Raw genomic sequence first — 144179 nt, forward strand, 5'->3', positions numbered from 1 at the left:
CTAGCCTCAGCAATCAGACAATAAAAAGCAACAAAAGGTATCCAAATCAGCAAGGAAGAAGTCAAACTTTCACTATTCACAGACAACATAATACTCTATTTAGAAAACCTGAAAGATCCCACCAAAAAATTGTTAGTACTCATACATGAATTCAGTGAAGTCATAGGATACAAAATCAACATACAGAAATCTGCTGTACTTCTACACACCAATAATGAAGCAACAGAAAAAGAGATCAAGGAATCGATCCTATTTACAATTGCACTGAAAATAAGATACCTCGGAATAAACCTAACCAGAGGTAAATGATCTGTAGTCTGAAAGCCATAGAACACTTATGAAAGAAACTGAAAAGGACACAAAGTAATGGAAAAACATTCCATGCTCATGGATTGGAAGAATAAACATTGTTAAAATGTCTATACTACCCAAAGCAATCTACACATTTAATCCAATCCCTATCAAAAACACCACCAGCAATTTTCAAAGAACTAGAATAAACAATCCTAAAATTTGTATGGAACCCCGAAAGACCCCACATAGCCAAAGCAACCCTGAAAAAGAAAATCAAAGCTGGAGACATCATGATTCCAGACTTCAAGCTGTATTACAAAGCTGTAGTCATCAAGATAGTATGGTACTGGCAGAGAAACAGGCACAGAGATCAACAGAATAGAAAATCCAGAAACAGACCCACAACTCTATGGTCAACTACGACAAAAACAAAAACGAACTATGAGGACTTCATCAAGATAAAAAGCTCCTGCACAGTGAGGGGGACAATCAACAAAATTAAAAGGCAACCAACGGAATGGGAGAAGATATCTGCAAATGACATATCTGATAAAGGGTTAGTTTTCAAAATTTATAAAGAATTTATAAAACTCAACACCCAAAAAATAAATAATCCAGTTAAGAAACAGACAGAAGACATGAACAGACGTTTTTCCAAAGAAGACATCCAGATGGCCAACAGACACATGAAAACATGCTCAACATCACTCATCATCAGGAAAATACAAATCAAAACCACAATGAGATACCACCTCACACCTGTCAGAATGGCTAAAATTAACAACACAGGAAACAAGGGGTGTTGGCAAGGATGCAGAGAAAGAGGAACACTCTTACACTGTTGGTGGGAATGCAAACTGGTGTAGCCACTCTGGAAAACAGTACAGAGGTTCCTCAAGAAGTCAAAAATAAAACTACCCTATGATCCAGCTATTGTACTACTAGATATTTACCCAAAGGATATACAAAAATACAGATCTGAAGGGGTACATGCACCCTGATATTATAGCAGCATTATCAACAACAGTCAAACCATGGAAAAAGCCCAAATGTCCATCAACTGATGAATGGATAAAGATGTGTGTGTGTGTGCATGTGTGTATAACAGAATATTATTCAGCTACCAAAAAGAATGAAATCTTGCCATTTGCAATGACATGGATGGAACTAGAGTGCGTTATGCTAAGCAAAATAAGCTGGTCAGAGAAAGACAAATACCATAGGATTGCACTCATATGTGAAATTCAAGAAACAAAACAGGTGAACATATAGGACAGGGGGGAAAAAAAGAGGGGGGGAAACAAACCATAAGAGACTCTTAATGATAGAGGGTTGATGAGGGAGGTGAGTGGGGGATGGACTAGGTAGGTGATGGGTACTGAGGGCACTTGTTATGATGAGCACTGGGTGATATATGTAAGTTATGAATCACTGAATTCTACTCCTGAAACCAATATTGTACTGTATGTTAACTAAGTAGAATTTAAAAAAAAATTTGGGAAAAAAATCAGTACAAAAATAAATAAGTAAATATGGGGTGCCTGGGTGGCTCAGTCTGTTAAGCGTCTGCCTTCAGCTCAGGTCATTATCTCAGGGTCCTGGGATCAAGCTCCACATCGGATTCCCTGCTCAGCAGGGAGTCTGGTTCTCCCTCTCCCTTTACCCCACCCCCCTGCTCATGCTCTCTCTCACTCACTATCTCAAATAAATAAAACTAAAAATAAGTAAGTAAGTAAATAAATAAATAAATAAATAAATAAGCTTTCTGCTAAACGTACCTAAAGGTACCTAAGTAAATAGCTTAGATTCAATTATGTAAGTATATTTATATAAGGCTATGATAAAAGTAATTTTAGCTTGTCAGGTTTATATGTACAGAAATTAAAACTTCAAAAAGTAACATATAACTGAGAAGTAATATATTATAGAATATACAACATTACAGTTACTCCTGTATAGTTTTTTGACAAACTATAGTTTAAAAGCATAGTTTTTAACAGTGATCTATACCTGCACTTCTGTAGCTCAGATCTCCAAGAATTTTATCCCCAACTTTTCTGAGTTTCCAGTGTTGCCGTAATCTCAAAAGCTCAGAGTTGAAGTCTCTTTGCAGCTTATTTTCTTGGTTTTCAGTGACTGATTTGGTCAGTCTTTCTGCCCCCTTCAACAGGATCTGTGCTGCTCCAGCGAGCGACTTCTTTTTAGATATCAACTGCAGTGTCTGCGGATTCTATCAAAAACAATAGTGTAGTTCTGTATTTTTAAATGATTTCAACGTTCTCTTAATAATAAAATACCTACTCAAGAGAAAATTGAGAAATTAAAGAAAAGCAGATAATGTTGTTTTTTGAAAAATAACCTTATTTCTCTGGTCAACTCAAATAAACTTATGTTAAACCACAAACACCACACTGGACTACAAATCAGAACTTACACCAACTCTGCCCAGCTTAGATGCGGTTCCCTTCTCACGTGGTGCGCACGCCCACCCCCCCACCATGTGCACACCCTTTTGTGGCACTCATTATTCTTCTGCCGGAAGTCTATAATCCCTGCTTGAAGGGCATCCACAAGATGGTAAAACCTACTATTCCATAGACCCTAGAACAATGCACGGCACATAATGCTTGATTTCTGGAACAAATAAATGATCCCAATGAGTACAGCTGTAGAATTATCTTATATTACGGCAAGCTACTGATGTGCCTTTGGAATACAGACTGAAGCCACACAGCATTAAAATTAATGCACTTCACCAAAGGCTGATTTTTGGAAAACTGCTGAGAATTCACAATTTATACATTATATATACATACATAAATATCCATAATCACCACCAATTTGTGTGCTCTAGTCACCAGATACACTTCTAAAAAGACAAATTTAATATAAGAAAGTCTTCTGATTGTGTGAGTCAAAATCACCAAGTTTCATCAAATGTCACAATAATCTTTTGACCATATTGGGGGACCTAATTCTAAGTTTTTGGAGAGCTCAGAAAATTACTGGAGACTCCTGGGTGGGAAGACCACAGGAAGGTGGCAAAGGCTGTGGGCCAGGAATAAGGTGCTAGAGTTCCTGGCTTTGCTGTCTAATCACTGGCTTTACTGCTTCTGAACACGTCACGCATCTCTCTGGGCCTTAGTTCTCTCTCCATAAAACGAAAGAACCAGACTGAATGGTCTCTAAGAAGTCTTCCAGCACAATGTTTCTAGACCCTGAAACTATTACCACATGAGTAATTATATCCAATTCACTTCACTTTACAAAAGGGTAAAAACAACCATTACTTCCTTTCCTTGCCACTAACCTGGTCATGGACCTGACGCTTGTTTTCCTCAAGAACCTCCTAAGGGGCCTCCCTGCTTTCAGGCTCTTCATGCACCAATTCATCCTTCTGTTGTCTTTCATCTTCTAATGTTCAAACACTGAACATACTCTTCATCAAACTTCAACAATTGTACCTAGCTTTCAGTAGCTTCCATAATTTGGCCTAATTTTTCTAACCAGGCCCCAAAAAGAGGTTGAAGGGGAAAGCTGAGACTTCGAGAAAATCACTTGTTGAAGGATCCAGAGCTAATGAGGGCAGAGGCAGGATTTGAATCCAGGTCAGTCCGCCTCCAAAGCCATTTTACCATCACATTTTTGTGTAATACACTACAGATCAATGATCCAGGCTATAAGAATTTGTTAAGAACTGGGAAACTTTAGGGGCACCTGGGTGGCTCAGTCAGTTGGGCAGCCGACTCTTAAGTTTCGGCTCAGGTCGTAATCTCAGGGTTTGGAGATCAAGCCCCACTACGGGCTCCACGCTCAGCACAGAGTCTGCTTGTCCCTCTCCCTCTGCTCCTCCCCAAGCTCCTGCTCTCAATCTCTCACTCTAAAATAAATAAATAAATCTTTAAAAAAAAAAAAAAAAAGATCTGGGATACTTTAAAGTATTACATTATTAATGAAACTTAACTCTTCTGAGGGTCACAGGGTCATTAATAAAATAATAAATAAAGATGTGTTTTATGCCTTTGTTTTGAACCACTTTGTCTTTAAATTTTCATCTGAACTTAATTTTGCATGAAAGGTAAAGGAGACAGCAGGCACATAGCCTGAGAAGTGGTCCCGGGACTTAATAAAATGGTACCATTATTCAACCGAAGTCCACACATACCTGTTTTGGAGGAAGTGCATCCTGAGAGACCGGATCAAGAGTCATAAATTTCTTATCCCTAACAATACTGAGGACATCATAGAGAACGCACATCTCTGTCAGGGCACTTCTCAAATTGTTCCTCACGGAGTCCCAAGGCCAAAGGGAAGGTTGAAATTTTACCAACCCTAAAAAGAGAAAGAAAAAAAGAAATTCACAGGTATGAGTTATACCGAGTAGAAGACAAATCTCATTTAGATGTTACAAGTACTAAAAGAAGAAACGATGACTTATTTCAAACCATTTCTTGTTTTATCCCATTCTGTCCACCCTTTCTTGAATCTCTGTAGATATTTAAGTTAGCATTCCTACAGTGGCAAAACAAACATGGTATCTAATTTCCACAGAGCTTAAATCTAACATTCCAACACTATAGGCAGGCATTTCAGTATTTTTTTAATGTATGCAAATAACCTTTTTCTTCCAGCTTTTAAAACTTGAATAATTGGAGAGCATTTCCAAAATACATTAAAGTGCAACAATAAAAATGACCTATAATGGCAGCATTCAGATATTAAACAACGTTAACATGCCTTCCAACCTCTTAAATAATTTCGTTAAATTTCACCAAAACAAGCTCACTGCATAGAGTTCAGATAGAGTTATAGAGTAAAAAAGTAATAAAAGTTTTCCTTTATTCCCCACCCCTAATTCTCTTCTCTCCTGAGAGGTAATCAAAATTAACAGTTGGGGCATATCCATTCAAATGCTTTTCAATGCATTTACATACATTTACTTCCATCTTTCTAATTCTTGCTTTTTTCTCCAATTATTATGTCCTAGAGATACTTCCATGTCAGCACGTATAGGTCTATTTCCTTCTTTTAACACTGTTTGACATTCTGGAGCGTGGATGTACAGTAAGTTTAACCATTCCTACTTAATGGACATGTGCGTTGGTTTCACTAACGCTAGTAGTGGTAAACACGTTGCACACCCATCTGCGTACATGCATAACTTTTTCCGTAGGCTGTATCCCTAGCTGTGATTTAGTGGGTCAAAGGAGATGCACATTTAACACTTCTGACACATACTGAACTGCTAAACTGTCTTCCAAAAACGTTTTACCAATTCACATTCCCAACACCGGATGTTAAGTTTTCTAAGCTGCTGCTAATGGTATGCGCGAGAATAGTGTTTTAATGATGTTTTAATTTGCCTCTCCCTACTAGTAAGATCTGATGTCTTTTTCTGACAGCTGTTTATTATACCTTCAGGCTATTTTTCCAGTGAGCTGTCTTTTCCCCCCGTTTGCAGGGAATCTTTGAACATCAGGGATAGCAACCACTGTCTGTCCTACATGCTGCCAATACTTTTCCCAGTCTCCCATTTATTTTTTTACTTTATTCGTGGCACCTTTTTCCATTATTACTTTAAAATTTTACGTACTCTCTCTCTTTGGCTTTATAATTTCGGTTTCCTATCTTGCTTAAGGTCTCTTCTGCTCCCAAAGTTCTATGTTTGTAACTTTCTTCCAATCTTTATTCTCTTCATTTGCATTTCAATCCTTGTGGAAGTAATCCCGAGTGTGAAGTGTGAGACAGTATTTATTTTTTACTCCCAAATGGACCCCCAACTGTCCTAACACCACTGGCTCGAAAATCCATCTTTGAATTCCTACTTACATAGGGCCTGTTGCAAATACCCAAACCAAGAATTGTATTTTTTATCCCCGACAATTATGAGAATCCAAAACCCACTCATACTGTTTCTACTATTCTCTCCTAAGGAGCCTCCCTCCTTTCAGTTTTGTGTTCCCTGCAACCCATTCGCTACATAGGATCCAGAGTATTCTTTTTAACGTACACTCACCTGTCTACTTAAATCATTCCAAAAGCTATCAGTTGTCCTTTCAATAAAACCCAAATGCTTATCTTGGTCTACTGGCTCGACGTGATTTGGCCCCCGCCGACCTCTTAGACCTTACCTCATAATCCAGTCAATACAGACCTCTCTTTTCAGTAGGTGTTATTAGCATCATCCCCACTGCACAGGGAAGGAAAGTAACTCGGACAGTAAGTGGCAGAGCAGCGATATGAACCGCAGGCCTCTTAACCAAGTGTGCCATATCACAGGCTTAAACACTTCATCAGTGACAGTGTCTCAAATGCTCCAACTCAACATTAAGAGGCAGGCAGCGCCCTAAATTATCCAGCTGTGAGTGAAAAGACCCCAGTGAGCACGATCACTATTCCGCGCGGGTGTTGTCAAAGTTCGTCCACGCACCGCATTCGCTCAGCGCGGGAGAGCCGGAGCGGCAATACCTGGGCGGGTACCGGGGCCCCCAGACCCGCCGGCGGACTCGAGCGGCACACACGGGCCTTACCTTCCTCATCGTCCTGGTCCGCGCTGGACCCGGCTCCTGCCCAGTCCTGCGCATCGCCCTCGGCCCCCGCCGCCTCCTCCTCCTCGGAGCCCGAACCCTGGCTGAAGTCGATCCGCTGCGCCAAGCGCGCCAGGTTCTGCGACATGGACAGCGGCTGCAGGTACGTCTCAGTGCCATCCAGGCCCACCTCCTGGACCTGCTTCTCACAGGCCGACAGAGCATGCAACTCTTGATCATGAGTTCAAGCCCCACATTGGGTGTAGGGATTACTTAAGTAAATAAATAGATTAATTTTTTTTTAAAGGAAGTTGGTAGAGCCTAATGTCACAATGGCTACATAATTCACTTCCCTCCATGTCATCATGTAGGCATTTTTGTCATCGCACATCATCACAAGAAGGGTGAGTACAGCACAGTAAGATATTTTAAGAGAGAACAAGAGAACACATTCACATAACTTATTACAGTATACTGTTATAATTTTTCCATTTTTTATCAGTTGCTTACTGTGCCTAATTTATAAATTAAACATTATCATAGGCGTGTACATATAGGAAAAATAGAGTATATATAGGGTTCGGTACTCTCTGCAGTTTTAGGCATCCACTGGGGATCTTGAAATGTATACCCCTTAAATAAGGGAGAAGTAGTGTATTGGAAGATTAACATTTACTCTCATACATTGCTAATGGTAAATGAGATTGATGCTCCCGTTTTGAAAAATAAACTGACACCTGTTAATACTAAAAAGACATCAATATTACACTTTCTTTGTCCCAGAAATGCAGCTCTTAGGATGGGTGTGTGTGTTGGGGGGGGGTGGTATTTCGTTGTGGTTTTATTTTTTCTACTTTTGTTGTGGAAAAATACACATAACAAAATTTATCATTTTTAAAAAGATTTTATTTATTTAATAGAGCGGAGAGAGAGAGAGAGAGTATGAGCAGGGTGGAGGGGCAGAGGGAGAGGGAGAAGCAGACTTCCCACTGAGCAGGGAGCCTGACCCGGGCTGGATACCAGGACCCTGAGATCATGACCTGAACAAAAGGCAGATCTGGGCGGCTGAGCCACCCAGGCATCCCTATAGTATTTATCATTGATGAGGGATAGAAGCAGAAAAATGTTTACCTTCAGGCCAAAAGGCAGACCTATAGCCTGCATAGCTTTGATAAGGATCAAACAGGTGCTGGCTCCTACATTCGTAAAGGATCTCACTGACTGCATTTACATCTCACCCATAATTAATATCGAGCTGATTGATAAGCACCAGAGAAATCTTGCAAAAGTAGTCTTACAAGGAGAAATTTGAAGAAGGCATTTATGATCTAATACTCCCGTATGTCCCCTCCCCCTTGAGCACTAAGTTTAGAACCACCAGCTTCACACAGCAGAAGCACACCTCTTTCTGCTCATAGGTCCTGTCCCTGTGCTATAAAAAAGCACCTTTTTGCACAGAAAATGTCTCAAAAGTTCTTTCTTTTCTTTCTTTCTTTCTTTCTCTTTCTTTCTTTCTTTCTTTCTTTCTCTCCTTCCTTCTTTCATTTTTTTAGAGAGAGAGAGGCAGAATGTGCGAGTTGGGGGGGGAGGGTCGGAGAGAGAGAGAGAGGGAGAGAATCTTAAGCAGACTCCATGCGTAGTAAGGAGCCCAAGGTAGGGCTCTCATGACCCTGAGTTCCTGATCTGAGCCGAATCAAGAGTCAGACGCTTAACTGACTGAGTCACCCAGGTGCCCCTCAAGACTTCTTTCCTGACCGTTTGTGGCCCCACATCAATCATGAGTCTTTTCAAGTTTTGTACTGACCAAGATAAAATTTAAGTTTTTGACTTACTTTCCTAAGGTATTTAGAAAAATAGGATTGCACTGGTATCAGCCTCTACAGAATCAATGTGCGGGGTATGTGTTAGGAATGTGAATTTTCAAGAGAGAGAGACTTATTTTTTGGAAGCTCAACAGTAATTCTTTTGCACAATCATGTTTGAGAACCACTATACTTTTATGCATACATTTGTAAAAGGTTTTAACACTTTAAAATTTCATTAGTGTTTATCGTTAACTCTACTTGAGCCCATCACCGTGCCAAGTGTTTTAATCATATTTCTTATTTCGTCTTTTTAAGGTTCTCATACTTCTGCATTTTGGCCCTGGCATCTGCTATCTCATCTGGGTTAGGGCACACACCCAAGAATCAGAATCGAGGCTGGGCTCAGCTGGTGGGTTCTACTTCAAGATCTAGGGCCACAGGTCGTTCAGATAACTCTGTACCAGGTGTCTCTCATTGTTCTTGGACTAGCAGGCTGTTCAGGGTATGTTCTTATGGTGATGGCAGAGGTATAAGAGGGAAGTTTTGCCTGCATTACATGTCTGACATCCACATGGCCCAGGCCAAGCCTAAAAGTCAAGGATGGGAGAGGGGAGACTCTCAGCCTTTTCAGTTGAAGGAACTTCAGAGTTACAGGGAAAGGGGTGTAGATAAAGGGAGGAATGAGGCCAACAGCCTGTCACATATGGAAAATAATCCAGTTACATTCCCCCATCTCACACCATAAATAAAAATTCCAATGAATTAAAGATCTAAGTATAAAAAACAGAGTGAAGTCTTCTGCAGACTCAGATATATATGAGACTAAGTCCTGTTTAAAGGGAAGTGTTCTATGAAAATTATTTGTCAGATTTTGAGGTTTCATGGAGCTCATATCTTCCTAGGGAAGAAATGAGCCACCCCCCCACCCCCACACACAATCTTTCAAGACTGAGGAGACAGAGATCTGCTAGGATCTCAATGAAAACGCCAAAGAACACACAGAATAACAGGCTGTAAGTAGAGGTGGCCTGAGTCTTATTTAAAATGCGGCTGTACCCCAACCCAGCTCAATCTCTGATTGAGGAATCGAGGAATCAGTCTCTCACTTTATCTACCTTACAAAAGAAAGGTGGAAACTCTTATCAGTGGAAGATACCTAGAACATACAATATCCAGCTTATAATAGTAGTAATTGTTGTAGATATGTAAAAAGGCAGGCAAGGGTGACTGATAATCAAAACCTAGAACAACAGGAACATATCCATGGATGATCAAAACATTGGAGATGGGGCAAGAACTTTAACTGATCGATGATGTTAGATGAAAATGGAGAAAATGGATGAAGGGTTCAAACCGAGACTGGAAATGATTTTCCAGTCTATTGGGTTGATTTAGTCCATCACTGTGCCAAAACCACACTCTTACTTTAATAAGTTTATAAATGTTGTAATCTATATATCAAATACCTCTGACCTTGTTGTCTTGATAAACCTTTGTTTATCTTGGCATCTTGCTATCCCATATTTTAGAATCAACTGATCCTATGAAAAGCCCTACTGGCATTAGACTGGCATGAAATTGAATTTATAGATTTGACAAGAAATGCTTCTGGTGCTTCTATGATATTGCATTTTCCTAAATATAAGTATTTATTTTGCATATTTTTAAGTTTTCAACAGTTTTATAATTTTCTCCATGATGATTATATATAATCTTTGTTAAAGAAAATATTGCTATGTACTTTTGATAACATTGTAATTGATATTTTTCAAATTTACATTTTTAACTATTTCTTACTTATTGGTATGAAGAAATGCAACTTATTAATATACATTGATTTTATATTTTGGAAACTTCTTGAACTCAGTCTAATAATTTCACTATAAACTCTCTTGGGTTTTCCAAGAATCAATCATGTTTTCTGCCAAAAAAAAATTGTGTTTTTCTTCCTTTTCAGTCATTATTCTTTCTTGCCTGCTTTTTCTGGCTAGAACCTCCAATAGTTGATGATATTAGGCATACTTGTCACATTTCTTTTTTTTTTTTTTTTAAGATTTTTTAAAGTAATCTGTACACCCAACATGGGGCTCAAACTTACAACCTCAAGATCAAGAGTCACATGCTCTACTGACTGAGCCAGCCAGGCGCCCCATCACATTTCTAATTTTAAAGTGAATATGGCATTAACATATAGCTTTGTAAATACATATATAGCATTACACAAAACTGCTTCTTAGAGCATGCACTAGGTGTTAGCTGCATAGTCAGGTGATCTTACTTTGTTCACAACAACCTCCTCATTGTTTCTTTTTTTTTTTTAAAGATTTTATTTATTTCAGAGAGAGAGAGAGTGAGAGAGAGCACATGCAGGGTGAAGGGCAGAGGGAGAAGCAGACTCACTGCTGAGCGGGGAGCCCAATGTGGGACTCAGTCCCAGGACTCCAGGATCATGACCTGAGCCAAAGGCAGACGCTTAACTGACTCAGCCACCTAGGCGCCCTACTGTTTCTTAAACATTCAAAGTTCCCTCCTGCCTCTGGACTTTTAAATCTGCCAGGAAAGATGTTTCTCCAAATAACTTCACGATTCACTTTCTCATTTCTTTCAGGTCTCTGCTAAAATGTCTCTTTTTCAGAGTCTTTTCCTGATTACCCCATATAAAATGTGTAGTAAAGAGTCTAATTCCATTTTTTATGTTTGCTGACAGCTTTTAAGCCTCACTCCTCCCTCTTCCCATTCTGCTCCATATTTGAGCAAGCTGATAAGCCTGGCTGCTTCTTCTTTGACACTTGTGGGAAATTTAAACTGCATATGGAATCATCACCCTGGCCCTAACCCTTCACCACCATATAAACCCCAAGCCAGTCTCCTTTCCCTGTTCTCTCAAGCCATTTTTGGACCTGTGTGGGAGCTGTCCTGCTTTCTCCAGAGAGCCTCATTATGCAAGCAGTAAATCCTTTCATACCCTGTTGGGCCGTGTGTGACTTTATCCTCCTCGACATCCAAACCAAATTTTGGGTGATGAATCCATCCTGTCATATATGAGATGGACACAACAGTCCATCCTGTGCTTTATTTTTCTTCATAGGACTTAATACCACCTGTCATATTATATATTTGCTTATTGTGAGTTTTCCCCCACTATATAAATGACTGAATGATAGAGCCCAGCACCTGGTGAAGCATCTGACATAACCTTCCACACACTCATTCATTCAACAAATATTTACTGAATGGCTGCTTTGGCCAGGCACTGTTAAAGGCATTAGTGCTGCACTGGTAAACAAAGCCCTTACCCTCATGGAGCTTACATTCCAGTGGGCAGAGTAGGGGTCCAATATGCTTTTGTTAAACTAATTAACAGTGATATTTTTTTTCTGTCTGGAGGTAAGATATTAAAAAGAAACATTATATTGTGATTATAAAATTTTTATTCATTTTTTTTGCTTCAAACTGGTGCTTATTTAAAAATAACATTTAGGAATTTGTACTCACAGGACATGTTATAGGTAACATCCAAAGAAGACAATCAAAAAATATTTTTTGAAGATTTATGATGTGTTTAGTATTAAAGAGAGCCTAAATTTGCACATGGTTAGCATTAGCAAGATTAAGATTAGAAAGTTGATTTCTGACTAACGATTATTATAGAAGAATACTGAGGAAAATTTCAATAATTACAATCAGTAAAATAGTATAATTTTTTATTTTACAAAGGACAGTGGTCATGTTTAGCAATAGGCTCACTTGTAAATTAAAGTATACTCACTTCAGTGTTGTATTTTGATGCTGTTTCTTTTCCCTTTCCTTCTGGCAAAAAACCAACAAGGTACAAACTACTTCCAATTGGCAAGCCAAACAAAGGAGGCATCATGGCTAGCTACCTAGTTGCCAATGTTTGTGAAAGGCAAACAGCGAACTGAGTATGGTTCAACCCCACCAAAAGGGGTAAAGTTACTTCCTCTGCTCACCTTTTTCCATGAAAAAGAGTATACTCTGATTTCTGAAATGGATTTTTTAAATTTAGTACTAAGATTCAACAACTATCAACATTTGCAACACTGATTTTTCTAATACCCAGAAACATCCACTTAGGAGTTGTGAGACTAATTTGAAAAATTTAATAATGTTATACAAACGTAAGTTATTACCAGTAGACAGTAGGAATAAATCACATGATTCCTGATCATGTTTATACTTAAGGTATAAACATAAGACTGATGTTTTTGTTGTTATTAAAGAATAAAAAAATGAAGAACATTTTCATTATGTATCTGTTTCCAAAAATCTCTAATGAAATAATAGAGTATAAATGTCAACATACCTTTCAGTTAAAGGCCAAAGAATGGGATTTAAGTAGCGAGATCATTTCTATTGGATTTTATAGTAGTATTCGGTTAATGAGTTAATTAGTTAACTTTAGTTAATTATTTCTTTTTCATTTGATTTAATCTCGCCCAAATGAATGGGTCTCTTTTGGTTGATCAATGCGATACAGAAACTCCGCAGGCAAGAAGTATCCAAGATATTCCACTGTGTCTGGGGTAGTATCATAATGGTAGTGTCCACCTTCTCCATGATGACTAAAAAAATGCGTGTGCTCCAATCGCAAATCAAACCCCTAGGACAACAGACAAGCTATTTGTCAGTATTCAAATTATTTTGGATAGGATTTAAGGGGGAGGGAGACCTTCTTATTAATGTTACAATATTTTTTTATTTTTTAAGTAAGTAACATATTCACTTAATTCAAAATTCAAAGAATGAAAAAGGATATATTCATTAAAATGTGTCTTTCCATTTCCTGATTTTACTACTTACTCCCTTTCCTTGCAGGCAAACAATATAAGCAGTTTCTTTTATATCCTTCCAGAAATATTTACTTTTGTAATTTTTACTCAAATGGTAGCACCCTACCATTTGTGCTGAATATTGCTCTTCTTCATTTAACAATATGCTTGAGATCTTAGTATATCAGATTATAAAAGAGCTTCCTCTTTCTTTTACACCTACATGGCATTCTATTGTACATACATACCACTTCCCAACTGACATTTAGATTATTTCCAATTCTATTACAGTAATGCTTTCATGACTAACCTTTTAACTAATAATTTCACATAGTTTTGCATATTTAAGGATAAATTCCTAGATATGTATGTAATCGGTAGATCAAAAAAATATGACTAGTCAGTATTCTGGTAGGTATTTTCTTTGAATTGGTCTATATTATATCTTTTTCTAGTGTATAATATTAGAATATAATGAATAGTATCATGAGCAACAAATAAGATAGGAGACCTAAATCCTGGTCTTGATTCTACTATTTAATAACATGACTTTGGTTGTTATTTAAAATACCTGGGCCTTCATTTGCCCAAAGGTGAAATCGGCCCTGCCTAACTCATAGGGTGGTTAGCCACCTGCTCCCTTATCTTTCATGATAATTCTGGAGACTAGCCTATTTCTTAAATAACAAAAGTGCCTAATTTTAAAAGAATATCCTAAAAATTAAGCATTATCATTGTATGACACCACAATATAGAAGACAGACATAAACTTACTGGGTCTCTGGAGACAAAAACTGGCAGACAAACCAAAGGAGCTTTCATCTCATAAAAGCGCAACCATTTATTCACCTCTTCATCAGAGTTCAATGGGCAGGAAGAAAATTCTGCGGGCTACAATAAAAGATCATTCTAAATATATACAATATTATTTAGAATTAAATTTTAAATTATATATAACATCATGAGGTTAAAATTTTAAGCCTTCTTATACATTTAATCATTTTAGAATCAAAACAAGTTACGTAACCTAGTTTTCAAAAGGACTACCAATCAAGTGTACAAGCTAAAATGTATGAAAGAATAATGAAGGAATGAGTCCATTACTATCTTTTCATTTTTTATAGCCTCTCAGTTTTCCTGGAAATATATCCTCATCCTAATTTTAAATCTCATTATTGCTACCCGTAGATGGGTGGGGGGAGGGGGGAGCAAGGCATTAGAAATTGGTAGAAGCATCAAAAAGAATAAAATACTAAGGAATAAACTTAAGGAGGCAAAAAACATGTACTACAAAGCATTGCTGAAAGAAATTTAAAAAGACTCCAACAGGGGCACCTGGGTGGCTCAGTCTTCTGGGTGACCAACTGGATTTCGGCTCAGGCCATGATCTCAGGGTCTGGAGATCAAGCCCTTAGTTGAGCCCCAAGTTCAGCCCCCCATCAGCCCCTTGAGACCCCCCACCCCCGTGAAGCCCCACTAGGAAGGCTGCAAGGAGCACCACAAGGAGCCCTGAGGACACAGAAGGGAGTCTGCCTCTCTCCCTCTCCTTTTGACCCCCCCACTTGTATATGCACACACATGTGTGCGCTCTCTAAAATAAATCTTAAAATAAGATAAAAAGATTCCAATAAATGGGAAAATGTCCTGTGTTTATGAATTGAACTTAATATTGTTAGGATGTTAATACTACCAAAAGTGATCTAAAGATTCAGTGCCATCCCTATCAAAATCCCAAAGAAGTTTTTGCAGAAATAGAGAAGAACCCATCGTAAAATTCATATGTAATCACAAGGGATCCTGAAGACCCAAACCCATCTTGAGGGAAAAAGAAAGCTGGAAGTCTAATACTTCCTGATATCAAACTTACTACCAGTAATCAAAACAGTGACAATGGCATAAAAACAGACATAAAGATCAGTGGAATGGAATAGAGATCTCAGAAATAAACCTCTGCACATACAGCAAATAATTTTCAATAAGGGTATTAAGACCATTCAATGGAAAAAGGATATCTTTAAAAAAATGGTGCTGGGAAAACTGGATATTGATGTACAAAAGAATGAAATTGGACCCTTAATTTATATGTATATAAAAATTAACTCAAAATGGATCAAAGACCTAACTGTAAGAGCTAAAATATAAAACTTAGAAGAAAACATAAGGGTTAAAGTTTCATGACATTGGATTTCACCATAATTTCTTAGATTTGACATCAAAAGTACAGGCAACAAAAGGAATAATAAACAGGTGGGACTACATCATATTAAAAACTTCTGTGCTGTAAAGAAAACAATCAACAAAATGAAAAGACCATTTACGGAACGGGAAAAAATATTTGCAAACCATATATCCACTAAGGGGTTAATATCCAAAATATACAAGGAACTCCTACAACTCAATAGCAAAAAAAAACCCAATTAAAAAATAGACAAAGGAACTGAATTAGGCATTTCTCCAAAGACATACAAATGGCCAAGAGGTATATTAAAAAGTGCTCAATATCACTCATCATCAGGGAATTGCAAATCACAACCATGAGATAGCACACCTGACTCCTGTGAGGATGGCTACTATAAACAAAAAACAAAAAACAAGAGATAACAAGTGTTGGCGAGGATGTGCAGAAGAGGGGACCCTTGCATGCTATTAGTAGGTATGTAAATTGGTACAATCATTATGGAAAATGTAATTACAGGCATACCTTGGAGATCTCAGGGGTTCTGTTCCAGACCACTGCAATAAAGTGAATACGCAATAGAGCAAGTCAAATGAATGTTTTGGTTTCCCAGTGTATGTAAATGTGATGTTTACACTATACTGTAGCCTTTTAAGTGTGCAGTAGCATTATGTCTAAAAAAATGTACATACTTTAATTTAAAAATACTTTATTGCTGAAGAATGCTAACAATCATCTGAGCTTTCAGCGAGTCATAAGCTTTTTGCTGGTGGAGGGTCTTGCCTCAGTGTTGATGGCTGCTGAGTGACCAGGGTGCTGATTGCTGAAGGCTGGAGTGGCTGTGGCAACGTCTTAAAATAAGAAAACAATGAAGTCTCCGCATCAATTGACTCTTCCTTTCATGAATGATTTCTCTGTAGCATGCGATGCTGTTCGGTAGCATTTTACCCATTGGAGAACTTCCAAAATTGGAGTCAATCCTCTCAAACCCTACAGCTGCTTTAGCAACTAAGTTCATGTAATATTCTAAACCCTTTGTCATTTCAACAATCTTCACAGTATCTTTACCAGGAGTAGATTCCATCTCAAGAAACCACTTTCTTTGCTCATCCGTAAAGCAACTCCTCAACTGTTCGAGTTTTATCATGAGATTGTAGCAATTCAGTCCCATCTTTAGGCTCCGCTTCTCATTCTAGTTCTCTCACTGTAACCTCCACATCTGCAGTGACTTCCTCCACTCAAGTCTCGAACCCCACAAAGTCATCCATGAGGGTTGGGATCAACTCCTCCCAAACTCCTATTTACATTGATATTTTTACCTCTACTCTTGAATCACAAATGTTCTCTCTCTTTTTTTAAGATTTTATTTATTTATTTGACAGAGAGAGTGCACACAAGCAGGGGGAGTGGCAGGCAGAGGGAAAGGGAGAAGCAGGCTCCCCACTGACTTGGGGCTCGGATCCTGAGATCATGACCTGAGCTGAAGGCAGACACTTAACCACCCGAGCCACCCGAGAAGCAGGCTCCCCACTGACTTGGGGCTCGGACCCTGAGATCATGACCTGAGCTGAAGGCAGACACTTAACCACCCGAGCCACCCAGGCGCCCCTCACAAATGTTCTTAATAGTATCTAGAATGGTGAATTCTTTCCAGAATGTTTTCAATTGACTTTGCCCTGAGCTGCCACATATCTATGGCAGCTATAACCTTACGAAATGTATTTCTTAAATAATGAGATTTGAAAGTTGAAATTACTCCTTGATCCATGGGCTGCAGAATGGATGTTGTGTGAGCGGGCATGAAAACACTAATCTCATTGTGTGTCTCGATTAGAGCTCTTGGATGACCAGGTACATTGTCAATGAGCATGAAAGGAGTATTTTTTTCTGAGCAGTGGGTATCAACAGTGTGCTAAAAACATTCAGTAAACCATGTTGTAAACAGATGTGCTACCATCAAGGCTTTGTTGTTCCACTGATGAGCGCAGGCAGAGTAGATTTAGCATAATTCTTAGCGGCCTAGGATTTTCAGAATGGTCAATGAGCACTGGCTTCAACTTCCAGTCACCAGCTGCGGTAGCCCCTAACAGGAGAGTCAGCCTGTCCACTGGAGCTTTGAAGCCAGGCACCGATTTCTCCTCTCGAGCTCTGGAAGTCCTAGATGGTATTTCTTCCAATATCAGGCTGTTCTGTCTACACTGAAAATCGGTTGTTCAGTGTAGCCACCTTCAGTAATGATCTTAGCTAGGCCTCTGGATCACTTGCTTCCGCATCAGCACGCTCTGCTTCCCCTCGCACTTGTATGTTACGGAGACAGCTTCTCTCCTTCAACCTCACGAACCAACCTCTGTTAGCTTCAGACTTCTGCAGCTTCCTACCTCTTTCAGCCTTCATAGGATTGCTCTGAATTAGGCTATGGCTTAAGGGAATGTTGTGGCTGGTTTGGCCTCCTATCCAGACCACTAAAACTTAACCCATATCAATAATAAGGCTGTTTTTGCTTTCTTATCATTTGTGTATTCACTGGACTAACACTTCTAATTTTCGTTGAAGAACTTTTCCTTTGCATTTATAATTCACTATTTGGACAAGAGGTTTAGCTTTTGGCCTTTCTTGGCTTTTGACATGTCTTCCTCACTAAGCTTAATCACTTCTCCCTTTTAATTTAAAGTGAGAGAAGTACGACTCTTCCTTTCACTTGGTCATTTAGAGGCCATTGTAGTGTTATTAATTGGCCTCATTTCAATATTGTTGTGTCCTAGGGAATAGGGAGGCCCAAGGAGAGGGACAGAGATGGGAGAATGGCCAGTGGGTGGAACTGCCAAAACATACCAACATTTACTGGTTAAGTTGTCCATCTTATATGGATGCAGTTTGTGGCACCCCAAAACAATTACAATAGTTACATCAAAGATCACTGATCTCAGACCACCATAACAAATATAATAATGAAAAGGTTTGAAATATTGCCAGAATTACCAAAATGTGACACAGAGACAGGAAGTGAGCAAATGCTGTTGGAAAATTGGTGCCAAAAGACTTGCTTGATGCAGTGTTGCCACAAACCTTCAATTTAGGAAAAATGCAGTATCTGTGGAATGCAATAATGTGAAACACAATAAAACAAGGTATGCCCATAGTCAGTAACGTATTGAGTACCTGCATATTTAAAAATCCTATAATTATTTGGTATTTACCAATAGATTAATCTGTAACTCTGTTTTTAATAATTTGGAAAATTAACTATTTTCACAATGTTGTGTTTTTCTTTGCAAAATCAGCTGGCTTGCCATTTAAAGTTATCAGGATGAGATGCCAGGGTGGCTCAGTCGGTTAAGCAACTGACTCATGATTTTGGCTCAGGTTATGATCTCGGGGTCCTGGGATTGAGCCGCACATTGGGTTCTGCACTCAGCACAAAGTCTGCTTGGGATTCTCTCTCTCCTTCTCCCTCTGCCCCTCCCCCTTCTCACGCACACGCTCTCTCTGTCCATCACACTATCTCTCTAAAATAAATAAATAAAATATTTTTAAAAATACAATAAAAAATAAAATTATCAGAATAAAAACCATTAAAACCAAACATTTTTTGATGCTTTTACTGATAAAATGAAAAGGAAATTAACTGTAATGACATTTATACTATTCATTCATTCATCTCCAAAAAATTATTTTAAAACCTGAATGCCCTAGGTCTTGCTTTATATAGTATTCCATCCTTAATGTCTTATAAACTTGTGTAATTAACCTATAAGATTATAGTTCTCATAAGGAGTCCTTTCCCCAAAACCACAACCATCTTTTTTTTTTTTTTTTTGAGAACGAGAGAGCGAGAGAGAGGGACAGAGAGGGGCAGAGACGGGGAGAGAGAATCTCAAGCAGGCTCTGTGCCCAGAGTGGAGCCTGATGCGGGGTTCAATCTCACAACCCTGAGATCATGACCTGGGCCAGTAACAAGAGTTGGATGCCCAAATGACTGAGCCACCAGGCGCCCCACCACAACCGTCTTAATAGCAAAGTCTATGTATGGAGTTCAGGATTCTGGCAATAAAAATGATAATCCATGTCTAAGGCTTATACTCATATCTCTCTAGATCTTAAAAACAAATGCAATGGAAAGAAAGTTCTAATTTATTAACATGAAAGAAATGACCCTAGTTAGACATTATCGCACAATGTGATTTATAGTATTGTTTGCCATTTAAGTTTTAAAGTAATACAATCCTAGTAAAAGTATTCAGGGTGTCTTTAAGGGTAGAATTCGCAATGTATGATAAAAAATGCTAAGATCTTAAGTATATGCACAGACATACCCACATACACATGCACGCATGTCCATGAAGGCCCTTACCATTATGTGAGTCTTCACTTTTCCCTTCTGAACTATGAAAGTACCTCCCATCCCTACAGGTTTATCTCCATAATGTTTTTCAAGAGTCTGTCTCATACAAGTCACAAAGTTAAGTTTTCCAGTTCTTCTTTTGGCTTTCACCTCAATGACCTAGAGAAGACATAAATATGCATACCATTGTTCCAAGCTGAAAAATTTTATGTGAATAACTATCAAAGTGAAACACATAATCTAATGCCATCAAGCAAATATTCATTTGTTTGCTTAGAGCACCCACACAGGAGTTGAGTGAGATGTCTCATCCTGTCTTGATCAATGATATATATTATATACACATGATAAGTTATCATTTACTCTAATAAGTCTTATTCATGCTTTCTTGAACAGAGAGAGTTACAGCGAAGTCTTCCACTGAGCTCTAAAGATTCTTATCTTAATTGTCAAGGTGGTAAAAGGTTTAGAATTCCTGGCTTAAAGGGGTTAACCTCTGGTAATTTAGAGGGGAGGAGAAAGTGATTACATTTTCTCCTTTCCCTTAAAATTCTGGACTTATATTACTTCCACTTAATTAAGTCTATTTTTTTTTTTTAAGGAGGCTCCACGCCCAGCATGGAACCCATCGCAAGGCTGGAACTCACAACGCTGAGATCAAGACCTGAGCTGAGATCAAGAATCAGATGCTTAACCAACTGAGTCACCCACACACCACTTAATCAGGTCTTTTTAATTCACTGCCTCGTTTTTCAAAGTAGCTAAAGTAACTACTCCTATTGAAAAATCTGGGAGTTCTCACAACTGCTAACACTGTAATCATCTTTTTAATTTTCCTTCCTTCCTCCTTGCTATAATATTTTGCTACCACCATTTCTGTCTAGGTCAACCAACATCTGATCCATCAGGAATGAACAAACTACTTACAGACGAACTACAGGTAGGCACTATCTATTTATTTCAACTGAATGGCTCATGTATTTGACTCACTCCCCACATGAATATTCTGTTACCTTTTATTCCTCAGAAAAAAAGGTACTGCTTACTACGTTTTGGATTTTTTTGTTTTGTTTTGCTTTTTTGCTTACTAAGTATTCTTAACCTCAGTTTTAAATAAGACTTTCGCCTTGCCTGTATTACCATAGTAATCTTTCATAATCGGGTTATTTAAAGAAATTTGACTTAGCTAGTTTGACTTTTCTTAAGAAAACAATATTTGTGGCAATAAAAGTTCAACTTTTAAGCTGAGAACTTTTGGAGAATATTGTGTTTTTGTGAACAAAAAAATCACCTTTCCAGGTTGACCCTCACTGGCAAAAAGATTAGCCAGTAATGCACACCCAAAATCATGATATTTCTCACTGTATTTCTCTAGTAGGCACCCTCCATCTGCAGGGTTAACACGGGCAAAGTAACTTCCATTCACTGGATGTTTGTGTTCACTTTCTGTTTGAATAACTGGCATAAACTGGAAAAAAAAGTAAATAAGAAAAGTAAATTAGTCAACCCTGACATCAATATGCAAAGAAAATATCTATCTAATCCTTGACTTAAGATATTTTATTTCAGGACCTAGTAAGAAAACATGAAGTATGAAATATTTAATTTGAGATTCAAAATGTTAAAGATTTACAAACATCAAAAAATTGAAAAAAATATTTTATAAAATGTGTACAGTATTTCTTACAGTGTTTCTATAACATTGTAAATTGTGCTTTAAAATGTCTGACTTTAGATTTTAAACTTTTTTCCTATACTGAACACTAGGTAAATTATACTAATCTTTCTACAAAAGAACTTGTAAGACTATTGACTAATGGTCACATCTGAAGAGGTGAAGGGATGGGCAGACTGAAGAGATCCTTCACTCTTCTATTAAGAGATGTGAAGAGGGGCGCCTGAGTGGCACAGCAGTTGGGCGTCTGCCTTCGGCTCAGGGCATGATCCCGGCATTATGGGATCGAGCCCCACATCAGGCTCTTCCGCTATGAGCCTGCTTCTTCCTCTCCCACTCCCCCTGCTTGTGTTCCCTCTCTCACTGGCTGTCTCTATCTCTGTCGAATAAATAAATAAAATTAAAAAAAAAAAAAAAGAGATGTGAAGAAACACTGATGTTTTTATGTTGTTAATATACTAACATACACAGTAATAGATAGTACTTTTTGTAAATAATCACCATACCATTGGGGTAGGTCCTTACTATTTAGTCTGAAAGAGGGAATTAATGAGATCATTAATTATTCCATTCATCTTCTGATCAAAAGCTGCTCTCATATCAAAAGGAAAGATTTGAAGCTAGGAATTTTCTGATGTGTAAGGATTAAAATCTTTAGCAATCCAGGGTCCTCAGCAGACCACATTAAGACTTCAGACTCATCTAACACTCAGTGTATACCCTAAGAAAATCTGAAATTAGAGGTCAGTGCTCCATTACAGTTAGAGTATATGCTACAGTCCAAATCTGTACCAAACAATATCAAATCTGTAAAGAAAGAGGACATTGACCATTTATAATTCATTCAGAAAGCAGATTTTCTGATAGGGTAATAAAAGAAAAAAGGTAAACCAAATGTCAAATCAATAAAATAAAATAAAATAAAATAAAATAAAATAAAATAATTATATGTATGCTGACCTCACAATTGAACCCAAGAGTCTGGAATGGGCCTGCTCCTGCTCCAAGAATAAAAGCTCCAGGAAGCTTGATCTCTTTTGCAATCTTATTTATATCATACACCTATACAAGAAGAAAAAATATTATTTAAATGATAATCATACAAATCTCTTGGTTTACTTTTTTTGACTGAGTCCATTAACACTTCCTTGCCACATTGGTCAATGGATCTTCTAACAATAAAAAGAGGTATCAACCCAACTTCTTATAATCTTCATGTGAATGTGAAGAGTAAAAGTACACTTACTTTTTCTTTTTTTACAAGAGGCAATAAGTAAGGCACACCTCCTACTTCTGCAATTCTAGTTTTCCCACAGATGCCTAAAAAAAAAAAGTCACCTTAAAAATAAGCAAACATCTAACTTAAGTGTAAAATGCCAGAAGGCACTAATTTAATTTATTAAGAGTATATAACTTTTCCATTCTCACAGTTTTACAAGTGGCAGGGTTGGAAGATGAAAGTAGCTATGATCCCCATCCTATTCTAACTATTTGTGTTTCCAATATTGTCATAACCAAGTTTGACTTAATACAGTTGGTAGCATAAAGGCAACAGAAAGTTGGTAATAGAGCAAGGCTAGAATTGAAGCCAAAGTTTGGATTGGATGAGATTTCCAGAATTAGTCTGTAATGACCTATTCCTTTAACAATCTGTGCTTCGGGCGGGGGGCGGGGGGGTTGGCTAAAATTGTATTTTAATATAGAATATTTTGCTTTGTTAGAGTTATTAGTTCTTTAAGAAATCTATACTGGAAAATCAAAGTTGTTTATTCCCAAGGTTGTTTATAGAAATGCAAGTAATTAGAGATAACTTCAGATGCTGGGAACTTTCTACTTATATTTTTAATTAACATCATAGGTACAGCTAGACGCGATCTGGGAAAGGTACCTTTTTTTTTTTTTAAATGTAGAGAAAAAGTAGTCTTGTCAGTTTCATGCTAACATTATTAAAAAGTAAAGTATATATAATTGCTTTATTTCTTCAGTTATGCAGAGGGTAGATGTACAAAATTTTTATAGATCCCATTTATAATTAGGGATTTTAGAAATATCTTCCATGGGATCAGCAGAAATTACTCATGGATAAGAATCGTTCTCATAAGTGATAGTAATGTTAAAGTTGTCTTTTTGGTTTTTGGCGTTTTTTTTGTTTTTGTTTTTAACTTTAAGTAGGTTCTACCCCCAGCGTGGGGCTTGAACTCATGACCCTGAGATCAAGAGTCACATGTTCTACCAACTGAGCTGGCCAGGCGCCCCCAGCAATGCTGAAGAAAGAAACCACTAGGGGACTATTTTAATAGTCTAGGGAAAAGACAAGTAATGAGCTAAAAATGGTTGGCTGTAGAGATGGAGAAGAGGAAATTAAAAAAAAGAACAAGGGAGAATAGGCAACTATGGTGAAGGAATGAGCTAAATTTTAGACCTGCTGACCTCAAGTTGTCCTTAGCATTTATAGGTGGAGATGTCCTGTGGACAGGTGGAATTACTGATCCATAGCTAAGAAAAAGAGAGACCGAGGTGAGATGTGCAGATTTCAAGTTTTTGTATCCAAGTAGTAATTTAAAACCATAGGAGTGGATGGAAAAATGCAGAGAGATCATATAGAATAAGAAGAGGCTGAGGAAAGAATTCTAGAAAATGTCAGGATTTAAGAGCCTGTCAGAAAGAGAAAGGACCTAGGAAAAATGAGGTAGAAAGAACTGGAAGTAGGAAAGATACCAAGGAAGAAGAGGCAAAAGAACCAAGGAGAGGGGAGAGAAGATGTCAGGCAACAACGGCCGGATACTATGTAATATGTGAGAGATCAGAAAATACTAGTAAACATACCAAAGTCACTGGTGACTTCAGTAAGACCAGTTCACGTAGAAAGTACCTAATGACATTTATGAAAGATCATTCATATATAAACATACATATCTAGCCATATCTAGCTTCCTTAGTGTTACAATTTAAAGGCTTACAAATTATTGACTAGAAAATTCTTTGGATGACAGAATTAAGATTAACCATTTTTTCTTTTCCTTGTATTCTTCTGTGTTTTCTGATTCTTTAATTTTATTTTAACTAATTAATTACTTATTTAGTGGGGAGAATAAATTACCTCTATAATTGGAAGAAGCATGGCTATAAAAAAGTAATATGCTAAATGCTTTCAAGGTACAAAGAGAAATTGCTATCCGGTACACAAAACTTCTAGATTTACAGGTATACTTAAAACCAAAGACTGTTTAAACTGGAAAGACCAAGAGGAACATGAAAGCCAAATCTCTCCATTTAAATATATGTGAGGCCCAAATACATTGCTTTGCTTACCCAGGGTAAAAAAATCTGTACATGGCAGAGAAAGAAGCAGAGTCCAGGACTTCTGTGTAAAACTACTTTTTTTTTTTTTTTAAAGATTTTATTTATTTATTCAACAGAGATAGAGACAGCCAGCGAGAGAGGGAACACAAGCAGGGGGAGTGGGAGAGGAAGAAGCAGGCTCATAGCGGAGGAGCCTGATGTGGGGCTCGATCCCAGAACGCCAGGATCACGCCCTGAGCCGAAGGCAGACGCTTAACCGCTGTGCCACCCAGGCGCCCCAGAACTACTTTTTAACAAAGATGTCAGTTACATATCAAAGAGGGAGTGAGTGTGTTTATCTCAAATTGCTCAGCACAGTAGGGTGTAATGGGAGATCAGACTTTTGAAACAGATAGACTTGGATTTGAATCCTGCTTATGATTACTATTGAGCTTGCTTAGCCTCTCTGAGTTTCGGTTTTCTCTTCTATAGACTGGGGCTAGTAATGACCTTGCAGTGTTACTGTCAAAATTAAGACATCAAATATAGGTTTCCATCATACAAATTATATTTACTCGACCAATATTAATTTCCCTTCTTACTTTAAACATTGGCTGGATGATCACTTGGCAAATAAGCATTTCATAGATGATTCAAATACAAGGCTTTTAAGATCCCTTCTGGCCTTGAATAAATAAAAACATAAAAATTTATGTTTCCATAACAGTCACCTCAACAGTTAAAAACAAACCCTCATGTGCTATCAAGGATTCTAGGCTACTGAATATCTATATAACCTATGAAAATAACAAAAGTGCATAAAACAATATTTTCCCACAAGGGTATAAAATGAAATTTGCTCAATATAAGAAAACAGCACAGAAATTCAGCACGATTTAGTCTACAATTTGGGACAATAATCTTTATTTGTAGATAATTTAAGATGATCCTTCATAATAATTCTCATTTCAGAAGAAGATTAGGACTGAAAAAAGTGAACTGCAAAAATTGTTTACCTTTTACAGGAAAGGTAAATGGCTCCTTAGTCAAATCAGGGCAATCAACCACAGAGACTTGGACATCTGCAAAGTTATCCTTTAGCCCCTTCTGCAGAACTGACAAAGACAAGGAAAAAAGGTTATTTAATATTACGTAAAAATTTGCCACCATATATCAAATCTTCCCTCAACATTTTGGGTATCATGCTTCCAATCTAACCGTGTATTAATATGAATTGGAGGGAGAAGAGCACCTGGCTGGCTCAGCCGGTAGAGCAAGCGACTCTTGATCTTGGTTCAAGCCCCAGGCTGGACATAGAGCTTACTTAATAATGGGGGGGGGGAATGGTCTTCCTAATGAATATAATTAGACATTAGACACACAATTAATCGAATGTGTACTATCAAATACCCCCATAAAAATCACTATAAATCTGTAGAGATTTAAACCATTGAAGATAAACACTGCACTAAGGTGAGGACTACCTTCCTTTTGGGGGGAGAATTCCAAAGACCTATTGAAATGTATATATTTAAACAGTTAGAAAGTAAGCATTACATGCAACAATTTCATTGACACTTGAAGACAAAATGTTGAGGAAAGGAGTAAGACACAAAAGAGTACATATAACTTCAGTTATATATATTTCAAAATCAGGCAATTAATCTAAGGTGACAGAAGTCAGAACAGTGTTACCTCTTGGAGTAGAGATATTGACTGGAAAAGTAAATAAAGGAGTCTTCTGGGATGCTGGAAATATTTTATATCTCAATCTGGATGGTAGTGACACGGGTATAAACATGTTAAAATTCATCAAGCTGTACACTTAAGACTAGCACACTGTAATGGAGATATAACTCAATAAAAAAGTAAAAAAACAAAACATATTTTAAAGTTATAAATCTAGGCACAACGTGTGGGGAGTGGGGGAGGAGGAGAGAGAGAATTTTAAGCAGGCTCCACGCCCAGTGCAGAGCCCAACACAGGACTCGATCTCATGACCCTGAGATCATGACCTGAGCTAAAATCAAGAGTTGGACACTTAACTGACTTGAGCCATCCACGTGCCCCTAGGAGCAATGTACTTCTAAGGGTGATAAGTTTCCATAAAAATTTCTGTGAGAGTAGTCAGCCATTAGTTCAGGTTTTATAGAATCAGATTCTCCAAAACATGAAGTCGTCTTAAATCTAGCCATGTAGACATTCCATACCAGATCTTTTATCTATATGCAAAAGGAAACCAAGTTGCCTGGAAAATTCCCCTCCCTAAACTAATGACTGCAGACTTATGAATAGATAAAGTAAGATTTCAGCATGTGGAAATATAGTAAAATCTATTTTTTGTCATTTACAAAGAGAACAAATTCTTGCTATACGGTTTTCTGTAAAACTGAAAATAAATTTTAAGCCAAAAAACTCAGATTCCATTTCTATTTTGTACTGAATATATCCTGTACATACAGAAGGAACATAAAACACAAACACACAAGAGAAGATAGATGTAGAAAGGCCCTCAAAGAAATGATTCCTAGCTGTCCCATCATATCAGGGAAGACAGAAAGACTGACAGAAAAAAAAATACAGGCAAAGAATACAAGTGATACAGATTGTTTACTAGCTGCCACCTAAATTTAGGAAAAAATAGGAACATTAGAAGAAGCAAGCCACAACCGAGCAAAACCCGAGAACACTTCTTGACTTCAGCCTCATCAGGAAGACAGACGAACTATCAGGATGCGTGCGCTTCGGAAAGGGTAGGTTTTATAGGCACTATCAGAACCTAAAGGTGTCAAATAAATGCTAGCTTTCTGACAGGCTATATAGTTTTGGGTTGGTACTATTCCTAGCTTGAATTCATATTCCTATTTTTATTTTCTTTTTCTTATCTATCAGCCCTCCTAATTAATCTTGTGAAGCTGCCTTAAATTCTTGTTCGAATAAGGGGAAATGCATAAAAATATACACAGAGAAATCCAAGCAAGTTCATCGGCAGTCTATCATATCAGGAGAAGGGGAAAGGGTAGTAATGTTAGGAACATGATTAATATACCACAGTACGTTATATATTTAAAGAATATTGCAACTGGTAAAAAGTTAAAATTGTGTGATTTTGTGGGCATCACACATACTAAATCTTGGATGACTATATTCATATTCACTCTGTAAAGTTGGTATCTTAACAAGAATCATCAAATGGTGAGTTTAGGTTTTTTAGGGGGGCATAATTTTGGACTCTCTCAATAAAAATAGTACGAAGAGGGACGCCTGCGTGGCTCTGACGGTTGGGCATCTGACTCTTGGTTTTGGCTCAGGTCAGGATCTCATGGGTCACGGGATGGAGCCTGAGGCTCAGCGCCGCTCTGGGCAGAGTCTGCTCGAGATTCTTTCCCTCTTCCTCTCCTTCTCCATCTGCCCCTCCACCTGCTCACGTTCTCTCTCTTTCTCTCTCTCTCTGAAATAAATAAATAAATCTTAAAAAAAAAAAGTACAAAGAGATATCGAAAAGGAAAATGAGGGAGAGGGAGAAGCAGACTCCCCGCTGAGCAGGGAGCCCAATGTGGGGCTCCATCCTGGGCTCATAACCTGAGTCAAAGGCAGACGCTTAACTAACTCAGGCAACCTAGGAATATGAGTTCTGCATTGGAAATACTATTGCATAAATCGTATCTTAGAATATTTTTATTTTTAAAATTTTTCCTTAGAATAACTAAAAAGAACTCAAAGTTATTATTGTATTTACCTCCAACAAGCTCCTCGAGACTTGGCACATGAAAAGAATACTCAGCACAAGCCATATCTTTCTTCTTTAGGTATAAGGATATACACGCAAAGCTATGGTAGGCTAATGATCACAAGCGTTCACCGTGCACCATGCATGAACAGCTGTTGCTCTGGAAAGGAACACAAGAGTTCAGTTACATAAAAAGGGCAAAAGGGCATTTATGTTTCTTTCCTCACAGAAAGGCAACCACAGTTTCCAGTATTTATTTATTCATTCATTCATTCATTCATTGAGGATTTTATTTATTTATTTGACAGAGAGAGAGGGAATGCAAGCAGGGGGAGTGGGAGAGGGAGAAGCAGGCTTCCCGCTGGGCAGGGAGCCCGATTCAGGGCTCAACCCCAGAACACTGGGATCATGACCTGAGCCAAAGGCAGATGCTTAACGACTGAGCCACCCAGGCACCCCCAGTTTCCAGTGTTTAATATTCCAAGTGAGAAATGCCCAAGTAACCTTTTTTTGATACTGATACTTGAAAGTCAACCTTTAAAATAGACAGACAAAAGGAAATGCCAAACCAAGAAGGCACATGATTCATTTTCTTTAGTCATATATGTGGATCGAACATGCAGTTTACTGATGGTTGGTCTAAGGAACATAGGTCCTGAAGCGAAAAGTAGTTTCTAAGGTTTATATGTAACTGTTTAAATGGTTGTAGATAACAGTATAGGATGCTCAAGTAATTCTCTCACAGATAATTTGTATTTTCTATATTTGACATTTAAGGTAAAATTTAAACAAGTTTCTTAGACTATCACTTTTACAAAAGAAAATTTAAATTACTAAGAGAAATGCAAACTTCCACAAATGAGTACCTACTGAAATTCAAATTATTACTTTTACTTACAAATAAATACTTTCTTAGTAAGCACCTTTAATGTTCAATTATTCTGATAACCTAACCAATTACAGTTTGATATTTTAAAAATATATGCTAAGCATATTTTACAATAACTAGACATATATACACAGAGATTAGTATCTTACCTTAAGTGTTCGGGTGATAAGGTGTGCACGCAGAGGGAAATAAATAAAATGAAAGGAAAAAGAAAAACTCAAGCAAATATAATGTGAGGTGGGCAGGGAATCCCACGCTCAGCCAACTGCAACAAAGAATGCAGGCAAAACTCTTTTAAGAGTGTTTCTAAGCACTATTCAGATTTTTGTTAAAATTGTTAATGGAACACCTCATTAATGATTAATCTCAATAGTCTCTGATACAAGCTTACTTAGTAAGTGAAAGGTGCTCTTTCAGTAGCACTTGGAAAATCCCCCCCCCTTTTTTTTTAATTTTCCAGAGTTTCACAGGTTTCTTAGAAACTGAGTTTCTGGTTTTGATGATAAATTTCAAATGACATGTCATCCACAAACACGCTATCTCATACATTTAAGACTTAACATTTACACAAATACTTCATCAAATACCAACTTTTATTATCCTTTAATTACATAATATGCATAATCTAGTCTTGCAAATAAAATATCAACTGTTGATAATGGGCCCCAAGACCTATATAATCATATTTCGATGACCTCAAGCATATCTTTCAGTTGACCAATCTATAATGGTTCAGGAATGAAACATTTTAACTTTTTTTTTGAAATTAATTTCAGATGGACAGAAAATACATATAAATATTCCTGTATACTCTTCACCTAGATTTTCCAAATGCCAACATCTTATATTTTATCAGAAAGTACTAATTAAGAGCATGTCAAAATCTGCTCAATACTCCCATTTAGTTATAATGAGGAAAATAAAGCACTCTAGATATTTCTGTTTATAGTAGGAATAATAAAGACAAGTTTAAATTCAAATACAATCCTAATTTTACACCCTTTGCTATCTTTAAAAGGTCAGATTTGTTTGTTTGTTCGTTTTCTTTCCCCCCCAAAGTAAAAACAAAGTCCAGCCCCGGGAGGCTACAGTTGAATAACTAGTTTGGAAATGTAGAACTTCAGGCAGGCCAACAGCCCAGAAGGCAGTGTGGTAATGTGTGCATAAATGTGTTTATGTGAGAGGGAGGAGGGGAGGTTGATGCTGGAGTGATGGGAGAAGGGGGTTAGAAAGGTTCTAATATAAAGTCAAGTGTGGCTCTAGGAGGACAGCTTTGGGCCATAAGGAGGCACAGGAAATTTTCCCTCCAGATTCCTCCAGAGTCAGTGGCCCAGAAGCAGGGTCTAGAAAAGGGAAGACTATAAACAGGGGCAGTTGGATAAGTGGACCTGCAGAGACAATGCCTAACAGGGTAGACCAACTGTAGCAACCAAGCTGGTAACTATTTATTGACAGCCTGCTATATAACGGCTACCGTGTTAGGCTCTTTACATTCTCTCAGAACCTCTCATACCGAATAGATAATATAATTCTCATTTTACAAAAGAGGAATAGGCCAGAGAAAATATATTATTTGTTCAAGATCACTCAGCTATTAAAGTGGCAGAAATAATTCAAAATCAAATGCAGCCCACTGTAAAGCCAGAACTCCCTCGCATTAGACCATGTGGGTTAACCCGTGATGAAATGATACATTTCAGCTCATATAGGAAGAATTCGTACAGAGCCATCTTATAGCACTCAGAGTTATCATCTGTTTGCTTTGTTCCTTCCACCTAGGCTGTGATCTCTGCGAAGGTAGGACTGTGGTTCTGTCTTCTAAGTGCCTTCCCTAGAGGACACCAGTTCAGCCTTAATTATTTATTGAATATTTACAATGCATCAGACTCATAAGGCTCTGGAATAGGGCTGGCCTCATGTGTGTGCAACTAGCATGACACAGGGCCAAGTGCTCAGAATGGCACTTATTTTAATGCTCTGTGGTCACCACCCTGAAATTCTTAACTTTATATTTGAACTTTTAAGACCAATAGGACAATGGAGCATGTGCAGGATCAGAGGCTGGGGGGCAAAGTGCATGTCCACCACTACTCCTTGCTACCTCACCCACATAAAGCATTTGTGAAACCCCATGAGCACAGAAATCTGGTGGATCCACCATCTGTGGGGAGCTCTGCGAGACTCAGCGTCCCTGGATTCCATACTGTTGGTAGAATGTGCATATATCAAGGAGTAAAAAAAAAAAAATACGGGTAAGTTGGTTTTGTGGTTTCCATTGTTCCAGTATGAACAAAATACATGTTTGTGTGAGCTACAAAATATGAATTGTGAAATTTCATTGATTCTGCATACGAGTTAACCGTTCTTACGTTTGTATTTAAAACCGGAGTTGCACGCTATACGAAGTAAAATTCATGCTAATATTTATATTTAAATTTTTTTCTTTACTTTGACATTAAGTAACAAATTTCTGTTAATAATAGCATAATAATAATAGCACGATTAACATGCTATTATAATTAACAGTAGAAAGTTAAAACACCATGACAAGTCAAAGGAGATACTACAGAAGAAAGCAGACAGCTTATATTTTAGTACCTTTAGTGGCGCTTCCCTCTGCTCTTGAACAAGAGGCCCTGCATTTTCATTTCGTCCTGAGCCTCACAAAGTACATCCCTAGGCCTGCTCCCATGTAGGGCAGAGAGTAAGACATGTCCTACCTGTCCTGGAGCTTCCAAGTATTTCCTAACTGTGGAGATGCCTAGAGGATTCGACTTTTATGCATGGAATTTTTTCAATATTTAGAGCGAAACTGAGTAAAGAGATTAGATTACCTTCAAGGTGTGTTCAGTCCTGGGATGACACTAACTATACAGGACTAGGCAGCTTTAGGGCTCTATCATACGATACAAGGGGTCTGAAAGTGGACACATCAAACCAGCTGATTCCTTTCTGTAGGGGAGAAAACCCATCAAACATTTAGTGGGGGCGGAACCCACCAAAACTAAACTAGTTTAACTGTTTCAACACTCAGTAGCCGTTCAGGGGACTAAGGAGTCAAAATCGCAGGAAAAAAATCCACCGCTGATGTCTTGCGATACGTTAACCAAGTCCTGGAGGCTGACCCTCAGTTTGGAGGGAAAGAGCGTGCTAACGAAACAAGTCCAAAGGTGGAGAGGGGAATGGGGTGTGCTATGGAGTAATACTGGCTTCCAGAACAAAGGTTACATATTTGCAGTCACGGTCAAAGCACGAGCCTGTCACAGTTTCACACACAAGAGATTTCTGAAGGCAAAAGTAGACAGGACAAAACACAGCCGGCACCACACTCACCGCCACGCACACACCCCCGAAGGCTTTAGAAAATCAGACGGCAGCTCAGCAAATGCGAGACACCGGAAACAGCTGAGTGGCTGACTCCTCGCAGTTCACAGCCACTCCGTTTGCTTGGCCCCACAGTCTGTTCTTGTCATTAGCGGAAACGTTCTCGGCTACTCCACGTACCTACTAGGTTAGCTAAGCCTGCACCTGAATTCCGATTTTGTGTGTCAACCAACCCCGCCTCCTCGGCGTTTGGGCATTCAGGCACCGCCCACCCCAATCGCCCCACCCCTCGCGGCGGTCAAAATGGCGCCCTGCGTCTCCCCTCCGCCCACCTTTCACTTTCCTCGTGGCGTTCAATTGTTCTCGCGAGATTTCGGGCCCACAATTGGCTGGTTCGCGGGCTAGGCTCTCCTTTCCTTCCGCGAGGTTGTGGAGGTGAGCTGTTGTTGGCGTGTTGGGATGCCGAGGTTTGGAGGTTGCCGAAAGCGTACCTCCGAGGCCTGGGTTGCGGGGCGCGAGTACGCAGCAGAGGCCCGTGGTGGGCCGGCGCTGTTGGTGCAGGCCGTTTGCCAGTTTGAGTGGGCAGGAAGGCAGGACTATCGGGCCTGGTGAGCGAGGGAGGAGCTAGGTTTTCCCGGGATCCCCGCGTGGCTCAGGAGGCCCGAGCCGCGGAAGGCAGGCCCCGAGGGTGGAGGGCTCGCGGTCGCTGGCTGAGGGCTTGCTTGGTGGCTGCACTGTGGCCCACATCTGCGTGTTCAGAGGCGTGCTGCGTTGTGTCGATGCAGAGTTTAAAATTGAGCATTACGGACAAGTCCACGTTTTGAGAATTTCTTAAGTGCGAGGTAACCATTTCTGACGCCGCCTTCCTTGCTTGCGGTGAAGTGCTTCCTGGAGACCCTCGCCCCAAGGTTAGACATACTAAGTGGTTGAAGGGATTGTTAGCTCTACAGAAGTGCGCTACCTCGCCGCGTGGCCTCTCGCCGAATCTTGGGATTGGAAGTACACTTCGTTAGGAATGTTTCTACACGGTTTCCGGAAAAGTGGTTTTTGAGTTAACCCCGCTGTGCTGTAATAATGTGCTGATATTTAAGACAGACCTAACCTCCGGTATACCATCAGTGCCGTTGGACCCAATTTTTGTTAAATTTCGTTTTTGAATAATTATTTCATGAATACTTAGGTTTTCGCATTTTAAAAAACTACCATCAAAACATACCGCGTCTGTCGGATATTTTGCAAATCTCTAAGATCTACCTGACCTTGGTGATTCCTTGTATTTAAGATATTTGTCATTTTATCCTAGGATTCCTTTCTTCACTACTCAGTTGGCATTCTCAGGTATACTAAAGACAACACAAAAACTGAAGTATGTTGGTATCCCCGTAGGGGAGATGAGGTAGTAAAATAAGACATCTTTAGTTTTTTTTCCCATTGTCAGATTTTCCAAGGAGATTATAAAAAGAGGAAGGGCACCATTGTGTGGTTTGTTGGCCTTTCTTTGAAAAGTTTCAGAATTCAGAACATTATTTATTACCCATAATGGCAGGGAGACAGTATGCCAAGGAAGAGGTTTCACAGTGACTTTGGTGAATCATAGTATGAATAAGGGGCTACAAATGGAAATCCAGGAGTGAGGTAGTAAATCATTATTTTTCCTGATATACGGAGGCAACACTGCCTTCTGGCTTTGTATGCGAAAGGTTTTTCAAGGAGTTCTCATCTGCTATTGAAGAATGGCTTTTTGGCCATTAATTGTATGTGAATACTTGTACATTACATGGTTAGTGAAATTACATTTTGTATCATGGGAAGATGTTTAATACTTTTTTGGAAATGGCAATACCTGGAATCTTATTCCACTGGGTAGATTGAGAAAACAACTGAAAAACAGAAACCGTGAATTCAGTTTCTAGTTTATAGAATTTGATTTGAAATGGATGATTCTTAACACAAAAATATTAAGGGCCTTGTATATGATTTTTGCCTTAATTTACATAAAACGTGACATAATCTGACTACATCGAATTTTGTACTACTGGGATACTAACTGTTGGCATTTGTTTAGAGAAACTACATCACGGTTACCGAATTGTCAGAACTCTGAAACAAATAACTAGTGGTGGATAAAACAGTTTGGAGAAGGACTTGGGAGAATATGTAACAGGAATGAATTTTCTCAACTCTAATGGCATCTAGTTCAGCTGTGGAAATGGAAAATGAAAGGTAAGTGCTTTTTTTTTTTTTTTTTTAAATCAACCACCACCAGATTTTTACTGCAAAACTGACTAGATTTGCTGGTAACGTTTACTGTATTTTTATTACTTGGTAAGCAATAAAGGTAATTTTCAAGAATTAGGAAAGAAGGAAAACCTGTTTTACACAGGTCTCAGTTTGTTTATGTAGTTAACGGTGGGACACATTCTTAACCCCAGGGAAACAGAATATTCTCTGGGCCGGGTTGGTATCTGTTCTGACCAAATCATCCTAACATTACAACAGGAGAATAGACATCAGTGGGACGATCTTGCTTAAAAATCAACTTGTTGAGATAACAAGCACATTTATAATAGTGCTGGCATGCATATATACATGATGGAAATATCTAGTTGACTGGGAAATCAAATCTGCATTTCTATTCAAATTAAATATCTATCTGCCAGGCTACTCTTGTTTTATTTAGAGTAAGCTCTAGCAGTAAACAAGATTGCCTTTGGAAATTAAAAATATATTATTTCTCTTGGAAGGTCATTTTTTGGTAAGTGCTATGGCATCGTGGCACATAGCATTACGGTCCATTTTAGGTAGTCAGAACTAAGTGGCTGGTTTAATCCTGAGCCCATCTTTAAAAATCCTGAGCATGTTTTCCTGCTTTTGGTCTGTGGAAGAAAAAGTACCTTAGGGTAATAAGCATTCAGTAATACAAAAGTGCAATTTATTTTTTTCCCTTTTTTCTAGTGATAACTCTTCTTCTGGTAGCAGCTTATTTAAAACTCAGTGTGTCCCTTACTCACCTAAACAGAGGCAGAGAAACCCCACTAGGAAGTTTGTTAATTCACCTCAAGGTGGTAAAGCAAGGGATTCATCCAGTGACTCATCTTTTGAACCAAGACCATTGACTTTAAAAGCTATTTTTGAAAGATTCAAAAAAAAGAAACGTAAAAAGAGGAAATATAAACCAACAGGAAAACCAAGAGGAAGACCAAGAGGGAGAAAAAACAGTAGACGTTCCCAGATAAATAAGAAACAAGTTCAAGACAAAGGATCTGGGTTCCCATTTTTAGAATCCGAGAATGCAACAAAACCATTACCCTGGAGAAAGATTTTAACCTTTGAGGTGAGTCAGTATTTTATTTGTGTGGATACACATAGCTAAAATGTCTGAAATGGCTTGTTGGCCACTTTTAGAATTTAGATGTGCCTGGAACATAGAATCTGCGACTTTGATAATATTCTTCTGTACTGACTTATCTGCCACTTCAAGACCAGCCCATCCTTTAGCACAGACTTCACCTGGGTTTCTGGGTGTCTTCTTCACTGGTATAGTCAGTGAATATACCTATATATGAGGTGCTTCAAGGCCGTTATCTCTTGATCTCATCAGGTCTTTAAATATCATCCCTAAAACTCAAGTGATTCCCAGTTCTACAGTAACCTAAGTCAAACCCACCCATATCTTCCATGGGTAGTGGCTTTAGTAGAGGCCATTTTCTTACAGATACTGAATATTTGATTTTGACAGAATTGCTTGACAAATAACTTAGGATTAGACTCTCAAATACTTGAGTTAAATGATTGCATAATTTATAATCTTTTGCTCTAGAATTGGTGATTTGAAAGAATACTAACGTTTTATGTTTTAAGCTGATTATATGAACAAAAGAGATTTGTTTCTCTTTGCACTTAAAAATGTCTTTAGAAATTCCCAAACAATGCAAGATTTGTGCTTAGTTTTTCTTGGTATACCAACTGAGGTAAATTTGATAATGTGCTAGGTAGATAGTGTATTCTTTTTACAACCAGCATCTGGTATACGTGATCCACATATGGCAGTGAGTAAATCAAGATTGCTTAAGAGTTTGTGGTAAAAGGATCCTTTCCATTTTGGAACATAAGGCATCTGCTTATGGTTGCTGAAGTCATGGAGGAAGATTTTGTATTTTGTAAGACCATTATATAAAGTGTTTTTGATATTTAGCAAGCAGTGGCAAGAGGATTTTTCAACTACCTTGAAAAACTAAAGTATGAGTACTACCTCAAGGAATCCTTGAAACAAATGAATGTTGGCGAAGATTTAGAAAAAGAAGATCTTGACAGTCGTAGATACAAATACTTGGATGATGATGGATCTCTCTCTCCTATTGAAGAGTCAGAGTAAGTTTATTCTGTGACATAATTTTGGTCCTAGGTTTTATTGAATTAAATCTGTTTATAAATTTTAATTGTTCCATATTATGTTATGGATTTGTTTATTCTTTAATAGTGATGGGAGCACATATACAATAAGCCATCTGAGTCGTAGTTGAGCTTGGCACGTGAGCCATCCATTTTGGGATATCATACATGACAACATAATTTTTCTCCTTACTAGTATTGCTGTTTCAGTTGTACGTCATGACAGTATATTACTAATTGGGTTCTAGAGGATTCTGTCATCTGAGGGTATATTTTAATGTTACAGAACAGAGGATGAGGCTGCAACAAATCTTGGACATAATGACGAATGTGATATCAAATTGGTGGTAAGTGACATTTTTTGTCCCATTTCATTTTAGGAAGATAGCAGTTGTACAGGAAGAATTTAATCCACTAGTTACTATCTTAGATTCTGAATTTAATTTTTGAAAGGCTCAGTGGATTTGGTACAGGAAATGTAAGCATAAAAATAGGGATTATTTGGATACTTGGTGAGAACATGGGCTTTTCAGTACTGTTAATACATTTAATATGTTAAGTTTTGCCATTAAGATGTCTAATTAGGATTTTCTAATGAAAAAAATTAGCCGAATTTAAGTTTTTAACATCAGGTCGTAGTTAACCAGGTTATTTTAAGTAATCTAGAATTCAGTTATATGTAATTACTAAAGCACCTTTAACACCTTACTAGAATTCAGTTACATGTGTAATTACTAAAGTGTTATTATACATGTAGTTATTTATTTAATATTGATTTTTTTATGCAGGACAATGATGATTTCATAATAAGTTGTGAAGTACCAAAGATGAAGAATATGTATTTAGAACAAGAGGAAAATACGGAAGAAGCTGCTTTGTCTAAAAAGAGAGCATCAAAGTCCAAAAACACTGGACAGAGGATAGGGTGGCCTGAAAAGAGATAGGAATATGAATGTTAAGGTAAATAGAACAGAGAAAACAGCTTTTCGTAAAAAGTAAAGATAATAAATGCAAATACATTGGTGTAGTGATAAAAGAACCTGCTAAGGGGAAAAGAAAAAATATCTGAACAAATTAGTGAAACTCTTAAAGAATTACTAGACAAAACATTTTAAAACAGTGAAATTATACACGTAGGGAAAATTGAGGCTTGCATAGCAGAAGTAATTACTTGAGAAATAATAAACAGAAGATCCGTTTTGCCTGTATTTGTTTATTTCACGGTAAGCACTTACAGGAGTCACTTGAACATTCAAATCAGAGAAGTACAGAGATTATTATAATAAAGTTTTTCAGGATTATAATCACTAATGATGGACAACCAACCATCCATTCCTCAGAGTCCCTGAAACCGTTTTGATTGCAGTTTTATTGAGACAAAAGTGACTTTTACCTTCAAATGTATGGTACTGTAATAACTTACTGGTTACCTAGACTATTTCAACTACCACTTTCTTCTCATCACTACTGTATATTGCTGATTAATGCCACTAAAGATATACTGTATTTTATGATCGCACTTGTGCTTGTTTTTGTTTAGTTTGTGAACAAAGACTTAGACAAAGTGCAAAAAATAAATCCTCTTTTGCAACCCAGAGCTCATGGCTCAGTATGAGTTTTGATACAGATAAGAAGGAACAAGTTCCCTAAAACATTAAAGTGGTGGTTGGGGGTACTGATAAGCCTGAAGGGCGGCTCCAGGACTGTAGAATTACTTACAGCATATGATACAAGGAAAATCTCAGGTATATTGAATTAGTATTCTCATTTTAATGTTGACATGAAACAAAGATGCCTTCTGTTTTTTAGGCTTTTCACTTGAACACAATGTCTGGACTTAAAGGTATGTCTTACGCTTTAGGTGAGTTTTTGGATCAGATTTGTTTAACTGTACTTTGTCAGTTTAAACCTCCACAGGTTTTGTTACTGAAAGACATTTTGCCAGTTTACAATCTGACATTTCAGAAAAATGAATTTTAGGGTTCACACATTTTATAGTGATAGAGTGCAAGCTTCACTTTACTTGCAGGAAAAGGGTCTCCACAAACTAAGTTAGTTTATATTGAAATAATCAGAATACCGGATATTCCCGTTTCACACATTTACATTATTTTAACTAATGCATAGTCTAAAATGAGGTGTAGGGTTTCATAATGTTAGAAATGACTAGAGGACATAAGATTTCTTAAATCGGAATGATGCAAAGGTTAATTAAAAAGCACCCAATTTGTTTATCTTCCAATGATTTCTTAAATGGGAAGAGCAGAAATATAGCCACATTAATATTTGCCTGTATTTTTTTTTAAAAGATTTTATTTATTTATTTGACAGCCAGCCAGCCAGAGAGGGAACACAAGCAGGGGGAGTGGGAGAGGAAGAAGCAGTCTCCCAGTGGAAGAGCCTGATGCGGGGCTCGATCCCAGAATGCCGGGATCACGCCCTGAGCCGAAGGCAGACATCTAACGACTGAGCCACCCAGGCGCCAGTTGCCTGTATTTTTTATAAGTGATAGCAAATAATGGTATCTCTTAAGATGAGGCAAAAAATTAAACACTTCGATGTAATATGGGAATGTCCTAGACAAAACATTGTGATACTGGAGTTGCAAAAATCAAGACTTAGATATGGAAATCTTTTTCCTTTGGTGGTTCTATAGTAGCTACTTCATACTTTAGTATTTGGTCTTTATTCTCAGTATAGGCTCACTCTTTCCTGTAAGCATGTTAAAAATCCTTACCATGTAATTAATTTATAGAATGATTTCTTTAAATTTATTGTAAATATTTGGCTTTTTGCATAATTTTGAACTCGGGAGACTTAGAGCAGATCACAGTTCTGATTGTTTTTCTTGTGGAATCTTGCAATTTAAATCTGTAAACAGTGGTTGAGGTCTATCCCGATGGGGCTTTTTCTGTAGACCTACATCGTTGGAAACGCCTCATAGAGTATATGTGTGGTTTCCTTTATTCACAGAACTATGTGTTAGATCTGTGGGAAAGAACTACAAGACATTTATCTGCTACAACTCTGTGAAAGACCTAATAGTCAGATTTTTTTAAATCTTAGATATTGGCGTATCCCAACAATCTGCACAGTTCTAGGGTGTGATAGTTCAGGTAAGTTTTCATTGGGGACAGTATAATCTTTGGAGTACTGTTACAGTTCAGATGATGAATTTAACTGTTCAACTGCTGAATGATACAGACGTGAACTAAAACTTAATTCTGACAGAGCTGATTATAGCTTAAAAAATACAGTTACCAATTTGGATACTAATCATATATTTAGGTTTTAAATTTTAATCATTAAATTGTCCTTAATCTTTTATTTGGTATTTTATCTGTAGGGGTGAATATGATTTGAACTCATTCACATTTAGAGGTAGGTGGAACATTTTATTTCTGTTGAAATTTATTAAGGATCCAAAAGTTCTGAAAAAATGTAAGTTGTGAGGTCAGCTTACTGTTGTATGCAGTAGTTTGGGTATGCAACAGAAGTATCAAGATCTTGGTAAAAATGTTTGCTGTAATACTTACAGAATTGGACAAACTGAAGAGACTGCATGTCTAGGGAATAACATGAAAGTACCCCCTTTTGTACATTATTAAACAAGTCTCTGATTTATCCTAGTAACCTTTGGCTGTTAAAAAAGGGATACTGAATTTTTTTAAGGAATTCTGCCTAATAACTGAGCAACTGATTTTGATTTCTAGTGCATCATTTCTTTAGTGATTTGACTTAATAGTTTGCATTTTATAGAGACAGGAAAGATAATGGAGCAGGTTTAACTTAAGATTCAGGTAATGTAGTTGCCTTATTGGAATGACAATTAGGAATAAAGGTCAAATTACATATTACAAGTACTTAAATTTCTAGATTTTCAGGTAGTAGCATTGCAGCCTTGAAGTAGAGGGCGTTGCATATCCATCAGGATCGCACTGCATGGTATCTGCCCTCAGCAGCTCATTCCTGCTGGGTGTTCAAAGGACAGTGCAATAGAAACTCAGTATCTGGCATCGTTGGTTTTCTTTGCTTCGTGCATGTTAAACCTGGTATTTTTATTGAAACAGTATTCCTATAGTTTTTCATAATGTTCAATTTGAGATCATCTTCAAGAGGAACTAATGCTTTTTTTTTTTAGGGTGTTTGAAATTGAGAACCAGGCAGATGCAGGCTCAAACCCTGAAGGGGTAAGGCTTTTTATTATACTTGTTTCTAGTGGCTGCTTTGTTTTAGTGACAGCATCTGGTTAGCCAAAACAGCGGGACTTCTGTAAAGATGCAGAAGTCTTTATATAGATCATAAGCTTGAGAGGAACTTTTATAAAGCCTCATTCTAGATGGAAATGGGCACTGTCGTTCTTGGTGTCCAGAAATTGTTAATGTGGCTACATTGAGACACAGGTTATGCTTCCATCACAACAAGTTTATTGCTGTGGTGACAATGAGGCCTGTAACATTTTCTGTTAGGCTCATGGAGTGTAGGTGGAAGTAACAAGACTTTTCAGCATTAGAAACAATTAAGGGATAATTTTCGATCTATTCGCCAAAATAGCAATCGGTGTACTTCTACAATTTGACTTCTAGGGCCCTGAAGTAAAGACATTGGATCCCAAAGATTACAGGTAAGATTTCCTCTCAAAAGCCTTATGTTATAGGAGATGGAATCCATTTATTTACCTAATTTTAACAGCAAGTAATCCTGGTAGTTAATTATCTCACCACTTAAAAAAAACCAAACAGAAAACCCTAGATGTTAAAAGGCCACAATGGGTGTTTATAGTGTTGGCCAGTGATTTGTGATGTTATGATGATGGGCAAAATGTTCAACTGCTCTGAATGCACTGAATGAAAAGTAGCCTTTCTGAACATCCATCCAAACATAACCTGTGCTGTACTTTCCAGCAAAAGCTCTAAAGTAAAAGTTAACTGAAACAAGAATAGTTACCTTTGGAGTTAATAATCCGTTAATCATTTCATGTCAATTAGGGTATTGAATGCAAGTAAATATAGCTTTAGTTTAAAATACATTTGTTGCCAGCATTTAAACGGACTGGATTGAAAATAATTATTCCAACTTTGTAGTTTTAAGTCTGTAATTTCCAGCACATACTAGTTCAGACTGGGTTTTAGGATACTTGGGAACCTAATTAACTGCATTTTGAAAATCCATAGGTGGGGAGTTTTTGAAGTGTGTCCATATTCAAGTGGTGATCCAAGAAGCCCAACCGAAAGAACTCTGGCAAGTTAATTCTCTATCTTCTACCATATAATGGCATAATGGTCATTACCAAGGCTTTGAGAATGCAGTTTCTCATTTGCTGTGGACATGACCACAAAAAAATTTTCCCACTAGGTTTTCTTTCTTTCTGCTACTTTGTTAGCATTCAGCCTATTGGGAACATTTTTTCAACCCTTTCCTATTTCCATTGCCTAGCTCAGCACTGTCCAGTATAAATATAACACAAGCCATATTTCAAATTCTCATCTGACTATACGTGGCTAGTATATCAAAAAGTGTGTGCCTAGATCTCTACTTGTGCTTAATCTTCTGCTTAATCTGTGTTGCTAATAACCATGCGACTTGTAATATAATAGATCTAACAGAGGGAGGCTGGCTTCAGTTTACATGATCATCTCTGGAAATGGAACCTTACTTTTATGTTCTGTTACATAGGACTGACAGTGACAACTGTGCATTGAACAAGTTCTTTTTAAAAGGTATGTACACATTTGAAAAAATAACTTCTAGGTCATTTCAAAGAGGGCTTGTGGGACTAAAACCAAGAGCTCTTAACGCTGTGACCAAATATTGGAGTTCTCCATAGGATGTAATAGTTACTCAATAGTGCTATGTTTTCCTGAGGAGATACAAGATTTAGCTGCTTCTATCCATGATTGGTCAAGTGGGAAAGAAGTCTCTCAAGTTCAACCAGTGTATATACTCTTGTTCCCAGGACTGTTTTGAAGATTATGATTCTGACTTTGGAGGAACTATGGCGACTGGCAGCGGAAGGAATCACATGTAAAATTTCTTAAATAAAAATTTATTAGTTTAAATAATTTTGCCTATGTTACACATAATTTAAAAAAAAAACTTTACACTTTTAGTAGAAAGTCAGCATGTATTTTTGGCTCGAAGTTTCTCTAGTGTTTTCTGTGGAGGGAATTAAAAAAAAAATTTTAGCAGTTAACGGTGCAGTATACCCTAGACATGGAAAAATTGTAGGGGGCCTAGCTCACCTTATGAAATTCTTTTGCCCTTGCTCTGTTTTGGGCATATGCATCTTGCTTTGCTTTCTCTTCCCTTTGCTTTTTGACTTCAGCTAATTGATTGTATGATCTGTAAGAAATTTATACACGGAATTAAAGACACATTTTAGGAATGTGAATTACTGTTCATTCACACACACATACACACCTATACCTTAGGGTCCTTTGATGCATGAGGGCTTGCGCAGTCTTTCTGTCTTCAGGAAGTGACACTCTAACCTTAACCTTATTCACACCCTTCAGGCGACTCACAGATGAGCCTGAGCAGAGAACAAGTGACTTGGCAAATATTACAGTGTTACTACATTTTCTTTGTCAGAACTGATGTAGATTGTGTGGAACATACCTGTAGGTTTCTCCTCAACTATCCTGATTTGAGAATTTTCAGGAATACGAATTTTATTCTTTATTTCTTTTTGTCTCTGGGAGGATCTCTCCATAAATGATTTTTTCCTCTTTATAAATGCTTCTTGTAAGCTCCCAGGTAGAGCTATAATCTTTGGAGAGGCTTCTGTTTAAAAAAAAAAAAAAAAATTGAAGCTTATTTGTATTGTGCCAGCAGTTGTACAAGATTGTGGGGCAGGGTGAACACTGGAACTGAATCAGGAACTCTGCTGGCCCCTTGGTTAACACTAACCATTTCAGATGTTCAAGGGCATACCTGCAGACATGATCACTGGCTCCTCCGTGCCGTGTTCGGATACATCTGGACAACCCAAGGTTTCGGTTTCTGATACAAGAGGCAGAAATTCACTCACCTAATTGCAAAAAAATTATAGATGAATTTACCACTTTTTCACCTCACTGAACAGAATCACACGCATAGGTTCTAAACCTTTATAGTTTCTAACCCCTGGCTCCCTTTGGTAGACAAATGTGGTCTTCAGGGGGAGGGAGGCAGTTGGAATGCCTACCCTCTAATCCTCAAATACAGTATGGGAATCTATGTCCAATAGACTTAGCTCCCGTTCTTTCACTGCTTTGTGCTGGTTCTCACATCTGAACTGTAGTTTTCTGGGAAGACAGAGTTTTTGATAAATGACTTTATTCTTACTAAAATGCTTTACCAGACCAGCCCACTCTAGCGAAAAGCTCCCCCTGCACCCTGATTCCTGTCAAGTTCTTCCATTCCACTTCTGCATCTGCTCTGCTGCTGTCCTGCCTCCCCAAATTACTCTTCTCAGTAATCATGGCAATAAGTATCAGGCCACAAAAGTCCTACTACTCTGTTAAGAGGGAAAATTAATACACTGAATCAGACAGCAGGTGGGGAGTTTCCAGCTGCAGTTTTGTAATCAATTCATCTAATCTAGAATCCTTACTAAGTTAGAATTAAGTTTGCGGCAGAATTCCCTCCAATGACTACCTTCTAAGAAGTGAAGTGAGCCAGCAGGAATGGTTTAGCTTGCCAAAGTGGAGAAAAGTATAAAGGAACCTGCCGCTAATAGAACTTAAAACCTATTTTAGTGTTAGGTTTATAACTTGAAATATGTCCTCATTTTTTCTTCAGGACTGACACACACAAAATAAAGTAATAGCACTCATTCTGTATCCCCCTCAGGTCTGGTTTTACCTGTCTTCTAGAGCTCTGCTGCCTCAAAACTTATTTGAATCAATTCATTCATGAGTCCAACCCTTACAGGTCCTAATGAAATCTATAGCATCATTAAGATGAATGTCTTGAGGACTATTAAATGGCACAAAACAATGCTACTGGGCAGTTCGAGAGCTGGTCCCTTTTCCTGTCAGCTGTCAATTGCTCTAAGCACAGTAACCCCTCCTGTTCACTGGGTAGTTGACTGCATTTGCACCTAGGAAGGGGAAGTAAATTACGTTTGCAGACAATTCTAATGTGGAAACAAAGTGGAAAAAACTTCCTGTTTCCCTATTCTCAGCTATGTGCTGCTGTATAAATGAGGTGTACTCATATTAAAGGGAGCTATGAAATTTACCTGAGAACTGCTTTTTGCCTCATTTCCTTTATTTTCTTCTAGGGTTAGATTTGCAAAATCCATTTCAGCAATACTGATATCACTAGTGCTTACTAATGTAAGCTCTGGTTCTTCCATTATACCATGGCCAGACTCTGTCTCCTGTGCAATAAAATTCAAAAGGAAACCATACCCTTAAAACATTAAAAATGTAAAAACAACCTACATTACAGAAGGACAGTGGTCTGCGAAGAGCATGGTGGTGCCTCCCCCACCCCAACCCACTTTTAGAAATACTTAGAGACTTTGTGGATGGACGAAAATAATGATACTGTCTGAAAATAGCAAGGCTTCTAGGTCCAAATGCTCATTATGGGGCTATCAGAAAGTACAAATGCAGGTTGACTGGGGGCTGTGCAGAACCTGAGGGGGTAACCTATTAAAAGCAGTAGCTGGTGGGGTGCAGCCAAATGGAGGCCACTGCTGCCAAACTACAATTTTAGAGGGAAGTATCTTTAATTACTGAACAAGAATTTGGAAAACAAAACCACCCCAAAAGCCACAGAATAAAAACACATCTGTGGACTAGATGTCACTCTTGCTCTCAATACAATTTCTAGTCTATATCTGTAGAAGGACAAACAGTACTAGAAGGTAAAAACTACATTCAGGTGACTGGACTGGAAACCAAGCAGATTAATCCAATGCAGGGCAAAGAGGCTGAAGCATAGGCCAAGCCATTAGAAAAGGGATGTGAACTGGGAGCAGATCTTTTGCTGGAGATTTCCAATGATGACAAGATTGACCATCTCAGGAACATAGCAAGTAATTGGGGAGCTTGAATTTTATTTCAAAAGACTTCCCTGGAAATGAATTTATTTACATACAACAGATTTCACTTACCCACATTGGAATAGAGCTCTGTAATGATCCAGAACTTAAAAACAGCTCTGATTGTGCTAGTTGAGAAAGGTTTCTTGAGATTTTTGGAGTTTCTGCCTTAGCTGAATACTCAAAATATTTTTCATTCTGAACAGAATATGGTGCCTGAACTGAAGTTCCCATCTCCACTGTTCTGGTGCAGGATTGAGAATCCATTTCCTCCATATGTGAATTTAAAACCCCATGGGTTTCATTTTTTTCTCCATCGAGTCCTCTTTCTGATAATTCTTCGAAACCCAGTCTTTCTTTTCTGCCTTCTGGTTGGGCTCTTATTGAGCACTCACTAGAGGTAGACCCACAGGGAGTGCTATACTGTAGACTTAAGGGATGAAATACGTTAGCCTCATCAGATGAACTGAAGACTGAACTCTGTAAACTTCCTACACAGAGGTGGAAATGAACACTTTTTTTCTTATTTTGTATTTCAGTCTGTTCGGAGTAGTTCTGATTTTCCATGCCTTGGTAAGAATCTCTTGCTTCGATGCTAAAAATACTTGGTAGATCAACATGCTGGCTCCCCTCCTGGGAAGAAAATTCTGGCAGAAGCTGTTGAAAAGATTGTTCAGATCCTGTAAGAATTAAGTTAACCATAATTACATGTTGTGAAACCTGGATACAGATACAATCTCTAATGGTCTGACTAAATTGCAAGTAATGAAGTCAGATTACTTCCTACAATTTGAGGAGTGAAAGTTGATGTATGTATACATGAATAGAAAACTAAAAGGATGGTCACAGTGATTTTCAAATAATTCTGCTCCTACCATGTATTTTCTCCTGGTTATTAGACATGATGAGGACTCTTCCCTCCTAAGAAAGAATATTGATTTTAAAAACTTAGATGGTTTGTGTATCTCATATAAAAATACATATGTATATGTGTGTATACATAAAATTTGTTCAAGAAGTTTTAGAAGGATACTTAAAACTTAACCGTAAGGGTTGAGGGTAAGGAAGTTGAGGAACAAGAGGCAGCACTTCTGCTTTTTATTTTATCAAAAGTTCAGAACTGTAAAAATGCAAACTGAGCATTATTACTTCTGTTACTGAAATGAGTACACAGAGAAACAGAAGCTGTAACACTGGGAATGGGTGAGGACGGGAGTGGAGACATACATACCAGGTGCTGCTACATACAATTTCCAAGAAAAATGGATGTAAACCAGGGAAAAGTATTTCTAACTTAATCATACCCTCAGTCTTTTCTGTAGCAAATATCTGAGTTGCAGCATGAGCCAAATGAGGGTCCGGTTGCTGGTTCAGGCTTGTGTTAGAAGATTTCAGGCCAGTTCTCAGTGCTGTAAAGGAAACAGTACTTCTGGATGCTCCAACAGCATGGTGGCTTTCACAGGAAGAATCTGAGTTCTGATGGAAAACAACAGGGAAAGGCTGAAATACTGATCACGTATTACCAACTGGATCAATAGTCATGTTCCTATGATACCACTCTTCCTTAATTACCACTTTACTTTCACACTAATAATTTGCTTATTTAAACCCAAGTCTTCCATTTCGGTCAATATGAAAGAGACTTTTTAAAAAAAGATTACTTAGAGTACAAACTGCAAATTAACCAGATAGTTAAGCCTGGGATGTCAGGGTATGGGAGCAAAAGACCTAGGTTTGAATCTCAGCTGCTTTATTATACAGGAAGAGGCTTTTAAGTTTTGTAAAATCAGTAAAAAAAAATTAACAATAAAAATATTCTTGAGACTTTTATAGATTATACTCATTAGCTGGAGAGAAGGCTGACAGGACAAAATTCTAGTACAGCTGGTTTTCAATCTTCCACATTAGAATCACTAGGGGAATTCAAAAAAAGTTTGTAATAATCTAAGCACTCCTAGAGATTATGATTTAATTGGTCTGGGTACAACCTGGGCATTGGGATTTTTAAAAGCTTTCCATGTGATTCTAATCGGCAGCCAAGGTTAAGAACCACTGTTCTAACAGAAGAAAAGATAAACTGTTTTTGGAAATTCACAGCAATGAAGTATCTCCATTTAAAATACCTGGTAAAAGTCTCTGCTGTCTTGAGAAATCCCAGAGTATGATGATGATATATCAAAATCTGGATGTGGTTCTAACGGTTTAAACAGCTGACGATGCAAATTTGGAAAAGTGTGTTCCAATTCTGGAAAGTCAAGGTCAACTGTTGCAATTTTGAGAAAAAAAGGTAAAATTTAATTTTAGGTAACTGCAATTTAGCAAAATTACTTCCATATTTTTCTTCATTGCCAGCAGATGCTTTCAAATTAAGTCCTATCATTACATCCCACACACAAAAAATGAGGATACTCTCAATGACCAAAACCTTTGACGAAGTTTCCATTTGTACGCTCCAAAATCTTATGACATTAATTAGAAGAAGCCACTATGATCACTGCTTTGCTATATAAGCTTTGTTATTCTCGCTTATTTCATTTTAGGCTCAATGATTTAAAAAAAAGAAAAAGAAGACAAGTTCCTGTACAGGGTGTTACTATGGGCCAGCCACTGTACTTCATGTGTATTATCTCATTTAATCTCCGACATCCCCCTTTTAACAGAAGATGAAGGAGTAGCAACATGCTCATTGTCTCACAGCTAATAAACGATCAAACCAGGGTCTCAAGGTCCGACCTTATTCTTAATATTGGTAATACTGCCTCGGCTGTTGCAGCTAACTTTGCAATGCTAAAGGAAGATCTGTTCATCTCTGCTACATGTTCTTCAGTCTAATTCATTCCAGATCCCCTCTCTTTCCAAATGCCCTGTTTTCCATGTATCGTGTCATAACTGCCACAGCAGGCCATAAAGACATGAAGCTCAAACAATCACTCCTTAAAACTAAAAGGATGAAAGGTTATACAAAAGTATTGTTCAAAATAATTTTACCCTCAAGTCTGTTTTTTCAGCCATCAAATTTGCTTCACTTATGTGCTTATCTATCATCTCCTGCACGTGTGTCTTACCAGGTGTAAACTTTTCCACTGCAGGCAACAGAGGCTGATGAATTTCCCGAGAGTCCTGCCTTTGACAAAGAACTTGTGATGAAGGAAGCATAGAACTTAAAATATCTCTTTCGTCTTCTTTACCGGTGGTAGATTCTTGTTCCCTGGGGTCCACAGGCTCTGAAAATGACCCTGAACATTGAGTTTAATGAAAATACTTAATGCTGGCACTTCCTTAGAGATAAGTTTTGGTAGAGAGGCATAGCAATACACACTGAGGAGGGATCAGAGCAATTAAGAGATCTGCTCAGATAGATTCCCGCTGAATGGGAAAATGTGACAACAGCAGATAAATCTGAAAATGTTGGAGAACCACAGAGCACCCCTGTGGGCCTGCAGGCCTGTGACTTCCAGTAATGTTTACAGTATCATACTGCCCATTATCCTCCCAGGCATGAACAGTTTACCTCTGAGACTGAAAGAAACAGCCACTCTCAGCACACTGACAAGCTCTCAGTGTCTGCTCTCACCACTGTACTGACCTCAACTGATGCTGGTCTTTCAGTTTACTAACAAACATTCTGATGTTATTACCTGGATCTGTAAGGCTCAGATCTGTGTTTTCATAACTTAAAAAGCTCCCAGTAGAAATAGTTACTGATGATAATGGCTCATGATAAATCTCTTCTGTTTCAGCCTAAAAATGAAGAGGAACGTTAGACCACAATGTAGGAAGTAACAGCTAGAAAAAAACCCAAATCACCAACATTAGCAGTTATCAATTCTGAGCTCAGATCAAGTGTAGAAACCTTCATAGTTGTAAAGGTCAGTAGTAAAACCTTTTCATCATTGCTCAGAACTCATTAGTCTCATATACACACACATCTCCCCCCACCCTTGACCTCATTTATCAAGTCCTCAGACACAGTCACACAGTCACCTTTACACACACACACACACACACACACACACACCCCTCCAGACATAAGCCCTTATTGTTCTAAGTTACTTTTGCTTCTCAGAACTAGAGAGATCATGCATCAGGTAGACTGGCAGGTCTTCTGATGCTCAGATTTGGCTATTTTCATCATTGATCCACTTCAGTAAGAGCAGATCTCAGAGAACACAGACTGCGCTAGAGACAACATGACACTGAACAGCTCTAACAATGGAGTGCACATGAAGACACTACTTACGTGATCTGGCTCCACAGCTGGACTCAGACATGTATGTTCTTCCTCCACAGCATGGCTTAATACGGCATGATTCTCAGCCACAGCCTCCTTGACCTTCACTGAAATTGGGGATGAGGGGTAGTTTAGATTTTTACAAGTCAAATTCTTAGCACCAGAGGATTTCGTTTCTATTTTCCTACAGTTCTCTTTCATATTTTGCTTTGTTGAACTGCCTTATCTTAGACCAAAAAGAAACAAACATTCATTTTATTATTCATTAGAAACATTTCCTAGTCAGCACAATATGCTTTTCCCTGGAAAACTGTACTTGTTATTACTCTACAAAAAGAAAATTAGCAATGTGATGGGAAATGCTTTTGTTTTACGTGAAGCAAGAATATTCTATCACTAACACGATATGATCTCAAAGTTGAGAAAAATGATATAAAAAAATATATCAAAATTATTTGGTCTAAATAATAATTCAGGCATTCTGAGTTAATTTTTCTCTTACTCCAAGAGCCAAAATTTATGAGAAAGAGGTCAAAATGTATAGTTATCTGTGGCTATGAAACAGAATAAAATTAAAACCACACCACCAAATATATAAACTAACGATGTATATCTCATTATCACCATGATTTTATTAAGAGACATCACACACATTACAAGTATGTTTCTTAAATGTTTTTGTAAGAAATGTTTTCTCAAAGACCTAGGACACACACATGTACCTGTATATTTATAAAATAATATCTGTATTATGGATAATAAGGCAGAAACAAAGCTAATACTGAATATTATATATTAAGTACAATTTGTTTTTAATCATTTTTTTACTGTCTTCTACTTCATTACAAATATACCTACTTAATACAACCAATAAAGTGTTACTTCTATGCACATTAAAATTTTCAGTAAAGAAACTAAGATACAGTGCAATTTTACAGTAAGTTATTTTTTCCTAGGCAACTCATTTCAAAAGCTGGTTGGGAGATAAGTGAATCTGGGGTTTGTCAATTCATAATCATAACTATACTGTTAACTGTAACACACCAAGAAGATTCCCCCAGGAGTAAGACTTGGGTAAAGTAAGAGGTGAAAAATAAAAGAAAGGAACAAGGTCTTTTCTTTTGGAGAAATGTTGCAGAATTCAGTGGAGAGGTTGCTGAAAGAGCTGGAAGAAAAACAAGCCACGCTGGTTTGGAAAGGACTCACTGATACAAGGGACCCATTATGTGATTACCGAAAAGGGGAAGTAGCATCATGAAAGCAATGCCTTGAATAATCTTCCCAGGATATGCAAGGTTGTCCACTTTCCTTCAGAAGCAAAGCACCATTTCCCGCCCTCCCACAAAAGAAAAGGGTACAGAGCTTGAAGTGAGTGATACCACCATAAAGCTACTAAGAAATCAAGCTGAGGTGATGAGAACCTGAATAAAGATGAAAGGAGGGAAAAGAGAAGAAGTAACAAAGCAGGCACCCTCTTTTCTAAGACAGAAACAACATGAATGTAGGGATGATTATGAGAAAGAGAAAAGCAGTCCCTGAGAGCCAGGAACTGACCTGGCACAATCAGCGAGGCCTTAACGTTCTCCCGTTAAACATGAACAATTCCACAGAATACCAGTAACAGGAAAGGCTACTCTGTGACTATGACGGATCAAGACAAAAATCAGGCCACCAGTACTATGTCTCAACCAGGAGTATTATCCAAAGCACAAAAATGACCAAGCATCTCCTTATCCTGGCCTGAATTAACTGAGACAAAAAGTGTCATTTTATATATTTTTAATATGTCAAATATAATTAAGAACAATTATTTTAAAGATTATTTATTTATTAGAGAGAGAGAGAGAGAGAGAGTGAATCCCAAGCAGACTCTGTGCTGAGCATGGAGCCCGACGCAGGGCTTGATCCCACAACCCTGAGATCATGACCTGAGCCAAAACCAAGAGTCAAACATTTAACCGACTGAGACATCCAGGCGCCCTGAGAATGACAATTCATAATAAAGGCAATACATGCTCATTATGATTTTAGAAAGCACCAAAAGTTATAAAGAAGGAAAATTCCTCCTTTTCCTACCAATCATGAGCCACCACTTATTGCACTTCAGTGAATTTGTTGTTGTTTTTTTTTTTTTTTTTTTTAATATGAGGAACTGCTTCTTCGTTACCAGTTACAGCTTTCATAAGCCTCACTCTGTTGTTCCTACCTCCTGGATAATTCCAATAAGGGAACTGCCCCTCCTTTCTGATAACATCCAGTACTCATAAGCAGAGCCCCATTTCCTTGAAGCCTTCCCCAGATCACCTAATGCGAGCCCGAATCTTAGAGTAAGTCCCTTCTAATACCTGCACAGAGACACCTCCCAGTTCCCCGTCGTGAGCATTCTACCTCACTGCAACAAGTGAGAACACGCAGTTCTATTCGACTACAGGTATGTTCCCGGTCCTCTTTGGCTAGAGGACACCAATAGGTAGAGTAAAAAGGCAATACAGGTATCCACTGGCTAAATCTAAAAGAATGGTTACAGTTTTATTTTAAATTGTTGGCTCTCTCTTGCTTCTCATTCTATTAAACTATAGTGACAGTTAAAATAAAAAGAAATCTGGCTAGAAAAGGTAACTGCTTAAAAGATCCTTTGGAACTAATGCAGCAGTATGAACCAGAACTATGCTTTGTAGGGAAAGCAATATTACACATATAAAACAGTTTGTTATATACTTGCGGAAATTCAAAAGTGAAAAAAATTAATACTAGTTGTGTTTGGGAGGCAGGATTAAGTAATTTAAAGTTTGTCCCTTGTAACTCTCTTTTCCAAATATTTTAAAGTAAGCATAAAGCATGTCATTTAGAATGCCACAGGATATTTTAAAGATAATATTTAATACTATTAAATTAAATATGGACTGTTACAAATTGGCTTAAATACAAAATTTGTAGAGGTTGCCAACGGTGAAAACTCCATACCCTCATATATTTCCTATTAGCATTTATTTAGTAAAATAATTTAAAAGCAAAATTACTATTCTCTAAATAAACTTCACTCCCTTATTCAGCTTTTTGTGGGAAGAAATAATACATGCTTTTTGTAAAAAAGAAAAAAAACCTATAATACATGAACATATAAAATGGAAAGTGAAACCCAGCCTCTGACAAAGGTAAAGCTGTACCAACACTTTGGTGATTATCATTCCAGACATTTTTCAATGCATAAGGACAAGTTTTACCCCCTTCATTTAACAAGTACACAGAAGTGCATGGTACAGACGCACCATAATGATTCTACTACCAATAGTCATTAAAGCTATTCACCATTTCTCAATACGAATTACACTACAGTAAGTATCTTTTGTCCACACAGCCTGTGCACAGCAATCCCACTGCATGGTTCTCTCTCACCTGCTTCCTTGGAGTCATCACCACAGATGTTCTCCTGGGCAACGGGGTAGAGAAATCCAAATGCATCACAGTTCAGGGGGCTCCCAACAAAACTTTGTTCTCGGCTTATTGAGACCCTTAGGGGGTCCCTGTCTGGATAAAAATCTGGTTTACCTGGGAGGAAGACAAGATGGACTCATTAGATTTTCACTTACAGTTCTAGAGTTAGTAGCTAAAACGAAAATGGCAATTTACAGGTAAAATCTATGTAGCAAGAAAATAGTTAACTGCTTATCTTTCACACAGACCTTTAAATTATTTCACTTCGATTTTACTTTTTAATGATAGTCCCATTTTCAACACCAGATAATACTTCAGTATTGACTAATCACAGGAAAAAATGCCTGGAGAATTTACTAACCATTATTAGTATTACAAGGTGTAGTCTGTGTTCATAAAATAAAGTCAAAAATAGTCACAGCTAATCTGTGGTATAAGAAATCAAGGCAGAGGTTTACCCTGGAGAGAACAGAGAGATTGTAATTGGGAGGACACAGGGGAGGGTTTGTGGAGTTCTCTAAGGTTCTAGTTTTTGTTTTTTTGTTTTTAAGATTTTATTTATTTATTTGACAGAGCGAGAGGCAGCGAGAGAGGGAACACAAGCAGGGGGAGTGAGAGAGGGAGAAGCAGGCTTCCCGCGGAGCAGGGAGCCCAGAATGCTGGCATCATGACCTGAGCCGAAGGCAGACGCTTAATGACTGAGCCACCCAGGTGCCCCTCTAAGGTTCTAGTTCTTGACCCGAGTGGTGGCTACACGGGGGTGGTTATTACAGCGGTCATCACTGAAATAAACACTTATGATTTGTGCACTTCTCTGAATGTTATACTTCTATACAAAAATAACAAACAAGTAAGGAAACAGAGGAGTGGGAGACACCCCAAAGTCGAAGCTAATCTGTGCACAAGCTTGGAAAAACTTGGCAATTCAAGGCACCAGCTATTGCATAAGGAAAGTGTGCACGAGAGAACTGAAGACGGGGAGAATGTTTAGAAATATGTACTTGGAACAGATCTATCCCATCTCCTAAGATCCCTGTCCCTCAACATCATGCCCACAGGAGACTAAGGGTTTATTCTCTGGAGAAACTGTATCCAATACACTCTGAAATTAGGGGGTTCGGCACCAAAAGGAAGCAACGGTGGAAGGAAGTGAGAATGCCATAAAGTAATCTGGGGTATTCAAGTCTGCGGCCTCAATGCAGACCCCCCAGGTCTGGCTCCATTAACAGCAGCAGCCAGATTTGTATCGCGCTTGGAGGCTCCTTTCTTAAAGAAACTAAACTGTGAACTGCCTCAAGGAAAAGAACTCCAGATGCTAAATTGAGGGTACCCAATGAGAAACCTCCTTTTCTAATGAAGTTCAGCAGGAAACAAGGCCCCCGTTACAGAATTTCTAATTGGCCTTTAGCATCCCACTCAAATATGCACGACATTAGAGAAAAGCCTCTAAAAAATGAGAAACAACAAAAAAGGAACAAAAGAATTCAGACAGAGAAAATACAGGAATCCAAACAAACAGAAAAACATATATATTCAAAGCAGGTAATACGCTGCATCTTTGAGCCAACAGCAGGATGCTATGAAAAAGGAAGAAAAACAAAACAAAACCAGGGAAAGGGCAAGCTTTTGAAAATGCAATTTGACAGTCAAAATGAAAATTCATTAAGTTAGGGAAAAAATTGAGGAAATTCTTCCAGGAAGAAAAACCAAAAGCAGAAGAAATGAGCTAGAGAAGAAAACTGGAGGATCAACACAGATCAGTGTCTCTCAACAGGACTTCTCACCGCCTGTCCAAGGAGTCCGTAGACATTATCTTTTGTTCTACATGTCTCCTACCTCCATGAAATTTTAATAACTACAGATACACTGTTTATCTTTTTATGTACACCTGTGCTTTGGTACATAAAGACAGACTTCACCTCCCCAAGAACCAATTCTCATCCTCTTTGGAAGCAATAACCCCCTTATTAAGAACGCATGACAGAGCTCCCCCAACTTTCAAGTGGAAGGTGTTTCACAGACAAACTGGTGTGATCTCACCTTCTATTGGAGGTACGTGATAGAAGTATTAGTGTGAGAAAACAGATATTTAACAGAAACTTTAAGCAAATAAAAAAAGGAGACAATTTACTATACAAGAAAGTTTTACAAAAAAGGAAACAGTTATAGTACACTAATTGTCTTAGCAGTGAAAAACATTTATACATTAGCGTGATGGTAATTTAGCTTAATTTTTCCTAAAATTCATTGCCAAGTGACTTGTATGGTAAATTTAAGAAGAAACACATAAAAGACCTGAAAAGTGGCTGCCTCTGGTAAAGTTAAGGGGTAAAGTGTGGATAGTGGCAGGAAAAAATGCTGTTTCATGTTATAACCTTTTAGCACTATTTGCCTTTTCAAACCATTTGCCTGTAATATTTTGACTAAAAGTCTTACCCAAAAAAGTGTAATAAAGGCCAGGATAAAAGCTCCAAAGGCCCAGGAGAGGGATACTTGATAGTTCAGGCCCGGTTTCCCAGAGAAGGGGCACTGGATCAGCCCCACCCTGAAAGGAAGAGCAAGACCACGAAGGGCCTGGCAGGTGGAGCTGGAGACTTAGACTCAATTTAGACTTATTCCTCGAATCGAACAGAAGCCCAATGAAGAGTTTCTAACAGGGACGCAGAGGGAGATGACTCGGAAGGTACCACGGGAAAATCAGAGTACAGCTAGACTGGAAACAGGAAGACACAGAAGCCGTAGCAGCCACTCAGGAGAGAACTGGTAGCCTGCACTCCTGAGTGCGAGTGGGAACGAGCGCACAGATGCCCGAGCTGAACAAGGAGAACTGAGAACTGGGCGTTTTTATTGGGTGTTGGAGAGATAAAGACAAGGGCAATGTTAAGATTTACATCTAAGTACTTGTCCATGAAAAAAGAAGGCTCAAGGATAAGGAGGTGGTGGTGAGGGGTGAGCTATATGATATATAGTTTTCTCTTTTGGACAAGATGACACTTTCTCAATCTCAAACATGACTCATTAAATCATAGAAATCGATGGTGAGAATTTCCCAATGCGCATCCTGAATTAGGGAAAGCACTAATTCCCAAATAGCTGTGGTTTGCCAAAGAGTGCAAAACAGGAGAAAAGCTTTCAGAAACGCCTAGGAATAAATAAAATCATTATGTTATAACTTTCGTAAGACACAATAAGGAAGCAGAAAGGGGACTGATTCTTAAGAGTTACTCTGAATCTCTACCTTCCTTAATTCTTTCACTCAGAAACAAAGGTACCATATTTTATGGCTTAAGACCAAGGTAGCTGTTACTATTACACTTCTATGTACTTGTCTAGTGACAAAGCCAATTTTTCCCCCTAATGTGTTTTGATAAATTTGATCAATTGAGTGTGAATTCTAAAAATAATTATGAAATTCAAATAGGGCTATTTACTAAAGATCGGAGGGAGGACTTTTCCTAGGTAACTGCATCTTGGAAAAAGTACAGAGAAGAAATACACCTGTAACTGTCCTTAAAGCCAGGATTTTAAGCATAATAATTATCCCATAAAAAATATAAGAAAACAGCAGGGAAGGTATTGAAGTAGAAAAGCAGCAAAGAGGAAAAGAAAGCACAGAGTGACTCGTCCTAAACAAAGGAGGTTTAGAAGGCAGATACGAGGGGCGCCTGGGTGGCACAGTGGTTAAGCGCCTGCCTTCAGCTCAGGGTGTGATCCTGGCGTTATAGGATCGAGCCCCACATCAGGCTCTTCCGCTATGAGCCTGCTTCTTCCTCTCCCACTCCCCCTGCTTGTGTTCCCTCTCTCACTGGCTGTCTCTATCTCTGTCGAATAAATAAATAAAATCTTAAAAAAAAAAAAAAAAAAAGAAGGCAGATACGAAAGGAAGCAGAGGGAAGCAAGAGTGTCGGAAGCAGACGATACTGAAGAATTTTTGTCTACAATAAACAGATTTTCGCCACTTACGAGAAAAAGCTAGTTACCTAATGCCACATTTAAGTCTAAATTTTAAATACTATTTATGTAAACCATTTTTTTCCTTTCATGAATACTCACAGCCTGTTTCTTCAGGACAAAAGATTTAGCAGGTGAAAAAAATGTAGGAAACTGGTAGACTATTAAAAAATCCTGTTTTATCAAACCATATACTTACCTAGTATAGAAGTTCTGCCACTTGCTGGTGACTCTACCTCTGGTATAGCACTGAGTTCATGTTGGTTCAAGTCCAATCCACATTTCACTTTTGCTACAGGTGGCTTTGAGGATCTCCTGCCCAGTTCTTTGTCCAGGTGCTCGCCTACCGAGTCAGTGACAAAGTTAGGCACAGTACAAATCTGTTAACATACTACAAACTTTTCTGCAGCCAGCAGATTGCTGGAGGTGAAAGCAAAGAATAATCAGGATAGTTACAAGAAAAAAATGCAGTTATCTTACCACTTTGCTTGGCGCCACTCTCTTCTGAAAGCCACTGATTATCACCAGAGTTGCCCCTACTTGCAGGACTAACGCCTTCCTGATCATCTCCTGCTAGGTCCTGGCGATGAGGAAGCCACTCTCTGAGCTTCTGAGTTTCTACACCACTTTCAGGCGTGGGCTTACTTATCTGAGAAAGTGGACAGTTGAGGGCGGGGATGACCAAGATAAGGGATCATGTGAAGAATTCACCAGGTGTGTATCACCCTTCTTAAATCAGAACCTCAACCAAATAGTTTCACCAATCACACTGTTACAACTTTAGAGATTAAAAAAAGTGAGAAATGCTTCTAATACAGAAAAGGTGATACTTCCATTGAAAAGTTCAACCTTTCACAGGGCTTGGACTTAAAAAACAGCCTCCACTGCATCTTTCAGTAAGACATTACACTTAAGTACTCCCCCCTCCTTTTCTTTCCCCATCACTTTTCCTTAAAATGACCAGGAAATCCCTACAACTCAAGTTTTCATGAACTCAACTCAAGCTTCTCTTGAATGTCAAAGGACTTATATAGAATTCTATTTAGGCTAAATCATAGATTCAGGAAGTGGCCTTTTAAAATAAAATGGACAGATTCACATTCAGGAGAACATACTCATCTCCCCTACAGAGGAACTATGAATACAACGTGATTGTGCCAGAGTCTTCTCACCAATTCAATAACAAACAGCAGGTCTAACTGCCCACCAGCCTAAAATCTCGCCAGTTTTAGAAAAGGCGGTGATACTGTCACTTGAAAAAGGTGGTACTAATTTTGATTCAAATACAAATGTCAACAAAGTGCTATACAGAAAGCACAAGACTTGCTATTTGCATAAAGAAATTCTGCTAATTATTTTGCAATTTAATTAAAAAAAAATATTTTACTTATTTTTGCGAGGGGGGGTTGAGAGAGCAAGCTCACGAGTTGGGGGGGAGGGGCAGAAGGAGAAGCAGACTCCCCCGCTGAGCAGGCAGCCCAACACAGGGATCCCAGGACCCTGGGATCATGATCTGAGCCGAAGGCAGATGCTTACCCAACTGAGCCACCCAGGTGCCCTTGCAATTTAATCTTCTGGTAAGCTCAAAACCCTTTATAATAAAACTTCAAATGACAATCTGCATTTTTAATGGTGGTTTCATTTGGTTCTGTCAAAATAAGGCTGAAATCAGTTGGTCTTCGAACAACTATTAACCTCATAAATACCATGCAAGGTAGAATCAATTTTTATGTTTTAATATCCACATTGTTTAAGGTAGAAAATTAAAGCAGTTAAGGTCAAACCATTTATTCTCAATAACTGAGAACTTATTTAGGCCTGAGATGAAAAAAAATATCTAGGTTGTCTGAGTTGGTTTACCTCCATTAATTTAATTTCCAACTATTCAAGTTTAACACATACCTGACTACAGTTAAAGAAATCCTTCAAAGTCTCTTGATGTTTCTGTATCTGCTGCTGCAATGTTGTCTGTCTCTGTACAAGCAATTCTTCTTGGGCTCTTTGGCTATAATGCAGAACTTTCTTCTGCAGATCCAACTGCTTCTGAAGTCCTAGGTTATCCTGCTGAGTTAAGACAGGTTGTGAAAACCACACAAGTCTATCTTGAAATCTGGGGATCACAGAATTGCTTGAAGGAGCTGCATGTTCACTCCTAGATGAATACAATTCACCATTGTTTTTAGATTTAACTTCAGCAAAAGGCAGTGGAATAAATGAATCCTCTCTTTCTATGGGTAAAAACAAAGAGGGAATAGCATGCTCAGAAGATTCACTTTCAGTCAATTTTGTTTGTTTGTTTAACAGCTGTTCTTCCTGGTCCTTCTCATTAGAATGCACCACTTCCCTCTGTAAGTCCAACTGTGCTGTCAAAATATTCTGCGGAGGCACAACAGGCTGTGATGAACTTGGAAGTCTGTCCTGGGATGTTGGGATCTCAGGATGACTTGAGGGAACAGTACTATCACTTCTGGTTGCAAGAGGCTTCTGGATTCTTTCAGAGTCAGCCACAGGCGGTGCTACAAGGGATAACAATGAAGAGCCAATCTGCTCCGATGATACCCTTTTCTCCAGTTTACTTAGTCTTTGAGAAAGTAATTCTTCTTGGGCTTCCTGTCTAGATCGAATGGCTATCCTTTGTATTTCTAACTGCTCTTGAAGTACTTTCAAATCACCATGGTGAGGCTGGACTAAATGCTCAGAGGATAACTCTTCCTCAAATTTATATTGTCCGGGCAAAACCAATTCTTTCTGGGTTTTCTCCCCACACGGAAGGGAATTTCTTTGTGCATACAAGTGTTCTTGCTGAAGTCCAATCAAGTGATCTTGTTGAGGTAAGACAGGCTGAGATAAACCTAAAAGCCTGTCAGGCAATCCTGGTATCCCAGAATGTCTGGAGGAAGCTGTATTATCACTCTTAGTTGAACAAGGTTCTTGGGTTCTTCCAGATTCACTAAGAGGTAATGAAGCAAATGAATGCTGTACAACTGGGGATAGGAAGGAAGAGGAGCCAACCTGCTCAGGAGATATTCTTTGCTTCCACTCACTCTGCTGGTGCAAAAGTAAATCTTCCTGAGCTTCCTGTCTAGATTGAAGGATAGCTTCTCTCTGTGTAGCTAACCTTTCTCCAAGCGCCTTCAGATTATCTTGTTGAGGCCGAATAAGCTGTGATATCCTCAAAAGCCTATCCTGCAATTGTGGGATCTGAAGATGGCTTGAAAGAGTTTTACCATCACTCTCTGTTGAAGGAGGCTCCTGGGTCGTACCAGATTCAGCAGAAGGTAACGAAGTAAATGAAGGCTGTCCTAACTGGGGTCCGAATGAGGAGTCGGTTTGTACCGAAGACACATTTCCTTGGGTTTTCTGGCTAAAATGAAGGGCCGCCTTCTCTGTGTCCAGCCATTCTTGGTGTTCCTCCAACCTACCTTGCAGAGGTCGTGTAGGTTGTGGAAATCCCAGAAGTCCTTCCTGAAATCTTGGGATCTTAGAATGGCTTAAGGGAACTGTACTGTCACTCTTGATTGACATAAACTCCTGGAATCTTTCAGACTCGGCTACCTGGGACAGGGATAAAGAGGGGCCAGTCTGTTCAGAAGAAATTGTTTTTTCTAATTCATGTGGTTTGTGTATGAATTCCTGAGCTTCTTGTTCAGCACCAAGCATTACCCTCTGTGTGTGCGACTGTTCTTGAAGTGCTGTCGAATTTTCTTGCCGTGGCAGGTTATACTGTGGAAAACTACGAAGCTCATCCTGAAATGCTGGGATTACCGGGTGACTGGAGGGAATAACACTCTCCTTTCCAGATAAATAAAAGTTCTGAATTCTTCCAGGCTCAGTTTTAGCAGGAGTTTGTGAAGCAACTAAACACGGAGCAACCGCTGTTGGGAGTGAAGAACTCATTTGCGCAGACTTACTGTCTCCCAAATCCCTTCGTCTACGCAAAAGCAACTCTGCCCGGGCTTCCTGCCTGGCCTGAGGTGCAGCCCTCTGTGTGGTCACCTGTTCTTGGAGCAACTTCAAACTATCATGCAAAGGTAGGAACTGCTGTAGGAAACTCAAGGACCCATCCTGAGGTTTTTGGTTTTCAGACTGGCTTGAGAGAAGTCCCTTCGTACTCTCCGATGAATACTGCTCCTGGATCTTTCCGGAATGAGTGCCAGCTGTAGGTAGTGAAGTAAATGTATGCTGAGCTACCTGAGAAGGGAGAGAAGGGGGTGCAGTCTGTTCAGACCATATTCTTCCACCCAATTCCCTCTGTTTATGTATATATGATACTTCCTGGGCTTCTCGCCTGGCTTGAAGGCTGTCCCTCTGAATATTTAACTGTTCTTGGAGAAACTTAAAATTATCTTGCTGTGATAAGACGGGCTGTGAAAAACTTAAAAGCCTATCTGGAAGTCGTGGGACCCCAAGATGGCATGAGGGAACTGCAGTGTCATCCCCGGTTGAAGAAGATTCCTGGACTCTTCCCGATTCAGCTCTGGCAGAAGGCAGTGTAGCAAATGACTCCAGAGATACTAATGGAAGGGAGACAGAGAGGCCAGTTTGTCCTTCCAATTCTTTCTGTTTGTACAAAAGCAGTCGTTCCTGAGCTTCCTGTCTTGACCGAAGAACTTCCTTCTGCAGGTCTAACTGTTCTTGGAGAGCCTTCAAATTACCCAGCTGGGCTGTGATATTCTCTGAGGTTGGCAAAGATTTATCCTGCATTTGGCTGATTACAGAATGACTAACAGAAACTGTACTTTTGTTCATCGTTGAAAAGGATTCCTGGATTTTTCCAGATTCAACTGCAACAGGAAGAGAACTAAAAGCATGCTCAGCTGCCAGTGGCTGGAATGAAGAACGTTCAGGTAGCTTGGAGGGTATACTTTCCTTGTTCTCTGAGAACCTTTGCTGGGGATCTAAAGTTTGAAAAGTTGTTGCCCTAGATACTTCGGCTACTTCTTTAGGATCCTGTATTATTAGCAGCTTACCCTGTGACAAAGGCTTTGAAAGTGCATGAGAGTCTTTATGAATCAATTTATCGTCTCTCTGTTGTACTTCACTCTGTGAGACTTGCTTAGGCTGTTCCTGTGATTCCAAACACTGCTTGGCCAAAACTTCTGAAGTGATTAATGTGTCTGTTTCTACCTGCCTTTGTGGAAAGAGACTTTGTCTTGGAACCTGAAAATAATCTTGCTCTAATTTGGAGATCCGTATGGATGGTACAGGTTGGTATTTGTTAGGGCTCAACTTGGGTCTCTGACCTTGATCCCAATGCTCTGACAGAACAGTGGGTCTTTCAGAGTTCTGTGGTAGTACTGATATCACAGATTCAGGTATCAATGAAGTGGCTAACCCGGAGGAGTACTTTCCTTTTAACATAGTCTGATATTCGAGTAATCGTTTCCTGGCTGTTTCAACAGACTGTCTGTGAAACCTAAAACAAACAAAAAAACCAAACATTATTCTTTCTTGATGAAAATAATGCCCTATATTCTCAAGTGCCTACACATTAAATTTAACAAACAGCAATTTAGGGTTGGCCATCATCATGATGAAAAAAAGAACAACATTCATATTGATCTTTGGGAAACCTATATACTGTAGTCCTAAGGGAATCCAGATTAGATCTTCATATAAACAAAATAATAAATTCCGAAGAGGCAGCTACACAGTATATCACATATAAATTGTACCCTAGCTAATACCTGTTCTGCTGTAAAAGCTGCTGTTGATAGTTACGAATCATCTGCCTATGATTATCTTCATCAGAAGTTACAGTGCATGGTGCTGGAGCAGTGCCAACCTAGTAAAAGACAAAGCTACTAATTAAAAGGCAAATCCAGACACAAGTACTGAAGTATTTTATATAAACTGAAGTTCTACATTTGTAAACTTTCATATAGCTTTATTTTTCATAAAAAAGACTGGCACTTCATTATTAAGAAATGAAGTAATCCACCATTCTCTTTTAGTGCCAAGTCCAAGAGCTCAACACACACATTACTTATAAATCAAGGTCACATATACTGGTAACCTCTAGAAACCGAAAAATGAAAATACAGATGTATCTACAGCTACCTATATATGCACACACACACAGTGTTAAAAAAATTACCAAATAAAAATTAGAAATGCATTTTACTTTCCTGAACGCTACAACTGTTCATATTTTCTTATCCCCCAACAATCTAAGTAGGGATGAGATGTTCTGCATCCTACCCCAGTCTGCTGCGTTCTTGTCCTTTTTTCTTCTTCCAGCTGAGCCTTGAAGCAATCAGTTTCTAATCGTAACTTCTGTTGTTCAATTTGTTCAAGTAATTCCAACTGCTTTTGCTTCTGCTCTTCTATTTCCATTATCTAAGTAACAAAAATACTACTACCTATTAACAACAAACTCAAACAAAAGAGAAGTTTGTATGAATTACATTGAAAAGAAACAGACCTCATCACCAAGAATACCAATTATCCGAGAAGAAAGTGGTAACGTTTTATCTGTTACTGCCACTGCCAGAGGGAGGAAGAGGGTGAGATGGGAAAGGGGGGAAGGAAAAAAGAGGCAGAAGGGGAAGGAAAAAATAAACACATTAACTGTTCCTACTTCCTGTGGGAGCACAGTGAAACCTTGCTCACCACTCTTAAGACCCACCTTCAGAGAAGCAGCAAATGAAGCTCAGCCAAATTCTGCGCTCGCATCTTTAATTTTACAGTGTTCTCAGTAAGAAAAATGACCGAAGAAATTAAATACCAAGGCCTTACAAATAATTTGACTTCTTAGGCACACCCATAAAGGAGTGCAGTTATCTGGAGGCCAAATAATACATGAGCAACATTCTGTGTCTTCTGTCGGGTGTGAAACAGACGGGAAGACAATGGTAGAGGGCTAACACATAAACTCTAGTGTTACACCAACACACACACACACACACACACACACACACAGAGATCCAAGTAATGAGAACATGCCAGAGGAGCTCCAAGCTTCGTAAGGACAGGGACTAGTCTGACTGGCTGTGTGTTAAATCCAGCACCTAGTACAGTCCCTAGAATACACAGAACACATAAATATTACTCAATAAGTAGAACAAGGAACGTATGGGAAGTTTTATGAAGAGCGACACTTCTGCTACAGATAATGAAGAACGATCTTGTTTTCAAAATAAAAAATGTCTCAATCTGGTATTTTCCCTATTTCTTTTTTTTTTTTTTTAAAGATTTTATTTATTTATTCGACAGAGATAGAGACAGCCAGTGAGAGAGGGAACACAAGCAGGGGGAGTGGGAGAGGAAGAAGCAGGCTCATAGCGGAGGAGCCTGATGTGGGGCTCGATCCCAGAACGCCAGGATCACGCCCTGAGCCGAAGGCAGACGCTTAACCGCTGTGCCACCCAGGCGCCCCTATTTTCCCTATTTCTAATCAGGCAAGAATGGCTACAGCTGTGTTCTTGTCCGCTTCTTCTCTACTTTCCCTTACTCGGAGGAGCCACTGAACTTCGGCCACTTACAGTTCTGCAGCACCTCCAGAACTATGCTGTCAATACAACAGTCACTAGCTACAGATGACTATTAAAATGTAAATGAATTAAAATAAAATAAAACTGAAATCCAGTTACTCAGTAGTACTAGGCATATTTCAAATATTCAATAGCCCATGCAGCTAGCAGGTACCATACGGGACATAGATATGGAACATTTCCATAACCACAGAAAGCTCTATTGGACAATACTGCTTTAGAATACTGATTAGAAAACACTTATCTGAGAAAAATACTGGCTTACAGAATTCTTACCCCCAGCTGTATTTTCATAAAAACTATGACTATAAGCTAACTAGCTTACTGACAATTAGCCTCTTTCAAGGAAATCTGTGTTAAAAAAAAAAAAATCTTGTATTAAGATAGATGGGGCCAAAATTATAGTTAAGGAAGTTGAATTAACAATTTTTCTTCTGAAATACTATTTTTCAAAAAAACTTTTGAGGTTATAAAGCCTAGCTGAATTCAACAAATATTTATTGAGCACTTACTATGTATAAAGCATTGCCCCAAAAACTATGTAAAGTAAGTAGAATTTTCAAAAAAGACAGTCCCTGTCTTTAACAAAAATATTAAATACAAAACAGAATGCAGTAAGAGTCAAATGAGTAGTATAAACAAAGATGAAGTATCTTCTATCAGCCGAATGCCTAAGACAAGACAGAAGAAATAGTATCAAAAGCAGCCAGACAGTAAGACAAATTTCATTGATCACACAAAATTATAGAACCTAGGGGAAGAAAAAAACCTCTAAAAATAAAAATTTCAGATTACCTGTTTCTGCCTTGCTGCCATTCTAATTTTGGCTGCTTCTTCTTGAGGATGCAGTAGAACTGAACTCTGAGCTACAGCTGTGATAGGCTGAGCCTCCTTTATTTCTAAGAGAATCCCAAAAACAAAAATTAGTTCCAATAATTTAAAATTCTGACACCACTAGAATTCTTTATTCATTTATGACATATGTAATTTTATTAGGAAAAAAATGTTAAATTGAGCAAGCTTAATTTGAGAATGTGATAAAAAGAAATACCTTGTTCCTTTTCAGAGTCTGTATCCAATGAAAGCGGTTTCTCTTCACTAGTAATTGGTCCGGAGTCAACTGTTAAAGTATCACTTTCAGCAACTGTAGTAGATACATTATTACAAACATATTATCACTGTAAACTTAAATCTGAACAAAGTAACAAAAACCTGCATTCAGATTAACAATTCAATTTTGGTCCATCTAACATTTAGTTAAGATCTAGTCATGTTCCAGATGACTGCATATTTTATCCATTAAACATGAACCTAATAAAAGAAGACAGATGAGAGACTAAAATTGTGAACTTTGAAAAGGAAAAAATGAAGAATTGATTAAAAAGGTTTACTGACAGTTTCAAACACAGGGAAAAGCAAAGAAGAACAGAATAAGCAAGGCAGCTAAGTTAAAAAAGAGAAGCTTAAGGAATGTCAATGTACCCCTGCCATTTTTAGACGGGGTTTTTCGTATTTCTGAAATCAGAATGGAGAAGGAAGTTAAAGCAGTGTCTTGGACCGTATCAGGGTAGTTAGGAACTCTGAATCAAACGTTCACTCACTCACTTAGGCAGCTCCTACTTACGTGCTGCACGCTGGGGATACAGTGGCAAATTTTAAAAAGGCCTAAAGGAAGTTTTACAGGGCAAGTGGGGGGACAGAAACATTAAATAATCATCCTAAGAAATAATTACAAAACTAGTAACTGATAAGTGCTATATAAGAGAAAGAAAGGATTATGCAGTAGAGTATTAAAGGAGAAGGTGAATTAGACTAGGGGCGCAGGTGAGATTTGTCTTAGGAAATGACATTTAGGCAGACATCTGAAAGGTAAGGAGGAATCAGCCACGTAAAGGAGGTGGGGAGGTATAGGAACGAATATGAAATGTAGTCAGACAAGGGGGAGAATGAATGAAGCAAGATGATGCTGGAGAAAGCCAACTCGTACAGGGCCTTTAAAAAAAATAACCTGGTTAAGGATTGAAGATGAAAGCGCCTCCTTTTACTGAATTCTGAAACCATACTCTCTCCTACTTTTGTCGGCCACTCCTTTTTACCACCTTTGTTGTCTGCCCCTCCTTTAGTCATCTTCTAAATGATGGAGTCCCTCAAATGTCCCTCGAAGGTCAAATTCTTTCTCCTGGAAGAGTTCTTCTATGCCTGTAGCTTTAAATATCATATCTACATCTCACTTCCAAACCACTCTTGTTTTAAGCTATTCAATCCAGCAAATACTAACTGAGCATCGTTTAGGTACAAGGCACTAGTCTTGCCCTGGGGATACAGCAATGAAGAAAACCCAGTTCCTACCTTCAATGGAATTGGAGGATGTACAGGGTGGAGAAAGTGTCAAGAAGCAAATAAGCCAAGAAAGTAACTTTATGGTCCAGGAGATGTTGGTAAGAGCTATGGAAGGAGTGAAGGCAAGAGCTATGGGGAAAAAGCAGGGTAAAGGTGATAGGGAGTAAAGGGTACGGGAGGAGGAGGAGTGTAGAAACTTGCCATTTTATACAGAGTGAACAGAGAAGGCCTCGCTGAGAAAGCCATGTCTCACTAAGTATCTGAGGAAAGTGAGAGTGAGGCACAGAAATATCCAAGAGCACCCCAGCCAAAAAGAGCTCAATTTGCAAAGACCATGTTAGTCAAGTTTGCTATGTCTGAGGAATAGCCAGGAAGCCAGTGCCTATGGTGAGTAGTTTGGGAGGGAAGTATGGTAGAAAATGAACTTAGAGAAAGAGAGAGTGAAAGAAATGGTGGGAGGGGGTATATATGCACGCAGATTATACAAGGCTTTGATGCCCCTGTAAGCACTTTGGTTTTAACTGAATGAACTGGGTAGTTGTTGGAGGGCTTCCTCCTTAGGAATGACTTGAGGTAATTTGTGTTTTAACAGGATGACTCTGGGACTAGGTCGTAGCAGGGAGGTGCAAAATCTGAAGACAGACCAGTTAGGAGGCCACTGCCAAGAATCCACACTGGACAAGAAACGTAGCTTAAACTAGGATGGTAGGTGGTGAGAACTGGTTGGACTGTGGACAGGTTTTGAGGGTGAGACCAAAGCTAGAAAGACACTCAGATGTCATCAGAATAAAGATGGTAATGTAAAGTCATGACATTAGCATTCAACTAGGGAATGTAAAAGGATCTGAGAAACATGCTCTGGGAGCAATGACTAGTGGTTATAGAGACAAGAACAGCAGCAAAAGAAATCACAGAGGAGGAGCCAGTGAGGTAGGAAAAGTGAGAGGGTGGTGTCAAGAGGTCAAGTGAAGAAATGAGTTCCAGGTTTCCTGTTGTACTTAGGATAAAATCCAAAATCTAGACACAGACTGTAAGTCACTTCTTTCAGAAGCCTGGTAACAAAATACTTCCATAAAAATCCAATCACATTTTTAAAAAAATTCAGAAGATAAAACTCTTAGAAAAAAAAAAAAGAATCGAAGAGGAATTACATCATCACGACTCATTTGTTACTTTGTAATGCCAGATAATGTTCTGGCTTGACCTTTGTAACTTCTGGTTAACAGCCTTTTCGTCTACCAAAAGAAACTTCTTTAAGAGTGACAAAGAAACCAAATTTCTGGTGGCAATGTGAAATAAACACACAATATATTCAAAGGCTGTTAATATATTCATCATTCTTTGATTCAGGAATTCTTTCAAGAGTTGTTCCTAAGGAAATAAAGATATAGGCAAAGACTGCTAAAAGGATGCTCACTATAGCACAAAAAATAACAAGAAAAATTAGAAACTGGCTAAATATTTAACAAAACAAACTGGTTAATTTTGGTTCCTGAGTTACACTGGACTATTATTAATATATACAGCTGACCCTTGAACAATGCCGGAGTTTGAAGCCAAACCCCCTACTTACAACTTCTGACTCTCCAAAAACTTTACTAATAGCCTATGGTTGGCTGGGAGCCTTACCAATAACATAGTTGATTAACACGTATTTTGTATCTTATATGTATTACATGCTATATTCTTAAAATACCTATTTAATTTTTTCTGTAACTTTAGGCTATGCAGTTTCTCTGTTTTTTCAAACTGTTACAACCTCCAAAAAATCTTCTAATATGTTTATGCAAAAAAACCCTGCATATAATTGGACCCATGTAGCTCAAACCCATTTTGTTCAAGGGTCAACCACGTATAAATACTACTACTACATTAACGTGTGCCTGGAAGAAGGTTCATGAAGGTTTTTAACATCTACTGCCTTGAAGTAGCAGCACTACGGGCTTAAGCATTTTCTTCCTTTTGACCACTATTCTTTGATGTTTCAGGAATGAGTATATTTTTGAACAACTTAGGAAGGGTCTGTGTGCTACAAAATGAGACTCTTGGAGAGACCCACCTTGGTCCTGCCCAGAGGATGATGTTCTCTCTTCGCTAACAGTTGCTCCTGATTCGACTGTGGGTGCTTTACTCTCAGTTTCACTAAGAGTTGTAATCACTTCACTTTCATCCTCAGATGTGGATTTAATTGTCCAGAGAGATTTTTGGCTTCGGATCCTATTTAATAATTTTTTAAAAAGAATTTTTGAAGGGACCTGGTGGGTCTTTATTGCCAGGGGAACTAAAAGAAAAGAAAAGAAAAAAAACTTATTCAGGACCTGTTATATACCAAGCAAATTATTCTATTCTACTTAGCAACCACCACAAACACTAGATAAAAGCACAACTTTATATTTTTTATATTTTTCATTTATAATTTAACAGCACATACAATTATATTTGACCCCAATTGCAATTTTATAACAGGAATAATTTTCAATTTAAATTTAAATAAAGGCACCAAAATTCAACTATTTTCCAACAACATGCAATACCGATTTTGAGCTTAAAAATTTATCACGGGGAGGTTTATTCTGCTTGCTAAATGATGACAGAATGCATATCACATAATTAACTTGCGTGAGATCAGCATTCAAAATATGTTCTGTAAGGTCTTATACTCTAACCTAGAGAAGGGGCCTAAATAAGGCTCTGTACTTAGTAAGCTACAGAGGAAAATGTTACGAGTTATAACCCTGAAAGCCAATCAGGTGCTCCCAAATTATTCCTGTACTATCTGGAGAAAATTTTCCCCACCTATCTTCATAAAAAGATCCCTTTCAGTTAAAAACAAAATTCTTCAGTTATTTCCCAAAACATCCTTCCCTATGGGTTGATGGTACACCACCAAAACTCAGCATAGTACAAACAACTCTCTAAGGCGACAAAACTGTGTTGCAAACACATAGTTCTCTGGCTTTAATCAAGGAATAAAATTTAAGAAATCCATTAAAGTTGAAAACAGGCGAACTATAGTTTTGTCTGACATACTTTTCAAAAAACACTTTCTAATTTTAACTTACAAACAATAAAGTACATAAAACCTAAGTGTACAGCTAAAAGAATTTTACATACAACTATGTAACACCATCCAGATCATTACGTAGAACATTACCAGCACCTAGAAGGCTCCATCATGCCCCTTCCCACTCAACACACCCCTAAATATAACCACTGTTCTAATTTCAAGACGAGATTAGTTCTGAATGCTTACTCTTTTTTAACTTCATACAAATATGGAATTATACTTAGGTATTCTTTTCTGCCTGGATTCTTTCAATCATCATTAGCCTGTGACTCACTTATATTTAAGAAATTAAATTTGTTGCCAATTTTTAAAAATAAGTATTTTTAAAAATCAATGGGGTCCCTAGATTCTTTTGAAAAATCAAGAGAGCTGGCAACATCGAGTGAATTCCAAGTGGGATTAGCAGGAGCTGAAGAGTAACTGTCCCTTTGGATATGGCAAGAATTGCAATTCTGACAAACTAGAGATCTGAATAATATTCCTAATTAAAAAAACTGAAAAAGCTGGATGAAATAGTGAAAGTATCTTCCTTAAAGGCTCTGCTGATCTGATAAGGAAATCAAAGATTCTTCAGAGGCCAGAAAGAAAGTGTAACTGGGAATTCTGGAAGGAGGTGAACACTGAACCCATCTTCCGATGCTTATGAAAAACCACAGTAATCTCACACTGTTTAGACAGCAGTTGGACATAGGAGACAGGGAGTCTAGAGTCTAATAGGAGTCTCACCAGGAGTCGAACAGGAGACCCACATAAAGTTGGAACCACAAAGGGATACCTACCCACACTACAGAATAAAGATTTATACGAAAGCTTGAGTGGTTCTGAACAAAGGCAATACTAGTAGGTATGGGGGAGAGGAAGAGATCAAAATAAAGAGAACTTGGTCTCTAAGGAGACGTGAAGTAAAGGGGGAGGTGTTACTGGTAACGTTCACTGGTCTGGCTTAGATAATTACTGACTGTGGTATCATTTACTAACATGAGGAAGACAAGATTTCAGTAGGCAAGAGAAGAAGTTTAAATGTATTGTCAGACAGGGAGTTTTAAGTAGCTGTGAGACAGCCAAGTGAAAGAGTTAAGAATGGTGGGGCCAGAGGTGAAGTTTAGAAGAGAGATTGAAGTTTGTGTTACTCAACATTGTACACGAAGTACTTAGCAGTAATTAACACAGTAGGATCTGTGGTGATTCGATGAAAGTCTAAAGATAATGCTGAGCCTTCAAAGGAATTCAGCATTGGGCATCTAACTTAAATAACCTAAAAATCTTCACACTATATGTACATGTGAACAAAATGACTTTCCTTCCATATATATGAAAAGGATCTTTAATGATGGAAATCTAAAAACATGGCTTCTTTCCTCCTTTACTCCCATTAGTATTAGTCATTTGTTTGCACTAACATTAGACCAGATTTTCCTGTTGGCAAATTACTAGCATGTTTTTCTATGAAATATGGTAATATTCAGCTCAGAAGGAGTTTTTACCGTCTGCTTCAATAGAACATATTGTTTCGGCTTCTGTCACTGGAATGTTTTCAGTTTCTCCTAGGCTTTCTTGTTCCATTGAAAGGTCCAGTTCTTCGTCTTGGATCTTATCAGTCACAGTGGGCAAAGGTTCTGGTTCGAGGTGCAAAATCAGGTTTCCTTTCACTTCTCAGTAAAGAAATAAAGAGAGAGGTTTCCATTCTGAAATGACTAAAAAGAACTTGAGCATAAAATTTTAAAGGCCATTTCTTCCTTCCTTTCTTTTTTTTTTTTTTTAAGATTTTATTTATTCATTTGACAGAGAGAGAGAGAACACAAGCAGGGGGAGCGGTAGGCAGAGGGAGAAGCAGGTTCCCCACTGAGCAAGGAGCCCGAAGCGGGACTCGATCCCAGCACCCTGGGATCATGACCTAAGCAGAAGGCAGACATTTAACCGACTGAGCCACTCAGGCATCCCATGAAAGGCCATTATTGTTTCTAAGTCTAAAATAGGAGGGCCTCTTTCAAACTGAGAACTCATCCCAACATAAAAACTGCTTTGTCAATACAAATGTATTTCGCCACCAACACACTTAGAAGCACTGCTGAAAGCTTATGGGAAATGGGAGAGTCTTACTCCTGTCTGCATTGTACATGTCTTCAAAGGCAAATTCCAGTTCTCTCTGCCAGTCTTCCTTCATTTCACTGCGTTTGTGCGGAAGCTCAACCAGCTGCGGCGGCATCCGCGCTACCGTCTGCCTCCTCCGTGCCAGGTCCTCTTGCTGGAGCTGTCTGAGTTCTTTCATTAGCTTCTCCTGAGTCTTCAAGAATAGAGGAATTTAATCAATAACAGTTCGGTCACAGACTTTAGACAGTAACATTAACAGGAAGGGAAAAGTGGAGAAATCATGAGGAACAGGGCCTGGAGCTCACTCCCTGCCCCTCCCGTGTTCTGCTACAAAAAGACAAACTATTCATTCAGAGACATTTACTGAAAGCCGAATACCATGTGAAAGGCTAGGAACACAATCTCACTCCTAGCCTAGAGATCAACACACAGGTAACTAGTATTATGTTAGTGTTACGGAAGGATAGTACCGGCTAGGCCACAGAGCTTCCAAATTGTCTGCTGGTTACAGATCTCCTGTCTCAGGATGGTTGTGAAGTGACGGTCTGTATGAGCTGCTGTGGCTCCTGCAATGTACTTTGTTCCAGTGCTCCCTGGAGCCAGCAGTACGTACGTACGTACCAGTCGCGGGTAAGCACCAAGATCCAGAGTGGCTAGCTTAACAGACATTTCTTGTTACTTCACACTCTTACAAATCCCCATGATGAAAGGGGATCTGTATCGACTTCTTTAACCTTAAAAAGTCTGGCTAATATGAAAGTTTAAGTACAATGTTTTAGTGAGGTTATCTAATTAAATTATGGTGGTGAAGGATAGTGAGGGAGGATGAGGGAAGACTTCTCATCCCGAGTTGAGAATTTAGCCAGATAGAAGTGGATGGAGGGGCGCCTGGGTGGCACAGCGGTTAAGCGTCTGCCTTCGGCTCAGAGCGTGATCCCGGCATTATGGGATCGAGCCCCACATCAGGCTCTTCCGCTATGAGCCTGCTTCTTCCTCTCCCACTCCCCCTGCTTGTGTTCCCTCTCTCGCTGGCTGTCTCTATCTCTGTCAAATAAATAAATAAAATCTTTAAAAAAAAAAAAAAAGAAGTGGATGAAGGAGAAGGAGTACAAGTAAGAAATAACTGGAACACAGAGGTATGGAGAGGAAGGCATGGGGCATGCAGGGAGAATACACTGCTTTAGGGTATGGGTAAGAAAGGGTATGGTCAAGGAGAAAAGACAGTATTGGAGAAGCAGGTAGAGGTCAAATACTAGTTACAACAGATACTAGCAGGAAATAAGATCCCAAGGCACAAAGGGGTCTGTAGCAAAAGGGCTCCCAAGGAAATCCTCTTTCAGTGGTGAGACTGCAGGTTTTGATGACCATTCTCATGTAAGAGATACTAAATCAAAAGGCAGAGAGCCTGTGTAATAGTGTTTGCCAAGTGATAATACAAACACTACTATTCTTACGTAAAGTTTTACAAATTCATTTCTTTGATATTAAGATTCAAACAGTTTCATTAAATTAACTTCAAAGTTATCTGAATAAATATACTATTTCTGGCTCGCTGAAAGTATGGCATATTATTCTATTTGAATTATTTTATTATAACAACTACCATCACCACTGACGACATTTGCTGTGAGCCTATGAAATTCCAGGCACAATTCTAAGAGCTTTACTAAACTCATTTAATCCTCACAAAACAGACAATAAAACAGAATTCAGAGATGTTAGGTAACTTGCCTGAGGTCAATCAGCTAAGCAGTGAAGGAGGGAGAAATTCCAGGCAGACTGTGGAGTCCACCTTCTTAAGCACTATACACTCTGATTTATAGAAGAATCCGTTCAGTTTATGATTGCTTTTCACATTTTTTTCTATCGGTTTAAATCTTAGATGAGACTTACTGGTAATAATTCAGACAATCAGTTATTTTAGTCATGATTTACTCCCAGTTTATAAAATGTAAAAATTTAAGGGAGGTCATATATAAATCAGTTAAAATTATACCAATGAACTTTAAGGCCTTTAATTCCCACAGAAATACTTAAAAATTCACTCTTCACATGAGTGTTTGAAGCATCCATATGCATTAGTCAAATACAGAAGAAACAGTTTAACTTTGAAAATGAATCATTTTTATACTATGTTTCAGGATAAACACTCACTGAATAAGCGTGACAGAATGTGAAGCTAAAATTATAAAGCCAGTTTTCACTATACATATTGTATGGCTTTACAACACTTTTTCAAAGCTCCCTGATAGCCCCAGGATCATGGCTCTGCCTTTGAATCAATACTCTGCAAAGCCAACAAGTGCTTTGCTCAGTAAATATTTAATAAACAGAATCCTAAAATTTGCAAAGCACAAATGCAATTCATTAAATGAGAAGAGTGATTAATTTCTTTTCAGGCCATTTCCGGCTGATTAAAATATTAAACTTTAAATAAACTCATCATTACAAAAACTTTTAGAACAGCAATATACTGTGAGAATTGCTTCACCCAACGTGAATTTGAAACAGGAGGTAAAAGTTGGGAAACGTGAAATGACCTGCGTCAAGGACTGTTATTTTCAAGTTCTTCATACCTCTGTACTTGGAAACCATTTACACTGATCAGTTAGTTCTACGGTCTATCGGTCCATCTACCAGCAGCGGTCCCAGCCAGAAGTCTTACTTGAGCCAAATGGATCTTTTTCATTGCTTGGAAACCCCGTACGTGTGCCTTCTCACACTGTTCCACTCTCTCCTGTGCTGCTTTTCCGATCTTTTAGCTTCTTCTTCAGCAGCCAAATGAGGATCTGGCTAGCAGTCAATAACATTTTAGCAATTTTAAAAATTGTGAAATAAAGTGACAACTAAAACATGACCTTAAAATCATGCTTTCCTACTTATATAAAATTAAATAAGTAGAGTTGTATTTTTAAATGCCCACAATTACCAAGCACATGTATATATGAAAAATATCAAATTGTTAGTGAAAGTTGAGCAAGTTGGTTCATTTTAAGCCAGATTACATTATTCTCACCCACACATTTCTCCATCGTTGTTTTGTTCAGAAATCCCAGTAAAACAACAGTGTTGAAGGCACTCACAAAGCCAGTAGTTAAGAAGCCACAGAGAGCAAAGGTCATTTAGGGAAGCACTGAGATTTGTCTTTGGTTTTCAGTCAACATCTGCTGCTTGGAAGGCCAAATCACTGAACAACTACTTTAATATAATTTCTGACTTCCTAAAACTTGTGCATAATCAGTGATGATGTGATTGCACAGTCAGCTATCATCTCACCAAGCCAACAATGGCAAGTAAGCGGGGGAAGGGCACAGAACCTGGATTTACTATTATGCCTGAATGTTCACTTTCAAAAACAGGAAAGCATTCCAAATGTAACTTTAAGTAAACATCTTATGTTGTATGTTGAAATTCTTCGGTGAAATAATGATGATTATGAAAGCTATCACAGTAGACCCTTAACACGGGTTTAAACTGTGAGAGTCCACTTATACGTGGGTTTTTTCCAATAAAAATATCGGAAAGTATTTTGGAGATTTGCAACAATCTGAAAAAACTTGCAGATGAATCCTGCAGCCTGGCAATACTGAGAAATTAAGAAAAGTTAGGTATGTCATGAATGCATAAAATATATGTAAGATACTAGTCTATTTTATCATTTACTGACATAAATACATAAAAATCTCTTATAAAAAGTTAAAATTTATCAAAACTTACATACACAAGCTCTTACAGACCAAACATGGAAGGCATTCACAGTCGAGAGAAATGTAAACAAACATAAAAATTCAATATTTAAGTCTCAACTGCATAAAATTAACTGTACATCCTGTACTACTGTAATTTTTAGCCACGTCCTGTTGTTATCACAGTGAGCACAAGTGCTGTATCTGCTTAAAACACGGTGTGACGCTAATGCTATCATTTCTGCGTGAGCAAGTCGTCTCCCCAGTAAACTGCATATGGTGTCTCATGGTTCTTGTGTATTTTGCCTTGGGTTTATGAGAGCAATATCATAAACTCTGAATAACATCATGGGTCCCGTACAAAGTACCACCAGTGATACTGGAAGTGTTCCCAAGAAGCAGAGACAAGTCATGACATTACAAGGAAAAGTTGCACTGCTTGATATATACTGTGGGTTGTGGTCTGCAGCCGCAGCTGCCTGCCATTTCAAAAATGAATCCAGAGTGAGGAAATTGTAAAAGAAGAAAAGGAAATTCATAAAGCTATAGCTGCAGCTACAACAGCAAGCATGAAAACCTTGCACTTTTTGCAAAATAACTTTTATCTCATATTGATAATGCAGCTTTTCTGTGGGTGCAGAATTGCTACAAGAAAAGACACACCTATGAACTCTAATATGATTCAAGAAAAAGGAAGTCTTAAAGCAAAAGGAAAGGTGAAAGATCTAAAGCTGGAGAATTTAAAGCAAGTAAAGAATGATTTGATAATTTTAGAAAGAGATTTGTCTCAAAAAGATCAAGGTAACAGGAGCAGCAGCAGTTTCCAGAGGTGTCAATGAAGAGAAGGGATATCTGCCTGAACAGGTTTTTAATGCAGAAGAAAATACCCTATTGGGGGGGGGGGGGACCACATGCCACAAAGGGCACTTATTAACATGGAAAAGAGGCGAGCACCAGGGATTTAAGGCAAGGAGGGATAGGTTAACTACTATTTTGTGCAAATGCACACAAGTTTATGATCAGGACTGACTTTATCTATAAAGCTGTAACCCTCGAGCCTTCAGAATGGAAAAGATAAACCCTGGCTGCCAGTCTTTTGATTGTACAAGAAGGCCTGGACAAGTAGAACCCTTTCTCTGGATTGGTTCTATTGGTGCTTTGTCACTGATGTCAGATAGTATCTTATGACCCCTTGATCTGGAGGCTAAATTAGAGACATTGTGTTTGGGAGCAAGTAGACCACTTCAGCACTTTCAATGTTATATCCCTTTTGAGCCAATAACTGTTTATGCAAATCTACATAACACCAGGCAGAACAACAAAAGCTAGATTAAAACAATACTGTAGTCTCCAAAACATTTATTTAGAAAATTACAATGCATAAAATTAAATGAAATAACTTTTAGGAACAATATTTCATTCCACTTAGGCCATGAAATTTTTAAGAAAAAAATTGTTTGGAAATTCGTCACATCATTTGAGGGTAAATTAATAGGAGAATGTCAATTTTGCTACACCAAAATGTTAAGGGAAGGAAATCTTCAGAACATACAACATTCACAATAAACATATTCAGTCCAAACACAATGAGGTATATAAAGGATATGAAGAAAATAAGGGTTAGAGTGTCTGCCCAAACTTCAAAACAAGATTTTACAAGAATTCTTTAGGAAGACAATCTCCAATAGATTTGCGTTAATGACACTAAAAATTTATACAAAAAACTGGTCGAAATAATTGTTAGATTACATTTTTAGTAGGTAATTCAGAAGGTATATGAAACTTGCAAAAACTGTGAATCCCAAGCAAAAATTTTTAGAGAACATGTTTCTAAAAAACTTTTCTATGAATTATACTCTGCAGTGCACAAAACAGTAAGTGATATTATTAAATACACTACTCTGCATTCTGTATATCAGACATTTGGACAGAAATCTTTTTCAGTAAGACAACAGAATAAACTGATGAATTTAACTGTTTCTGCTTTACTTGTCTAAAGTTTCTGCTTTACTTGTCTACTTTGCTAGGTCTCACAGCAAACAATACAGTGTATCTGCTTGGAAAAATACTCCTAGGGACGCCAGGGTAGCTCAGTCAGTTAAGCATCTGCCTTCAGCTCAGGTCATGATCCCTGGGTCCTGGGATCGGCCCACATTGGGTTCTCTGCTCAAGAGGGAGTCTGCTTCTCCTCCTACCTGTGCCTGCTGCTCCCCCTGCCTGTGCTGCTCTCTGTCAAATAAATTAATATAATCTTAAAAAAAAAAAAAAAAGGAAAAATACTCCTAGGACAAAAAAAAAATCCATTTTTAACAAATGCTATGCAACTGTCATTGACAAAGGGACAAACACAATGAAGGCCATGAATAATTTAGAAATTGCAAGCATTTTCCATTAGTTGTGTGAACAGAAAGTAAACATGGCTGAACGTAATTCAGAGAAGAACTGGCTCTAAGTGGGGATATAGTAGGCTGACTAATCATCCTTCAGCCAAAGACAAATTTTATGACATGTAAGAGATTTTAGAACTACTTTATCAGGATATTCAAGCAAAACATGATAGCACTCATACATGTTAAAAACAGTTTATTTGCAGACAGCTGCTAAAGAAATCACCAACCATTTATGCCGAGAGTGCAAGTATTTTTCATATGATACCTGCTATAAAGATCTTTTCGTTCTACTCCAGAAAAGATGCTAAATTATTGTGAATGTGATATAAGCTTAGATGCAGATGAAAAGTCTGAGGTAATTTTATTATCTGGAAAACCAAACACATTGCTCCACTGCCACATTTTAAACCCAAGGTTTAAAAGAGACAGATTTTTCTCAAGTGATGGTATAAAGTAGCAAATAAAGAAAATATCAGAATGCTTCAGTTTGTGGGGCTGTTTTTATAAAACTGCATTATAACTACTGATCCAATTTTCAAGCCAGAAACTGAAGAGGAGAGGGGTTTTTCAGTTATGATCAAAGAGAAAAGTTTAATAACTTACCATAAGACTATCAGTAGTACCCTATACAATAGCTAGGTAAAAACACATTTTTCTTCATCAGTCTTACTTGAGAGAGAACTGTTTAGTACTGCAAAATGTAGTGTAGTAACCACAAAAGCAAGTTAGCCAAAGACTGAAGTTATTGTTTCTACGTTATAGTAATATTGAAGTTGTAATAATAATTTACAATTTCAAACAAATCAAGATTTATTCTTATTTCTTAAAAGTTAATTCTACAATGAGAATACTCATCTTAGGCCTTGATGAATAGTGATTTTTTTTTTAATGATTTTTTATTATATTATGTTAGTCACCATACAGTACATCCCCGGTTTCCGACGTAAGGCTCGATGATTCATTAGTTGTGTATAACACCCAGTGCACCATGCAATACGTGCCCTCCTTACTACCCATCACCGGTCTATCCCATTCGATGAATAGTGATTTTTAACAACCGCCATTAAGCAGTTAACCAAAATGTGTATTTGCTACAATCTAAACTCCAAGGAAAGCTATATTGAGAAAGTCTGTTTTCCCAGGAGCCAAATAAATCCAACATGAAAAGAAATTAAAATCCAGTTATAAAAAATAGAATTTCAAAAACAAGGACTATCATTTATACTATCATTTATCACTCTTGAGACCGGCACCAATTTCTAAACCATAATCATCCCTACAAGGGAATGGAGAAGGTTATGGTAAGATGGCCATTCTCATATGTTGCCGATACTTTTTACAAGGCAATTTAATGATCCATATCGAGTATCAGTACCAAATGTTATACAGTTTGGAACCAGTAATTTCTCTTCTAGGAGTCTACTCCAAACATACCTCAGAGTTGTAGACAAAAATGTACAAGATTATGTTTGCAGTATTTACGGAAACAAAAAGAAATGAACTAAAGAACAATGGTTAAATCTGTGATGAAATATTAAGTGCCCATAAAAAATTACATTTTGATAAGTGTGTATATGCTTATATATAAAGGCTATAATGAATTCATTAATGTATTAATCACATCACTTTTAGGTGATGGAATTGTAGTTGTTTTTCCTATTGTTTATGCTTATGTGTATAGTTACAAATTTTTCACAGAGAACGTGTATAGATATAACTCACTTCAATGAACAGAGAAACAAAGTGAGGATTGTGAACAATAAGTCAATCACCTGCTGTGTGTCCATCTCTCTATTCACAAAAGCACAAAGATGATGATAGGTGGATCTACCGGTTTTCACATTAGAAGTTCTTTTTAGTTCAATGTTCTGAAAAACGAACATAAGACAATGGATTATTAGGTTAACAGTATTAATTTTCAAGTAAAGCTGGACTCCCCCCAAAAAAATGCTGGACCCAATTTAAAAAAGTAATTTTGTATTTAATCAGTTATCCTTATTTATTTTTCTCTACATGGGCTATATTTCCATCACCTGGAATGTAGGTTTAAAAGCTAGAGTCCACTTAGGCAAGAATACTAACAAGGGGATGCTGTATAGTTTACTGCACCACAGCAGGCAAGCTGCTCCCCTATGATGGATTCCAAGTTTGATCACTTGGTTATGGTGGTGCATGCCCAGTGATGAGAAAGTTGTCTTTTCTTTTTTCAAACACAAGTAGGACAATGAATAAATGTACGAGGATGATAGATACCTGTCTGGTGCCAGAGTATTACCTCCTGGGTTACTTGGTAATTGAAAAGAGAAAAATATACCTTTATGATAGAGATCTCTTGTAGTCACCACCATAACCAAATGAGAAAATACAGAATACGAGAAACTAGTCTCTTCAAAAAGTCTGAAATAAAAACGTTGACTAGGGTTGTAGGAGATAATGTTCCATACCAAGAGAAAGACAAAACAAGCAGAAGTAATGGGGGAAACCTGACTCGATCCTGGTTTAAAAAAGAAAGAAGCTGTAAAATAAAACAATTTAGGGACAACTGGAAAATCCTGATTAGGGACTGTATATTAAGTGGTATTAAGAAATCAATGTTAATTTCCTTAGTGTGATACTGTGGTTGCATAAGAGAATGTCCTTATTCTTATAATGAGCATAATGAAGTATTCAGGATGAAACATCATCTCTACAATTTACATTCAAATGTATACATTTGTACACACAGCTATTTGAAATCTATACACACATATGTAAACAACTATTCAGTGTATTTTCCTTTTAACTTCTCTATTTTGAAAATTTTCATAATAAAAAGTTGGGGAAAAAAGTACAACTACACATTTGCACATAATTCATATTTGCACTTACACAGATGTTTTATTTGGTTTAGGTAAATATGTGACCTTGGCTTGGTAGGAACATTAAGGCTCAAGAGGGCAATACCTGTACTTATGCTGATCCTGCATCCACAAAATATACTTGTATATACAATGAAATCAGATATCCCTATATTTATGGGGTTTTTTTTTACTTCCATGTTTTAGATAGAAATAACTATGTAATTGTAAGAATCATCCAAATAGCCATTTCAATAACTACCACAAGCTACTGTAAAACAAAAGAACCAATACCTTTTAAAATTAATTTCCTCTTTAATGTCTTTTCAAAAATAAGCTCCAAATCACAAAAGCACACATATTACTCCCATAGAGAAAAAGACTTCTCTCATCCACTTTATGTAATCTTGTGTAAATTCATCTGCACCTAACTTCTTTACCTCTAAAGTAATAACTATTTACAATACCCAAATCTTGAATGTGAAAAAGTTGATAGGGCAAATAATCTAGTTTTTTCCACTATAAATAAAGGGCATTAAAAAAAAAAAAAAAGACCAAACCACTTTCAGTTTTTTAAAAATCAAAAACAAGGTTTTTGAAACAACTAAAATAAATTAAGACAATTGGTGAAAACTGAGTACAGACTGACTATTAGATACCAGGAATATTAATACTGTGCTTTTTAAAAAAGTACTTATACATCAGAGGTACATACTAAAGAATGGGTAAAATGATATCTAGGATTATTTTTAAATACTCCAGACATACTCATGTGTTACCTTACTGTAAGTTTAAACAAATGAAATTCTGACCTGCACTGAATTCTAATAGTAAAGAAGAAGTAGTATAACCTAGTTCTTCTCAACACTCTAAGTAATTCACCTCAAAAAGAGTTGGAGGTGGTGGTGGCAGACTTGTAATTTTGGCCGATCTCTCTTTTTCCACAAGCAGTGCTTCCTTTCGAGCTGTTATATGCCTTGAAAAACAAGAGATGTCCTAAATTAATCTCTCAGGTAATATCAGAATACAACCCTCAGGGTCTAAAATATAAAAGCCACAGGATCTCAAATCCTCCAGTCTGATCCCACAGGCTCGATATGCTCTTTAATAAACAATCTATATACACTGGACACGTAAGAAAATGTGTACCAAGTAAAAGAGGTGTATCTTTAAAGACATAAAGCCCTACAGTGAAACTGACCCAACAAACATCTAATGTTTCTTCATTTAGAATAGTGTAGATTAAAAACCGGAAATGTTGATAAAGATGGGGGTCGCTGTATAAAATGAGCACTGTTGACTAGAACAGTCTCCATCATCTTTACAACATGAAAGAATGATTTGCCAAGAGCCTAAACACCTCTTTTCATGTTCTTAATTGCGCTGATTTTTCTCTGGTTTTTTTTTTTTTTTTTTTTTTTACATCAGAGGCAGATGGATTCTGGGGGACATGCATTTTGAACAAGCCATACATTTCTCCAGAAACTAAGTAATTGCTGAAGTCACACGAGAAGAGAAAGTTCATGTGTTACATTGGCACTGAGGTCAACCACACCTCCACTGCATTATTTTTAAACCAAGCTGAACAAACCAATGGATATACCATATGATTTATATTTAATATCTGCTTAAAAATTTAAGTACTCAATGTACTGTCTACTTTTAGCCATATCAAGTTTCAATGGAAAATGTGGTAAATTTCATTATTACTTTACCAGGTTTTTTGTTTCACTAGTTCTTCTTTTTTATTTTTCTGTAATTTCAGAGCTTCTTTATGCCTCATTTCTGCTTTTCTTCTTCTTTCTGCTGCCCGCCGTGCCAGAGCATTCAAATCAGGTTCCTAAAAATATATATTACTTAAAATGTTATGTTAAACAAGATTAAAATGCCAAACATATAAGTAGTATGGGTGGTTCTCCAGTCAGGGCAAAATCATGAAGGTACTCAAATGACTGAAATTTGGGAAACACTGCACTAAGCATAAAGTTAATGGTGGCATAAATAAAACTACAAAACTCAGATGTCACAACCTAAGGCTATTACTAAAAACACAGATTAAACCCAGAGAGCAAGAACATATTTCATTGTCACATAGTTTAAAGATATTTATCTTCCTCACTAATTGTTTGATATCAAAGACCTGCCTTCTCTGGAACCAGGTTGTTTATTTTGTGCGACTATCTCTGGGACCACAATCTAGTCATTTCCAACCATAACTCACAATAAACAAAACATGGTCAGGGAACAGTGTTAAAGCTCCACTTTGCCTTTCTGAAAGTCATCAAAGAATTTTTACTATTTGTGAATGAAATACATTAAACTATACATGTCTTAGAGGTATGAAGAATCATAATAAAATGAGAAATCTGAATTCACCCCTAATAAATCTGTCCAAAATGCTTGAAGCAATCAACTTCTGATTCAGCAGGTTACTTTATTTACCCAGATAGTTAGGGACTGGAAGAGAATAATTCCAATTTAAGCATCATATGAAGATAGATTTTATTGGACGTGACTCTTACTAGGAAATGCATCTAGCAGCATTACTGAATTACATTAATATACCAAAAAGTTGAGGCAGGTCTGCCAGGGCAGCACCCCAGGAACCCCAGTCTGCTCCAGTTTAGTCATCTTGCCAGTACAGCCCCAGTGGAGAGCACCTGAGACCCCTGGTCCATGCCCAAGCCCACCCTAGTCGTCCCATCAGTACTGCACACCAGGCCTCAGTCCCACAACTGTAGCAGTTCCAGCTGGTTAGCCAAAGCTACCAGGCACACTCAGTCTACACTGGGGACATCCTTACATAAGGCCACTCTCTCAAAATCAGGAGAGGGAGCTGCTCCACCTAATTCCCAGAAACAAACACAGAAAGTCAGACAAAACAAGGAGAGAGAGGAATATGTCCCAAATGAAAGAACAAGGCAAAACCACAGAGAAAGAACTGAACAAAATGGAGACAGGCAATACACCTGGTAAAGAGTTACAAGTAATGATGAGAAAGATGCTCACCAGATTTAAGAGTGGATGAATTCAGTGAGAACTTAAACAAAGAGAGAGAAAATACAAAAAAAGAACCAATCAGAGTTGAATAATACAGTAACTGAAATGACAAATACACTGGAGGGAATCAACAGTAAGTTAAAGGATGCAGAAGAATGAATCAGTGAGCTAGAAAACAGGGTAGTGGGAAGCACCCAAGCTAAACAGCAAAAATAAAAAATAATAATTTAACAAATGAGACTAGGATAAGGGACCTGAGATACCATCAAGTGTAATAGCATTCACATTACAGGGATCCCAGAGAAGAATAAAAGGGCAGAAAATGTATTTGAAGGAACAATAGCTGAAAACTTTCCTAACCTGGGGAAGTAAACAGACTTCCAGGTCCAGGAAGCACAGAGAATACCTAATAACATGAAACCAAGGAGGCACATACCAAGACACATAATTAAAATGTCAACAATTAAATCATCACCATGAAACCAGCCTTACCAGTAATATTAAAGGGACTTAACTGGAAAAGAAAAGGCCATAACTAGAAGTGAGATGAAAGGAAAAAATTCCACTGTAAAAGCAAATATATTGTAAAAGTAGTAGATCAATCGTTTATAAAGCTAGTTTGAAGATTAAAGGATAAAAGTAGTAACATCAATTATATCTACAATTAGTTAAGGGATACACAAAATAAAAAGATGTAAAATACTACATCACATACATAAAATGTGAAGGGGGAAGTAAAAATGTAGTGTTTTTAGAATGTATTCAAACTTAAGCAACCATCTACTTAATACAGACTGCTACATACATAGGACACTATACATGAACCTGATAACCACAAACCTGTAATAGACACACAAAGATATAGAAATCCAAGCATTAACACTAAAGAAAGTCATCAAAACACAAAGGAAGAGAGCAAGAGAAGAGGAAAGGAACACAGAACTACAAAAACAACGAGAAAACAACAAAATGGCAGTAAGTACGTACCTATCAATATAATTTCTTTAAATGTAAATGAACTAAATGTTCCAATCAAAAAGACAGGGTGAATGAATGGATAAAAACTATGACCCATCTACATGCTGCCTAGAAGAGGCCAACTTTGGACCGAAAGACACATACAGACTAAAAGTCAAGGGCTGGAAAAAGATACTCTACACAAACGGAAGTTAAAAACAAAACAACAACAACAAAAAGCCAGGGTAACAATACCTATATCAGACAAAACAGACTTTAAAACAGACTATACCAAGAGACAAAGAAAGGCACTACATAGTAAAAAAGGATCAATCCAACAAGAGGCTATAACAATTGTAAATATCTAGGCACCTAACATAGGAACACCTAAATATATAAAGCAAATGTTAACAGACATAAAGGAGAGAAAGTGACAGTAATACAATAATAGAAAGGGACTTTAACAGCCACTTACATCCACAGATCATCCAGACAGATGGACTTAAAATATATAGAGATTACATTCCATCCAAAAAAATAAAAATAAAAATGCACAATACACATTCTTTTCAAGTGTACATGGAACATCCCCCAGGATAGATCATATGTTAGGCCACAAAACAGTCTCAATACATTCAAGAAGTCAAATCATATCAAGTGCTTTTCTGACCACAATATTACGGAACTAGAAATCAATTACAAGAAAAAAACTGGAAAAAAAAACCCCACAACAACAACAAATGGAAAATAAATAACATGCTGTTACAGAACAAATGGGTAACAAAGACATCAGAGATTAAATAAAAAAATACATAGAAACAAATGAAAATGGAAACACAATGGTTCAAATTCTTTGAGATGTAGCAAAAGCAGTTTTAAGAGGGAAGTTTATAGCAATACAGGCCTCTCGCAAGAAACAAGAAAATTTTCAAATAAATAACCAAACTTACACCTAAAGGAAAAACAAGAAGCAGCAAAGCCCAAAGTTAGTAAAAGGAAGGAAATAAAGAACAGGGTGGAAATAAATCAAATGGAGATTAAAAAAAAAAACAATAAACAAGATCGATGAAACTAAGCTGTTTTTTTGAAAAGAGAGATGTAACTGAGAAACATTTCACTAGACTCATCAAGAAAAAAGATCAAATAAAATTTGAAAGAGAAGTTATACCACAGAAAAACGAAGGATTTGAAGAGACTGCTATGAAAAATGATACACCAACAAGTTGGACAACCTAGAAAAAAATGGATAAAGTCCCAGAAACAATCTTCTAAGACTGAATCAGGAAGAAATAGAAAATATGAACAGACTGATGACCAGTAATAAAATTGAATCAGTAATCAAAAAACTCCCCACAAATAAAGGTCCAGGACCAGATGACTTCCAGTGAATTCTACCAAACATTTAAAAAACAGTTAATACCGACTTCTCAAACTATTCCATTAAATAGAAGAGGGAGGAATGCTTCCAAATTCATTCAACAAGGCCAGCATAAACCAGACAAAAACTGCAGAAAAAGAAAATCACATCCATCTATCCTTGATGAACATAGATGCAAAAACCCTCCTCAACAAAATATCAGCAAACTGAATTCATCAATACATTAAAAGGATCACTCACCATATTTAGGTAGGATTTATTCCAGTAATGCAAGGATGGTTCAAAAACCACAACTCAATTAATGTGATATACCATAGTAACAAAACAAGGGAAAAAACCATATGATCAATTTCAACAGAAGCAGTAAAGCATTTGACAAAAATCAATATCCATTCATGATAAAAACTCTCAACAAAATAGGCATAGAGGGAACATAGCTCAACATAATAAACGCCATTTATGAGAAACCCACAGCTAACATCATACTCAATGGTGAAAAGTTGAAAGCTCTTCATCTAAGATCAGAAACAAGACAAGGATGTCCACTCTATTATTCAACATAGTATTGGAATTCCTAGCCACAGAAATCACACAAGAAATAAAAGGAATCCAAACTGGAAGGGAAGAGATAAAACTGTCACTATTTGCAGATGACATGGTTTTACATATAAAAAACCCTGAAGACTCCACCAAAAAGACATTACAATAAATGAACTCAGTAAAGTTGCAGGACACAAAATTAATATACAGAAATCCGTTGCATTTCTATACATTAATAACAAAGTAGCAGAAAAAGAAATTAAGAAAACAATCCCACTTACAATTACTTCACAAAGAATAAAATACCTGGGAATAAATTTAAACAAGGTGAAAAGAACTATACTCTGAAAATTAAAACACACTGATGAAAGAAATAGAAGATGACATAAATAAATGGAAAGATGTTCAATGTTCACAGATTAGAAGGGTTAATTTGTTAAAATGTCCATACTACCTAAAGTAATCTATGGAGTCAATGCAATCCCTACCAAAATATCAATAGTATTTTCCACAGAACTAGAAAAAATAATCTTAAAATCTGCATGGAACCACAAAGACCCCAAATAGCCAAAGAAATCTTAACAAAGAACAAAACTGGAGGCATCACACTTGCTGATTTCAAACTGTATTACAAAGTTGTAGTAATCAAAACAGTGTGGCACTAGGACAAAAACAGACATACAGACCCATGGGACACAACAGAGAGCCCAGGAATAAACCCACGTTTATATGGTCAATTAATCTGTAACAAAAGAGGCAAGAATATACAATGGAGAAAAGACAGCCTCTTCAATAAATAGTTCTGGAAAAACTGGACAGGTACATGCAAAAGAATAAAACTGGACTGCTTTCTTATATCGTACACAAAAATTAACCCCAAATGGATTAAAGACCTAAGCATAAGACCTGAAACCATTAAACGCTGAAAAGAAAACATAAGTAGTAATTTCTTGGAAATCAGTCTTAGCATTATTTTTCTAGATTTGTCTCCTCAGGCAAGGGAAACAAAAGCAAAAATAAACAGTTGGGACTACATCAAACTAAAAAGCCTTTTCACACTGAAGGAGACCATCAAAAAAAAAAAAAAAAGCAACCTACTGAATGGGAGAAGGTATCTTCAAATGATATATCAGATAAGGCATTAATATACAACATATACAAATAACTCCTATCACTCAAAACAACAAAGATCAAATAATCCAATTTAAAAATGGGCCGAGGATCAGAACAGTGTTCCAAAGACGACATATGGCTGGCCAACAGATGCTCAACATCACTAATGAGAGGTATGCAAATCAAAACCCCAAAGAGATTATCACCTCACACCAGTCAGAATGGCTAGTAACAAACAGAAATAACAAGCGTTGGTGAGGATATAGAGAAAAGGGAATCCTTCCACACCGTTGGTGGAAATGTAAATTGGTGCAGCCACTGTGAAAAACAGTACAGAGGTTCTTCAAAAAATTAAAAATAAAAATACCAAATGATCCAGTAATTCTACTGCTGGGTATTTACCTAAAGAAAATGAAAACACTAATTTGAAAAGATATATGCACCTCCACATTTTTTTAAATACATAAATATATTTATATATTTGTTTGAGGGGGGAGGGGCTGAGGCAGAGGGAGAAGCAGACTCCCCACTGAGCAGGAAGCCTGAAGAAGCAGAAGCGGGAAGAAGAAGGAAGCGGGAAGCAGGGCTGGATTCTGGATCATGACCTGAGCCAAAGCAGACGCTTAACTGACTGAGGCACTGAGGTGACCCTGCACCCCCATGTTTATTGCAGCATTATTTACAATAGCCAAATTATGGAAGCAGCCCAAGTGTCCATGGACAGATACACAAAGATATGGTGTATATATACAATGGAGTATCACTCAGTCATAAATAAATAAATAAATATCTTGCCATCTGTGACAGTATGGATGGAGTTTAGAGGTAATGTGCTAAGTAAAATAATTCAGACAAAGACGAATACCTTATGATTTCACTTGTAAAAAAACAAAACAAATGAACAATCAAAAAAACAGAAACTGACTAATAAACACAGAGAACAAACTGGTGGTTGCCAGAGGTGAGCGGGTGGGGGATGAGTGAAACAGGTAAAGGGGATTAAGAGGTATAAACTTCTCTCTATGAAATAAATAAGTCACAGGAATGAAAAGTACAGTATAGGGAATGTAGTCAATATTATTGTAATAACTTTGCATGTTGACAGCTGGTAACTACATTTATCAGGATGAGCATTGCATGACGTATGTAACTGCTGAATCACTATGTTGTACACCTGAAATTAATATAATACTGAATGTCAATTATACTTAAATTTAAAAAATAATCATAGAAAGCATAAAGAAGTTCAGGCTGGCCAAAACAAACTCTATACATGCATGTATACTATAAACAATTTACTTTTTACCAATACCACTACCAGACAGGTAGTCAAGTAAGCATTCACTTACATTTTCTTTGGCCTGTTGGTGTCCCTCTCCCATACTTCTTAAACTTGCCAAATATAGCTTTTCCAAGTTCTTTATTTTCTGAGTTTGTGATTCTTTCCATTCTGTCCTTAGTTCCTCTGCCAAACGAGTTAATTGCTGATTTCTCCTCTGTTTTATGTCTTCTCTTATCTGTAAAGCGATACCCCTTTCTTGTTCTCGAACCTAAAGAATGCATATTTAACAGATTATATGAAAAGAGGCTTACTTCAAGTTTTCTGAAAAGCTGTTTGGAAATAGGAACTTAAATGAATTCTGTTCAGGTGTATCAATTCTCTGGAATATTCATATTAGATAAGGCCTACATAAAATGGAAAATCCAGTGATGTAAAAAAGTTAAAACCTCAAGACTACTTCTAAAGTTCTCTAACTTATTAGCTATTATCTTCTCCTCCCCAACCCAAGCACTAACAGTATTACTATTATCATTTTAATAACTGGTAAGAGGTTAAAATGGTAAGGGTGTTCAATAAAATTTATAGACCAGGGGTGCCTGGTGGCTCAGTCAGTTAAGCAGCTGCCTTTGGCTGAGGTCATGATCCTAGAGTCCCAGGGTCAAGAGCCCCCCATAGGGCTCCCTACTCATCAAAGATTCTGCTTCTCCCTCTCCTTCTGCCCCTTCCCCTACTCGTGTTCTCTCTCTCCCTCGCTCACTCTAACAAATGAAATCTTAAAAAAAAATTTAAAAAGAATACAATTTATAGCCCAAGGAGAGTATAGAGCCAGATGAGAAGTCCATATTTGTGGTACATCATCTCCAATTTTAGATAGAATGGCACCTAAAACATGCTTCCCAAGGGCTTAACTATCTTACTCTGAAAGGACTTCTAGAAAATAATCTACAACTTCTTAATAAATATTACAGCAGCTAGTAATATTTCCAGTAAGCCTTCTTCAAAGCCATTCTAATCTTCCTACCCTAATCTACATCAGTACCACATAGTTTGAAAAATGTTTATTAAGAACCATTTTCTAGTAATCGAGTCAAATAATCTCTATCCTCAAACTCTTCTTCATCTATTTACCATTTCAGCCTCTTTTTTTGAATTTTCCTGAACTAGTTAATACACCAGAACCAGGGCTCTTAGCCAGAAAAGGGTTTTAAATGCAACATTCAGAACTCTCTACTGTAAAAAAAAACTAATAATTTGGGGAAGACAAAGAATTTAAAACCTTGTTCCAGATGAATCTTACCTGCAGTAATCTTAGTTTTCGTCGTCTTTCATAATCTTCCTTTAAAATGTAAGCTTCCTCATTAGGACTCAATCTCAGCTTGCCAGCATTCACTACCTTTCTTTTCATTTCTGGGTACTTCAAATATAAAGTTTCTGAATTAAAAAAAGAATGAAAGAAAAATGTCTATTAAAACAGGGCAGCAAAGATTAGAACAATGTTAAAAGTATATTTAATACTTGACATTTAAAGAACTAAATATACACAAAATAATTTGGGTAAACTGAGTCCAACTTATATTTACAAATTGCAATTATTAAATTCAGCACTCTAGTCAATGATTCTCAAATGGGGAGAAGGGGTTAAGTGGAGGATGAATCAGAATTACTCGAAAATGTTTTCCCCCATGACAGCAGAGTGTTGCTTACCTAGAGTATCTGGGACCTGACTTGTTTCTGATTGGGATTTCCGGAGTTTACCTACCTTAAATGTAAAAAAGCACAGACTTAAAAAAAATGTTTTCACAATTGCAATTTTACACTTTGGAACTTTGATAACTTGTCCATAACCAGCAGGACTGCTGTAATTGCAAAAGGCTCCCAGTCCCTAGTTTCAACTCCCAGTCTGCTGTGTATAACTTGATGACCAAGTGTCACCGTATCAAATGGAATCACATCAAACTCTCAACAATTCTTTAATAATTACAGTGGTGTGATTGTTCTAAATCAATGACCATTTTAAACATTTCCCTGAGAACGATTCTGTTGTTTGCATGAGTCAGGTGTTTAGGCTCTCAGATCTATACGTGCCATTGACATTCAGGTGCTCTCACTCTCCTCCCTAGATTATAACATGGATACTTACATCTTTCTGAAGCTAGCTGAAGCTCCACTTCTTCATGAAACTGTCCTCTAGTAATTTTTGCTTCACCCACCTACCACCTCATTCCTGACTTGCCCACCCAGAAGGGACACTATCTTTACACTCAGTTTGGGGACCAATCTAATGCTTTCTTGGTATTACCTTGCTCTAGTTTTTCATCAATTACACTGTGCCTTTTCTAACTAGATTCCTAACAACTGAAGGACAGAGGTTAGTTTTATTTTAATATTCAAATTAATTTAACAAATAACAATTATCAGGCAGTATTTCACATACTATGGATGGATACTGTTTTGGGCTAGGAGGACTTAAAGTTATCTAATAGGGACTAATAGACTCTGACGCCAAAAAGAAATAACTGCTTGCATTTGAAAATCTTTTCCAGTAAGCAAAGTAACAGTAAGTAAAGTGCTGACTGCCTTCTTCATTTTATAAATGAAGAATCAAAGGCCTCTTGTGTTAAAGCACTTGACCTAAGTGACAGGATCTACTTGCAGATCCAAAGAAAGATTTCCTTATTCTTTTTTTTTTTTTTTTTTTTTTAAAGATTTTATTTATTTATGTGACAGAGAGACAGCCAGCGAGAGAGGGAACACAGCAGGCGAGTGAGAGAGGAAGAAGCAGGCTCCTAGCGGAGGAGCCCGATGTGGGACTCGATCCCGGAACGCTGGGATCACGCCCTGAGCCGAAGGCAGACGCTTTAACGACTGCGCTACCCAGGCGCCCCAGATTTCCTTATTCTATATGGCTCCTAACTTTCTGATATGCTAAAACATGTGGAATGAGGACATTTTTGTTTAAATCGGTATTGTTTGCTAGTGGGGATTGATGAACAAGGAAACACTGAACAAAGAAGATAAAATGAGCAAGATTAAATTCAGTCAATAATTTTTCTGAAGGTCTCTGAATTTATATTCAAACTATCAAAACTAATTCCTGGTAACTCTCGTAGACAAAGGATCATGGGGAAAAAAGACAAAAAAGAGAACATACTGTAAAATTCCATTTATATCAAGTTCAAAAACAAGCAAGACGAATCCATGATGACACGGGTTAAAACAGGGCTCGCCTTTCTGTAGGTTAATGACTAGGAGGGGGCACAAAGGAGCCTGCAGGGATGCTAGAGATGATCTGTATTTTGACCCGTGTTATGATTACACAGGTATATACATATGTAAAAATTCCTCAAATGATACACTTAGATTTGTGTGTTTTAAGGTTATACCTCAAAAAAAAAGGGAAAAAAAACCCTGGTTTTTTTCAGATTGCTTTGAGTATCTATCATCTCATTTGTTTGAGGATTATAAGGAAACATACATTTGTTACTTTTACCTCCTGAGATGTGGTAGTATAATTTTTCTCTTGCATATAACTTTCTTAATTTTTTTAACTTATTTGGAAATAATTTCAGACTTACAGTTCCCATATACTCTTTCCCCCGCTTCTCTAAACATCAATCACAGCACAAGACCGAAACCAAGAAACTGACACTAGCACAATACTTCTAACTAATCTACAGACTTTATTCAAATTTTGTCAAGTATCCCACTAGCATCCATTTTCTGAACCAGGACCCCATCCAAGGACAATCCATTGCTGTTACTCTGGGTCTCCAAGAAGCAGAGGACAAGATAGGATTAAACCCACAAGGATTTTATTAGGAGAAGTGCCTGTGTGAGGGGAAATGGGAAGGAGCTAGTAAAAACTGGGAGCGCTTCAGGCTTCCACGTAAATCTGACACTGAATGGAAAAAGGGAAAGTTGGGTAGATGACTGCCATGCGGTCTAAAGAAGATTCAGGAAGACTTCTGAGGAATTAAGGGAAAGTACCTTGTTTCTCAGGAATAGGCCTACCTTAATGCCCATGCCATGCTTAGTCATTGGCCAGAAACAGCCCTGGGAAGCATCCATGCAAACGGATTTCAGAATATAGGAGCTGAAGGTCTGTGAATTATATTCTCATGGCTGTAGAAATTGTCACCTCTCCTTCCACCCCTCTAATCTGGGACAGCTCCTCAGTTTGTGCCTTTCTTTTTAACCTCTTGACTTTTAAAAACTACTGGCCAGTTATTTTGTAGAATGTCCCTCAATTTGGATTTACTTAATCTTTTCCCGTGGTTAGACCGAGATTACACATTTTTGGCAAGAACACCACAGAAGTGATGATGCACCCTTTCTCAGTGCATTAAATTATGTTAACGTGTCTTACTACCACTGGTGATGTTAATTTTGATCCTCTGGTTAGGTGGTGTCTACCAGGTCTCTCCACTTTTCCTTTATAAGTACCTGGAGAGATAGTTGAAACTATATATAAATATCATGTTCCTGATTATATCTTTGCTCCTTAGTATCCACTGGCGGTTGCTGGAAGCATTAACTACAGCATTTACCGAAAAGCATTTTCTATTTTCGTTATTCCTTATCAATTGGAATCCTACTGTAAGGAAGAGTTTCCCCTGCTCCCTCTTATTAAATCATTTATTCATATCAGTAGGATTTTTGAATTCTGTGTATTAACACTATCCAATAACAGATATTAACTTATGTTTTAAGATTTTGGCCTGAGAATTAAATGGCACTTGGCATATTGTAATCACAAAATACTAGACTTAGAAGATTTGTGTTCAAGACTCATCACGACCATTTACAGCAGGAAGACACTAGCCAAGTCGTTTTAAGTTACTGTGGTTTCGTTTTCTTAAACTATATAATGGGAATCGTAACATCTACCCCAACAGCTTGTTCTGATGATGTGACTTGACGTGAAATGGCCAAATGCTTCCTAAGTATTAAGGACTCAAATGTTCCCCACTGTTCAGTTTGTGGCAGGACTAACTACCTGAGAAATTAAAGGTGAGAGACAGCAAAAAAAAAAAAAAAGAGAGAGAGAGAGAGAGAGCACACTCTCTGCAAGAAACAATTCTAGGCTGTGCTCTTAAACGGCTCCCGGGTTTCAGGCCAAGTCCGCGGAGGACCCGGGGAAAGGGTGGGCAGGACGCAGCGAGAAGCGCTTGCAGCAGCAGCCCCGGGAGGCCCTCCCCGCCGCCCCGGGTTAGGGAACCCAAGGACCCCGCGCGACCCCACCCCGGGAGGGCACGCAAGGCCACACGCGCCTAAGGCCCGGGAGCAGCCTCTCGCTGCAAGCAGCCGGTCTGCGCCGGGACGTACCTCCCTTCCCCGCACTCCCTACCGCCGCCAGCCTGACTCCTGGCAGGGCCCGGGCCGCGCAGAGGCCTCAGAACGGCGGGCCGTGCTGCCTTCCCGACGTCGCGCCTTCATGGCATCCCATTCCCGGGGGGCGCACCGCCAGCTCCTGGGCTTCGGGGAGTTGTGCACGGCCGGGCCGCGGGAAGCCGGCGCGTCCGTCACTCACCTGAAAAGCAGGGGCCCGGAATCGGGAACAGTAGCTCAGACACACACGGCACCGGCGGCCGCGGCCCACCAGCGTCCCAACAGCCGTTTGTGCGCCTGCGGGGCGGCCATCGCCGAGCTCCCGTCACTTCCGTCATTCAAACCGCCCGCCAATGGCGGGGCCAAGCGGCGGGAATCGGCCTAGTCCCGCCTCCCCCAAGGGCCGCTGGGGGCCGCCCCGGAAAAGACCGCGCACCGGCCAAACCCTACGTAGCAGCCCATTATTTCTCATGTCTGCGACGCTCCGAGGTTTACTGCCTCTCTGTCAGTGCGCTCGCTTTACACATCAGGAGACAGGGGTCCAGAAAGGGGGAAACATTTGCCCAGAGCATTGAGGGTGGCGTTAGTTTTAGGCCCGGCTATGAAGATGTCTCGGCCTGTGTATCCTTTCGCGCGTGGACTGCACAATTCACTAAGCACTATTATTCTGCAGTTCGTGATTCCTAGCGTTAAGGGTCTCCAACTTGCACAACAGTGAACCATATCGTGACAGCCTGTGCCTCCAGAGGTCTGATACATCTACAACATGTCACAATTTAAACTATAATCAGAGAGTAAGGAGTGCAGGTTCATATTTATTGAGCAACCATTATGTACCAAGTACATTGTGGTAGGTGGAGGGGAGACAAGGGTAAATGGATTAAGGCCCCTATCTTAGATTTTGTAGCCTGGAGGTAGAACATGGCAAAAATCAAAGAATTAGAATATGGGGAGCAGGGAAGAGGGAAGTTGCTGACATGATCAGATTTGGCTTCATGGTGGAGAAGAGGCCAGAGGGAGTGAAAGGCTGAAGACTGAAGGCAGGGAAACTAATTAGGATACTACTACAGGAAGTGAAAGATGATCGCAAATGAGGCCAAACATCAGAAATTGGTGGTTACTCGGCTATGGAAAGCAAAGGAGAGGGAGAAATCAACCATGATGCCTAAGTTCTATATTTGGCAACAGAGTGGACGGGGATAACATCCTGCTAGAACTCAGGAAGACGAGCAGGTTTGGGGGTGGGGGGAGTGATGAGTTAAGGTTTGAATATTCTGAATTTGAGCTGTTTATGGGATATCTAGACAAAGGATGAATTGTAGAAATATTTAGGAGGCAAAATTAGTAATACTAACAAAGGATTGCATGTGAGCTTGAGGGAAAAGTTGAAAGTGAAGTTAACCTCATATGCTACTAACAATGTTAAAGGCGGTGCTACCAACCAAGAGTGAAATCAAAAGTGGGAGTCAGTTAAGTGGGCAAGGTGATGAGCTCAGCTCTGGACATATTGAACTTTACCTGGGTGTGGAACATTTTGTGATGTGCAGTAAGCAGATGACTGCAGTGGTAGACAGCCCACAGAACTGGGCTAGCATTTAGACTCGGGTTTCATTTCCATATGAGTGACAACCAAAGCTATAGTAGGTAAGAACACTTAGTGAGGATTTGCAGAGTGGGAAGAGCAATGAGCTAAGGACCAAACTCTAAGGAACATCAAAACTTAAAGGGAGTCGGAGAAAAGAACTGTCCAAGTACATGAAGCGTTAGGGGGACCCCACTTCAGCTTTGCAAACAAGGAAGCTGGGTTAAAGTGAAATTGAGTGACTTGGCCAAAAGCACATGTCAGTGGAGGGTGGAACCAGGGCTAGAATTCATGTCCCTATCCTAAATACTAAAATTTTTCCTCCCTGCCTCCCTTCCCATTTCCAGTTCACATTTATCTTGATGGATAATTGTATTCATTCTAAACATAGTCTTCAACAGCCTCGACATAGACTCAGAGGTACCCTCTTACACCCAACAAAAGATGAGCCCATTATTTTATGCTGCGGGCTAGGTTTAGTGCCCATCATGTTTTTCAAAAGCACCTTTCTCATCACGGCACTTATCAGTTCTTATTGAAATGAGCTATTTATGGGGATCTCTATTGATTAGACTCGGTTCCTCAAGAACCAGGAATGCATTTTTTTTTTCAGTTGCTGGCCACATAAATCTTCTTAAATGTTTTCTGAGTGAATGATATGCTCTACTTCCCTAACCTGCATCCTGGGCAGAAATTCTACAACCGGAGATTTTGAATTAAGGTTGTTCTATTTTTAGTAGAAGGCAGTAAGGAATCAAAGAAAGCCCAGTGGGCTTAGAGTCAGAGCATCTGATTTAGCATTACAACTCTGAGATTTCTAGCTGTAGGACACTAAGCCGATGAGCCCTAGTTTCTGTTTTGGTTCCCTATTGTTGCCAAACAAACCACCCTAGAATGTCCACAATGGTTCGCTCTTCATGGCTGGCAGTTGATGCTGGCTGTCACTTGAAAGCTCAGCTGGAACTGTTGAGTGGAATGCCTTCATGTGGCCTTTCCTTGTGGGTTGACTTCTTACTAGCTGAGTTTAAGAGGGAGTATCCTCAGTGTGAGCATTCCCAGAGAGGAAAAGTGGAAGGTGCAGGGCCTTTTAAAGACAAAATGTATTATAGTTAATTCAACCACATGTTATTAAATATCATAGGGTGAGCCCAGATTCAGGTGAGGGGAAATGAACCCCATCTCTCAATGGAGAGAGTGACAAAGAATTTTTGGCCATCTTTAATTCATCACCATTATTTTAGTAATACTTGATGTGCCCTCTTCACAGGTGGTTGAATCATGAGAGCATTTTGTAAGTTCCAAAGAGGTAGAGTGATGTTATGTAATATAGCAGCTATTTTATATTTCCTCTCTAGCAACTTTCTCTCCTGGTATAGTCCCAGCCCTCCAGGCCACGGGGGTAGGCAAGTGACCCAGACTGGGCAAATTATAGTCCTCTGTCTCCCTTGCCACTGGGATTGACCCAAGGATGAGTACATGACCTAAATTGGGCCAATCAGGAATGAATTTTTTCCTCTCTGGGCTAATCTTAGAATATGAAACTGAAGCTTCCCCAGTGAGGTGCCCAACATGTGATCCCCCACAAGGTGGTCTGAAAGAATGAGACTGACATTCATCGCAAACAGAGAATCCTGTGTTTAAGTCCCTGCATCCAGCCCACTCTCCAGCTTACTGACAGAAACCGTTAAATCCCCCTTTTATTTAAACTGCTTTGAACGGAGTTTCTTTTTCTTTTTCTTTTTGCAAATGGAAAGAGGCTATGGATTTATATTTAAATTCTCAGAGGCAAACAACATCTGGGCATCTTGGGAAATAGTATCAAGAATATTAAGATCTTGGACCTCGAGTCCAACTGCCTGGATTTAAATCCTGCTTTAACAACTCTGACCTTGAGCTCATTGCTGAACCTCCCCAAAAGTCGATTTCCTCATCTTTAAAAAGGTGGTAGTAATAGTACCAAAAAGGCGGTTGTAATGTTTAAAGCTCGTAAGACATGCCTGGCACAAAGTATGTGATAAATGCTAAGTTCTTCAGCTTTTATTTTAGTACATTTATTTCAGACCACAGCAGACAAAAACAAAAACCGAAGCAAAAGCAAAAAACCCTCTAAATATGTGTTCATTGGTGTTTTGGGTTTCATCTTTAATTAGGTCCTTCTGTATCTTGTAGGCCTAGGTGGAGGTATGTACACTGACCTTCCTGGGCATTGTTCCAGCACTGGGAATGAATGTTGACATGCAGGGTCAAGAGGAGGAGCTGCCCGACACAGTGATGACTTCAGCGTGACTGGGCGCGGTGTGAGGCTGCCCCTCCTCCAAGTGCAACTGGAGCCTTTTTAAGATTGGAGCCGGTTCAGACATTTCTCAGATGCTGAGAGTTTCACTGTTCTGAGTTCACACGAGTCTTTGTCCACATCCAGTATGAGCGGCTGGCATTACAGTGGTGGTGGTTGGGTAGAGGAAGGGACTCCCTCAATAACTCTTGCATGTAAAATCCAGAAGAAAGGGACTTGTAGAGGCCACTTTTAGGCCAACAGGCTTGAGTGATGGAAGGTAGAGAGGGCCCACAGGGACCCCCTGGCTGAATAGAGACAGGCCCATCAGGCAACCCACCTCAAAATATCCAGAGGCCCTAACTGACCGATGCGCTACTTACAACCAGGCCCAGTTATTACCAAAACAAGGGAGAATTCCATACATTGCCATAACTCCTCATCTTCCCCCTTTAAATACAGCCCCCACCCACTGCCTCTTTGCAGGCAGTATGTTCTCTACTGTCCTGGCCGACCCTCCCTTGCGGTGTGTCAAATAAACTTCTATCTCCTTTGTTGTGCCTCAGGTGAATTCTTTCACCTCCCGTGCCATGGACTTCCACCCAATTGTCACCCCACATTTGGGGGCCCCTTCTGACAAAGAGACACCCCATTTAGAAACCACAGAAACCCCTGCAAGAAGAGAAATAATCAACCATCTGACCATCTGCCAACTGCTCTCCCTTTCTCTGGCATAAACACCACCAGAGTTTAACAAGTGATTGTATCTCAATGGGATAATTTAGAGCTGCCCCCAGCAGTGAGATTAAGAGTGCCCAGCGGGACAGGAAAGAAGGGCTGGGAAAGGCTTTTAAAAACTATAAATATATATTTTTTAAGCTGTGTGGGTAGTTCCGGGGTGGTGAGGAATTGGGCCGTTTATTTATTTATTTTTAAAGATTTTACTTATTTATTTGACAGAGAGAGAGAGGAGAGTACAAGCAGCGGTAGCAGCAGAGGGAGAGGGAGAAGCAGGCCCCTGGCTGAGCAGGGAGCCCAACACGGGGCTGAATCCCAGGACCTTGGGATCCTGACCTGAGCCGAGGGCAGATGCTTAACAGACTGAGCCACCCAGGCACCCCTTGGGCCATTTGTTTAAGGAGAGTGAGAAATGAGAGGAGAGTTTGGGAAACTGATTGGTTTTGTTTCATATTTTAAGTCTTTTTTTAAAACACATTGCTAATATGTTATTTATTAATATACTAATGTTTATTAAGCCATTAGCGTGTAGACTGTGAGTTAGATACTTAAAAAGAGGGAAGTTTCAATGAAAAGTTGGGAGTGGGGGGATGAGATTAGTTACAATCCAGAAAAGCACATAGCAGTTGAGGAAGACTGGTGGTGTGGGAAGAGTTTTGCAGCTGGAAGAAGAAGATGTGGGTTTGAACATCTGCTTGACAAACAGTTCATCTCTCTGAGGCTCAGTCTCCGTCTATAAAATGGGGATAGAAATACCCAGCATTTATTGGGCACTCTTTGGGCCAGGAATGTTAGTACCCATCCTATCTTACAGAGCAGTTCCAAAGATCACATTTTAAAAAGTTAAGTTGTCAGTATCCTACATAGAAGCATATCAGTATCTATAAAAAATGATACTACAGGGGCGCCTGGGTGGCTCAGTCAGTTAAGCATCTGCCTTTGGCTCAGGTCATGATCTCCGGGACCTGGGATCGAGCCTGGCGTTGGAGTGGAGTCCCCATGTCAGTCTGCTTCTCCCTATCCCTCTGCTCCTCCCACCGCCCCCTCATGCCTGTTCTCTCTCTCTCTCTCAAATAAATAAATAAAATCTTTAAAAAAAATCATACTGGGGCTCTTGGGTGGCTCAGTTGATTAAGCGTCTGCCTTCGGCTCAGGTCATGATCCCGGGGTCCTGGGATTGAGCCCCGGATTGAGCTCCCTGCTCAGCGGAGGGTCTTCTTCTCCCTCTCCCTCTGCCTGCCACTCCCCCTGCTTGTGCTATCTTTCTCTCTCTGTCAAATAAATAAATAAAGATCTTTTTGAAGGAATTTTAAAAATGTAAAAAATTAAAAAATCATACTGCAGTTCGGTCACCAGCACAGGCTGGGGGCAGGGAACTTTCCCCCTAAGGTTTCTTTGTCACTGCCATTTAGCCTGCTTTAACTGAGCTAGCTCTTATAGTAAGGAATCGGCACTCCTAGGTGGGTTCCTTTCATCCAAAATTACTTCCATTTATCTGTGAACATAACAGTTATCTACACCCCTGCTTCCAAAATTGTGGTCCAAAGATCAGAAGCATAGGCATCACCTGGGAGCTTGTTAGAAATGCAGACTCTCGGGATTCACCCCAGATCCGTGGCATCAGAATCTGCATTTTCACTAGATCTGCAGGCAATTCATGCTCACATTGAAGTTTGAGAAGCACTGCTCTACACAAAGCCCCGTGTGAGGTAATGTTAGGACAGAGAAATGTATGTCTAAGTGGGAATAGAAAAGGGGAAGCAAATGGGTCACAGTATGAATAAATAAAAGAGACAGATCATGACACCTTCTAAAACGTGAACAGTGTTCTTTTTTACTAACGTAGATCTTGGCCACTTGCTAGTATAGTTATGTGCATGGTAGAAGGAGTATACTGCTTTGGAGTTCTTATCCTAGCTCTGATACTAATTTAGGAAATCAGTCATTCTGAGATCCTCATTTTATGAAGAGGAAACTGAGACTCAGAAAGGTCACATCCTAGGAAGTGAGTACAATGGACTTCCAAATGAGGACTTTTATTCCAAAGCCAAACACCTAAGTTTGATGATATCCTTTATTTAAATACCATCATTGGATCCATTGATGGTATTTCCTAACGGACATGGGATTATGGCAGACTCCTCAGTGCCAGTCTTGTATTTCCAGATTTTACCTCAGGACTAAAGTTATGTGTTGCTGTCCAAAGTCATTCCTACTAGGAAATTTTGTCTCTGGACTTCCTCCCTCTCAGCTGACATCCTCCATGCACCTGCTCCATTGCTCATTCCTGGATGTGGCTCTCTCCAGCCACCTCCCTACATTTTTACCAACCAACCGCGCCACCCAGGTGCCCCAACACATGGATTCTTGAAGGACATAGTTCAACCCAGAGCACTTCCTCTTGAAGCTACTTCAAGGATGCGAAATACATGAAACCACTCTGTTCATAGGCTCACAACTCAAGATTTCACAGCATAAAATCGTAATATTATAGATGTGCAAAGTGTGTGGGATTTCTGGCTCCTTACCAGTGTGGAACCAATGTTGTATGACCCCCAGGGTTGTTCTCCTCTTCCTAGCATGCTTCTGTGTTGCTTGCTTATAGTATGAGCGTCTTGACGTGAAGGAAGATTCCTCAGGGTGTCAAGACAAGGATGTGCTTGATAAATAGTGGGATACAAATGCCCTTCCCTTCATTTCCACTCATCTACAATCTACCCATCTTTCAAGGCTATGATTATCCCAAACATTCTAATATCTACCATTTTATTGAGCCCTTACGTTGCCTGGAGTTACATGGCTCAAGTCACAAGGCTGAATATTTTTACCCAGATATTTCTAATATTAGGGTCCATATCCCCATTCCTCTCTGTTCATGCCACTGTTTTCCATTCCATCCTAGTCACTCAATACCTCTATATTGAGTACTTGTGTGAACAAATACTGTGTTTCTCTTCTAGCCAGCTGTGATCAGACTGTTCCCCAAACGTTCCCTGCTCAACATTAACAACCCTTCTACCCAGTGTTATAATTATTTTATAACTGGGCCAGGTCCTCTGGTAGACTGCAAACACCTGGAAGGAAACCGCCATGTCTACTTTATGTTGCCCCACTGCAGGGCTGCGTGGAGCACAGTGTTCAAACCACTGGTGGTCCTAAATATGTATCTGATGAGCAAGGGAAAGAATGTGTGCACCCACAAACATTAGGCATTAGACTTTTTTCAGCTCTGTGTTCTGATTATTAGAATATGATCTAGTTGTAAAAATAACTGGACTTTAATTTCATTGGCTAGCAAGGGGTCTTGTTTCCCAATACGTCTGATGTGATAAAACTTTGGCCATGAGAACTTCTCCCTGAGGTTCCACTTTTTACTTGGCTTATTCCTAAGAGAATGACACTTGATGACCCAATTTTCCATCAGGTGAGTTGAGAACGACTTTATCACCATTTCAACCACACACCACCTACTATAGAACCACCTTTTCTGGAGTTCCCAGGACCCCTTCAGGCAGTTTCCATCTCTCTCAGACCATGTCTGTGGGTTCCACATTTGGGCTTCTGTTGACTCTTCTTTAGACAAAACCCGTCTCCTATTTCTGTGAGTCAAGTCTCTTATTTCCAATAGCCTTTCCTAGATTTCAAGCTTCTGTGTTCTTTTTTTCTCCCTTTCTTTCATTTCCCTCTCATCTTTGCTCCTAAGACTTCACTGTTAGGATTCTACTACTGGAATTTTCCCCCAAATCTTCTAATAGAGGTCTACTCATCCTACACTCTCTCTCTTCAACTCTTACAAGAGCCTAAGGACTTCATAATCTATCCCCTGATGTCATCAAGCCACCAGGCCTAGGTCAGAAGAGGGATACATGCCCCCTTTCTGGTTCACGCCCTCATCTTCAATACGAGTCACAACATACCACGTTTATGGAGACTTAAGGTAACAAACAAAACCATTACATGATCTATGGTTTACCAATTATTTCCTTGAGACCGTAACTATCACCACTGTGCCCATTCTACAGATGAGCAAGCTCATCCTCAGGAAGACTGAATAGCTTGCCTGGTATTACACATCTTGTCAGTGGCAAGAGGGGCATGGTTTCTTTATGCCAGCACGAATGCCGACCAACATGGTGAGAGAGACTCCCCCTTCGGGCTGGGAAGTTTTGCATTCCTTTCCTTCAAGACCTAATTTCCAGTGTTATGACATCAACTTCTGTTTTGAGGTATTACTCCTAGACAGACAATTGTAATTTTTGAGGGAACAGAGGAAGTATTTGGAGAATTGTGCCTTTTGCTTTTCACCCTATGAATAGCCAGCAGCCCCATTTATGGTTCCCCTGTATGGATGCTTCCTGCACCCTTTCCTGGCCCTCGTCTTGAGAAGTGTCCTTCCTCTGGCTCTCTCAATCCAAGCTAAAGTGTTCACAGGCAGACCACTGCTTGAAGGCATAGGCACAGATTTGTATTTTAAGAGGGCCTTTCAAAGCTTTAACACAGGGTGCCTGGGTGGCTCAGTCGGTTAAGCATCTGCTTTTGGCTCAGGTCATGATCCCAGGATCCTGGGATTGAGTCCTGCATCAGGCTCCCTGCTTGGTGGGGAGTCTGCTTCTCCCTCTACCCCTCCCCCCTGCTCGTGCACACGCACACGTGCTCTCTCTCAAATAAACAAAATATTTTTTAAAAACCCTTAACACAAGGAGGTGGTGATCAATGGGCCAGTTTTGGGCACTTCCACACACATTTACACGGTGGTGGCAGGACCAGGAGTGAGAGGTGAGGCAAACACCTGGAATTTTTCTAGTTAAACTCCAACTGAGGGAAAGTGGCAGACATTATTATGTCTGCCACTAGAGGGCGGACTTGTCAAATTTTGAAATGTTTGCAGGCCATGGAGAAGCTGTGGGAATTTTTTTCTTGCTTTCACAAATGCCCCTGCATTAGGCAAGAGAAGAGACCAGGGTCACCAGAAAGAGAAGGAAACAAAGGTAGTGCCAGTGTTCTTGATAAGAGTGGGTCCCGCTTGTCGTCTTCTTCTCTAAGTGTGAATAGCGTAGTGGGCCTGCCCTAGGGAAGCAAACAGCACACCAGGTAGTAAGAGCCTCCTATACTATCCATATCACGCAGCACTGTGTACTAGACATTTTACCTACGTTATCTTCTTTGGTCCTCACAACAGCCTCTTAAGGCAAATTTTTTTTTAACTCATTATTTTTTAAGTTAAGAAACAGTCTTATTAAGTTAAAAATATTGCTCAAAACTAAGTGGCTAATAAATGGCAGGCTTGGGATTTGAATTGATGTCTGTGGGGAGGCGTTAAATGAGTAAAGGGAAAGTCTAGAAAGGGCCTGAAATTAAACAGTACATCACCATTCGAAGCCTCTAAGAGAGCTCAGCGCAGGGCATTTTCTGTCTTATGGTAGAAGCTCTAAGCAGAGAAAATACCATTAAGCAAATTATACGTGTTCTTTGTAAAAGGGAAAAAAGCGATCAACACGGAACATCTAAAGAATAGAATGAAAACAACCTTCAAATCTTATCATCTATGTAAAGCACTTTTAATCAGGATCCTACTAGCCGGTTTTTTAAAAATTGTGGCTCCGTTATCATGTAGAGAAGCACAGGATCTTCACTATCAATATTAATAATTGCGTTTTAGTCTCTTGTACTTAGATTCCTTACGTCGCTTATCCAGTTCCTAGTAATAAGCTTTCCATTAATTTCCAATTTTTTTGTTACCGTTATAAACAATTCTGCTAACTTCTATCCAAGGGATACTCACTTTTGTTAATTGGATCCCATCTTATCTCCCTAAATTCCTTTGTCATTTCTTCCTTTCGGCCACATCACTTCTTTAACAACCAGATACCAGATAAACAGCTGTCTTCTAAAAACTATCTTTCCTGACGCCACTCTTTCGCCCGCTACAGCCTGTTTTCTTTCTTTACCTGGACACCTGGAATTCTCAAGAGAGCTATTTATAACTTGCCAGCCTCACTTTTTCTTCCCCCTTCTTTCTCTTGAATCCACTCCAATCAGGTTTTCTTCCACAAAGAGTTCTTATCAAGGTCACCAGTTGGTGACCCAATGGTCGGTCCTCCATCTTTATCTTTCTCAAAATATTTGACATACTAAACATTCCTTTCTTTCTTGGAATTCTTCCCTGGCCTTCCAGTAAACCACTTTCTTGGGTTTTCTTCTATTTTCCTGGCCACTGCCCTTCACTGGCCATGGGCACCTTTGCTTGTTTCCCCTTGCCCTCCTGACCTTTAAATTTTGGAGCAGCCCAGGGTTTGCATCTCAGATGTCTTCTCTGCCTACAGTCATTCCTCAGGTGATCTCCTCTGGTCTCAGGACCAAATACTATCTATGTGCCCAGACCTCACTCCCAGAACTCTGGATTCCTATTCCTGCCTACCCAAGGGAATCTGCCTACCTGACATCTTTACTGTGATGTCTGATAGACATCTCAAACTTGATGAGTTGAAAGCCCTTCATTTCTCTGACTTCATTTCACTCAATTTCTCCTTCTACAGGCTTTCCCATCTCAATAAATATACTTTTCAGCCCTAAACCCGAGACATCCTCGACCCCTTTATTTCTCTTACAACTCACATCTGTCAGGAAATCCTGGTGACTCTACCTTCAAAACATCCAGAATTCAACCACCTTCATCCACCTCCACTGTCCCCTCCCCCATCATATTTCACCTAGCTTATTGTAATTACAACCTAAGTCTTTGAGCCTGCTTCCACCCAACAGCTGGAGAGACTCTTCACAAATTCATGTCGTTGACCCATCACTTCTCCACTCAAATTCTAATTCTGATTCTGCCTGTTTCATCAGTAGTAAAACCCCAATGGCCTTACCATGGCTGACAAGGCCCTGAGTGGTCTCAGAGCTCGGTCCTCTAGGGTTCCATGTCTTTACCCCTCCCCCACTCTACTCCAAAGTCACTGGCCTCCTCACTGTCCTGCCTCTGCTCCTACCCTTTGCTCTTTCTGCAGGTATCCCTTACACCCTGCTTCTCTATTTCCTTCAAGTCTCTGCTCAATGTCTTGTCGGAGAGGTCTTCCTAATCACCCTGTTAGGAGCAGTACATTCCATTCTCTATTGCCCTTAACCTTTTCCCCCCCTGCTTTATTTTTCTTACTATTATCACTACCATCACCACTACCACCACACACGCGCGCGCACACACACACACACACACACACATGCATGCACGCACGAAACACACACAATTTATTTATTTGCCATCTGTCTCCCAGGACTATAACGTATGCTCCTTGAAGGCAGGCATTTTGTCTGTTTTCTTTTTGGTTATGCCTCTAATACTAATCTAATGCCTGACAAATGTAAGGGCTCAATACATATCTGTTGAATGAATGAATAAATACTCATCTTCTAGTGCAATGATCTCCTTAGGGTAGATTTCTGGGAGGGAGATTACCGCCTCAAAGGGTATGAATATTAAAGACACATTGGACAAATTTTGTCATTATTTGATGCATTTAACCAATTTATATTCCCATCAGCAGAGGACCTGACAGTGTCATTGACTCAAGGCCCATTAATAAGGGACTTGTCGATACTTTTCATCTTTAGTAATCTCATAGGGAAAATATTTCCTTTTCACTTGCATTTTGGGATTATTTGCATATTTTAGGTATAGATTTATTGACCATTTATACATGCATTGTTTGTGAACTCCTAGATTATGTTCTTTGTCTTCATTTCTATTATAGGTATTTCCCTTACTGATTATTTTTTTTTATTAAATCATTTTGGAATTGCCAATATTTTCTCCAGTTTTTTATTTGTCTTTCATCCTTATTTTAGATGTTTTTGACAAAAAGAAGTTAACAGTATATTATGCAGTCAAATTTATTCATTTTCCCTGGTGATTTTTGATTTCTCCAATAAAAATAAAGTTATGTGATGAATATTTGAATATCGAGCTTGCTCGGGCTTTCTTGGTAATGTTTACTAAGGATATTCTTTGCTTGTAGATAAATTTCTGCCAAAGTATTATGCATCCAGGTAGTAGGAGGTGGTATAGCACTACGTGGCCCCTCAAACACATAGTTCCAGGAATCTAAGGAGTCAGAATGCTGTACCAAGGCAAAGTGCCATGAAACCAATTCCCGGGGGAGTTCACGGAAGGGTGAGCTGACACAGCTGTTAGACATCTATGCATAAAGCAGGTGCCAGAAAGAGAACTTTGTGCAGCTCCTGGAAGCTGTGCACTCATTGTTTCGCTCCAAGGAGAGACATGCAAATGAACATAAGTACACAGTTCTGGAGAATCGGAAAGGTTTACCTTGACAGGTTTCCCAGATTGCAGAGCCGTGTAATCACCAGCTAATTCCCTTCCTGTCAGCAGGGTTGGCTGATGTATATCCCACCCCAACGTGGTGCTAAACTTATGCACTGGACAGGTGTCTTCCCACCCACCCTCACCCCGTGTGCATTAGACGCTAAAGATGTCCCCAGGAACAGGAACAACACTTTCTGGTCCCCATATAAATGATGAGTTAACTCAACGTAACATGAGTGAGGATCGACTTCCTACCCTTGGAGCCACAGATGTGCGAAGGTGTGCAGAAAAATTTCCTCCTCCCTGGCCTTCAGGGCCGCAGTACGGGGCCCGGGTGGACTGAAGCTCCAAACCCTACTCCCTGAAGTACTGTCCATGTGCTGGCAGTGTGGGCATCATCTGGGAGCTCGTTCCAAAGGCAGCATTTCGAGCCTCCCCTCAGAATCCGCATTTTTGCAAGGTGCCCATTAACTTGCAGAAGCCATGCCCAAGACAACTGATCTGCGCTTGAACAACCCCATGCCATGCATAACTACTATCGTTATCTGCTCCTGGATCGTGAACACATTTGGAGAGCACCGACTATAATAATCCGAGCTGGAAAGACGGTCAGCTACTGGAGCTGTTGCTGCTGTGGTTTTCTGGAAAAGTATGGACACTAGTTAGCACTTCCTTTTCTTGGCTTTCTCCTCATCTCTCATTTCTCCTTTCCAATGAGACGGTAGGACTAGTTCATCTCATGACATCTCCCTCCAAGATTTTAGTACCATAACGCAGGGTTTGGCAAACTTTGCATTGGAATCACTGGGTGGGTGGAGGTGTCTTGTTAAAATGCAGATTCTTATTCAGTAGCTCAGAGAGTCTGCATTTCAAGCAAGCTTTCAGGTGATGCTGATGCCGCCGGTGCAGGGACCGCACTTTGAGTAGCAAGGTTGTAGAGTATTCGTTTGACTCTCATAACAAGCTTATGAGGCGGGTGGACTAGATGTTACCCCCACCGTTTACTAAGGTATTTGAGGAGCGTGGAGCTCAAGGACTGTGTCTAAGGTCCCGTAACTATTAAGAGGTGGAGTTGGATCCCCTGTGGTGTTTGCCTCTTGTTGACTCTTTCTTCCTTTGTACATTAAGGGACAGAAAAGAACTGAGGGGCGCCTGGGTGGCTCAGAGGGTTAAGCGTCTGCCTTCAGCTTGGGTCATGATCTCCAGGTCCTGGGATCGAACCCCACGCTGGGCTCCCAGCTCAGCGGGGAGTCTGCTTCTCCCTCTCCCTCTGCCTCTCTCCTCTGCTTGTGCCCTCTCTATCTCTCTCTCAAATGAATAAATAAAATCTTAAAAAAAAAAAAAAGGAGCTGAGACTGGCCCTATAATGAATTGCTAGAGCAGCCTCAGGGCTGTGACCAATGTTTCCTCTTTTCTTTATTAATGGCCATGACTCAGGCACTACACCTCAGATTGGCATCATAGTGCCTTAGTCCATTTGGGCCACTGTAACAAAATACCATAGAGACGGTGGCTTGTAAACAGCAGAAACTTATTTCTCACAGTTCTGGAGGCTGGGAAGTCCAGGGAAAGGCACCAGCAGATCTGGTGTCTGGTAAGGGCCCTGTTCCTGGTTCTTAGATGGTTGTCTTCTCGCTGTATCCTCACATGGTACATAGGGCCAAGGAGCTCTCTGGCATTTCTTTTGGTAAGGGGCACTAATCCCACTGGTGAGGGCTCTACCCTTATGACCTGATCACCTCCCAAAGGCCGAATTCCAAATACAATCCCCTTGGGAATTAGAATTTTAATGTATGAATTTTGGGGAAGACACAAACATTCAATCTATAGCAATCGTGAGTAGGAGTTTTGTACTAGGGGGACATTTAGACATTCTCTCAGCGAACACAAAATAATTTCATCAAAGATACTTATAACTTAAAAAAATTTTTTTAAGAGAGGGATAGAATGCACTTGCAAGCTGGGGGAGGGGGAGGCGGAGAGGGAGAGAGGGAATCCCAAGTAGGCTCCACGCTCAGCACGGAGCCCAATGTCAAGCTCCAGATCACAACCCGAGCCAAAATAAAAAATCAAGAGCTGGACGCTCAACCCATGAGCCACCCAGGCTCCCCAAAGATACTTATAACTTTAGACCCAGTGTTTCTCCATCCTGGCTCATTTGCCACACTCTAAAAACATAGATTCCTAGGCTTCCCAATAAAGATACTGAATCCAAGTCTTTGGAGATGGGAGCCCAGGCATCTGCATGTTTTCAAAATCACCACAGGTGACTATAATGGATGATTAGGATTAAAAAACAAAACAAAACACTGCGTTATCTTTTCATCCTTCCCCAGTGAATTTTTGTAAAGTTGTCCCCCCCTTATCCACAGGGGATCTGTTTCAAGCCCCCCAGCAGATGCCTACAGCCACAGATAGTGCTACTGAAACTTGTCTATACTGTTTTTTCCTGTACGTACATACCTAGGAGAAAGTTTAATTTATAAATCAGGCACAGTAGAAGATTAACAACAGTAAGTAATCAAAACAAAATTATAATACTATACTGGGATACAAGTTATGCGATGTGGTCTCTCTCTCTCTAAATATCTTACTGTACAGTACTCACGCTTCTCGCGATGATGTGCAGTGATAACGAGCCTACGTGGGGAGGTGAAGCGAGGTGAATGACGTAGGCACGGTGACGTAGCGTTAGGTGACTACTGACTTTCTGAGGATAGTGCAGAAGGAGGGTCACCTCCGTTCAGACCGCAGGTGACCACAGGTAGCTGAAACCCTGGAAAGTGAAACAATGAATCAGGGGGGATGACAGTCATGGAATAGTTAACAGATACTCAGGATTTACTCTGTCTGGCAATCACTCAAAGTGTGGACGGGGGACAAGCCGCATTGGCTCTGTCGGGGAGCTTGCTAGAAGATGTCAGAATCTCAGGCTCCAACCCACATTCACTGAATCAGAGTTTGCATTTTAAAAAATCTCTGGGTGATTCCTAGGCACATGGAGCTGGAGAAGTCCTGCTTTATGTGCATAATCTCCTTTCCTTTTATCTTTCCAACACAGTGCAGGGTCGTTTCTCAAATGTATGGGCATTGGGGTCTGAGGAGGTTAAGTAACTCGCCTAAGGTCACATAGCTAGGAAGAATTCAAACTAGGTCCCATCTGACTCTAGAACCCAGGCTCTTAACAGATACATTAGTGATTTTCATAATTTTATGTGCCGAAGATATTCCTAGGATACTTCCTTCTCTGAAAATTCTGATCCAGCCCACTAGGGTAGGCCCCAGAGATCAGCATGTAAATCCACCCATCATTGGGATTTTGAGGCATGTGGTCACACAGAACACAATTTACAAAGCGCTGCACTGCACTTTCTGAATGTGCTTTTGGGGAGAGAACTACCTTGTATTTCCAAAGCACTTCAAAATGAGGACTTGGCTAGTGGTAATAAAGATATTCCCCACCTAGATGGACCCAGATCCCCTGGAAGCCTCTGGAACCCATCTCAAGCTTTGGGAGAGAGCGAGGAGGAGTCCCACTACAGCCAAACAGGTGTACCAAAGCAGGGATTTACTCGGATGCCAGACAGACACTGAGGCCAGGTGAGATCTGTGATCTATTTAAGAACCAAACCAAAAGCTTGTTATTTTCCACAATCTACAAGATTGAATGCAGGCAGGGATGTTGGTTACCTTTTTAAATTTTTATTATGATTTCATGTATAATTTAGATCACTGGATGGCTGTAACTCCTGCTAATAAATTGTGTACACGCTGAACACAATAAAAATCAGCCAGCGCAGCGGAATCAGTCCATTCAACTGTTGAACCCTTGGGACATGGCCGAGTCAAAGAACGATGGACAAGAATTAGCCTCAAAGTTGCAGAAGCTCTCCCCTCCAATTTTAACAGAGTATGTTTTTTTTTTAAGAGTAGTTTATATTCCACTCTCCACTTCTTTTTTTTTAATAAATATTTTTGATGACTTCATTTTATCCTTTTTAAAAAATTTTTTTTGTTTATTTGAGAATGAGAGAGAGCACGTGCTGGGGCAGGGGTGGGTAAGAGATGGAGAAACAGGCTCCCTACTGAGCAGGGAGCCAGAAGTGGGGCTTGATCCCAGGACCCCAGGATCTGGACCTGAGCTGAAGGCAGACACTTAACTGACTGAGCCACCCAGGCACCTCCAGAATATGTTTTTGAACATACATTTTTTTTTTGACATAAGACTCTTGTTCTAAAGAGCTCAGGGTATAACACACACACACACACACACACACACACACACACACACTCCCTTCATTTGATGATTGCCTCAAGAGTGAACACAGGATTGCCGTATGAATGGAGAACTAATGCGTAAGAAGTGGGAAGAAGTAGTAGCAAATGATTTGTTAGGACCCACCATTGTGAGTCCATTCATTCGTTATTTTACTTAACAGCCTGTACTGAACATTTATTACACTCTGAGCCACTGGGTAGCTACTGAGTCTGTCATGGCCCCGATCCTCCTGAGGTGCGGGGTGAGGGTAGGAGGGAAGATACTGAAATACACAATTTTAACACATTCACTTAGTGAAGGAAATGCCTCCTTAAAAGACGTCTTCTTGGAACTGATCTGTTACCAATAAGGAGGAAATGCAGGGCTTGGAAGATGTGGTAACAGTGAGCAGCCCCTACTTTGGGAATGCCTCCTTACTCAGCGTCAGACACACCACCAGCAAATCTCCACCTAGTTACCCAGACTTACAAGGTGTGGGAGCCCCAGGAGGGTTGGGGTGTTCCCAAGGTTATGCTAGGGGAATGTGGCATCATCAAGACGTATGTTTTTCAGATCCTAGAGCAGAGGTCTTCCGACCTTGCCACCTCATTTTCATGGTTGAGAAGGTGATAAAGAGAAGAAAAGAAAAATCTATACACAAAGAAAACTTGACATAGAAAGAAACACCTCTAATGATTACTGCTGGGTTTTTAGAAATTCATCTCTGTAGCATTGGGTAGAGTTTGGTAATGTTCTAGACAAGTGGATGGTCTGGGAAAGGCCAGATGGGTGATTTCCTCTTATAAAGCCTGAAAGAGAACCATGCCATGAGATTCCACCTGAGTTTACCCAGAGGGGGGCCCTGGTAGGGTGCTAGATTCTGGGAAGAGATTTTGTTGCGACTTAAATCCAGAGAAACAGATGACATCTAGGGACTCAGAATGTTGCATACTGCTGCCCAGGGAACTGAATCATCAGAGAATACATGAGTATGTTGCTTTTCCCAGGCCGATGGGTCTAACCGCCCCTTCCGAACATCACGGTGTGCTGGGGCTGGAGCCAAGTCTGGCAGTGTGTCTGGTAGGCTGTCTAAAGTTTCTGTAAGTGGTAGGAATCCAAGGAGGTGTGAATCAGTTACACTACAGTAACAAACAAGACTCCCAAATCTCAATGTTTATGATGACAAATGTTTATTTCTCACTTCTGTATCCTATGTGGGTCAGCTGCCACTTCATCCCATATCTCCATCCTGGGACCAGGCTGATGGAGTTGCCTCTCCCTGAAACGTTTCCTGTCATTGAGACAGAGGGAAGTGTTCCTAGGGTCACTTCTGCCCACTTTTCTTAGGCTAAGTGAGCCCGTAGCTCCACAGGACAGGCTTTTATAATCCTCTCTCAGGGAGAAGGATCAGAATATTAGGTGATGAGTAAATCTAATCTACTGCAATGAGTAAAGAGTTCTGAAAATCAAATTTGGGATCTAAATTCAGAGGTCAAGTGCAGTTGATGAGAGTAAGGCCAGAATTGGGAGGGAAGACCAGCGAGGCTAGAACCCACCAGAACTGGAGGAGTATGGCGATTTGGAGCAAGGGTGGGGTCAGGGGTGATTGCCATGGATACCCCGGGTCGTTTGTGTCCACTGAGCAGTGACTGGCTGGGACATGGGGAAGCTAGCTGATTTAAAGGCTCACAAATGTGCAGGCTTGGGGGATGGAAGCCATTAGGGTCCATGAGGGAGGTGTGAGCGATTCACTTTGTGTTCACTTGGGTCAGTGCTGTCTTCTACTTAGCTCTCCAGACACCGACTACCCTGGGGGAAACTGAGGCAGCATGCTACACCAGTAAAGGGTTCAAGAACACTTCCCATGCCTACAGCCTTAGAAGATCTTTTTCTAGAACCCCGAATGCTTTTTTTTTTTTTAAAGGTAACTTACATTGGACAAAAGCCTTCTAACTCAATTTAAAGGACTTTTGATAAAAAGATGGTACAGTTAGGCAAACCTTGCAGATAATTTCTGCTCTGTGATAAATAATGATTTACAATGAGCAACAGTCAGGATTGTTAAATTAGCTTTGTTTGTTTTCCCATTATCTGGAGCAATAGCAAGCTAGATTCTGCTACAAAGAGGAAAAGGCAAATAATTGGCCCAAGAAGGGAGTCAGATCAGGTAAAGGAACACGGGATCCAATTCTTCTCCTTTTAGACCTTGAGAAAAAGTGTAGAGTGGATTCAGTTCAACATTCTCTACATAATTCTACTGAGTGTTCACCTCACTAGTTTGGGACTTTTCCCTCCTGTGAGGCACCCAGTGCCCTCTTGCATCCCACTACTCAGGTCTGCCTCTCAGGCAGGGTGTCAGCCTCCAAAATTCTCTCTCCTCTCCACTATTGAAATTACCATTCAATTGACTTGGTTGAGAAATTTAAGAGCATCACCTGAGGAATGTGTGGATAGACTAATTCAGACTACAGTGCAAGAGACTAGTGAATATGGTAACCTTTTTTTTTTTTTTTAAAGATTTTATTTATTTAGTTGACAGAGACAGCCAGCGAGAGAGGGAACACAAGTAGGGGGAGTGGGAGAGGAAGAAGCAGCCTCCTAGCGGAGGAGCCTGATGTGGGGCTCGATCCCAGAATGCCGGGATCATGCCCTGAGCCGAAGGCAGACGCTTAAGGACTGTGCCACCCAGGCGCCCCTATGTTAACCTTTTCTAAGAATATTTACATTTCAAAGCTTCACAAAGACAATGCTTCGACTCTGCAAATAAACACTGCCTTGGTGGCTTGCCAGTGGGGGTGACTTTTTGATAGGGGGACTTTTCTGGATTATTCCCAGTCCCTCCTAAACAACCTGCATTTATTCTACCCTCTAGGATTTGTTAGCACCTAGCTTGCCACACAATTCCAGCAGCCCAGAAGCCAATGGCTTCTGCATAACACAGGGCCACTTTCAGCAAGATTGTGTGAGTTCCAAGTGTCTGTGCCTGCATGGTCAAGACAAAGCTAGTAATTAGGGGAGCCTGGGTGGCTCAGTCTGTTGGGCATCTGCCTTCCGCTCAGGACATGGTCCCAGGGTCCTGGGATCGAGCCCCACATTGGGCTCCCTGCTCGGTAAGTCACTTGCTTCTCCCTCTCCCTCTGCCTGCCCCTCTGCCTGCTTGTGCTCTCTCTCTCTGTCAAACAGATAGAAAAACTCTTAAAAAATTAGTAATTATAATGCCATACATATTATCAGACTCCATGACGAAAAAACCATGAACTCCCAAGCATTCTCCCATGGATTGACAGAGGGAATACCCAAGAAGTCTATGATGGACCGGGCAGGTCTGTTATCCCCCATTTTAAAGATGTGGCAACCGAGATCTGGAGACACCCAGTGACTTATCTAAGGTCACGCAGCTGGTTCATCTTCGCACACCTGGTCCGGGGCTCTTCCTCCGAGCAGCGCTGCTCCTTCAGCGGCTAGCACGGCCTGGACTGTGGGCACTGGGAGTTTGGATCGGGCAGGGCAGAAAATGCAGGATGGTGGTGGTGATATCACCCATCAAAGCCCCCGCGCCACGTCTGGCCCCAGCTAGGACCTGGCCAACGTTTTGCCGTAGGGCACCACCTCAGCAGCAGGGGTGAGGGGGGCAGGGCTGTTTTCCATATTGGTATTCCGCGTCTGTGTGCGTATTGATTTCTCTCTCAAAGGGTTCCATCTGCCTTCTATCTAATTATGTTACTAATCTTCATCCCAGTCCTTTGAGGATTTTTATCCTTGTTCTATAGAGGTGCAGGTTTCCAGGGTTACCAGAAATCCATAGATTGAAGCCTTTCTCCAGCTTTCTTGTAAAGGTCTTTAGCAGTGAAAATCTTACTTTTTGTCATCTTTGTTTTCTGGATGCTGTGTCTCCCACAACTTCTCTTTTTACTTCTACTTGAAGTCTGTGAAGAGCAATCCCTGAGAAGAAGCTGCTTGATGCAGAAGAGGATGCAACATAAATTACAGACACCATGTCCTCAGTGCGAGTTAAACAAACAAACCAACCCCAAACTAGACCAACGTCATGAGGCGGAAAGAGCTCTGCTGTTGGAACCAGCAGATCTGGGACAGTCTTGGCGTGTCAATCAGCAACTGTGTGGTCCTGACCGAGGCCTGTAATTGCTCCCTTCTGAGTCTCAGTTGCTTCATCTGTGAGTTGGGGAAGTAATGGCCACATTGGTTTGTGAGGATTTGATGAGACAATTCTGTCAGGCAGGGCTTCTCAGACTTCATGTCACAGGAATCGCGTGTGGGAAATGCAGGTTAAAACATAGATTCACAGTCTCAAAGCCTGAGGTGTGGGGCCTGAGATGCTGATTTCTACCAAATTCCCAAGTGATGGGACCAAGATTGAGTACCACGGTCTCAAGAAATGTTGGAACGGCGTGTGGTGACAACCCCTCAATTCCTCCTCCTCCATATTGAAGATGCACAAAGTGGTGTTGAAATGGGGCATTTATTGTTTTTTCTTATTAGGGAAGTAATGAGGGGTATTTGTGGACACAAGGCTGACTCACATCTCAACACTTTTCTTGGCTGACATTCAGACTGATTTGCAGTGCCAGGGGCTAAAGATTTGAAAATATCCCAGCATCCTGCCGCACAGGCAGCTAAATTAAACTCAATACCCAGGGCTTGCGTGATTAGAATAGTGAACTATTCAGATCGACTTCGAAGACCTGTTGGTGGGAGAGTATTGTAGAAGCTGGGGGAAGCCACATTTGGGAAGCAGAAACCGTATTGCAAGAAAGAAATTCCCACCACCTGTTTACATATCAGATAAATTGTTGTTTGGGATGGTGAGGAATTTGCTGCTTCAATTCACCTTGAGGTATGATGGATTTTTGACCCAGAGAAAAACCTCTTTTCTCTTTTTTTGCAGAAAGTGGGCAAAGTCTTGTTACAGTCAATCCCGTGTCCCTCTGTATTCCCATGTCTAAATTCTCCATCCCGCCTCAGGGACTGGACAATCTTGGGAAGGGTTATAGACCAACCACACTGCTGACCCAAGACTTTGTTGTCTTCAGGATGATGAGTTAAAATTGCACAGTGCTTTATGGTTTCGGAAGCACTTTCACCTACGTTACCTTTTTTGATCTCTCTGACTCCCCTTTAAGCCAAATAATATCATCTCCAATTTCAATTTTGGAGAATTTATATGATGTGTCCAAGGTCATGTTGAAAGTGGCAGAGCTGGAAGGCAAAAACCATCTTCTCACCACTTATTTATTGCTCTTTGCACAATAATATATCTGTCCTTGCTCTAGAACGGTATCTTTTCAATCCTGGACTCACATTAGAAGCTTTTTAAAAATCCTGATGCCTCGGTCCTATCCCAGATCAATTAAATCATAATCTTTGAAATGGAGCCAATATCCATCTGCATTTAAAAAAAAAATTCTGAGAGTGATTCTACTGTGCCTCCGGAAATGAGAAATCACTGCTCCAGTAGTTTTGGGGACTGCTAGAGGACAAAAAAAATTTTTTCATCAAAAGGGAGGTTCTATTTATGCAGGGCTAGATATTGTCATAGTACTTGATTCTTTGTGTGATTTCTACCATCTGGCTTAACACCTGACAGAGGGGGGAAAAGAACCAAAGTTGCTGAACCCCTACTGTGAATTAGGTGCCCTGCTGGTCATTTAAGCGCCCTACACCTCAGTGAGATTGGGATCACTACCTCATTTTCCAGATGAAGACACTAAAACATACCAAAGTGAAATGACTCATTCAAAATCATGCCACTTGTAGGTATCATGGCTGGGATTTGAACCTATACCTGCCAGTGCCAAAGCCCAGGTGTGTTCCATCATGCCAGTGGTTCTCATCCCCGGCCACGAGTCTGATTGGCTGGACTGGAGCAAGGGCCAGACACTGGCATGTTTCAGAAGCATCCCAGATGATCCTAGCCTGTAGCAAAGGCTGAGAGCCGCTGCCCCAGTCCACTCTGCCTTTCCAAGGTGCTTACAATATGTTCATTGAACTTGAACGTTCCAGGGGAAGGACTTCCTCAGGCATGTAGACGCATACATGTGCATACGTCGACATACACACGTCTCTTCCCACCCCTCCACCTAAATTAGAAGGGACAAAGACTTTCATTCTACAGTGAACACTTTTTGGAATAGGAAATCCAGTTACTTAAGCTCCCCCGTCAAGGCTTTTCTGAGAACTCGTGCCCAAGGGCCCAAGTATTTAAGTGTGGCTCGGCAGACGGAGGGGGCGCGAGGGGGTTAGAGAGTTGAGGCGGTGGGGGGAGGCACAAACTTGGACATCTTTACAGTTTTGCCTGAAGTCAATCCACCCCAGGAAGCAGCCAAGTCTTGGCAAGCAGAAGCGATCATTTAGACTAGACTGTAGTGTGACTGAAAGATCCCTTGAGGTTTAGAAAAACACCTTATTAACTCCCTGGATCCGGGCATGATCTGAGAGGATGGATTCACATTTTGAGGAAAATAGAACATATTTTTTCCCCTTGGATTGGGTCCCGGCTCCACTAATCTTCAGCGGGTCCCATGTACACATGTAACACTGTCAGGGTATCATGGAAGAGGTGGGTGTGTTTCGGTCCCAGGTAAAGTGACTCACAGGCACTGCCCCTGCTCCCAAAGCCGTATCCACATCATCGTTGTCATTCAGGATTCCAGTTAAGTGCCTCAGAATTACTCCTTAGAGAGCGAAAGAAGAGAGAGAGTCTGGTATCTCCCCATTAGTATTCCTACCATGTTAGTAGAAACACAATATAATTTTTACATCATTGTTTGAAATTTGTCCAAATGAAAAATTCTCGGTCAATTCCATTCAGTTGTTTGCTCTTGACCTTAGCTGAACCCGAGAGTCCAACTTCTAAATACCAGACTATTATCTGAGGGTCACAGCTCAGTGACCCCAACCTTAGAAAAAGAAACCTCAAAAGCCAGACTAAATTGGGTCCAAATTAATTTATTTTTGGTCAAAGATGATATGCTGCCTAAGCAGAAGAAGAATTGTCGTTTTAGTTAAACATTTTGGGTCTCCTAAGCCAACACTTTAGAAAGGCCCCCTAACCTCTGTGAATGACATCTGAAGTCAGTTTGGTAAGTATTAATTGAAAGAATACTTAATTGGAAGACTCAAAATGGAGCAGAACAGAGTCCCAATCATTTGTTCATCAAACATTAATCAAGCTATTACTATGTACCAGGTATTGGCCTAAGCATCGGGCTGTAAAGGTAAGTAGCTGCTGCCTCCAGCCTAGAGCCTTCCCATGCGGTGGGGAGACTGACAATATTTCCTCAGCATCCCCCTGCGCAGTGGGAGTGGAATTTCTATATCTGGCGTACGCATCAGGAGAAAGAGAAGGACCGTCCCCCTTCTTAGCTCTCCACTGTTCCTTCTTCATGCAGACCCAAGCCACACAATCAGACCTTAATAAACCCAGCTTGCTGTGGTTCCTAAACATTGAGAGGCTTTAACTGCAGTACTTTTTGGATCTTTTCAAGGTTGTTCAAGGTGGACAACACTTGTTGACTTCCTCTGTGCCATTAGTTCATTTTATAACTGGAGAGAGCCAGAGGCTCACTGGGATGTGGTGACTCCTTGGTTGATGTCTTAAAGCCACAGCCTTTTTCTGGATACCAAATCTTACAAGGATTGGTTGGGGAATTTCACCTAGACAGGGATAACACATCATAACACATTGCCCCATTTCACCATTATTATTACATAACTCACTTAACTGGGGCAAGAATGTGGGATCTTGGCATTCCACCTAACAGGCCATAAACTAGGACCCCATCAGATCAAAGGGAGGGTAAAGTGGGAAGTGTCTGAAGTCAGGGCATTAGCCAGATCGCTAGGTGGGGGGTGAGCCAAAAACATGCGAGGGTGGGAGATCGGCGGCAGGAACAGTCAGAAGTCAGATGTCCCCATAGTCTGGGCAGGGGCTCAGGAATGAATGGGTAATTCTGGTTAGAAATAGGCTAAAAGTGAAAAGGCTGGGGAACCACAAGAGACCAAGGGGCTCTCAGCTGCCTGGGTCAGGGACAGGCTCGAGTTCTCAGAGGTGAGGAATCTCTACAGCTGTGTTGGCAGAAGTGATGTCAGCATTTAGGCGGGTGAATGCCCAGAGATGGGATCTGAGAGGTGAGCAGGGAATGCAGCTGCTTAGGGCAGAAGAAAGCGGAGGCTAGAGATGGTTAGGAAGATGTTTCTATTCGTTGAAGCAGAGTGAATTCTTCCATCTATATTCTTAACCTTATTGGTGCATTTATATTAGTGTGTGTGTGTGTGTGTGTGTGTGTGTGTGTGTGTGTGTGTGTAGTCTTTTAAACGTATACATATTTTAACATGCTACCTCCCCAGCAGACTTTGAAGCTTCCAGGGCAAGGCACCACGAGCCTGCTCACACAGATTTGGCACATGGGAGATGTTGTTCACTTTACCTGACTCCTCCTCCAGTATTCTTGACTGTCCCCCTGGAGGTTTCCACATGGATGCTCAAACCCATAGAACTGACATTGCTAAAAACTTTCTGGGTTCTTTTGGTCACCGTTGGGTTTGACACAAGAGTCACACTGGCTTGCAAATCAGTGGCATAATGTTAGAGACATTGCATATACGTTCTGCCCAGATAGCCTAATGAAATGATATTTACTGAGAACTGGTACAAGCCTGGCCATGTGCTTATGGTGCTAACCTCAGTTAATGTACTCGAATGTCTGTTATCATCACCCCGGCTGATGAGGCAAAACCGTCTCCAAGGATGCAGCCCTTCTCATCTCAGTGATTATAAATGGCTCTCTGATAGCTCTTGCTATTCTGCTTCTAGTTCTCTTATTTGGATCTTTTTTTTCCGGGCCGACAGTCTTCTAATGAGGTATGGCGTTTCTCTTTTTCTGATTCCCACACACTGGGATAGAGCGAAAGCAATGCCATTGGCTGCAATGTCTTCCAGTTTTTGTAAAGAAAGGAAAAAAGAGAGGCAGAGCAGAAAAAAGGAAAGAGAAGGGAGTGCATGGAGGGAGAAAAGAAAGGAAAAAAGAAAAGAAATATGAGGGAAAGTAAGAAAGAAAAATAATGTGAATCTTCTGGACAGTTTGAGTTTTGCCTTGTTCTGAAAGGTGTTTAAATCCTTCAGAGTTTCTCTTTCAAGCCAGGCTGCTGTCAGAACTTGAAACACCTCTTCTGCCTAGATACACGTTATAGGAAACTTAAATGATACAAAGATGCCTATCTAGATACTTCTATTTAAGTTCTCTGCGGTGTGTATGTTCCTTAGTAGGGCTGTGGGGACCACTTCGGAGTTTGAAAACCAAAGACAAACTCTGTATTTTTTTTTTCCAGGACACAAGTATCTGCTAGAGATTTTGTTTCACCGGGATGGCTTAGTCGGATGGCTGAGAGGACAGTGATTCAGTTATTCATTCTCGTTCCTTGAGTCGCCAGGGGGCAAGGGGAGGAAGATGATTAACTTTCTTATGTCTTGATTGCTTTGTACATTTTGAAGACAGAAAAAAAATGTCCTTTCCTCCTTCTGTCCTGCTGAGCTTCTGGATGCTGGTTCTTCTCCTCTCTCCTGTCTCAGCTGATTGCCTGCCAGCCTTTGTCTCCAGTTTCGTGCCCTCCTCTGCTCCGGACCGTGCCTACTGCCGACACGGTGCAGTCGTCCCGTGCGAGGAGGCCTTCTTTCTGGTCCACTCGGCAGACATCCACCAGGTGTGTCTGTTCTTCTTCCCAGTGAGTCCTTCAGCGATGCTCCTGATGAGAGATGAAGTAAAAAGCCAGAGCAGCAGGTCCGAGGAAGAAGAAAAGAAAATTCTCAACAGTGGAATTGACAGTAGTCAGGGCTTTAGCATGTGTGTTTGTGTTTATGAGTGTGTGTGTGTGTGTGTGTGTGTGTGTGTGTTGTGGGAAGATGTGATGATGGACAATGAGGAGGAGGCAGGGCTTGGATATTCCCAGAATTATTTTAATTTTTTAAGAATTATTTTAATTCTGGGGCGCCTGGGTGGCACAGCGGTTAAGCGTCTGCCTTCGGCTCAGGGCGTGATCCCGGCGTTACGGGATCGAGCCCCACGTCAGGCTCCTCCACTATGAGCCTGCTTCTTCCTCTCCCACTCCCCCTGCTTGTGTTCCCTCTCTCTCTGGCTGCCTCTATCTCTGTCAAATAAATAAATAAAATCTTTTAAAAAAAATTATTTTAATTCTGCTTCCTCCATGCACAGTGGCCCTCTGACCTTCTCCACCTGCCTTCCCATGCTCCCTTCCCTCACTCCAGCTCAGGAAAGGAGACAAATGCCATGTCACCTGGAAAACTCTTCAGTGAATGTGGAGGTGACAGGAGGTGGTGAGGGAAGCAACCCGGAGAGGAGGAGAAGGGAGCGCTCTGATGGAATTAGGAGCGTAGGCCTTAGACACACCTGGGTTTGAACCCCAGTATTAGCGCATGGGAGCGGGAGAGTCACTTGGCTTTGCTCGTTTCGGCTTTCAGGTCTATAAACGAGACTAAATTCGATTCTTTAGTGCATTCAGAGTGCTATACATTTAGTAAAATCTCAATAAATGTCGAAAGTATTAGCACGGAATACCTGGAGTGCAAGAGCTTGGAAGGAGTCGTTTTTATTTGAAGATGCACAAGCCAATGACTCGGCCACAGCAGGAGGAACCCCAGTCCCAGATGCCCCCCGCTCTTACGCCAGGTCTGTGGGCAAATGTGGGGCATGGGCGAATGGGCGGCCTCCATTCGAGAGGACTTCAGGGAGGTCTAGGGGAGAGGCCGGTGAACAGCAGGCACAAATTCCCTTTTTAAAAAAATCATGCCTGGGGGTGTCTGGGTGACTCAGTCAGTTAAGCGTCTGCCTTTAGGTCCGGTTATGATCTCAGGGGCCTGGGATGGAGCCCCACATCGGGCTCTCTGCTTGGGGGGAGCCTGCTTCTCCCCCCCTCCACATCTGTCTGTCTCTCAAATAAATAAATAAAATCTTTTTTAAAAATCGTGCCTAACATCTTAGCTTCAACTAGGTGACCCTCAGGGTCCTTTAAAATCTAATTAGAAAAAACCCCCAAAACTTCACATGCTGTAAAATCTAAACTCCATAGGAGGATTTAAGGGCAGTGAGAAGGTCCCCAGGGGCAACAACCACAGCCACTTTCTTCTATATTCACATGCGTTCTTAATGCTCTAGTCTGTGAAACCCCTTTGCAGAATATCCCCGTCTTCTTTAAGCCGGTGTGAAAAACTAACTTCACATATTCCCTTTTACACTTTTTTTGGGGGAGGGAAGAACTTCCACACTGTCCTAGCGGGTCCCATTATGACCCAGGCAGCCGCTCACTAATACAGTGCACCGTGCTTTGGGGAGAGTCCAACATGAGGACCCAGAGAAGGTCGGAATGTACCGGAGCTGCAGGTGTGGCTTGGGGCCCAGAATGGCCTGACCCTCTGCTCTCCCCCCCAGAGACATTTGCTTCCTGCTCTCTGATCCCCTCCTTCCCTATGGCCCAGATGTCCGTGAACAAGATAATGCTAAGTTCTGCCAATATGGTGTGGTGAGGAGAAGAGAGGGGGAAGAGCATACGTGCTCAGGAGTGGGTGGGCAGAGGAATGGAAGGGTGTTTCCTTCTGTTTAAGAGCCCAGAAAAAAGGTCTGTAGGGTCAAGAGAAGGCAAAGCTCAACTGGAGGGGCGCCTGAGTGGCTCAGTGGGTTAAGCGGCTGCCTTTGGCTCGGGTCATGATGCCAGGGTCCTGGGATCAAGCCCCACATCCGGCTCCTGCTCAGTGGAGAACCTGCTTCTCCCTCTGCCTCTGCCCCTCCCCCTGCTTGTGCTTGCTCCCTCTCTTTCTCTGTCAAATAAATAAAATCTAAAAAAAAAAACCAAACAAACAAAAAAACCTCAACTGGAAAGTAGAAGGGAATGCAGGGGACAGCAGTGTCACTCACGCTGGTGAGAGCCAAGCTGGAAACATAAATGCTTTCTCTTCTGTTGCTCCAGAACTACCTAATCTTAGATTCTTGCCGAAGGCGACTTCACTCCTGCCATTCCACAGGACACTGTCCCCGTCCAATGATACAGCATTTCTCCATTGTTGACTTCAGGGAGAAACCCTCACAGGGTTGTTCGGCGCATTTTTACAGCATGGTCTGATTTCACTGATTTTATAAGGTCGACTCATTAGAGGCAAGTTGGGGGGCCCCAGAACAGACAAATGAATAGTCTGCTAAGCCACACATTTAAAATGACAATAATAAAAATGTTAATAAACATCAATATTTGCACCGCGGTTTATGATCATTTTTAACAAGCAATTCTGCTGTGATCTTCGAATGATTTCCTTTAGTAGATGACTTCCCTGTTGTCAGATTTGATCTTGACTCAGTACGATTATGCTACCCCACCACATGTGTACTTGAATTAAAAAGCCTTTTGGCTTATTTCCACAACTGAACACAAGAGTCAGACTCCTTACAGATTTTTATAAGTGGTTGTCCCTTCTCTGCATGATTTGGGGTGGAGGTTGTTGCTGATTTAAATTAAAACCCATTTAGAGGAATGATTAATTCGGGCCCTCCAAAAATCCATTTCTGGGCCAGAATTATTTGGGTGGGGCCTCTGGACAACTATGGAATAAATTACCTAATTAACTTCCAATTTTATTTTCTGCTTTTTAGCTATTAACTTAGTAGGTCACAGAAAGTTTTTAAAAACAGACAGGGTTGGGTAACCAAAGGTTTTATTCACTCTTTGAAACTCAGTTTTCTCATTTATAAAATGGGTGATAATAACCCCTACTGCTCAGAGTTATATATAAGATATTTATGTATGTGTTTATGTATATGTGTGTATACGTGTATGTGTATGTGTGTGTGTATAGTATGTCTCTATATATGAACACACATATATATCTCATATTACATAAGATATTATCTACTAAGTGCCTAGCATCATAGTGCCTGGTGTGTTAACCCTCATTCTAATCCAGTGCAGGGGTCCCTGTAAGATTTTCTCGAAGTTCCTCAGTCAGTTGCACGAACACAGTAGGCTCAGTTTGGTGTTTCCCTATTTTGAGATTTTTTTTTTTAAGATTTTATTTATTTATTTGACAGAGAGAGACAGCGAGAGGGAACACAAGCAAGGGGAGTGTGAGAGGGAGAAGCAGGCTTCCCGCCGAGCAGGGAGCCCGACGTGGGGCTCGATCCCAGAACCCCTGGGATCATGCCCTGAGCTGAAGGCAGACGCTTAATGGTTGAGCCACCCAGGCGCCCCTATTTTGAGATGTCTTCACACAGTTTAACAGGTACCGTAGATCATGCAGCCAGCAATTAATCAGATCACGTGTACCACCAAATGATCTTCCTCCATGGGTTTTTTTGGTTTTTGTTTTTTTGCTGCTGTTCGTTTTTGCTTATCCACTTTCATGGGTGTGAATCTTTTACATTAGGGGCTTAGATGGGGGAATGGAGTGTTCCGTCTATTAAGAGGTTAACTTACAATTAGCTATGAAGCCTCTTTTGTCCAGATCTTATTGAAAATTGCTTCCACCTGGATGAGTTCATTTTCCCACTTTCAAACAGTTCCATGGACATAGAAGTTCATCTTTCTGGGTGGCAGAGTTCTTTGGGTGCCTGGGTCATCATACTGAATGCTGGCTTTTATCATACGGGCCTGAAAACTTAGGAGCTGAAGAGCAGGTATCGGCAACCTTTAACTTGTGCCAAAGCTGGCACCAAGGCTAAATTTTCCCTGGGTTTACTAGAACTATTTCTCACTCCATTGTGTAGTGTAGACACTTAATAGATATTTGTTAAATAAACGATGATTGTATATTTTTCCCCCAACATACTCAGCCTTGCTTACCACCTCTCTCTCCCATCTTTTCCTAGAAGTGTTTAAGATAGCTTTTAAGGACTCCTAAAACATGAAAAGACATGACTCTGTAGTAGGAGACATTACTCAAGGATAAACCAGTCGGAGGCACCTCTTCCCTTTCTCTCTGCTGTGTGGTCAACTGTGGTGGGCCCAGTTCTGCTGATGAAATGGGGCAGCAGGGTGGGCAAAGTGTTGGCCAGATAGAGCTAATCAGATCCCCTCTCCTGGGAGACAGATGGTTCTCAACGTCAGTATGGTATTTCCTTGCAGAAACTTCCCTCAGTTCAGTTAGCTTGGGTGGGTCCTGTTCTTTACAACAAAATAATCCCTGGCCAAATCTAGACATCGGATTCTGCACTAAGCTCTCTATAGGATGGTCACAGACTGGAAACGCACAGCGAGCTGATTTTTTACAGTACCTCAGTTACATTTTCAAATAACATGTTCGATATCTGGATTCCTTTGTGCATGAAGTATTTCTAAATTTCAAGCAGTGGGTCCAATTGTTAACCAGAAAAAAATACAATAAATATATAACAGTGGCAAAAAAATTCAAAACACCAGGAAAACAGTGTATTCGTTATAATTTTTTTCAGATTAACTGTCTGATATTCTACGGTGCATTTAATTTGGACACAAAGCCGTATTAGTCAACTTATTATCTAAAAACGTAACTCAGGTACTGTTTAAAAATAAGTTTATCCTACATTTTTAGATGTTTCAGACCCCCTTCAGTAGCCAATGCAAACATGAAAACTGCCTTGTTATATGTTAATGAGAATGTCATGGATTAAAGCAGAATATTACCACTCACGTAGTTATAGCCTCCTCTAAGAAGGAAATTTATCCTGAACATCTTCATAAAATCTCAGTTTAACACAGTGAACGACATCTTCAACTACATCCTTACAGTAGCACTAACACAAATTTACTTCTATCTGGTAGTATCTTCCAATACAGGCAGATGCGGTTATCTCCAAGGGTAATTCAGGAAAAATGTAAAGGGAACAAGGGGGCAGTGGGCATCAATCTCCTTTTATTGGCCTTTCTTCAGTATGGCTTGCCCATCCTTTATTCTGTTCATTTCAAGGAATATTTATTGAGCACCTACTATGTATACTGTGCTAATTGCTAGGGATGGATATGTAAATAAGGTAGAGTCCTGCCTTTCTAAAGTTTACAGGCTGGCAGGGCTTAGAGACATTAACCAAGAGAACACAACTGGGACAAATAAAAAGCACCTGCTAGGTGCTAGGCCTTCTCACAGACACTTCACATCCACTATCTCTGTCAAGTAGATCTTTTTTTAAAAGTTTATTTGTTTAAGTCATCTCTACACCCAACATGGGGCTTGAACTCATCACCCTGAGATCAAGAGTCGCATGCTCCTCCAACTGAGTCAGCCCCAAGTAGATGTTATTATGGCCATTTTAGGATACTGGTGCTCAGAGAAGTTAGGTCACGCAGATGTGGGATTTGAATTCAAGTCTGCCTGATTTCATAATCTAGAATCCTGTGCCATCCAACATGGCAGCCACCAGTCATGTGCGGCTGTTTACACGTAAAGCAATACATACTAAATAAAACTTTAAAATTTAGTTGCTTTGTCACACTAGCCCCATTTCAAGTGTCCGACACCCACATGTGGCTAGTGGCTAAGGTATTGGACAGTGCAGACTTGGGAGCTTTCCAACATCACAGGAAGTCTACTGGTCAGCACTGGTCTAGACTCTTCAAGTGAGGGATTGACCCCGTGTCAACTTCAATATGGGATTTCCAAAACCCAGGAACCACTATAATCGGCATTGCTTCCTTTCCCTGAACCATTAGGAGAGAAGCCACTGAATAGGGACTTAACCTGGCACACTCTTCGAAGGTTGCTCACCTTGCGGGTAGACATTTGGAGGTGAATTGCAGATGTTTTTAACAACAGGAACTGTGGAGAATGAAATGAGACAGTAAATCACGTTCCTCAGTGTGAAGCCTGGCATATAGTAGGCCCTCAAGAAATGCCAATATAGTAAAGAGTGTGGAACGTGGAGTCACAGGGCTGGTTTGAGGCCCCGTTTACCACTTTGTAACCAGGTGGCCTGGGCAAATCAGTCAATTTCTCCAAACCCCATTCCCTTACCTATAATTGGAGGTAATATCTGACCTTCCTACCTCGGAGGATTGTGGTGAAGCCCAGGAGACAACAGATGCAAACGCACTCTGTCAAGTTAAGGTTTTGTAAGTGAGCTCTTCATTCTGCCCTCCTTTGTGCCCTGAAAAAAGTGATTAAAAGAATAAATTCTTAATCTTAGTTTGTTTATCAGGGATTTGCCTCTTTTTCCTGAAAATGGAAGACCAAAAGATGTGGTTTATGGAGGGGCAGAATTACATGGGATTACTCAGATTTTACTGCAGTAGAAAGAGGAAAGAAAGAATTGGGGGACAGTGGGAGCCAGAAGAAATCTTTGTGAATTCCCTAGCAGTCGGGGCGAGGGCTGTGTAGATTGCCCAGGTGCGTGTTAAGTAGATGCTTTCCTTGGGTCTCGTGTTAGCGAGTCTAGATGGACTTCGGTGGAGGGCTTCAAGTGGACCCCATTGACCATCCATGACAGCCCGCAGGTACCCACACAGGTACTGGGGAGCAAACACGCCTCGGGGGTCTCTGTCCCATCCTAAACCGAGCTGTCTCCTGAGAACCTCCAGGCCGTAGACTGCCAGGCTTGCAGGAGCAATGATCCACAATAAATCTAGATCCTTCCATTCAAGATGAAAAGTGACATTCATACAAAGCAATTCAGGTTAATTATCACTTTCTAGGAATTTTTAGCCCACTTTTGAAAAGGCTTGTTAGAACAACTCCTTTTTTCCCCCACATCTACAACTCACACTTGTGACCCCAAAGCCAGGCTCAACCCCTGAAGGCTGCTTCCTTCCAGTCATGACCCCGAGTCACCCAGATCATCATTTCCGTGTCGCCCAGCCTTCCTCACTCCCTCCGAGCCGTGGTGGGGGTCTCCTGTCACTGGGATGTCGGCCTGTCCCCCTGGGGTACAGTCCTCCTGGTAGGGTGCTGCCCCTTTGTGTGGACATCCACAGAAGGGTACGAGTGGGCAACATACACACCCCCTCTACTGTCCAACCGTTTTCTACCCACAGTGCCATCACCCAAAGGTCAACGAGGGGGTATGTCAGACTACCAAAGACCTGGTATAACTAAAGGGAATTATAATAAATAGGGCATGAAGGGGAAAAGATCTTAAAGAAAAACTGCTAAGTGACTATCCGGAAAGGCAATGGAAAAGCATGAACAAAGTCCACTCCTTCACAAGGGAACGCTCAGGGGCGTACCCCAATTCCCAGCTGTGATCTCCATCCCTAGGTGGAGCACCTTCCTCCTGGGGAGCACATTCTTCTTCAAGCTCCCAAGTCACAAAACCATCACCCTTCGGGAAATCCTGCTCTCTCCCCTTAAGGGTTCTCTGGCTCTAAGATCAGTCCCTGGACCCCTGAAAAAGCTGGAACTCAGCAATCCCCTCAGTACATTTCACCAAATCTGAGGAGTTGCATGGTCTGGTCTCAAATTCAACAGAATAGTTCAAGATGGGCTTTGGCTGCCCACACTGCCCACCTCAAGTTCTCTTACTGAGGTGAGGTGCACAGGGGCCTTTTCAGTCTTCTGAGGGATCCTAGGTAAAACTATTAGGACTTGCACACTAACAACACACACACACACATACACACACCCTAATCTAACTCCATATTGAGGAAACAAACCATTTCTAATTGCAACATGGCCCACTGAAATGCTCTTGCCAGCAATGAAGATAGAACGTCATGCAAAGTTCTGGTAGTCTCTCTAAATTCCTTTCCCTGTGCTTTCCCGGTACAGAGAAACCAGGCTCACGATGGCCATCTACCACTTAACAGCCACCCCTTGCCTACTCAGAATACCTTGCCAGAGTTTGAAAATTGAAGTTGTTTGGTTTTTACTTTTGAGAATGCATCAGTTTGCTAGACTCCTATAGCAAAATACCACAGACAGGGTGGTTTAAATAGCAGAAGTTTATTTTCTCATAGCTCTGGAATTCTGGGATCAAGGCGTCAGCAAGGTTGGGTTTTTTCTGAGACCTCTCTCCTTGCCTTGTAGATGGCTGTCTTCTCCCTGTGTCTTCACATCATCTTCCCTCTGTATCTGTGTCCTAATTTCTCGTTACAAGGACACCGGCCATATTGGATCAGGGCCTGCCCTAATGACTTCATTTTAAATTAATTACCTCTTTGAAGACCCAATCTCCAGATACAGTCACATTCTGAGGTTCTGAGAGTTAGGACTTCAACATATCCATTCTGGGGTGTGGGGGGAGACACAATTTTGCTCATAACAGGGAACAAGATTAAATTCTCAGGCTGGATATTGTTCTGGGTGCCTCAGAAATCAGCAGCAGGAGGTGCTGTCATCACTTGGTCCTGGTGAGCCCCAGGGGCACGGAAGGCTGAGAAAGGGCGCAGAATTGCTCTGACATCTTCACAAACAGCCAATTCATCCTACCAGTGCCGCTCACCAGCAACATATCACTGAATGCCCATTCTCCAAGAATGCCAGAAGATTCCCCATGACCTCTACCATCAGTTTAAACTTGGATAATGAGTTTTCCTCCCCCTGTCTTTTTTGCTGAAACAATGTTCTGCATACTATGACTCCTTAATGGAAAGCCTTGAATAGAACGTATTGTCCTAAGGCTTTGGAATCAAAGGGACCCGAACTGGTGTGAAGACCCCACCCCTTACTAACTGTGTACCCGTGGGCAATCGGCTCAATTCATTTCATAGACATTCAGCAAGCATGGACCATACGCCAGGCACTGTGCTAAATTTGAGACACAAAGATGAGTACGATCAAATTCCTCTCTCCAGGAGTCTAGGAGAGGCTGGCAGAAAAGTAAACAAGTAATTACCACAGAGTGTATAACAAGGGCTTTCATAGGTTAAATGCAGACTGCTGTATGCAGAGTTCAGAGGCCCGGGGATGGGGAGGTGGTAGCGGAGACAGTAATGGCTGGGCCAGTCTGAAAGGATGAATGCAACCAGATGGAAGGAACTTGGATGGTTAAGGAGGAGGGGTTTCTGGTCAAAGGGAGGTCACCCCTCATCGCTTGGGGCGAGTAACACCTAACTCCCAGGGCTGTGGAGGAAATTAATGGTGAAGGGGATGTGTATGAAGTGTCTAGGACAGTCAATAATAGGTGCTGCCAAGTGCAGCCGAGGAGGCCCGTCCCCCCCTCTAGTCCCTGCTATTCTTTCCTACTTTCCTCTTTGTGGCAACTCTGAGCTTGGGACTGTAGCGAGCGTCCCCAGTGGTCCGTGTGAGTTTAGGGTCTGGCAAAGATCCTACTTTCTCTACTACGTCAAAACTGCTTGTATTCTGTGCATCTTAATTCAGAGGTTGCAGGGGGATTTGTCCACCTTCTCCACTTCTCCCCACAGCACATAAATTATCAGTAAGTCCAGAAATGCAAATAGAATCACAATGGAAAGGTTTGAGGCTGCTGGTGCATGCACCAGATTATTCTCTGCATGATAATTTCTATCACTGTAATTAGACTCTGTAATTAAAAATCACTAATGTTTCATGACAGCCTGCAATTGGATTTGGGGCACAAAGGAGAAGGTTGGGGTGTGCTGGTATGGGTGGGAACACCGCACACAGAGATAGTCTGGGCTGGGCAATGGTGTCACCCTTTAGGGCCAGTCACTAATAAAAAGTGTTCTCATTTATATACGGAAATAATGAGGCAAAGGAGCAGCTTAAAAAAAAAAAAAAGGCGGCAGAGAAAGAAGATAAGCAACAAGCCTACAGATCACTTAGAAAGCCACAGTAATTTACCTGCCTGCTTTCCTTCCCCGGGAAGATTTTTATCTCCGTCGGCACTGTCGTAAATTACTTAGTAAAGCTGGAGTCAAAATTGGTTTTCAGTGTGTCCCACCTCCATTTGACCCCTGTGTAAACAAGAAACCGCACCGGATTTTCCCACACTTCTAGCTGTGTAACAGCTCCCAAGAAACCAGGATTTCTGTTTCCAATTGACCATGACTCCAGGGCTCACAGATCAGTGATGGCAGAGAATCAAAAGTTGATTTCTGGCCCCTCGGTGGGGGGTTTCTACATGCTTCAGGCACGCCGGGCCACCTGCTGGGGGTAAACAGGGCCTGGCCTTGGGGTCCCTGCCTCGTGCAGAGGAGCCCGAAGGGAACCTGGAAGAAATCTAGCTCCGTTCTCACCCTTGTCAGAAAGGGATTTTTTCCTCCGGCCTCTGAGAAGGTCTTCGTCCTGTGAAAGTAAATTAGGTAGAAAATTACTTTTTGACAAACTTGACTGAAGCTGTGAAAGTCATTCTGCCTTAGTTTGAAAAGTGATTGGAACTGAAGGGACTTTTTTTTTTTGAAGATTCGCTCTTCTTTTCTTTTTAAAAAGCAGATTGCCCTAGAGGAATGAATAGGAATTCAGGTAGATGGTGAATGCTTTCTTAGTTGGCCTGATTTTGATGGGGAGCTCTTGTCTTCATTAGCATGTCAATACCGAGGGCCCTCTTGAATTTTCTAGCCTTTCTGGATCTGTATGTAGAATTTTCTGTTCTTTCTTATTGTGAAGTGTGTCCTGTTTAGGGATTAAACCAGGCTTTCCAGCTAGGTTTAGGGGAATACAAAGACGTATTTAAGTGGTTGTGTCTATGATTGTTATCTACTGCTGCGTAACAAAACACCCCAAAACTTAGTGTTTTAAGACAACAATGATTTCTGTTTTCCTTGGTTCTGGGGGCTGCCTGGGCAGTTCTTCCGGCACGCATGGTGCTGCCAGGTCCAGCTGGCAGATGGACGGGGCTGGAGGGTCCACGAAGGCCTCACTCACATGTCTGGGGTTTGGGTGCTGACTGTCAGCCAGGGTGCCTCTGTTCTCCGTGTAGTCTGTCTCTCCGCAGGGGGCTCAAGTCCCAGGCCCTCTGCACCTCCAGCATGTCCTTCTAGCATGGCTGCGGGGGTCCTAGAGTGTGAACTCAGGGCCAGACCTCTCACGCTCTCAGGGATTGGCCCAGAAGTATCCTTTCCACCACATGCTGTTGGTCAAAGCAAGAGACAAAGCCATCCAAGGATGTGGGGAAATTGAAGGGAAAGGGAGACTGACTCCACTTCTTGGTGAGAGAAGCAGTTTGCACAGTAAGGGTGTGAAGAAGGTGTTGGTAGCCATCTTTGGAGACATCTGCTGCAATGGCAAAATGCAGCCTCATCTAATGCTTAAAAACTGATTCCAGGGAATTCAGTATTACTGAGTGGACCCTGGATAAGCTGATGACTATTAAGAAAGATGACAAGCATAGTTATTATGCCTTCCACAACTCCTTAATGTGCGTTAAGCAGGGTGTGAGGTGCTCTGCCTTCATCTTAGAGAAAACAGCTCTGAAAGGACGGTGTTCTCATACCCACTTTACATATTGGGAAACTGAGGCTTGGAGACCCTGTAATGCAGGGGTTCTTTGCAGCCAGCTGTGAAGGATGCTGAAGGGGGGCTTGCTGCCTCTCCTTGCACCTCTCTCTCCCCAGTGTCCCAGCTCTCCACAGTACCCCACCTCAGTTCTGCACCTGCCTGGGCCGCACCAGCCAGACCCCCGTCACTGTTCCCTATCTGAAGGCCTCCTATGTTAAGACTCTTGTTTTTTTTTTAAATATTTTATTTATTTATTTGACAGACAGCTAGTGAGAGAGGGAACACAAGCAGGGGGAGTGGGAGAGGAAGAAGCAGGCTCCCAGCGGATGAACCTGACGTGGGGCTTGATCCCAGAATGCCGGGATCACGCCCTGAGCCGAAGGCAGACGCTTAACGACTGAGCCACCAGGCGCCCCTGTTAAGACTCTTTTTAAGCCTGCTTTTTGCTCAGTGACAAAAAGTACTAATAGGTTTTTAGTTAAACTTATTCCATCAAATATGTTATTCCTTTAAGTTGTCAGTTTTGGCTCAACCAGTTAAAATTTTTTCTTAAGAAGGCATTTGGCGGGGTGCCTGGGTGGCTTGGTGGGTTAAGCATCGACTCCTGATTTCAGTTCAGGTCATGAGATCGAGCCCCATGTTGGGCTCTTTGCTGAGTGTGAAGCCTGCTTAAGATTCTCTCTCTCTGCCCTTCTTCCTCCCCACCACCCCCCGTCCTTGTGCATACACGCTCTCTCTCTCAAAAAACCTCCAAAAAAAAAAAAAAAAAAGAATTCACTTGGCCCAGAAAAGTCAAGAGAATTTTGAAGAATTTAGAAGGGAACTGGTTATGTAGCTATTAAGACTTATTATAAAGCTACATTAATTTAAAAATGTTGTATTAATGCCACGGAAGACAAGTGGAAAAGAATAAGGAACTCAAGGTTAGCACCGCCCATACAGAAGAATGGTTATGCACAGGATAAAGCAGGAATCGCTGGAGGAAGAATGGACACTTCTAAGAATGGCTCTGGACAACCAGTCGTTCATATGGAAAAGTACACAATTAGATGCTCACTTCGCATCAAACACAAAAATAAATTCCAGGTGGATTAAAGGCCTAAATGTAAATAGGCAAAAAAAAAAAAAGTGACTATTTCTAGGACTGTACGTACTGAGGAGGATTTCTTAAATAAGACACTAAAGTTCAAACCTTCTTGAGGAAAATGATTAATTCAAGTGACATTCAAGTTCGCGTCTGTGAGGTGAAGATGTGCATGCCTATAACCCAGCCATTTGGGTTGTGGGTAGATCTAGGGAAACTCTCATACGTAGGCATAAGGAGGAATGCAAACGGTTGTTCGCTGATGCATTGGTTATGATATAAAAGATTAGAAACAGCTTAATCGTTCCTCAGCAGGGGAGTAGGAAAAATAAACTGTGGTTTATTCATATAATGCAATAATATTTAGAAGTTGAAATGAGTAAAGTAGATTTCTGTGTAGCAACGTGGATAAACCACAAAATCGTGGCGAGTAAAAAAAACAAGTGCAGGGGAATACGTACAGCGTGATGTTCTTTATGAAGTTTCAAATGTAGGAAACAGCACTGAACATTTTTTTTTAAGATTTCATTTTTAAGTAATCTCTCTACCCCATGTGGGGCTGGAACACACAAGCCTGAGATCAACAGTCACATGCTTGGGGTGGCTGGCTGGCTCAGTGGGTTAAGTGTCCAACTCTTGATTTTGGCTCAGGTCATGATCTCAGAGCCCTCAGATGGAGCTCAGCACCGGGTGTGGACCCTGTTTGAGATTCTCTCTGTCCCTCTCCCTCTGGCCCTCCGCCCTGCCTGCTCCTGTGCCCACATGCACATGTGCTCTCTCTCTCTGTCAAACAAACAAAAGAGTTGCATGCTCTACCGACTAAGCCAGCCAGGTGCCCTGACATTGAACATTTTTAAAATATAGCTATTTACATTTGGACAAAAGTTTCAAGACATGCAAGGAGGATACACATAGTCTTCAAAATAATGGCAAGGAGGAAGGGAGATGGGATTTTACATATAGGGGCCTTCAGTTGTTTTTTTTATGCATTGTTTCTTAAAAAGAATCTGGATTAAAGATGGCAAGATATTAACGTGTGCTAGATCTGGTTAGGGGTAACATGTGTTTTTATTAAATTACTTACAAAATGTTTCCTTCTTTCTTTCTTTTTTTTTTTTTAGATGGGGAGGGAGAGAGAGAATCTCAAGCAGGCTCCACACCCAGCACAGAGCCCAACCCAGGGTTGATCTCATGACCTTGAGATCATTACTTGAGCTGAAAGCAAGAGTCTGACGCTTAACCGACTAAGCCACCTAGGCATCCCAATATGTTTCTTATATTTTAAAAAAGTACTGCTCTCAGAACCTGTACAGAATGATGACAAGGCTGTGAGGTCTGGGTCAGTTTGAAAGATACAGTTCAGAGGATGCAGATTGCCTTTGTAGTCACAGTTTGTGCAGTGCCTGTCAGCCTCCAAGCCAGGACCATTTCCCTCAGACTCAGCCCTGGTCCAGCCGCTCTCTCCCTTTCTCCTGACCTGCTCTTCCCCTGACCTGCTCTGCTTTTGGAGACAACTCCAAGCAGAAAATGTGGTAAGCCCCTGCTTGTCTCAACTTACTGATTCCAGCTACCCAAGCTCATTCCTATTTTCCCTTTCATCCTTACACACTGTAAGGCCAGAAATGAACGATGATGTTGCTGTTGAAGAAGGAGAGGGAGTCCGGGAGGCTTTACTACTTGACAGTCTTTGTTTTTCAAGGCTGTGTCATCTACATTATCTCAGTGGCTTTTCTTATCAAGCTTGTAGACAGAGCAGGTGTTTTTACAGAGCAGGTGTTTTATGATAAAAAACCGAGTTACTGAAGAGCTAAGTCACTTGGCGAGGGCTTCCAAATGATTAGTGAGATGCCTGAATTTAGAACCTGGTCCAAAGTCCCAGTTTAAGGCTCTTTCTAAAATAATAAGCTGAGTGCCATATGTGGTAGTGTAATACTAAAAGTCCCAGAGGGAGTAATAGGAGAGAGTCCATTACTGTAGTGGGTTGAATTGTGTCCCCCAAAAGGGGCTCAACTCCTAACCTCCAGTACCTATGAATGTAACCCTATCTGGAAATAGGGTCTTTGCAGATGTAAAGGTGGGCCCTATAGCCAATGACTGGTGTCCTTGTAAGAAGACGAGAAGAGACAGTGATGCATACACAGGAAAGAAGGGCATGTGAGCACAGGCAGAGCCTGGAGTCATCCAGCCACAGCTAAGGAACACGGAGGGTTGCTGGGAGTAGCCAGAAGTTACGAGAAGAACACGAGGGATAGTTTCTCCTTCAGAGCCTCTTGAAAAATCAATGGAGAATCAATGAACTCTACCGACACTTTGATTGTGGACTTCATGCCTCTTGAACTGAGAGAGAATAAATTTATGTTGGTTTAAGCCAGTTTGTGGCAATTTGTTTTGGCTGCCCTAGGAAACAAAAATATTCACCAGGCTTGGGGGTGATACCAATGGAGATGTTGCCTTAGCTGAGGACCGAAGGGCTGGTGTAGAGACAGTACTGATCATGTGTTCAGCCACAAATAACAGAAAACCCATCCAAAGTGGCTTAAACAAATAGGGGTCACTTATTTTCACCTAATAAAAGATTCAGAGATCAGCAGTCCAGTGCTTGTGTAGTTGCTCAATGACATAAGGGACCCAAGCCCTTCCCATATTTCTACTCTGCTGTCTCTAGCTTGTTGGCATCTTTTGTTCTCATGCTTGTTGCCTTAGATCACCAGATGGCTACTGAGCCACTCAGCCACACAACTGCATTCCAGGCAGAAAGAGCAAGGAAGATAAAGGGAGAGTCTTTTTCAAAAATCACCAGCAGACTTCTTTGATTTCAATGGCCAGAACTAGCTTACATTTCATATGGCTTTCCTAGCTGCAAGGAAGGGAGGTAGGTATTTATATCTTTAGGTTTCAAGCCTTTTATAATAGAAGGACACAAATGAGTTGATCGCTGGTGTTGAGTAAGCCGTTCTACAATACCTCTAAACGGTATTGATCAAGTTTTAGGTCAACTTTTAGATCAAGTTTTAGGTCTGGCAGCATGTAACAAGAAAACCAAAATAATAGTAGTTTAAACACAGAAGATTCTGAATGTAGACAATCTAAGGTTGATATGCACGATCCACAATCATCAAGGAAGCAGATTCCTTCTTTCTCTTCCTTCATCCTTAGTGTTAGCTTCCATTCTCATTCACTTCCACTCCATAAGCCAAAGTGGCTGCTGAAGTCCCAGACATCACAATTTCATTCCAGGAAGCAGGAAGGATGAAGGCAGAAGGCAAGAGAGCACACCCCAGCCAATTGTCCTTCTGAGGAGTCTTCCAATCACTATCTCTCGTTTTATTTCATTGACTAGTATTGGCGGAGAAGGTGAAAAATGTTGCTTTATTAAATAAAAACACGTCTGTCCCAGTAAGTAAGAAGACCGGTAGATTTTGGGTAGACAATAAACAGCTTCTTTCTCACAGGGCAAATAAGCTTCATCTCAAGTGGCAATTTTGACTTCTTTGGAGTGGTTTCCTAGAGCCCTGTGTTAAAAACGATCCTGAGGCCGCAATCTGGGCTCCGTGGGTGGAGAGCAATGGTTGATTAGGGATCTTGGTCATGGTCATGAGAGTCAGGGTGTAATGATATGTAGGGTTCCTCTTCCCTCGCAAAGAGTGGGAGACGCTCGCTCGCTGGTGACAGGGGTGACTATGTGGAGATGTGTATTTGCTGGGTCTGCCGTCATGAGGTACCACACGCGGGAGGCGTCAGAGGAGACATGTATTTTCGTATGGTTCTGGAGGCTCGAAGTCTGAGATCAAGGTGTCAGCAAGGCTGGCTCCTACAGAGGGCCGTGAGGAAAGGATCTGTTCCAGGCTTTTCTCCTTGGCCTGTGTCCAAATCCTCCTCTTCTAATAAGGACACCAGTCAGATTACATTCGGGCCTATCCTAATGAACTGATTTTACCTGAATGACCTCTTCAAAGGCCCTACCTCCTAAGATAGGCACATTCTGAGGTACTGGGGGTTAGGACGTCAACATAGGAACTCTGAGGGGGGCTGTGGTCCAAGAACATGGTTTTTCTCCTCTGGCTGAACCCTGTTCTGTGTGATGTCTAGACCACTGCAAAATAGGGATGTCTGCTTGGGGTGGCCATTCCATGTGTGCGTGTGCGTGTGTGTGCAGGGAATTCAGTGGGTACAAACTTGGGTGGGAGGGGGGATGATACTCACCTCACGACAATTTTCTTAATGGCTGAGGCTGTGGCTGTAGCTATGCTACCCACCCTCATTTTTACTTATTTATTGGCTTGTGTTTAGATGAACAGACCTTCCCCTCCTCGTCGCGGGAATATTACATTGTACACATGACTCAGGCTGGAGCAGTTATAATCTCCCATTCCTCTGTCCGCGCAGATTGACCCGTGCATAGTCAGGGAGCTCAAGCTAGGCCCTCTCCTGGAAGTTTTCAACAGCATCTGGGAGAGAGAAGTTCTCCTTCCTTTAGGATCATAACCTAGAAGGCTGTAAACCCAGAGCAGCCTGCCTTGTCCTTTGCCATGTGGAGAAATTCCACGTGCAATAAAATGAAGCCCAAATACAGAAAGGACCAGAGACAGAGAGTAGAGATAGAGTCCCCACAGCGTTTGAGCCCTGAATATGGGTATCCCCAAGACCAGCTCCATCCTTGCCCCTTTCACGACTATATAACCGATACACCCCTAGCTTCGGGTGGTGGAGTTGGGCACCCGTCACTGGCAATCAGAGAATCCAGATAATTCCCTAGTAGATGTACAATAAACACTTTCAGCAGACTTTCTATCTAATTAGTGGGATCATGAGCCACAGACCAAAAGCTTAAATTTCTAGGTTTGTTTCTTGGGAAGCCTGTTAATAAATTTGTGGTTTCCTAATTTTTAGTGAGCCCGTGTCCAGCAGTAGCTAGCCTGTAGCTGTGGGCTGGTGGTTCTCAGAGGAAAATATTGTCCCTTTCATTGGAAAGATGTTTTAGGGAACAGAAAATGGGGTTGTATCAGTATTAATTCACAAGGGAAAATTATGTATGTGCCATTTAAATATTTCTCTTCAAAGTAACCTTATAGCTTGGAACCTTTTTTCTTTACAGATGTGGAATTTCTTTAATGGGCTTCTCATGGTGTCCAGCTCATAGCTTCCTTTTTTTTTGCTTCCAACTATACGATGTTTAATACAATTAAAAAAGCATTTATATTTGAGTGCTGGTTATTAGAGATGATGGCCAAACTATATTTTAGAGGAAGCATCCCAACTACATTAGCACACTTAGATCTCTGCTTCCAAAAATATTTATAAGAAAACTTCATATTGTGACAAAACATGCAAATTTCATTCGGGGGAGGAGTGACATCGCTAATAGCAGAGAACAGTGGCCTGACAAGTCTCTTTTCTCACAGGAGCTATGCAGAAACACTTGCCATTGAAGTTTTGTTTGCCCTTTAAAGTTAATGAATTGCATGATCTAATAATAACTAACTGTACCTTCCCGCTGTCATAAAGCCCTTAAAGCATTTCACACTCAATTAGCAGCTCAGGGACGTCATTACTATTGGCCATTTTGCAATATGGCTGTATTCAGAGTTAATACAGGGGATTTTACTGCTCAGCAGCTCATGGCGGAGCAGGTGGCGAGTAGAGCAAGAAGGCTTTGAAGTTTGTAAGGAAAGTTTTCAAAGTCTCACCAGCTTCCTGGCCAGGTGTTTTGGTTCTTTGCTTTTATTTTTCATGTATTGCCTTTCTCATTAGTTATGCCCTGTCCATTAAATCCAGTGCGGGGGCTGAGCTCTGGCGTTTCTTCTTTTCCAAGTTGTCTTGCTGCATTGCTGCTCCATGTGTGTACCTAACCGAAGCAAAGGCCAATATTGCATCATTACCCAGGAGAACTGGTTGGCACGGGCCGGCCAGCAAGCAGGGTGACTTAGGTCAGAGTGGACTTTAGGTTAAGAGCATGCTAGACACCGTTCAAGACTTGGGGGCACAATCTAAACCTTAAAATGCCACCAGCCTCTGAGCCAGCCCCTCGAAAGCCTGTTGAATCCCTATACAATTAACAATTTGCTCATACCAACGGTTGCCTGAAAGATGATGGAAGGATGTGGTCCACTTTCCCTAGAATCTTCAGATGTGGACATTGCCTGGGACTTTTGGAGCTGTCATGGTTTGTCTGTTTGAATCAAACACAGGCCAAATTTACTTATTTATTTATTTATTTATTTATTTATTTATTTATTTATTTTTATGTTTTTTTAATTATATTGTGTTAGTCACCATACAGTACATCCCTGGCTTCTGATGTAAAGTTCGATGATTCATTAGTTGCGTATAACACCCAGTGCACCATGCAATACGTGCCCTCCTTACTACCCATCACCAGTCTATCCCATTCCCCACCCCCCTCCCCTCTGAGGCCCTCAGTTTGTTTCCCAGAGTCCATAGTCTCTCATACAGGCCAAATTTAAATAGCTCTTTATGGATCCACTTAAGGGGAGTTTTAAGGTAGCTTGAAAAACTGCCTATAATTTACTTCTATCATTTGGAAGCTCTCAACCTGACTAGAAATTGAGTATCTTGTCTTCTTGGACAGTTTAAATCAGAAAGGGCCCTGGGAGCCTGGGATGCCCTATGAAGTGTCCTGTGCTGGGCTATTCAACTCAGCTTTCTTCTCTTGGCCAATCCCTGCCTTTAAGTGACAGAAAAGACATGTTTTAGCAACCAGTAATAGCCCGCCAAAAGATACTATTGCCTCAATAGTAGACCTTATGAATGTTACTTATAAGGCACATTTTTTTTAAAAAAAATTAAAAATTGCAGATGAGATTAGGTGACGAATCCTGAGATGGGGAGATCCTGGATTATCTGGGTGGGCACTAAATGCAACCATTTGCATCCTTATAAGAGGGAGGCAGAGGGAGATTTGACACAGATAAGAAGAGAAGGCAAGGTGCCACAGAGCCAGAGCTTACAGTGATGCAGACACAAGCCGAGGAATGCCAGCAGCCACGAGAAGCTGGAGAGGCAAGGACCAGATCTTTCCTGAGCCTCTGGAAGGAGCATGGTCCCGCCAGCACCTTGATTTTGGACATCCAGCCTCCAGAACAGCGAGTGAATGAATTTCTGCTGTTTCAAGCCACTCTTTTGTGGTAATTTGGGGTAGCAGCCCTAGGAAACTGATACAAACAGGGCAGGGAAGTGACGTGAGGGGACAGAGGAGAGGATCCACAGCTGGGCCGGGATCTGACTCACCTGAGGAACACGACTGTGGTCCTAAACTGGGCTCCAAAAGACAGTCCCAGACGAAATGCTAAAGAAATAAGTTCAAGACGGATGGTGGAAGTTTTGGGACTCCCCAAAACTTGGGTTATGCCCACACAGCAGACTGTATAATCTCTCAGATCTGCTGTTGTGCGTGCACAGAAATGTCGGCTGCTAACGGTCTGGGGAGGCATGTATTCATTCGACTTTCTTTTATCTGAGCTTTTCCTTTAACTAGTGGGACTTCATCCTGAGCACTGTTTTCTCTGTTTCACTTAACTCTGTTTTTGGTAGGAGACTTGTTCCAGGATGGCTGCTCACATCGTACAGGTGAATCAGGAAAGCCTTTGTTGAGACCCAGCCTCTTGGTGGTCCTTTCAGGTAAAAAGGGAAGTCTGGCATCCTGGGGGCTCTGCCTGCTGGGAGTGGACTGTCTCCCCGTCGACTGGGACACGACAGCGCCTGTGAGGCAGCTAGAAGGGTGAGTCTGGGGCCGCGTGGAGAAGCACCGCTTGGCTATCCCAGGGCTACGAGAGTTTTGATATGAAATAACACGTCTATGGCGCAGGGGCTCTCGCTTCTGACAAGAAGCCCCCGGGGAAGCGCTGGATGTGCTGCTCACTATTACGGGCTGGAGGCAACTCAGCCGAACAGAACAAAGTGATTCTGAGGACAAAATGGCTCAATCAAGTGAAAAGTGATTTCAGAGCTGACATCAGCCTGACATTAGCAACCAGGTTCTTCTTATTATCTGCTTTTGAACCTCAGTAGGAGAACTTGTCTACCTTTGATACTGTAAGCACGATGCTTCATGTTTAAAGATTAAAGCAGCTTTCTGGCTTGTTAGAAAGAAATCACATGGGAACAGGTTTCACAGCCAGAAGCTGGGCTCCCTCAAAAGGATGTCACTCTGAAGGGGGAATATCTCCCCCTTCCATGAATATCAAAAAGGCCCGTGATTAATGCTTTCCATTAGGAGCCCCGGCTCCCACTACTGGTATGTATAGGATTGAAACAATATAGTCTGATTACCATTGTGTCCTGTGCGGCTTAGACTGTAAGTGCAAGATGTGAAATGTAAGAGGCTTTTTCCCCCTTACATCTTGTCACTCTAGATGAGGACATACTTTGGAAGTGGAATTAGAAACAATGCACCAGTAATTAAAGACTGGTGTCTTCCCTGAGACTAAAACACAGCCCACGGTGCCAAGACTTTGATTGGCACCATGTAATTAGAAGTTGCTTTAAATGGTTACTAAACATAACCAGCCGCGGAAGGATGGCAGAGAGGAACAATGTTAATATAGGAAGTTTTTAAAAGCTAGACACATTTGGAATATGTGTAAAACATCTGATTAAACATTTAAAGTTAAATCCCCAGGGTGCACTGAGAGGGTTATACTCCGCTGTGTTTGCTTTTTTTGTTTACATAAAGCAATAGTTTACTGTACGCTGTATTTACCAAAAGTTACTGGTGAATATGCATAAGTTTTGAGGGAATAGGGGAAGCCTGGAGGTCACTATGTAACGGTATTTTAGAAGATAAAATCCAAGATGCCTGGATTTCTCCCTTTTGTTGTTGTATTTATTTAATATAACTAAAATAATTTTAAAATGTTCATTTTTGGTTTTACTGTATATAAATTATACCTGGAGTGAAAATTTTAATTGTTGGTCAATTTGAGGATGATATTTTGATGGGGAGGAGGAAGCAGCCAAGAGAGGGTAAAGATACTTCTTGGGCTTCCCGGGTGACAGTTACACGAAGGTCCATTTATTTACAAAAGCATCTCAGTTGAAATGTCACTAGGGAGTTGCCAAAATGCAGAGGGAAGCATTTTAAAGATTGAAAACAAGTAAGTTGATTAAATATATGCATTTATGAGTTTGGAAGAGTTCACACACTATGTTAACGGGAGTTTGTTTTTTGCTGGAAATACTAGCCT

At 40.3% G+C, this 144179-nt stretch overlaps 4 protein-coding genes, 3 long non-coding RNA genes and 10 other non-coding genes across 24 annotated transcripts in view; 12 read left to right on the forward strand and 5 right to left on the reverse strand.

The window, feature by feature from the left end:
* MED17 (mediator complex subunit 17) overlaps positions 1–7033 on the reverse strand; it is a 22368-nt gene extending 15335 nt beyond the window's left edge. The window contains exons 1-3 of the mRNA XM_008688414.2: positions 6825–7033; positions 4460–4626; positions 2305–2524 (exon numbers count right to left, since the gene is read on the reverse strand). Of these exons, the coding sequence (XP_008686636.2) occupies positions 2305–2524; positions 4460–4626; positions 6825–6969 (532 nt within the window). The 5' untranslated portion in view covers positions 6970–7033. The remainder of the gene's footprint in view (positions 1–2304; positions 2525–4459; positions 4627–6824) is intronic.
* A 5012-nt stretch (positions 7034–12045) lies between these two features.
* On the reverse strand, positions 12046–33117 carry CUNH11orf54 (chromosome unknown C11orf54 homolog). Of its 5 annotated transcripts, XM_008688358.2 has the most exons (10): positions 32844–33048; positions 32345–32462; positions 28631–28781; positions 25908–26006; positions 22856–22929; positions 22570–22671; positions 21226–21402; positions 19944–20093; positions 14191–14307; positions 12046–13247 (listed from the first exon to the last, which is right to left on the reverse strand). In XM_008688358.2, the coding sequence occupies exons 3-10, from the start codon at positions 28683–28685 to the stop codon at positions 13074–13076; spliced, it is 948 nt and encodes a 315-aa protein (XP_008686580.1). In that variant the 5' UTR covers positions 28686–28781; positions 32345–32462; positions 32844–33048; the 3' UTR covers positions 12046–13073. The 5 variants fall into 5 exon arrangements, with proteins under 5 accessions (XP_008686580.1, XP_008686581.1, XP_040486927.1 ...); XM_008688359.2 differs by lacking the exon at positions 32345–32462 and having other exon boundaries at positions 33015–33117; XM_040630993.1 differs by lacking the exons at positions 28631–28781; positions 32345–32462 and adding an exon at positions 24040–24105.
* Positions 20100–21893, forward strand: LOC103660703. The gene is made up of 3 exons (XR_567866.2): positions 20100–20660; positions 20819–20874; positions 21702–21893. It is a non-coding gene; the product is annotated as an uncharacterized LOC103660703 (long non-coding RNA).
* A 13-nt stretch (positions 33118–33130) lies between the features above and the next one.
* TAF1D (TATA-box binding protein associated factor, RNA polymerase I subunit D) lies at positions 33131–42472 on the forward strand. 4 transcript variants are annotated; one of them, XM_040630995.1, is made up of 12 exons: positions 33131–33269; positions 34900–35057; positions 35790–36168; positions 37030–37205; positions 37513–37573; positions 38015–38186; positions 39036–39069; positions 40293–40342; positions 40573–40607; positions 41368–41416; positions 41813–41850; positions 42401–42472. In XM_040630995.1, the coding sequence occupies exons 2-6, from the start codon at positions 35020–35022 to the stop codon at positions 38168–38170; spliced, it is 810 nt and encodes a 269-aa protein (XP_040486929.1). In that variant the 5' UTR covers positions 33131–33269; positions 34900–35019; the 3' UTR covers positions 38171–38186; positions 39036–39069; positions 40293–40342; positions 40573–40607; positions 41368–41416; positions 41813–41850; positions 42401–42472. The 4 variants fall into 4 exon arrangements, with proteins under 4 accessions (XP_040486929.1, XP_040486931.1, XP_040486932.1 ...); XM_008688354.2 differs by lacking the exon at positions 33131–33269 and adding an exon at positions 33293–33742; XM_040630997.1 differs by lacking the exon at positions 40293–40342.
* Positions 38742–38868, forward strand: LOC121102961. Its single transcript, XR_005835118.1, has one exon. It is a non-coding gene; the product is annotated as a small nucleolar RNA SNORA40 (small nucleolar RNA).
* On the forward strand, positions 40110–40240 carry LOC121102958. The gene has a single exon (XR_005835115.1). It is a non-coding gene; the product is annotated as a small nucleolar RNA SNORA18 (small nucleolar RNA).
* LOC121102964 lies at positions 40388–40459 on the forward strand. Its single transcript, XR_005835121.1, has one exon. It is a non-coding gene; the product is annotated as a small nucleolar RNA SNORD5 (small nucleolar RNA).
* On the forward strand, positions 41161–41298 carry LOC121103012. The gene has a single exon (XR_005835157.1). It is a non-coding gene; the product is annotated as a small nucleolar RNA SNORA8 (small nucleolar RNA).
* LOC121102952 lies at positions 41553–41687 on the forward strand. The gene has a single exon (XR_005835109.1). It is a non-coding gene; the product is annotated as a small nucleolar RNA SNORA1 (small nucleolar RNA).
* LOC121103010 lies at positions 42026–42099 on the forward strand. The gene has a single exon (XR_005835155.1). It is a non-coding gene; the product is annotated as a small nucleolar RNA Z40 (small nucleolar RNA).
* A 1-nt stretch (position 42473) lies between the features above and the next one.
* LOC121102898 lies at positions 42474–43279 on the forward strand. Its single transcript, XR_005835017.1, has 2 exons — positions 42474–42946; positions 43183–43279. It is a non-coding gene; the product is annotated as an uncharacterized LOC121102898 (long non-coding RNA).
* LOC121102957 lies at positions 42507–42632 on the forward strand. The gene has a single exon (XR_005835114.1). It is a non-coding gene; the product is annotated as a small nucleolar RNA SNORA32 (small nucleolar RNA).
* Positions 42976–43102, forward strand: LOC121102951. Its single transcript, XR_005835108.1, has one exon. It is a non-coding gene; the product is annotated as a small nucleolar RNA SNORA25 (small nucleolar RNA).
* An 8-nt stretch (positions 43280–43287) lies between the features above and the next one.
* CEP295 (centrosomal protein 295) lies at positions 43288–95728 on the reverse strand. The gene is given in 32 exon segments (XM_040630992.1): positions 43288–43382; positions 43469–43568; positions 43653–43758; positions 43845–44009; positions 44160–44256; positions 45451–45591; positions 46333–46940; positions 47565–47736; positions 48384–48523; positions 49326–49484; positions 49899–50001; positions 50501–50598; positions 53888–54040; positions 58077–58220; positions 58358–58526; positions 59780–63293; positions 63565–63662; positions 64079–64216; positions 66166–66269; positions 66422–66514; positions 69770–69991; positions 72262–72429; positions 72878–73061; positions 75534–75616; positions 75619–75661; positions 80717–80812; positions 82664–82757; positions 83497–83621; positions 90119–90319; positions 91349–91482; positions 91756–91806; positions 95582–95728. Coding segments are annotated over 32 exon segments (7878 nt in total). The 5' UTR covers positions 95718–95728; the 3' UTR covers positions 43288–43343.
* Positions 46727–48977, forward strand: LOC103660701. Its single transcript, XR_567865.2, has 2 exons — positions 46727–46833; positions 48801–48977. It is a non-coding gene; the product is annotated as an uncharacterized LOC103660701 (long non-coding RNA).
* LOC121102959 lies at positions 50090–50159 on the reverse strand. The gene has a single exon (XR_005835116.1). It is a non-coding gene; the product is annotated as a small nucleolar RNA U2-30 (small nucleolar RNA).
* LOC121102960 lies at positions 50321–50400 on the reverse strand. The gene has a single exon (XR_005835117.1). It is a non-coding gene; the product is annotated as a small nucleolar RNA U2-19 (small nucleolar RNA).
* Positions 95729–144179: the final 48451 nt, after the last annotated feature.

This window comes from Ursus maritimus, unplaced genomic scaffold (assembly GCF_017311325.1).
Source record: "Ursus maritimus isolate PB19 unplaced genomic scaffold, ASM1731132v1 scaffold_16, whole genome shotgun sequence".
NCBI classification, from domain to species: Eukaryota; Metazoa; Chordata; class Mammalia; order Carnivora; family Ursidae; genus Ursus; species Ursus maritimus.

Bases quoted from the DNA above. Each gene is read 5' to 3' on its own strand.
- CUNH11orf54 (XM_008688359.2), bottom strand. From the start codon at position 28,685: ATGGCTTGTGCTGAGTATTCTTTTCATGTGCCAAGTCTCGAGGAGCTT. The intron at 14,308-19,943 runs GTAAGGGCCTTC...CTTTTATTGTAG, and splicing joins AAGTGAAGACTCACATAATG to CCCGCAGAATTTTCTTCCTG. The intron at 13,248-14,190 runs GTAAGTTTATGT...CTGTTGTCCTAG, and splicing joins TTTTTGTCTCCAGAGACCCA to GGGTTTGATTTGCGATTGGA.
- TAF1D (XM_040630995.1), top strand. From the start codon at position 35,020: ATGGCATCTAGTTCAGCTGTGGAAATGGAAAATGAAAG. The intron at 37,206-37,512 runs GTAAGTTTATTC...TTAATGTTACAG, and splicing joins TCTCCTATTGAAGAGTCAGA to AACAGAGGATGAGGCTGCAA. The intron at 37,574-38,014 runs GTAAGTGACATT...TTTTTTATGCAG, and splicing joins AATGTGATATCAAATTGGTG to GACAATGATGATTTCATAAT.